The following is a 139,712-nucleotide window of genomic DNA, read 5'->3' as shown; positions in this document are numbered from 1 at the left end:
AAGCATATTTATATACAACTGTATTTCCATACAATTGAATGCATTATGTATACGCTACACAAATGCATATGCATGATATCGTTAGATATATTTTACACTAAATTTATATAGATGCAGACATGGTGAGACAACAATAGTAAGGCAGTATTTTGACATATATGCATATATTCCTATTCTGCTGGTGACTAACACATTACAGAAGGCAGTGTTTGGGGAGGATGCTCAATAGGTAAGGTCTGTAGTGTATAAACGGCGTAAACGTCCACAGCAGGACGACAATCCCAGACAGCCACACTCTTTCTTATGTGAAACACGGTAACTCTGTTTTTCTTTTTTTTACCTCTCTGTAAAATGAGCATAAAAATGTCTACCCATTGCAACCCTGTTGGTTAAGAGTTTAAATGCTTTGAGATCTGGTGCTGCAAATGCAAACCTTGCTTATGCCTGGCCTGCAAGGAGAATATACTGATGAAACTGAAACCAGCAACGTCTCAGCAGCAGGTTGCACCTAAAGGCAGAGGCGCATGACGTACCGCCCTGAAAACAGATAAGAGCAACCAGCAGTTTCAATTTTACATTTGCATCTGCCAAGCCCGGAATAGTGAATGTCGACCAGGATGAGACAAGCTCGTGACATGTGACCAGTAATAGGAAGGCACATGGCAGGCAGCAGCTTGGTGGCTTCTGTTTTTATCCAAGAAGGAGATGGGGATCTCCGATGAGATTTAGGAGGGGGCTCACGGTGGAGAAAAGCATCGGGTGCAAAGGGATAAGTGGCAGGGCTGTTCAGATCCGTCCACCCACACCTTACAGAAATGCTGTGCAGATGCAAAGAAATCAGCAGTGGCTCCCTGAAAGCTTCCCACTTTCTCTCTTTGCTCCGCTTGTGGCTACCGACCTTGCTGGCTGGTGAAGCAGCTTGCAACAAAAAACCCCAAAACCCCTAAAAACCCCAAGCAAACAAAAGCAGAGTCTCAGACGGCAACTGGACTCTCTTGTATCCCCTCTCTGCTGGGGTGGGGATTGGCTCATTGAGGTACAGACTCACTCAGGGGATGCCTTGTCCATTCTGATGGGTGTCAGTGCTGCTGGAGAATGGGAAATGCAATGAGGAGGTCAGAAGGGAAGGGCTGAGTGGAGAGAAAAAAGAGAAAGAAAGGGTGGGGGGAAATAAGGAAATCAGAAAAAGGAGTCACAATAAGAGAAAAAACAGTGAGATAGGAGAAGAAAAATAGAAGGAAAATGAGCACAAAACAATGAAATAAATAAGACTTGAGCAATGTATGAAGAAAGAGAATGTGTATCAAAGCACTCACAAGAATACTTACAAGGCACTGAAGGACCTTCATCCTAGAGCTGTGCCTCTAAGCGACAATGGGCAACCTCCACAAGTATCCCCGGGCAAGTCTGCATGTGTGTCTCACAGAGGGCTCATCCTGGCCACATTCACATCCTCACCTTGCAGAGATTTAATAGGAGAATGGATCAAGAGCTTCTGCTCCTGGTGCAGCCAGAAGTAATGTTGCATTTCCAGAGTTTACACTGCAGTGAAGTTCAGCTGGTTGAGTGCTGCAAAGTTGATCCTGCACCTCACTTTCTGCCATGCATCATCTAGTCAGCATTTCCTTTCCCTTTAATCCTGGGGCATGGCTGACGTTGCCCTGCAGCACCCACAAGTCTTGAGTAAGCACCCCCAGGCTGCACTTCCCTGTGGTGTTCCCAGCAGTGCTGCAAAAAGGCACGAGATTTGGAGTTGGCAAAGGAGCCCTCACCCAGCAGTGCTCCGTCCAGAACAGCCGGGCACAACACACTGACTGACAGGCTCAGGGATGCCAGGGACTGACAACTCTTGATGAAGTGGTGTATCAGGCAGCCAGCTGCCCTCTCCTTGACCCACCTGAATAAATGCCAGGGCACCCTCAGCAATTCTTGCCAGCGTTCTGCCCAGGAGGACCCAGCAGTGATGGCCTCTGGGTGCTTGGATAAACAACTAAGAAGGACTCGGGAGTCAAAATACAATGGACAAGGGGAAAAAATGAATTCTGAAGAATCCTTAATATATATGGGTTTGTTAAAAACTTGAGGCTTGTATAGTTTTGTTGCAAATCTGTATTTTTACATTACAGAAAATTTGGTGCAGAAAAGCAGGAGTGCTTGTCTCTTTTCCAGACCAGCCAGATGTGTTTTCCTTTCAGTTGATATCTTCCTATAATTTTTCTTTAGTGGAACCTTTCCTTACAGCTTTTTTCTCTCTTCTACTTGTACACCTCATCTTACTCTTTGTAAAATCTCCGTGGTGTGGTTGAAAAGTCATTTTGCAAACAAGCAAGGAGTGCACTTTTCTCACAAGAGTCAAAAAGCATTACCCTCTCTGTACATCAAACTTCCTGCAAAATAAGAATTCTGTAAGGAAAAACAAGAAACACAATGCTAGATGCTGAAAGTGTTGTTTTAAGGCTTTAACACAGCCAGGCAGAGCTGCCTTCTCTGTTGTTCCTGAACAAGCCTTTCCAGCCACTCGTGATGTCAGAAGGTGCCATTCAGACAAATAACAGCAACCCACACCTCTGTGGATTCTCCTCAGCTTCCATAAACAGGCACTTTCTTTGCTGCTCCATCATATGAATCTAATGAGTTGGAGGTTTCTTCTAATGCTGGAACTAAATCAGGAGTGCAAACACAGGCACCAGTCTGACCCTGGCTAGATCCTTCCAACTCCCCATCAACAGAGGGGCACTCGTGGTGTGAAGCAGATGCACAGCTTCCTCTAGAGCAACACCCACAATCCAGCATGTGTAACCCGTCCAAAGCCAGCTCCCCAAAACAGGCAGGCTCCATGCCTCAGCCTGCTGAAAAGCAAAGAGATGAGGAAAGTACTTACCCTCTCCAGAGCCCCAAGGCCATGGAGAAGGAAGCTACAGAGCATGAGCCCAAAGCTGGGAGATGAATTGGTTTGTCACCAGCAGCCTCCGTGTCACCCTGGAGACTGACTGATGGACAATAACTGCATCTGACACTTTTTGTCTTACTGTGTTGGCGCCTGCATCAGTCAGACCCCTCCAGGGCACCAACACAAACCAGTGCTGAACATCTGGCAGCTTGAAGAGAGGGAGAAAGTGTGCAGAAGGTGGTGCTCAGTCATCTTGTGGAGGTCTCTTTGAAAGATGGGAAAGATAAGGAGAAGACAACAAAGAGCGAGGACAATGACAAAGAAGCCCCAAAGGATCTCAGCATGTTCCTAAAAAGCTATCAAAATGTGGTAGCTGAGAGGGAAAATTGTAAAACTCACCATTGAGCACACTGAATTTCTCAGCAGCTGACTGGTTATCAAGAGTTGTAATTTGCAGACAGTGATGGCCAAATATTTCTGGCTCACCAGAACAGTTCTTGGGTTTATTTTCTTTTCTGACAGGTTTTCAGGAATATATCTTTGTCCTCCTGCAGTTTTGCAGCATTGCAGTTGTGCAGCATTACAGTTTTTCATTGTAATATTTCCCCTCATTTCTTGTTTCTCCAGGGACAGGGCAATATTTTGTGACCCAACACAGGCCAGAAGAAAGTCCCTGCAGAAGCAGTCACCTAGATCACTTCCATTCCCTCTTTGGTTTTCAGCTTGATCCAGCTGCAGGTGAGAAAGGACACTCGGTGGTTGCTGGTGCTGTGAAATCAGCAGCCAGAGTAGGTCAGTGGCCTGATGGGTGGCTTGCAAAACATCAGCTGTGGATCACTGGCACATGGATTACATAACTCTTCATCCCAAACGCTGCTGTTACAGCATGGGTAGTGACTCTGCCTCCATGATCAAACCCAAGATTTTCTTATGGTGGTCAGAAAAAACATCTATTTGAGCAACGTCTGTGAAGTCGTGGAAATGGGTCTACAAAAACACCTACGTCAATGGATTCTTTCTTTGATATTTTAATTAAATTCATGTGCCAATGTCAGATGAAATCAGCGCATCTCTTCCTCAGTGGTGCTACTGTCTAGCTGACAGATTGCTGCATGTGCAGCAATGTCTGAGCCAGCCAACAAGATCTGCAGCTGAGCCAGGAAGTGGGTAAGAGCCATGGAGGTAAACACAAGGTCAAGAAAATGGCTAGAGCAAGTGCAAAGGTAAATGCTAAGCCGAGCACTGACAGGCGCCCAGAAGGGATTTTTCACAAGCATGCTGGCATGCTGTTTTGCACAGCTTGCTCTGCTCTCATAGGTTTCAAGCAAAAGCAGCCTGTGACAAATATTTTGAGAGTGCTTCGCGGGAATCGAAGCTGCGAGATGTTGAATCTGCACTGGCAGAGCCAAGCACAAAAAGTGGCAAATGAACTTTTTCCTACACAGATTGCACCGCAGAATAAGTTTCCTGATTTGCAGAGACTTTTTACACTTCTTGTCATAGGCAACCCTGCCATGAAAAAGTTTCTGGAAGCCTCTTCTGCAAAACCTTGGTGTCATATCTTGGTTGAATCAACTAGGGGGGAAAAAAGGCCAAAAATTTCCCAAGTCATATGAACGACCGACTAAAGCTGTTGAACACTCATGTTGGGCATCATCTTGCAGCGGACAAGGAGAGCAGCCTGGCAGCTGCTGCGCTCAGCACGGTAGCAGCACCGTGTTTTTCCCTTGCGGATGATTCACAAGCGCTTGGTGAGGGAAGAAGGCAATTCGTGACGGAGATTTCTTCTAATGCATCTAGTTTACTTAGAAACCAAAAGAGCAACCCAGGCCGTTGGAAACAATTCAGAAGTATGATTTTCCTCTTGAGAAGACAACAGCTTTTGTTAGCCATATCACTGCGGGCACAGCAAGAACGTGGGAGAAAAACCCTGTTTCTCAATATAGTGCATGTGGCTCGCACAAAACCTTTGCTCAGCTTAGTTGGGGGAAAATGGAGTTAATTAACTTGTTATGGCAGTAAAACGGGCCTCTGCTGCCTTCTAACAATATCTCCAGGCAAAGGGGAAAGTACCTGCAATCTTCCCAGTCATAAGGTGGAAGAGCGGCTTTCAAGTCGTTTTTGTGCTGGCCAAAGCTTCTGGGGAGATAGGCATTTAAAAGCCTGCGTGAGGCTTCATTTAGCAGTTCAACGTGTGGGTAAGATTCACCTGCCATGACTCAGGCACCTAAAACTTAATGCTTAGGCCCTTGAAGGACCTTCAGCTCCATTTGTAGCTGAGGAAGAAAATCAGACAGAAAAAGTTCACTTATCCAAAGCCTGGCCTGAAAGCCAGGAGAGCTGAGCAGTTCTCTATTCTGATTTGATGGGAACAAGGCTGACCTGGACACAAGTTACCTTCTCATCCCTACATCTTGCTGCAAAGCTCACCCTTCCTGCACGCTTTTAGAGACATGTGCAGCTGCTTCAATAGCCCATGCTCATTCTCCAAGGGTAATCCCAACCCTCACAAAATCAGACATCAGAGCATGTCAATGAGCAAGAGTTGGTAAGCTTTGGCTCTGGCTCAGACTATGCAGTCACATCCCTGACAGGACATTGACCAAGAAAGCCCTCCCTCAGAGTGGTATTAAAAAAAATAATCTGCCTTCATAGCTGTCAATCAACTGCCTTTTTTTTAAGGCCCGTCAAATGCATGATCCAATCTACATCAAATATCAAGAGATACTTCTGAGGCAATTCCTGTGTTTGAAGACAATGTGTTGCCTAGCACCATCGCTTCAATTCTGGATGGAAAAGCTTCCCATATTGCTAAGTTTTGAGATGACTTACAGGTGCCCAACGGCAGTGAAGACTGAGAGAGTGCTTATTTTCTTTATACAAAGATGACTCTCATAATTCCAGACAAGAAATCGAAGGCAGCAACCATGCTATATACAACATCATTTTTTAAGCATAAAGATCTTCTTCTGTAACTGCAAGCTGTCTTCTTTTCTGTAAAGTAAGTTCAAAGCTAAATGTAAAATTGTATGTTTGATAATACTGTGTAATTAGTATTGATAGTATTAATGAAAGACTGTTATTTAAAAGCATCTTTGTACTCTGTTTTGATACAGGCTACATAAATTAGTAATCTATGTAGTAACCTCTGCTAAGTAATCTTAGTAACCTCTGCTACTGAATTTGCCTCAAAATGCCATGCCAGTGTTGTAGACTTAATAGCAATTTAAAAATGAATATGTTGACCTGAAAATGGGCTGGTGTCAGTGGAAAGAGAGAAAAGATTGACAAGGACTTTAAAGTCTGACCCCTCTGCATGGATTATAATCAGAATTACAAATGGCCTTTAGGAGATGAGAATATTCGTGTTTGGACAAGCTGTAGATGGAGTCAGCTGGCACTGGTACTACAGGGTAAGGTAGATTTCCCCCTCTCAGATTGCTCCTTTCACCTGTTAACCTGTTATTATATCAAAGACTCATCTTCGTTAGCTGCTGTGCTGCAGGGCTCATCTTATCTACCAGCAGAGAATGCTGATTTCACATCAGAAGTGGAGGCAGGGCAAAGAGCAATGTGGAGGCAGGGTGACCAGTGGAGTGGAAATCTCACATCAGCAACCAGGGATTCCAGGGTATCAAAGCATCCCGGGAATGCACTGACCACTGCAAGAGGATTCTTTTTAATCTTCTTCTGAAGGTAGGAAGAACTACTTTAAAGCAATGTGTGCAGAGAGGTGATACAAACTGTGGGTCCAGAGTGACACTGTCAAGAAGCACCAAGAATGAACTCACAGAAAACAATGTGGAAGACTGTCTAAAGCATTAAAAGAAACACACACCAGCAGTATCTGGCTCTTCAAAGATCTGTTTCACTTAACAGAAGCAAAACCTTTTTGCAAGAGCCTTCAGACAAGGGCTTCTAGTACCTATTGAGAAGCTGGGTGTGCCCAACTCGCACAGCTAAAAAGGGAAAGATTGAAGAGGGGCAGGAGAGACTTTTCAGAAGACATCAACGTTCAGTGCCAGAAACATCTTGACTATGAATGGGACTCTTCACTGGTAGAAGTGAGACATTGATTCACAAAGCTATGCTGCATCAAGAGGCAGCAGGAAAGGTTTTGAAGAGCAAACCTGCTTTTGCTGAACACAGCATCTTGTGGTCAGCTCAGAATTAGAGGATCATTTCAGCAGTGAGTATTTCTGAACCAGGTAGATAAAAAAGCAGAACACAGCCTCAAACACGCAAACCATAAAACTGTTCACACGAATGAAGGAGCAATGCTAGGGTTGGATGCCAGGTTTCTCCAAGAGAAGCTATACCATGGGACAAAGGCTCATGAAGATAAGAACAAACTTGAAGGCTCTCAGGCAGTTGTCCAGGTAACCTTGGATGAATGCCAAGGATAAATATCCTCTGCAAATGCATCCCTTTAAGTCAGTAAGTAACAGCTGAGGGTAAAAATAGGGAATTCTCACAAAGACTATGAAAAAAAATTAAGCTGAAAATGCTCTGTGATATACCATGAGCTTAAACTCTAGCCCATACAGAACTGTGTGCATGTTTGTAGGGATGAACTATAGGCTCACAGAAGCATTAAATGCTTGTGGAGGCACTTCCCTTTCGGGTGAGTATTAAATCAAAGCAGACCTCCTGGGAAAAGAGCCCTTTGACTTTTACAAAAGAAGATGATCAACCTCCAAGACCAGCTAGCGTGCTCGTCCTCCTCAAACACTCTGGCTTGAAATAGCTCCAGCTCAGTTCGGCCTGTTAGCCAAGCACTAGTACCCTGACACCGTGGGAAATACAGGCTCTTTTTCTCCCCTCATTAGTTTCTTCCTTCTCAAATGCTTGCTTATCTATTGCTCTACAGAAGACACCATTATCAGTCCAGCTCATCACCTCCTTCACCAATACCAGCACCAGCAGCAAGGAGGGATTTCAGGTGACTTTTGGCCAGAGCCAGAAGAGTGAACCTGCAGCACCTGGGGCCAGTGGCCATGTGAAAGAGTGGGGTGAACCCACCCACAGTGCTGACCCACAGCAGAGCACTCCTCCCACGCCTCCCAGGTGAAGCTAAAGCCACTCTTCATTAAAACACACCTACCTTATTCCTGTTACTGAGAAGCAGTTGCATCAGGAAGCACTGTTTTGCAGCTACACCCTTTGTGGAGATATGATGCACTGGATCTGGGTCACCTCTCCCAGCCTATGAGGGACACCTGTGCTGGGATATGGGAGCATTCTAAAGGAGATTGACATCTCTTCCCAGCAGTGCCTCTTCTAGTGGCTGTGAAACCATGCTGAGCTGATGGTGCTCTCAGTGCTGCAGATGTGGTGTGGACATGGTTTATTGCAGTGCAGCAGCTGGGCACTCAGCAGCCAAGCAGCCCAGAGGGCAGGTCCTGTGGTACACAGGTTTCCTTATATTGGACATCCTCACCATTACCTCTGCCACACGGAGGAGAGCTGCACAAAGCTATCTCGCTGCAGGGGTGTTTACGGGCAGAGGTAATCTCCTCTCTGAACAGAAAAGAATCATATAAAGTGGGTGTATGTGGGGAAGGATCCCAGAATACGATAAACTGGTACTCACCACTCAGCAGTCACACTGCTGCTCTCCAAGGCATGCGCATCCATGTATGTAGGCACATCTTCTGCCTCCCGAAGGGAGCAGAAAATGGACCTTCTTGTCTGTCTCCCACAGGGCATGGACAGGTGGGTAACCTTTTTTTATTTCGGCTGGTTTAGATGGATAAAACACAGGGACATTGTAAAAGGCTTTTGCCGTGCAGGCCAAGTTCATGCCAGCACAGTAGGCTTGGAGGAACTGTCATCCCGTTCGGTCTTTGAAGGGCTCAAATTCATGCTCAAATTCTCACCAACTACTTCAGCCTTCCTGGGCTCCAAAGGACATGGATCAAGGATCACACTTTATGGGGCCTCCCTCAGATGCTGTCAGCCATGAACATAACCAGGGGCATCTGTCATCCTCCGATCCTAGCCAGCGCTGGTGACAGCGGGCTTCTGGCACCCCCAGATCTTGTTGCCCCACTCTGTAGCCCCAAGAGAGCAGGCTCCATCCTCTGTATGGCAAGCATCCTCTGGGGTGTGATTCCTCATTTTGTCCCAGCAAAGAGAGCAAGCAGCATCCGGAAATGATGCGTTTCAGTGCCACGGTTTTACGGGCCTTATAATCAGCATAACACAAACATTGAGTTGGAGAAATAAGTAAACTATCATGGACCAGAAAGAAGAATAATCCTTTGTGAGCACGTTCACAGGAGGTTATTGAAACACCAAACAAACATAATCCCAGAGACTTCATAAACTTCAAAATATTTCTGCAAAGTATGCCAAAAAAAGATAAATATGTGCTGGAGTTTTCTGTTCACATCTGGGGTGGGGAAGTGTAGCTTCTTGGCCATGTATAGCAACTATAGCACAAGCAGTTAGGCACAGGAAGTTAAGAAGAATACCACAGACATTTTACATGTGAAGAGATAAGTTAGCTAGTGTGAAAATATTTTACCTGAGTGAGGGTGTGACTAGTCTATAGAGGTTAACATCCTTTTAGGCTGTATCAGGCTACAGCGTTCCTTCTTTCTCTGAGATAAATGTTCCCAGCCCTCCCGTGGAAGTTTCACCTGGAATGGAAAAACCATTCATCAGAACATTGTCTCAAGGAAAAACCTTCCAACGTGCTGGGTGAGAAGGGAGATGAAAGGCACGACGTCTGGCTGGGACCGAGAACCGCAGTGCCATTTGCATGCAATTTCTCATTCATTAATGCAACTTCAGGAGAGATTTCAGAGCTTTAATCACACCGATTGATTGTGATTAGTAATGATTTGTTGCGGTGTATTTCCTTATAATCCAGTTTAAGTATAAATCTGCCTTGGCAGTTTTTGGATAATTCAGATAGCCTGTAAGAATTGTTCCCATGGGAGGAAAAAAAATGGATGTTGTAACACTGATTTCCATCATAAAATGCTTTTTAAATAAATCAAAACAATTGTTTTCACTCAGTTCTTCGCACTGAAGCAGGAAATGTTTCTTGCCCAGCTGCTGCAAAACTCTGAACCCATTTTTTAGAAAGCCTATTGTGACAATAAAATTGCTACATAAGCTTTAAAGGAATGAGTGTCGACCAGCTTGTCATACCACAACATTCATAACACCTTCAGGGAGCAGAACAAACGGTTAAAAGGAAAGTTAGCTGACTCATTTCATGAGAAGCTGCTGTTAGTCGCAGCAGCTTGGAAGTTAACAGATAAAAATGTTATCACAGCCAGCAGCAATATAGCCCTAACGATGACAGACAGACTTATGTATAAAATAAGCCCAATTAACTGTCTTAAACATGGGTGCAGTTTGGATTTGGTATTAATATTCCAGTGGTATACTGGAGACTGACTGACTGTTGTATTAAGCTCTAGAGGAAAAGTCTTGCATTTCTGCATCTTCTGCTGGAGAATAATTTTATTTAAAGACATACAGAGACTTCAAAGTGCTGTTCCTTTCAGGTAACTAGGCCAAATTCTGTATTCAGTCACACTGGTATAACTTGAGTTTACAGTAACTCCATTGACTTCATCAGCATAATTAACCACTGCATCAATTTACCCAGCGATGCTGTGGACTCTCCATTGCTGGAAATTAAGTCCCAAATGTTTGGCTTGTTTGCTTGTTTTTAACAGAAGAAAAAAAACCAAAAAAAAACCAAAAAAAAACCCCTCTAGTTAAAATTAATAAGCCACAAAGCCTGTGCTGAACATGATATCACATTAGAGGGTTATGTTGCCTCACTTTGACTTCATGATCCATGAACGATGGGTCTTATTCATATGGAGGATTCAGGAGCTTGAGGGTAGCATGGGATGGTGTGGACAGCATGAGCTGTCCCCTGGCAAGAGTATCTTGGACTATTTTAATGGGGAGTGAAGCACATTCCTCTCAGAGACAAACCCTTGTCAGGGACCTTTGAACTGACTTAGACCTAGATGTCCTGGACTCAAATCTTTATCTCCATTTAAGCAAAAAGCCAAAGCATGCAACCTGATACTCAAGATTTCATCAAAAAAACCCAGCATTCGAGTGTCTTCCTGTAAGTTTCTAGGCAATTATTCACCTATGTCATCTGGATTATCAGATACCACGAGTTATTTGTTGATTTGTTACGTTTGGCTCCTGTGCAGTAAAATCATGTGTCACCATTTGTGGGGGTGAGCAAGTCTAGCAAATGGTTCAGAAAAAGGTAATGTCTTTCCATAGCCCAGCCAAAACCAGGCACTGCTGCTGCTAAGGCTGAGGGGAGCCACAGAACCTATTCAAATTAGTAGATGCTCTATCTGGCCTAATCATGACAATCAAGAGTGACGAGAAGTGTGTTAACAGTGACATTTAATTTTTATTGTAGTTACTTGACAGCAGCTGCAGTCATTTACCCCTGGGCAGGGTCACACTGCCAGGGCAGAGGAGGCACTGCTCGTCCCACACAACAGGGTTACACCAGACCACAGCAAAGTAGGGAGCCAACAGCCCAAGGTAAGTGCCTGTGGAAGGCCCAAAGCCCCTCAGTTGCTCTTTTTTAAGTATAGGGAGAGGGAAAAAGAAGTAGGGAAAATTTGCCATGGGATTTTAATTTCTTCCTGCATTTCAAATTTTATGCCTGATTCTGCCTCCTCTTGCAGCAGTAACAACTTTTCCCACCTCGGGTCCACAATGCCTGCAACCTCAGGCCACGCACAAGCTGGATCACTACCCTAGAGCTGCTTCCAGATCTGCTGCCACAAGTGACCTTCTCTAGGACCAGCATGTCCCATCTGGTGCCCAGCCCCTTCCTATCTGGGTGGAAGGGTTGTTTTTCCTTCTCCAAGAGGCTCTCACCCTGCTCCACACATCACATAGAAACAGGCAGGGGCTGCGCTCCCTCTGCCAGCTTCCTCCTCTCCTGGCTGCCAGCCTTCTCCCACAGCCCCAGTGCCCACCACCCTGGCATGTACCCCTGGTGCTTGTCACCAGAAGTTATTTGAATTCATATTCATTTCATTTGAGAAGCATTGACCCAGACTCACCTCTGTATCTCTGCACCGCTCCGCCCTTCCTCATCTTTCTAACCACCACACCCAGCTCTGTTCAGATGAGGTGTGTAGGAAATCCCAGCACCCACCAAAGTGAGAATGGCAAAATTATGAGAAGGAAAAACAAAACCCCAAACCACAGGAGTTTTGTTCTTTTTTACCAGCTTAGCACCATTTCTTTCCTGAGCAGTGGCTTCAGGGACCTTCTCTGGCCTGGGAAGAACTGGGACAAGTAAAAATAGTAATAATTAAATGTTATAAATAATATCCAGCAACACCCTTGACACAGTCACAGATGGGACAGATATTTCTCTGGGTCGCCTTTCCCAGTTGCCCTGTACTGTTACTGTACCACTCACTAAACCTTTTCTCCACAGCCTCAAGGCAGTGGAAAATAAATACAGCCTCTCTTTCCCATCCTGGCCAGGAAGGGACCAGGATTTTCCTTCCCCACCTCCACATGGTGGGAGGAAGGAGAAGATCTGAATAACAGGTCTCAGCACTTTTCCCAGGGCTGGGCAAGAGGGAAAGCTGCAGTGCTCAGCCCTCAGCTCTGGCTGATGGCCGGAGGTGGTGCTGCTGGGTCTCAAGGCACTGGAGACTGGGGAGAAGAGCAGGGACACTCTCCATAGCCTCCTGGGCAACCACTAGCTCCAGCTTTGGCCTCTCTGGCCGTGCCCGAGCCTGCTTCTGTTACAGACAGTGCTTTGGCAACCAAAGGAGACCAGAGGAATGGCTCAGGGAAGGATGCAGGATCCCCCTTGCACTGAAGTACAGTTGAAATACTTCAGCAGTGGTGGTACAACGGGTGAAAGCTGTCCTACATTGGCATTTGATTAAACACCCATCTGGGGGATGTGCTGCAGAAGAAAATACAAAGAACAAGTTATTGCCAACAGCCATGGAGAATTGGGAACAAGCCTCGTGCAGCCACTTCTCCAAATAACACCATGGCTGAGACAGATACCCAGGTTTCTTATAAAATTAGGTGAAATGTGGAGCTCAAGGAACAGCAGGAGCTACAGCCCTGAGCTGGTGGGCATGCAGCCAGGCACGCTGTGGCTCAGGGACCAGGGGGCTGCAGGCTGGGCATCAGCCGACCCAAGGCCACCTTGCTTGCTGCCCAGTGCTGAACTGAAATGTGCCCCTTCACAAGCACAAGGCCTGCTCCCCTCCCCTCTTTACCATCTTTTCCGTGCAGAAATGAACCACAGTACAACCCAGCGCAGGGTGAGGCTGCGGAAAGGTGGCGATTCCCAGCCCCTTGGTTCACAGCAGCAAAAAGTCAGGGTTGGGTGTTTAAACTACAGTTTTGGTCAGTCATATTATCATCACACTGCAGAAAAACTGCCTCGGGTGGCGGTTAGGCTCAAACCAAACCTACATTTTATATGGTACACATGTACCCAGGGAGTCAATGCAGCCTGGAAGAAGGCTCATCCCCTCCAACATAGCTCCTTGGCAGATGCACAGCCACAAAGTGTTCTCCAGCAGGAACCCAAAGGCAGGTGACCCCAGCCTCACATGCAAACCAAGGGTTTCACACTTGCAAATGCCCCTTGGTTGGGATCTTTCTCTATGGAGGGGGAGGACAGAAGCTGTGCGGCTTGACAGTCACTTTTAAAACATCTGCAGGAGCTCAGAAAGGAGCAGGAGATGTTTCAGGTCTGGAAAGGGGGAAGTGGACAACTAACAGCAGGTGGGACACTTGGCTTCTGCACAGCCCCTCCTGCTGCGTCCCAGCAGGACCCACAGCAGCCGTGGGGTGCCGTGAGTGGCTCCAGGCAGCCTCTGTCCCTCTCCACTCACAGGGCTTGGAATGACAGAGGAACCAATTTGACTGCAGCCCTGAGTTCAGGCAACCAACCTTTCACATGCCTGGCAGCTGCTTCTGACTTTGGAGCAACGGGAAACTCAAATTTACACCCTTGTGATACTGGCACAATCCGGGTCTGGATATTACCACTCAGCATCACTGCCAATCTGATATAGCACTGCCATTCTGAGGCCTCTATACCTTGTGACTGACCTAAAATAACCCTTCTCAAAAACCTGCAATATCAAGTTGCTTTCGGGGGGTGGGGAATGGGGAGGGGAAGGTAACTTCCAATAAATTCATTAGGGCAGTGTTTCTCAGGGTTTTAAACTCAGTGATCCCAGGGCCTTTTTAAGCAAAACACAGCCACCGATCACACTGAGAGCAACACTGCTGAAACATTCATTTTCAGCTTAAAATTGGGCTAAATTTGAAGTACTCCTTGTATTTTATTTTATGTTATCTTTCCCTTTTTCCTTTTATTCTCCTCCTTTTTGTCTTATAGCTTGTGGGCTTTTAAATCCAGCTTTATAAAATCCCATTTTATAAAACAATTTTGCATTTGCTGCTATGTTATGGCCATCATATGTAATACATGTATATAAAATGGAATAAATCCTGATCTAAGGAACTAGGAGGTTTTTAGGAGCAACTGTTGGTATGTGCCTCCAGTTCCATTTTTCCCCTCAGCGCTAAGCAAACATCCTCTCACCAGGGAGGCTTGGGGTGAGTTCACAGTAAAGTCTTCTTATAGCCAGAATGGTAATTTGCTTGAGCAATCCCATTGATTTCAGGGGGTAATTGCTAACCTGAGGAACTAGCTCACAGCTTTGCCCTTAAATCCAGGTGGCTGTTTTGTTTGCACCTTTTCCCTTATCCAGCGCAGCTGCAGTGTGCTGAGCATCAGGATCCATTCTATTTAAAAATCAGCTCTAAAGATAAGAGTATCTCTTACCTTTGAAAACCACCTGGCTTTGCAGGGCATCCCCTGCCCTGGGCAGCCCGGGAGCACATCCCAAGCCTGTGCCAGTGGCAAGTATGCTGGCAGAGTCCAGCCTTGAACAGGCAAAATCCCTTCATCAGCAGAGAAATATATCTTTAATGTGGCCATTAGTCAAGTGGAACCCAGCGGCTGCCATGGTGCAGAGGGCAGGAAAACACAAGTGCCTCCTCGGGAACTCCTTGATCCCAGAAAGTTATCTTGTCTGTCTCGGGCACGGGTGAGCTGGTACATAACGCACCAAGGGGAGAGGCAGTTTGTATCCCCATCTCCAGCTGGTCTGCGCAACGCAAACACTGGGATTCTCCCACACAAATTTAGGTGGGCAAATGCTTGCCCATAGGGAAAACGGGGCACTGTTTTTCTGTCGTGGCTGCAAGGCAGGCCTGTGAACAGGGCTGAGCACCACATGGGTCTTGGTCTCCTTCCCTGCCTCCCCACTTCCCCAGTGAAATCTGAAACGTGGCTATTTCTGCCACCGCTGACAAATACCGTCACCTTTCACCCCCCCGCTCCCTCGTGGGTGACAGGGTGCAGTGGTGGCGACCATAAATGTATCATCCCCTGCCTTTGCACATAAATCATCACACAGCACAGTGGTGGGAGCAGGGCCACCCACACCAGGCCAGCACCCAGCGCCATGGGGTGAGGCAAGGAGAGGCAGGGGCTGCACTGCACCTGACTTTTATTGGGAAGATGGGGATAAGTACCAGGGGCCGCAAGGGAGCAGAAAGGGAAGCTGGCTTGGAAACACCCCTATGGCAGCTGGCCAGGCTGCCTCTTTTCCTTGCCGTGGCCAGAGTAGCCAGAAGCTGGCAGCCCAGGGGAACTTCAGCTGGCCCGGCAAAGCCCTGGGCAGGGTAGTCCCAGGAGAGGCTGGGCAGCACAGAGGCATGGAGAAGCCCAGCCTGTTTTGGGGAATAAAATGGCAAGATGGCCATCATCAGATCAACAAGATAATAGCAATATCACACCAAGACTTCCTGATTCCCATCCATAAGCTGATCTGTTGACTGGAGAGCCAAGGAGTGATCATCAGGACTCGCTCACCCTTTAATAGCCCCATATGGCCAGTGCAGAAGTCTAATAGAGAGTGGAGACTAACAGAAGACTATCGTGGCCTGAAAGAAGCCCCACCACATAATAAACTGACAGAAAGTGAGAAGCAATATGGCTGGGGAAACTCCCTCCCAAACAGGGCCAGGCCTGGGCTTGGGTCAGTGTCTCCACCACCAGCACTTCAGAGAATCTTCTTCCATGGAAAAACACCTTTGCTGCTGACATCCACCTGAATGCATCTCAAAAGGCATTAAGAAGTTTCTCTGACAGGCAGCAACTGCTATGCAAAAGAGCTAAAAGGTGAAGGGGAACTCCCTTGGGTTGGACGCTATGTCCTGGTTTCTTTGCAGGGTCACAGCTCGTTGCTCAACACTTCAAGACCACTTTTTGTACATAAAGAAACAAAGCAAGCTTTGGATGTGCCAGCAGTTAAGCTTCTCCAATACATGAATTGACTCCATCACCCTCAGCTCCTTCCTGCCACCCAGGTTGTCCCTTTAGTTTTACTTCAGGCTTTCAGCTTTCCTTTGAGTAAAATATAGAGCACTTGATTGCACAAGTGCAGTATTGCATATTACACATATGCAATTTGTCCCCAAGGGATTAAGGGCACCTTGATATGGGCAAAGGCTTGCCCTTTTTTGCCAGCAGCTCTGCTCCCATTTTGGGGTGTCACTCGCGCCTGTCCCTGAATGCCAGCACTCGCCATATTGCTCCTCCATGGACGACGCATTACAGAGCACAATCAGATCTATTGTGCAGCTCTAAAACAGTTTCTGCTTTAATCTGCCGGGGTGGGGGGAACAGCACAAGGATTTTTATATCTAATCCAATAAATCTACACTGACATCTTGTGGAGATCATGAGACCAGAGTGCCACAGCCACTCAGCAGGGTGGGATTTACACCCTCCTTGTGTCCTCCTGGGCAACACCTCAGTGGCAGATGAACTTCCAAAACAGCTGCAGGTGTGAACACAGTAAAAACCAGGCCCAGCAATCTCAGAAGTCATCACTCTCTGCCCATGAATATCGTTTTGCTCTCTGCCTATGAATATCGTTTTGCTAAGCGACAGTCACAAATGCAACTAAAGTGAGACTATTTACTTTTAAATCCTCACTAAAAGCAAACCCATGGCCTCTCTTACACAAATGCCGTGATGCTTCAGGCTTCTCAAAGCACAAGCTTCCAATGAGGAGTTATTTTCATGCTGGAATTTTACTACCCCTGTAGGCGCTGAATGAAAATGGACCTGAGTAGCACTCCAGGACCCCTTTAATGCTCCTCTTCATTTAAAAATACATGGTTTAAGCAAAAACCACCTGCAGTTGGGAACATGTGCAGGAGTTTCCTCCCTATTCATTCCATTCCTTTTAGCTCCTCTGCCAGGTCAGAAGGATTAAATTAAGCCATGGCCATCCTTCTTCCACTGCTCAGGTAAGTGTTCAAGGAGTACAACCCCCTGTGAGGCACAGGCCACATCAATGCCATGGCATAATTGCTTGGTAGGGCTGCAATCCCAGCACAGATAATCTTGCAACCAATCCATACAATCATTCCTCCAGCTTCTTCCTAATACCACGCTGGGGAGCAAACATTCACAGTTGCTTCATAAACTGATTTGGGTTGGAAGGGACCTTAAAGATCATCCAGTTCCAACACTCCTGCCATAGGTAGGGACATCTTCCACTAGACCAGGTTGCTCAAAGCCCTGTCCAACACTGCCAGGGATGGGGCAGCCACAGCTTCTCTGGGCAAGGGAGAAGCTCTTCCTTCCCAGAGCTGTGCCAGTGTTTCACCATCTTCACAGTAAAGAACTTCTTCCTAATATCTAATCTAAATCTACCCTCTTTCAGTTTAAAGCCATTCCCTCTTGTCCCATCACTCCATGCCATTGTAAAAAGTCCCTCTCCAGATTTCTTGTAGGCCCCCTTTAGTCACTGGAAGCTGCTCTAAGGTCTCCCTGGAGCCTTCTCTTCTCCAGGCTGAACAAGCCCAACTCTCCCCACCCGTGTCCATAGGAGAGGTGCTCCAGCCCTCTCATCATCTTCATGGCCCTCCTTTGGACTCACTCAAGCAGGTCCATGTCCCTCTTGTGTTGGGGGCCCCAGAGCTGGACACAGTACTGCAGGTGCAGTCGAACAAGAGCAGAGTAGAGAGGCAAAATCACCTCGCTCAACCTGCTGGTCACGCTCCTTTTGATGCAGCCCAGGTACGGTTGGCTTTCTGGGCTGCAAGCGCACACTGCTGGGTCACGCTGAGCTTCTCATCAACCAACACCCTCATTACACCTTTACAAATTACATGGGCCCCTTTCAGTCCCGTCTTTCTTCCCTCTCTCTGCCAACACGGAGTCACTGCCCTCTGCGAGGTCTTCCACCCGTGCCAGTGCCTCCATCTCCTCTGAGATGGCCAGAGACCCTCTGGAACTGCTGCAGCAGCATGAGATGGGTGGAAAGCTGAGGCTACAAGGGTGTGATGAAAACGTGAGGAAAAGGAGCTTGGACTTTTTCAGAGGGTAGCAGCTAAGCTGGGGAAGCCATGCCTATCATTCACAGTGCTACCAGCAGCTACCACATGGCCAGCAGCATGTCTCTGTGCCTTTGCATGCAACTTTGCAATAGTAGCTCAGCCATCTCCGCTCAGTAAGATGTTCTTCTGCTACATATGCATTGTAGCCACCCCAGAGGAGAAAACTGTTACCTAGAAATCACACATAGACAAGGTTCACTGCAATTAGGGCTCCAGGTCAATTTGCTTCATTTTCTCACTCTTCTCAGGGCAGTGTCAACTGCCCCAGCCCCCCCAAGCCAGCCAACTTTCCAACGTGGCTGTCACAGAGGTATAGCATTAGGTATAGCACATAGAGGTATAGCACATTAACAAGACCTCAGCTTCACGCATAAAGAAGAAAACATAAGACCACAGAACACAACAAATGCTATTTTGCCTTGAACAGATCTTAATGCTGAGCCCGTTACGTTACACATAGTATCACCTAACCAGTTACACAAGGGGAAAACCAACCATCATAAGAAAAGCATGAATGACTCCAGTGTGGGAATCACTGGCTGCAGCACTGGCTGCACTCTGAACAGTGGCAGACAGCTTTTATCCTCTGGGCTGCGAAAGAAAAGGGGTGATTTTTATGCTTCCAAGTGACTCATCTGTAAGCAACACTTTAAATGCCTGCAAGCCTACTACCAAGAAGCATACACACCAAAACCCCCCACACATAAAAGCCCTGCCACTTGGGCTCTCTGAATGTGCCTTGAGCAGTCCCAGTAAGCACGCGTACATACGTGCAGCTAGGTCTGATTATTCAAATCCTGTTGCCAAGTATTAACTCTCAAATCTATATTTAAGCACCTAAGTAGGAATTACTACAGCTTTCCGAAGATCCTAAGTACCAAGAGCTCTTGTTAAGAGCTTGTCGAAGTACTGACCTCCTAATGAATCTGTTTAAACGATAACATTGACCTCACTCCCAGTGCTGTGAAGTTCAGTGCTTCCATACACAGCTAACACTTTCGAACCTCTTCCAGTAAGGGCTGAACTTCTGAGTGTCCCGGCTTTCATATCAGAACACATTAGATGCAAATACGCAGAGAAGCCATTTCTAAAAGCCCATGGTGAATTCAAAGTCACTGTATCTTGTTTTAATATAAACAAGGTGCTTGAAATAAAGCAGAATGCCAGCTGTGCAACATAGTTTGGTAGAAATTTGGGAAGAACAGTATTTTTGAAGCAAAATATATCTGGGTCTTGAACCAAAAATTAAAACTATCCTAGTCATAAATGGGGATATTTTGATATAACTTTCACTCTGTCCATCCAAAGCCAGCAAGTTTCTGAGCATTTCTGCAGGATTTGAACCTTGCTGTTCTTACAGCTAGAAAGTCAAAAAGCTGCTTTTCCTTCCCACTGCCCAAGCCTTGCCCTTTGCCAGACAAGCAAACTCAGGTCCTGCAGATGAGCAGAACACAGCAGTAATATTCCAACTCACAGAAAAAGGCCAACTCTTTTTCATTTGCTTTCTTGCAATTCTGCTTTAAAAATCAGTTTGCCTATGAAGCCAGTGTTTTACCTTCATTCCATAACTTCCTCCTTCCTGCTCGAGTTGTGAGGAAATGTGAGAAAAAGAGAGGAGCTTATTTATAGGGCCAAGAGCTGCTTAAGTGTTTGGAGTGAATGCAAGAGAACAAGAACACACTATGCAAGTCTGGAAATGCTCTGGAAAGTTAAGCAGTGAGAAGTAATTCAGGATTCTCAATGACTGAGTGGGCAATTCTGAATGAAAATTTAACTAAAGGCTAACTGAGGTAAAATATACTGCAATTACTTAATAGATACAAAGGGCCATATACATTTAATTAGAATAAAGCATCAGCTAGAAAATGTGAACTTACTTCACCAGCATCAGAGGACTAGACAGAAAACAGCAGTGGTATCATGTGACAGCAATCTGAAGGCGACAACTCTCCTTGCCAGCAACATCAAGTCCTGTTTCCAGCCCTGCAGATGCAGCAGATAAGACCTCAGCTCCAAACATTGTAGTAATCATGAAACTGCTTGCTCTAATGAAACAGAACTTTATAGATTACCTGACAACCAGACTCATTTTTAAACAAATACTGATGGGAAGCTGTCCATGGGTCATGGACGTATGGATGGTAGGAGAGACTTCCCATATTGTTTTATGCAACTCAGAATTATTACGCTGTGCACACATCTTGGGAATGTAATAGCCTTTCATTAAGCAGATGACCTAACAAGCATTCAATTCAAATGACTTAGTCATTACCAAAAATTTTTAAATGAACCAATAAAGATAATTAGTGAAAGGAGGATAGAAACTATTAATACCATCCAAATGAGTGTATTTAATGAACAAGCAAAACAAACTGTTACTATCTCAGTAACAGCTTTCCAAAATTAGAGCTGCATCACGTGTTAAAAAGGAAAGCATTGCAAGTTTTCCAGAACGGGAAAAGTGATCAAACCTGACAAGATACACATCACGTGTGAAGGGTGTAGGAAGTGGAATTAGACCCAGTATTTTGTATGGTCAGAACACGAGTTTCATATTTAAATGACAACAATTTTGATAAACTGAATTTTAAACGCACATTCTACAAAAGCCACAATTTTCAGTTCCTTCATTTGTTGTCAAAAAATACGGACACATACACAGACATGAAAGCATGACCTTTCACTTTATTATTTAAAATACAGCTTTCAGGTCACATGATTACTCTGCACTGACAGTATTTCCATTATAAGAAATCATCAGTTTTGATGTAACGATTCTTTACTTCAAGGTTAAAGGCTTTCCCAAGTCTCAAATGTCTTTAAGAAATTCCTTCTTTTCCTCAAAATACTTGTGAAACCACTCAATATGTTCAATCTTCTGTTTAACACTGAGGTGTGGGTTTTTCGAAAGCCCACAGATGACTAGTTCCATGAAGTGGCGAATAGGTCCTTGCTTGGGAAAGTCTTTGAGGTGTTTCTCCAGAAAGATATGTTCATGAAATTCAGCATCATCCTCCATCCCTAAGAGAAAAGACAAAAAAAAGACAAAGTTATTAGCATGACAGAACAGCAAATTTAACAAAATTAAAAAGTATTACAGTTTTCAAATAATCGTAAATCACACAAAACATATTAGCATTATCACAGTTCTGTCTGGCATATTACTCCCAATTTGTGCTCTCATTTATAAGAATATCTACATCAACTTTCTGGCTGGTAGTCTTGCTGAAAGCTGACGCCAGGGCAGAAGCAGGGGGAATAATTAAAAAAATAAATCAATCTTCTTGCTAAAATGCAGTTTGTTCGATATGTGAAGAGTTTGATTCATCATGGGTACCACCTTTTAGATCGGGGACACTTTCTTCATAAATGCTTTACGGAAATACTGATTGCCTAAATTCTGCAGAAGGTTAAAGAATACAAGCTAGTCTTGAACAAATGAGGCAACCTCATGAAGTATCTAATACTGAACAGCTAACACACTTCCATGTTCATTCCAAGTCACGGTTTTAACATCCTATTGTTACCAAAAGGGGCACAGAAAGTTGTTTTTCTAACATTTTCTGAACCTGTGAGTGTACGCTGATGTAAAAATGTCTTGTAGCTCACTAGCTGCTACTTTTAAGTTGTAGCCAGCGCAAAAGATGATGCATTCAAACGCATCCACAGGAACAAGGGATTATTGTAGATCTCTAAACAAGCACAGCTCAGATCCTACGGTAAATTTTTTTTTTTCTCTGTCCTGTGGATTTCCTTTGCTGTTGTTCACACTATGATGCCAGTGTAGACATGGCAAAGACGCAGAACACAAATGCCTACAAAAGAAAATAGGCTGCTTTCGCAGTTCCCAATTCTGAGACAAAAAAAACCCCAAAGTAAACTGGGATTTGCAATTAGTTTTTCTTCAGTAAGGGATATGTGGAAATTTTTATTTGACCCTAAATTTGTAAATGACATTTGCATCTTTAAGTAAAAATCTGTTATTAGACATATAAACATTTTCAGATTACAAGATTGGCAAATCAACACCACAGACTTGTTTTTCTATACATGTTTTTCTATAACTAGCTAGGATATGATATATCATTTGACAACATTAAATCAGGACTACTAAAATTGAGGTAATTAAGCCATGCCCGTCCTAGGCTTCCTCCTGTGTTAGAGCTTCTACAGTTTCAGAAGAAATGATGCACATCTCTGGGATGGAGAAGTCTCTCAGCTTGTATTCATTAAATTTACACTATTTCTTTCCTGTTTTAAACTTTAGCTACTGCAATATCTAAAGGAGCTGGGAAATACCCCACAGATTTGTCCTAGAAATACTCAAGTGTATCAGTACCAGCAACATGCCACGTTTATTTCCCTTGTCCTTGAGAACAAAGGATGTTTCCTTCTTCAGAAGCTTTTTCCTTTATGTTAAAAGTTTTTTGAAAGGGTCATGTCAGCTTTCTAAGGTCCATTTCTGCTGTGCTTGGAAACCTATGTCCACTTACAGCAATACAGAACACTTCTGAACACCTCCAGGCATGGTGACTCCACCACTTCCCTGGGCAGCCTGTTCCAGCACTTGACAACCCTTTCAGTGAAGAAATTTTTCCTAATATCCAATCTAAACCTCCCCTGGAGCAGCCTTAGGCCATTTCCTCTTGTCCTATCATTGGTTACTTGGTAGAACAGACCAGCCACCTCCTCTCTCCCTTCTCCTTTCAGGTAGTTGTAGAGAGCAACAAGGTCTCCCCTGAGCCTTCTCTTCTCCAGACTAAACAACTCCAGCTTCCTCAGCCGTTCCTCATCAGACTTGTGCTCCAGACCCTCCACCAGCTTCGTTGCCTTTCTCTGGACCTGCTCCAGCATCTCAGTATCACTCCTGCAGAGGGATCCAGAACTGAACACAGGATTCAAGGTGCAGCCTCACTAGTGCTGAGTACAGGGGGAATGATCTTTTTACCATGCCACCCATACCAACTTTTCCCAGTGGACTCTCACCGTACCTGGATGCTGCCGGTTGCTTTCACAAGCTAACATCTTTTCCAGATCTCCATACTTTTGCTGGTCACAAAAATCCAAGAGTACTAAACCAACGAACCCACTACTGCAAGAATCTACATAATGCTGACAGTAAAATTTGACCTTCTAGATGGTCTTCCTTTGGGGATACAGAGTATCAGGAGAAATTATGTCATTAATAATTTCATCAATTTTTATCTCTAACCCAAAAGAAATTAAACCATTTATATGTAGGTTAGAAGGAAACACTACATCGTGTATTTTGATCTCTCATTTGTCAAACACATGATATATTCAAACACATGGTATATGGTTTGGGGATGAAGTGTAAGGCCAAACATTTCAGTTAGACCACATATTTCACATACTTCAGTCCTCAAAAAAAAAGTAAAGTGTGCATCACAAAAAAGAGACCACAATTGCCCGATGCATCAGAGGCTGAAACCTCTGGTGGGAACTGATTAGATGAGATATGCTCGCAGGGCTCCCCCCACCCCCAGCAAGCCCTAACTCCTGCTTCATGGGAAGAACTGGCCTGTCCCTCAGCTTCTCTTGCACTGTCCTCAGAAACCTGATTTGAAAGAACATTCATGGTGGGAGTCTAAAGTAGAAGGTTTTCTTCTTCAACCTCAAAGCAAGAAGTCACCCATTCTCAATATCCTATTTCCAGTCCCCCACATACTACAAAGCAGAAAGTCTGGGGAATTTCTCTAGCTAAAACACTAACCCTTCCAAGACATGATCAACCTTGCCTTAAAGATGATATCTCAAATGCAGATGTTCATCCTTGTAGGGAGTGTTGTTGACATGCTATAAAGATATAACGCTCCATCCCTGGCAGTGTTCAAGGCCAGGTTGGACAATCTTGGGCAACATGGTCTAGTGTGAGTTGTCCCTGGCCATGGCAGGGGGGTTGGAACTAGATGATCTTAAGGTACTTTTCAACCCTAATCATTCTGTGATTCATTCTATGATTCTATGGCAAGTCATGGAGCAGAACTAAAGCTACTAGAAGCAGAAGCAGCAAGCAGAATGGAGGAGGAGTGAGAACAATTTTATGCAAGCTATACCAATGGTTTGCTGATCTGGTGAAGATTAATCAGAGGTCAGGGAGATGCAGAGAAAAAAGGTAGTTTTCTGCCTTTAACTGCATCAGATAAGGAAAAGGACATGCAGGCAGGAGCAGACAACAGGGCAGTGGGGTGGTGGGGGAAGACTGCTACTGGCCACTGCAGTAATGTCTAGCCACATCTTCAGATGCTCACACCAAGGCCAGAGAGGTTCTAAAAATCATGACCTTGCCCTGGTATCTCAAAGCATAGCACAGTGCCTTGGTAAAGCATTCCAACAGGAACACCAGAGATGCTCTGGAGCCAAGTAAAACAGTTTTAAGCAGTCTTCTTTCTTTTTTATACCTCATTTAAAACTTTAAAGGCTTTCATAATGCCAGAAGTTGAGTATACATGCTTCCTCGACAGAAAACTTGCACATGCTTGTGGCATAAAAGAAAATCCACACATTTCTTGATAGAGAACAAGCTGAGGTCATGTCCTCCTACTGAGGGAGATGACTGGTACAAACTCCAAAACTAACAGCAGGAAGGGGCTTCTTTCTTTTGCAGAGCCACTGAAATTACGGTACATTGCTATGATTGGAGTGAGGTTCTCAAGCTTTTGACACACCTGATTCAACTAACAGCCTGTGGCTGGCATTCTGATAGGCTGGAATTTACTCTTGGTATTTCAACCTGAGAGGTGATAGATTTTAGAACATTCCACTGGAATTTTCCACATGACTAGTCTTTGTAGACAAATCAATAAAGACTCTTGTTTAAGTATATGTAAAGACTCTTTGTCCATTCGGCACCCCATCCCAGACAGCACGGTTCCGGCCACATTGCTGCAAGAGAAAAACCACTGGCCGCCAAAGACACTTTGTCAACTTACGGCCCCAGACAGCAGGGTTCCAGCCACATTACAACAACAGAAAAATCATTGGCCACAATGGTTTTCAGCTTGCAAAAACATGACTAGAGCATACTCAAGATTGCTACATGATGGAATAGATCAATTCTGGGAGCAGTGATTAAATTCTGTGAAGAAACTGCCAAAATAGGATGAGAAGAAATATTAAGAAACAATGAACCACATTATGCAATTTGCAGCTCAATATAGGACAGATTTTCAAAGACTCCCAACTTCAGCTACTAACCTGTTTTGCTTTCAGTGACTGAATCATTCTAAAGCAGTTCTGTATGATGTCTTTAAAGACTTTAAAAGAAAAAAAATAATAGCGCAGCCAAGCTCTCCCTGAAGTTATGAAGTCCCTTTTCCTTAGTGTACACTTACTTTGTGTAGTTGTTCTTCCTTTCCTTAACACGCACTCTCTCTCTGCTGGCCTAACTTCACACAGAGCTTTTTTTTTTTTTTTTACTGGTACTAAAAATAAATACTGTGCACAAAGATGTCTAGTTAAGATAGATGCCCAGAGTGAGTGAATATTGTGGCTGTTTATTCTTATGAAACAGATAGAACAAAGGGAGCAAGCAACTGTTTAACACTCAGCCAGCACAGATATGGAGCTGGCAGATAGCTGATTAGGATCCGGCTAGCCACTTGGTCTGAGAGCCACACCAAAGAACAGAGTCAGCATTATAAAATACAGACAGCAGTTTTAAGATTCCCCATCCTCTGCTAGAAGGTTCTTCAAAGAAGTTGCATACTAAAAGGTATTATGTAATAGACTTGAATGGCCTTTTGGTGTTGAAAGCACCAGGACTGATGGAGGGAAGGAACTTCTCCCCTTTTTGGCAGCAGCCAGTCCTCAGATCAGCCAAACCACCTGGAGGACTTCACCTGCGGGGTGCCAGAATGAGTTCATCTGAAGCACCTCTGCTTTGGGACAGTTGGAAAGTTGTATTTGTTTACTGTCAAATGCATGACTCATAGCTGAAACGCTGTGTTTGAACAGCCAGAGGTCATAACATGTTCTAATTCTTAAAAAAAAAAAAGACAGACAGACAATAAAAGTTAACAGTGCACATACCAGCTTCATTGTCAACTGGGTACTCCCACAGTAGTCCATCTTTTGTCCACTGAATCATCTCCTCAAAACCGTTTCGGGGAGGCTGCGCAGTTACTGCTGCAACCTCCTTCGCAAACTCCACATCCCAGATAGTTGGTGAAGACACTAAAAAAGAAATTTTGTAAACATCTGTCAGCATGCTAAAGACTTCTCACTAGCTAAAACTAAGTCCTTTAACAGTAACCTTCACGAAGATTAGTTCTTTCGGCTGTGAAAATTTTCCTACCTTAGATGCCAGCATCACCCTTCTCGAATGAGAATTCTCTGTTGACATGGAAGCCCATTAAAGTCTCAGTTACCTGGTGAAAATGTACTCTGAACTCCTAGGTGATAATTTCTTTTTAGGCCATTCACACAGAGCAGGAATTTAGGTTTTCCACAATCTTTTTTTCCTTTTTGTCTTTCACAACTTATATGTATATGAGAAACTCTGAATGTGACTGCTGCACTCTGCTAAAGTAATCTTGCTTCCTACAGGAGTTTTCAGGTACTTCACAACGATACTCTCCTTCAGGGAAACAACTCAACCTACTGATGACAATTCTTTCCCCAACACTTGCGAGTGTCCCAGTTTTTGTCTCCTGGGCTTGAGAAATCCTGAATTCCTATTCTTCTCCTCTTCTCCCAGAATCAGACAGTCCCTTTAGGGATGCATCTTTCGTGATACTTTTTTTTTTTTTTAAACCAAAGTGTAGTCATATGGCAGCAGAATTACTCTTCAGGAGCTCCTGCCCCTCCACCCAGGAGAACTGGTCATGAGCCCAGATGGAACCGCATCACTGAAGTGAAGGGAACAAGCTGTTACCAGAGGACAGGGAGGAACCACTGGCAGTGCTTTGGGCTGCTGTCTCATGAGCTGGCCTAAGTCATGCTCCCCTTTGTTTTCTTGTCTCCCCCTGTTATCAGATCACACTAAGCTCCTTAGAACAGAGTTCTTGATGTGAATTCAAATATTACAGTCCATTTGACGTGGATCAAAGCCAATCGGCTATTATTTTACTACTCATAAGTGCAAGTATTTGAAACTAAGATACAATTTCATCTTTGGCTTAGTGGCTTACAACTCGAATGAGTTAAAAAACAAACTTCTCCCCTCCTTTAAGAAAAAAACAAAATGAAAGGGCAAACAGTATTTTTACATACTGAAAAGTAGTCTCATTTTTTGTGTTAAATCAGAAGATACTTCCGCAAATTATTTCTTACTTAGCAGAGAAATTGCCAGAGCTATATTCCCTAGCTGCTTGTTTTGATTTGAGGGCTGGAGGCAGGAAAATACAGATAAAAGACAACATGAGAAACCATACCAGAATGAAATTATTGTCCACATCTTAAAGAATACCTTCTAGCACTGCCGTACTAATAAATCTGTTATTAGAAGAGAACAGAAAATATTTTTTCAAGCTTGCAGTAAAGGTGATAAACACTGTATTTTCACCTCTGTGAAACCGAAAATACTGGCATTTTATGTTAACGGTTAATGATACATTATGTTAACAGTTATGAATTTTTTTTTCAGGATGACAATTCACTTTCCAGTGAACACTCAGGTTTTCAAAATAAATATTCAACAATAACACAAAACTTGCTTTTCTGTCATGTATAAACAATACTTTAACTCATTATCTCCACTACTATGAGCCAAAACAGAATCAAATGCATAAAGGTATCAAGTATCACACTGGTATTTCCTGAGATCAATGCCAAAAAAAATGTTGTCATTAGGCTCTCTTACACAATTTGTGCACATTCCAGTTTTATGTAAAAATAAAATGTATCTCAACTTTTTATCTTGGGTGACTACTATATGCCACTGGGTCTGCATTGTGCTCATGCAAAAAAGAAAGGTTCAATTCTCATGGTAAATTTGATTCAATTAAAATGCCAGTTACTTGAACATCATATTTATCAAGATAGGTAAAAACAAACACTTATTACATAAAATGAACCAATTTTAAGGAAATGGATAGTCTTAAAAACCAGCAAATTGAATTCCATTCTAATACGCAGGTTTCACAGTCCACCACAGAGGTCACTGCATTCGGAAAGCTCACAGCTGCCTGAAAATATGCAAATAGCACTATGTGACATTTTACTAAAGAAATTAAGTAAACAAATTAACTTCTCCCTGCAGTTTCAAGTGTGGAAACAAAAAAGGAGGAAACTACTCAGCTAAAATCTGGCAAAAGCCAGCAGTCCTACTCTTAAAACAGAAATAAATATGTATCATTTTCTAAGATAGCAGAGAGGAGTACTACTACTTCTGCAGCTGCTGGCTTTATATATAGTTCTAAGTCACTACACTGGAATACAGGTTTGGGTTCTTCTTTTTTTCCCTAAAGGGCCTCAGAATAGCTTAGGGAAAGAAGTATATTAAAGACGAGTGCTAATAATGCACATTTTCATTGTTCAGAAAGAAAAGTGAGAGCACGAATTCTTTAGATGACTTGATACATCCACACCCTCTTAGCCAAAACCCCAACTGTAGTAAAGCCAAGTCTTCATGTGTGAAAGCTATCCCCCTCATGTGGCATTATGGATGTTCCTGCAGAGCTGTGCCATTCAGTGAAGATGAAGGTGGGTCATACCTGTTTTGCTGTTAGTTTTTTAATCTTACATGAGTTTTGGCATGTGTATTTGGTGGACAAGGAATTAGACAGATGGTTACATCCGGAGAGTAGTGGTCCATGGCCTTATGTCTGGATGGAGATCAGCAACAAGTGGTGTCCCTTAGGGGTCTGTACTGGGACCAGTACTGTTTAAAATCTTCATCACTGACACAGACAGTGAGATCAAGTGCATCATCAGCGAATTTGCAGATGACACCAAGCTGAGTGGTGCATTTGACATGCCTGAGGGAAGGGATGCCATCCAGAGGGACCTGGACAAGCTCAAGAAGTGGACCCATGTGAACCTCATGAGGTTCAACAAGGCCAAGTGCAAGGTCCCACACCTGGGTCAGGGCAACCACTGGTATCAATACAGACTGGGGGATGACAGGATTGCGAGTAGCCCTGCAGAGAAGGACCTGGGGGTACTGGTGGTGAAAAACTGGACAGGATCTGGCAATGTGCATTCACAGCCCAGAAAGCCAACTGGCTCAACAAAAAGTGCGGGAAGCAGGTTGAGGGAGGTGATTCTGCCCCTCTGCTCTGGTCAGACCCCACCTGGAGTGCTGCATTTAAATCTGGAGTCCTCAGCACAGGAAAGACATGGACCTGTTGAAGCAGATCCAGAGGAGGGCCACAAAAATGGCCAGAGGGCTGGAGCACCTCTCCTACAAGGAAAGACTGAGAGTTGGGGTTGTTCAGCCTGGAGAAAAGGCGGCTCTAGAGATACCTTATTAAGGCCTTTCAATACTTAAAGGAGGCCTGTGAGATAGATGAGGACAGACTTCTTAGTAGGGCCTGTTTTGACAGGTCAAGGGGTAATGGTTTTAAACTAAAAGAGGGCAGATTCAGACTAGATATAAGGATGGAATTTTTTACAATGAGGGTGGCAAAACACCGGAACAGGTTGCCCAGAGAGGCAGCAGATGCCTCATCCCTGGAAACATTTAAGGTTGGATGGGGCTCTGAACAACCTGATCTAGTTGAAGATTCAGTAACAGAATGTCCCGATTAGTACAGAAAACATTTATCTATTACACTGCATGGAACTTTTGCTTAGCAAAAATCAGAGTTACATTATTCATTTTTCTTTTATAGGTCTGAAAGCAGGAAGTTCACAGGTCATAAGTCTTTTTCATAACAGTGAATCTCTTGATATTCTAAAAATTCAGAACTTGGCTCCACTGGGTTTTTTATTACTGAATTTCCACTAACCTGTTTGCAGTGCATTTTGTGTTTCTGTAGAAGCCTTAGTGAATATATTAAGCCTCTTTCCTATTTTGAGACTTCTATAAACAAAAAAGAAAAACGATATTTAGTATTTCGCAACACTTCACAACATTGCCAGATAACAAATTTAAAAGCACAAAATATTCTCATGAACTAGCAGATCTCTGGAGAGAATAAAAAAAAAAAGAGAGATAGTGACTCTCACTACATCCTCAGGCTTTTAACCAGAGCAAGTGTTTATGACTTTGTTATTCGTCTGTAACAGAGCTTCCCAAAACATTTCCATGTAAAAGAATGAGCAGAAATCAAACACTGTATCTGCAGTCATTTTTTACTGCAATATTGAGGAATCTGAACAAATCTAAACAGTACCAAACACAGTACTCAAGCAATTTTACAAAGTTGCAACTAAAAAGTGAATCTGGTGATTTGGGTTTTCTTCCTGTAAAAAATATTGCACAATTCAGGAAGAGAAAAGGCAACAGCTAAATCAAACAGTTCCTGCATTATGGCATAAATAGCCTTTTTGGAAGATTACACAGCCACCTTCTCTGCCACATGGCAAACTCTCAAAGTATATCTGTACGGTTCATTTTAAACAGCATCACCCTGATGCTCTCTCTTCTGAATATAAACATATTTTATTCTGACCACCTATTTTTAATTGTATTTATTTTTAGCATAAGCCTATGCTAGAAATGTTTTTACAAATCCAAGAGTTCAACAAGTAATCAAAATATTTTTTTATGCATAGAAGCAAAGAAAACCCAATGCCTTTACTGTAGAACACACTGAACTTTAGAACAAATGATTCCTTCAATCACAGAATCTTCCAGGTTTCTACTGAATACTTCCTACTTCATGTTATCACACATTCACAGTTACTCTGGCAATACTTGCCCTTCCTGACCTTAAAATTTCACCTCTCTGGTGATTTCTACCGTAGATTTCTGCAAACCTGCGCTTGTTATATCATATTTTACCGAGGTAACTACCCCAAACCTATTTCAGCACAGAACAATCTCATTACAGGGCCACAAAAGAATGCTGACTTAGGATTATATTTTCCTATCTGTGTGTAACTCCCAAAATCATTGGCCAAAGATACAAGCAGGACTTGGAAGAACATTTATTTTAAAGTGACTAGTTCAAATTATTATATATTTTTCCAGTATCTGAAGGGGGCCTACAAGGGTGCTAGGGAGGGACTCTTCATTGGGGACTGCAGTGATAGGACAAGGGGTAACAGGTTCAAACTTACACAGGGGTAGTTTAGGTTAGATATAAGGAAGTTCTTGTTTACTGTGAGAGTTTAAATGATGAGGCACTGGAACAGGTTGCCCAAAGAAGTTGTGAATGCTCCATCCCTGGCAGTGTTCAAGGCCAGGCTGGATGGAGTCTTGTGTGACATGATCCAGGGTGAGGTGTCCCTGCCCATGGCAGGGGGGTTGGAACTAGATGGTCTTAAGGTCCTTTCCAACCCCAACTATTCTACGATTATAAAGCAACATCACTCATTTCATTGAAATCTACTGACTCAATTTAAACTTAGATGTTCTTCCTAACCCATTCTTTTCATATTATCAACAGGTAAGTATACTCATTAGATTTTCAGGGATGCAGGAGGAAACTCAGGACTGGAGACAATTTGCTCTTTACAGGGATTTAAAAAACTATTTTAAGGTACTGTTCCTGAAGTTATATACCAAGCACAGTTTCATCCTACAAAGAGGGCAAGACAGCTTCTCAAATATCATAAATTTAATAAATATTCCCAAACATAAGTGAAATTCACTTTACTTTGTAGTACGTCAATAAATGAAAAGTGTGGCAAAGATATAAAATAATATACACTGTACAAGCATGTAACAGCTCAGGTTTTCAGTTTATACTTCTAGATCATTTTATTGCTATCTTTTCGAACTTTCAAAAACTTTCAATCCAACACTTTAAATAAAGTATTTCTCATAGTCAGTCAAGAATCACAGCGTAGTAACAAAATTACTTTCATGTGACTACCAACTCTGTCTGATAATTATCCCAGATTAAAAACATCTATAGAGCTATTCAGCAGCTGATAATGAAATCAGTTCCCTTGCTCCTGAAACCAACAGCTTATAACTGAACGAAAACCTCAGGACCAAAGTATCTAAAGTCAAGAGGGCTTGGACAAAAACCTTGTTCCACTTCTTCCCTTCAACTTCCATTACAAGAAGCCCCTCCTGCACTTTCTACAAGCTTTGTATCAGAAAACACTGCTTGCTGGCCTTATAGCATTGAAGAGGCCCAAGAGATGCTTCCCTAACATACACCTTACCAGTTAGGTAGTTCCAGAACATGGAACTTACCCAGAAACATTTCAGCAAGCAGGTTTTCTTCTAACAACTGGCTGTAAGCCACTTCTTTGAGGTTTTTGCATGATCTACATGGCTCAATGCATATGTTCCAATTTGTTCCTTACAGGAAGTCACAATTCACTATTTACAATACACTGAAATAGATGTCTCCCAAAATACCTTCTTGAGTCAGAAGACTGAGATGAAAATCTTCCAGGCTTCATTCTTTGACCATCCTCATCAAAGTCCAAGGAAATGCGACTAGGTATCCTCACACCTCTCTGAGCTGGGGACTGCCTTTTAACTGCCATTTCTGAAATAACGTTGCTGAAATTAAAAACGTGAAAGTAAAAACTCAACAAATCAACAAAGCAAAGAAGTTTGTCACATGCATAACCAGAAATGCTACTCTCAATTGGCTTCACAAGCCTCTGAGAGACAGTATTATACATTCTTCACATAATACACCCATTTTTAAGTCATCGAACATTCAAGTCTTACTTTTTCAACATCCTCAGTTGTTACATTCTATATACATTAAATGAAAAGAGCTATTTTAGCCTACTAGAGCTACAGTAAAAGCTTTTTTTGAAATTATTTTGTTTCCAACTAAAAGAAAAATTTCATATATCTGCCAGTATTCACAGAGTGTACTATGCATGTTTTGCTTAAATAACTGAGGAATTTCGCTGGATACAAGGAATACGCTGAAATAGGGAGGTAAAAATCCACCAGGGTTTTTTTGACAGGAACCAACACTGCCCAGGGACAGAGCTGTGCTGCTGCAGACCGAAAGGAAGCTTGCCTTCACGCATCAGCTGACATGGGTCAATCATGCCACCCTACTAAGTAGGTCACCTTTCCTGATCCACTGCAATCTGTTGCATTGCGTAATCATATTACAGCATTAAGAGACCACATCTTCCTGTGTAATTCTGTACTCAAAATCATACGTGAAGAGCAAATGCTCTGATCTCTGCCAGGGCTCTATGCAGCTCATTCTGAAAACAAAGGGCAAAACACATCACCTTTCTGCCTCCACCAGGCTGGTAATTCTCCCTCACAGCTGTCCTCTCTGCCCAACCACTTCCAGTAACATGTAGTCATGCAAAATTGCAGTGCTCGAGATATAAGACAGAAATATGGTCTCAAAAAAAGCAAAAATAAACCAAGTCAAAAATACTGAATATCCATTTTATGAAAATCTGAATGAAATCCAAACTATGTTTTTGGCAGTTTAAGTCAAAAGAGATTTCACTGACAAGAAATACTTCTGGAAAACTGTAAAAGCTAATTGCCACAGCAACACAGTAGGATTTCTCCTCACTCTTAGATGTGGTTTCCAATGGCAGAACAAGAACAGCATAGCTCTTCAAGTACCTACTCTGAAAGAAAGGCATCTGAAAACAAGTTTAAAATATTTTCATTTTAATTTTGAAGAAAAAACAATTGCAGATCAGTTGCATATCTCACACTAGAAATTATTCCATGAAGTGCCTACTGGCATTAGTGAGCTAGTGTTGGGCAAGAGGCTTCTGAGGGTCAAGGGGACATAATTCCTAAGGTCAGCTACATGCAGCCCAGCCCAACTGCTTGACTCAGCTGTGACTTGAAAGGCTGGAGTGTTCCCATGCTTCAGGGGGACCAGGCTTGCTCAGAGCTCTCCTCACAGCTGATCTTGATTTATTTGTGGTTTTGCAGAGTAGGTCTGGACAGGCTATGCTACCAAGCTATCAGAACACGCAGTCAATGGTATCATATTTCTCACTGGAAAGTTCTAATGTCACCCCATCATGGGTATATGAACATTTCTGGCAGCAACAATCATTACTCCATCATTTAAACTGCCCCTGTACTAACTAAAAATTACAAAGATGTTTTTAATGCCTTTTGTAATGAAAAACATCAGATTACAAAGTCACGCTCCAACCTCAATGTACCTACAGTGGTTAGATATTACGTGATACTACCTCCTGTCTCACCATGAGGCTAAAAACCTAAGTTCCTAGATACTTCTGCCTTCCAGAGACGGGAAGGGGTAGACCTTTTGTAAAAACCACACATTCTCTCTCCTTCCCGATTACCAACCAATAATTACAACACTAAAAATGGAGACCCAACGAGCTTTGGATATACTTTAGCCAAAGCTCTGAATTACTTTTCTTCTTCACCCAAAACAGGGGCTGGAATTTCAAGTTGTAGTGCTGCAGGTTTTATTTTGGTATGGTGCTGCTGTAATTTCCACTGAGTGAAACTCCATCCCACACTCAGAAAAATAAATTCCTGTATTGTTAATATTTTCCCCTCCTAGCGAACACGCTGTCCTCATGCTGTCTACAAAACAAGGCGATGAGACAACTGCATACAACAGTGACCTCTGGAGGCCATGCCACAATCCTGGGGAAAAAAAAACCCAGTACAAACTAAAAGATCTGGACAATGTATGATTTATCATGTATCATAAATCTCAATAGCAGTATCCCAATCTTTTTAGTTGAGTATTATACAGCTCTACTGCTTGTGAAGGTGTCCCATTTTTAAATAACTTTAAATAATGGAGGAATACACATTGGGTTTTGAAGTGTGCCAGTATATTGAATGCAAAACCTTTAAGGAAAAAAATAATATGTTAATTACCCGTGCTCTCTTGTCAAATAAAATTCAACACAAAATAATCATGTATGAATAAAAGTAATTGCTTTCTAATGCATTAAAAGCATTTTAGTGCCTTGTGAGATTGAGGTATTCTGGAGCATAAAGTCATGCCCAAGGAAGTCTGAGGGCTGCTGGGCTTTTTAAAATCAACATTTTTAAACACTAACCAGGAAGCTGAAAGTACCACATTTATCTCAGAAAGGTTACTATTAACCAAGTTTTCAGTCATGACAGTCTGCAGGAGTTGCTGGTGTTTCTTGAAAATTCATTCACTGGTAAGAATTTCAAACTGTTACATAACTGTTAAGGAAGAAAATGAAACTTTTCAGCGTATAGTGGGGGAAAAAGAGAGAGAGAGAGAAAAAAACAAAAGAAAAAAGAATCTATATTCCCAAGGGGAAACAAGCTCAGGCTCAAAGCTATCCCAGGGAGTAGAACTTGCCAACTAAAAACATAGCAAGCCAACCATGACATTCCTAGCCAACCAAAAAGGCTGGTTTTGGTTGAGGAAAATGCATTTTTCTAACCATTTTTCTAACCATAGTGACTCATCCACAAGCATGTTACAAAATGTTGTAACAGCACATCTTAATCCATCAATCAACTATGCAGAGGCACTATACAGCTTCAGGGACTTGTTTTTAAATTTCTGTAGAATTTAAACACTCTTTCAAGACAAAAAAAGTCTTTTTGCTTAGACTATAGCTTCCTTAGGTACCTTCCTTCTTCCACAGCAACCACAGCTGGGTAAGTGCTTCGAGGCGACAAGGACAGCGAGTCCTTGATGCCAGCAGGCAGACCAACCACTTTTAGAGAAGAATATACCTTAACAAATAGATGCAGATGCATATGAGGTTAGCCACTGCACACAGCAGCTCAGCCAGTATCAGTACAGTCCTCCAACATCTTATCAGGTAATGAAGTAGGTTCTAATAATATTTAAGTTGGTCAGCAACAGCTAATGCCATTATTAAGACACTTGTGTACTCTGTCCTTTTGAAAACCTCAGTGACAGAGATGGAACAACCCCACTAGTAACTAATATTTTAATGAAAATATGCTTTGTATAAAATAGTCCCTTCTTTATACTTTCTATGTTATGCAGGGTCTCTTAAGTTTTCTGTAATATTGCACACACAAAAAAAAATGTAGAAACATGTCAATTTTACATAAAACAGTCAGACCTCTAACTTCTAAAGCTACTCATTTTGGCTTCAAAAGCCTATGGAGAGATAAGGTTCTCCTATATTCAGGCTGAAAAGACATTATGAAAACAGTGCACACACAGTGTGTGTCCTCCGGAGATGCTTGCACGTACTACCTAAACCCATACTTGCTCCTCAAATAGCACAGACTTCTATGTTTGGAGACACTTTCATTCTGCTCTCCACTACAGCCATTAGCACTTGGTAAGGAATCATGAATGCAGGCTAAAAGGGAAACTTACATAGTTTCTCCCTTTTCCCTTCACAGGCTCTGAAGAACACGCATTTTGTTCAACAAAGTTATTCACTGAGCGTCATATATTCCAGTCTCTCTGCAACCGTCTAACACAACCTGTCTGCAAACATTTGTCACACTCTTCCTTAGTTTTCACTCACTTAAAAGACAGGCATCAGTCACAAACATCAATAGCTGTTCTGTGAGCAGTACCTTGATAAACATACAAAGCAGATCTTTTACTGATCCCTAGAGCAACCTACAAATAATAATACATGGTCAAACTTAAATCCTGCTTTAGGACAAATTCATTTTCACAGAATAAATTAAAACTAAGGTAAGCAGCTTGCAGTTCACACTGCAAACCACCATAAATAAAGGTTCCACATTCCTATGTTGCTGAAGATCCAGAATTCTGTTTAGTTCAGCATTTCACCGGAATTTAATGATTTATTTTCTGAGTAGTTATCTGAATCCTAGCTGGGAAAAAAGAAGATATAATGAAAAATCTATCCTTAGCCATCGTCCAGAAGAGCAGTATGCTCAACTGTTTCTGTTTCCAAACAAGTGTTTCTCATCTGTTTGAAAGCCACGCTGGAAATGAGTTAAGCCAAGAGATGAGTTTCTTGGGTTGACTGGAAAGTTTTGAAAGGAAGGGTGGGGCTATAAATAGAGCTGCTCTAGTTCAGTTCTGCAGAGCTGTCATGAAAATTCACCAGTCCAGACAGAATGTCTGAAACGTCTACAAATCCATCCATTGTGTGAGAATTTCAGAAGCTTGGAGTAAAAAAAATAAATAATCTGCTATTTTGCTAGCCTCTCCAAGAAAGTAATAATCCTGGACAGGAAAACAATTCCATTTCTGCAAAACCGTTTTAGAATAATGATGACAAAATTTAGGGAGTCTGGTATAACCAGACCAATGATCACTAATTCCAAGGATAATCTCTGCAAATATATCTTTTAGGGCCATCTTTCCAAGACAGAACCCAGTCACCTTCAAGATGATATTGCAAAATCAGAATTTTGAACATTCTTGAGAATAAAATTCAATATACAGACCGTATGTCAACAATTCCCCCCTTTTTCTGTTTATCTGTGGTTTCTTCGTGTCGTCTTAGTTGTGCAAGTAGTTCTGATTCTGTCTGCTTCTTGTTGAGTGGTAGGGAAGAAGCAACTGCAGAAGCAGCCTCCACCAGTTCTGGATTTAAAGGCTTGCCTCTGTAAGGGACACAACAGATAGGGAAATAGAGAAAAAAAATTCAAAAGCCTTAATAGATTTAATTTGACATTTCTGTACTTTCACGTCTTAAAAATTCGTAAGTTACACTTACACATTATCCCAAATGGGAGTGGCTAGGGGGACAGCCAGGTTTGCCCTATATTGTCCTAATCATCAATGGCCAAAGGACACTAACAAGCTCTTGTTCTTAGAGCTAGGAAAGCGGCAGCCCTACACCACTGCATAGCCCCTTGGATGTGAAGCTTGGAGACCACAGGCAGTGTACACCCACAGGGTTCTAAACATGATTTAACACGTTGTGGGAGGGAGCCACTCACAAGACTTGACAGCCATGATGCCATTCTTAAATAGTTTTTTTTTTCCTTTTTCCTCTAAACAGTATTTCCCTCTCCCATTAAAATAACTTTCCACAGGCAGATGCTATTGCTACCTTTCAAGAGCCTCAGCCCAGAAAAAGGTTGCTTCTGGTAGAAAGCGTACACGATCTTTCGTCCAGATTCTCCCCTGTGATTTAATGCAATCTACATCTGTACACCACTTTCTCTTACAAGATTCTTGTTCATGCTTGGAAATGGCTTTTGGTTTAGATAATGAAAAAAAACCAATCTGGAAAGAAAAAAAAAAGAGAACATGAAACAGGCTGAGAAAAGTTTATTATACTTTACCGTTGCATCCCTTCTCTAGTCCTCTGAAGTACAGCATCTTCGCTGTCTGGGCTTCCCAGCTTGTTTATGGCTTGCTTTCTCATCTCGCGCGCTTTTAACTGCTGGAGTTTCCTCCTGTAGCTCACTTCTACCTTCATGTTACCAATAATGTCTAACAGCTTCTTCTTTGGTGTTATTGCTGCACCCCCCTCACTCTTTGATGCCTCTTCAGTGGTGCTGTCTTTGGAAGAGGTAGGTTTATCTTTCTCAGCAGAAAGCACGCTGCTTGTGCTGAAGAGTTTCTGTGTTTTGCTAGATGATATACAAAGTTTAAATAAACAAATAAATCAAAATCAGAGGTTACAAATAAGGTCTGAGGCTGAATTTTCTAAGCCTACAAAACCACTTACAAAACCCCATCCGTTACAACTGCTTAGGCCCGAGAGCAAACTGAGTATGTTAAGTACATGCCAAACATGCACCTTTTGACTTCTGAGAAGGGCTAGGGTACTACTGAAAATTCTTACCGTTTATGGTTTCTTCATCACAAAAATCAAGTAAACAACTTTATTTCCTCCACAAATAAGCTGTGTTTAATCTATAAACTTATAACTTTTACAGTATTTCTGCATTAGGTAGCAGTCTAAGAGTTTGAATCTGCTGGTACCTGATACTTAGATTCATGAGCACTATAGAACACTGACTGAAACTCTTAAAATGAGGCAACAAAGAGATCACTCCCAGCCACCTGGAAAAACATTGTACACAGATTTAGCTTCACACAGCTTCATACTTGTGCACAACTATGGATCATAATCCCCCTACCCAATGCTCTGCAATATAACAGCCAGGCATTTGTGCAGCCATATGGGGAAATGGATCCTGCTGCAAGATAATCCAGTAACTAACAAAAAAGTTATCTCAGTTACTTTTCCCTCCAGAACAGCTCTTCTACGTAGTTTACCAAATCACTCTAAAGAAGCTAAAACTGACATGGTGCAGGAGAGGATGTGAAGCCAGGGAAGCAGGGAGCTGCTTGGGATGCTGCTGCAACACAGACACAACTGCATTCTTTGGAAAAAAACTATCACGAAATTCAAAGAACTGTTCTCTTTAACATTCTAAAATTAAATATTTAAATCTTTAAATTTATAACTATTTTGTTGTTTAAAAATCATCAAGCTACTAAAGAAAAAAATACATTTATTATTCAAAATAAAGCACTTGAACAGATCTTAAAACACTTCAATAAATCTGAAGGAATTTTTACACACCTGCCCCCCTCACGCACATCTCTCTGGCTAAAAAAAAAAATAGCCTGCTAGTCTCAGTAGGCACCATGTTATTACTTCAGCCACTCTGCATTTAACAAACTGTCAGCATTAAATCCTAAATTTCGATGTTGAGAAGTGACAGGAAAATTTAAGGAGAGCTTCAGAACCACATTACTGATGGTAGGAGTCCTGCTGTTTTACAGTGAGCTGCTCTTCACAGATCTTTTCCATTAATTCAGGCTGCATCCTCCTTAAAACTGTTTATCCACTCAGAGATCTTTGCTTACAGCAAGACTGCAAGCCTTAAACATTTAAAGCCAGTAGTACACTGCAGCTTCCATTACTGTATTTCACCTACCATCAGGTTTGTCTTATGCTCAAAAGCCTAGCCTTAGAAAGCAAACACAACTACAAAAGAAACCAAGCTCCTTCATACATGAGGCTATCACAGTATTGGAGCTTGTTCAAAATATTGAGGAGCTTTGAAAGCAAAAAAAATGTACAACTGACTTTTCATCAAAAGCAGTTAAAATCTTTTCAAAAAATAAAACCAAACTTCCAAATATTACTTTTAGCCAGTGCTTTGGGCAAGTACCTCTGCAAACTGGCAGTACCACTCTGCTGATACACACGGTGTAAAATTATGCTTAGGTCACACTGAATCACAGACTGGTTTGGGTTGGAAAGGACCTTAAAGGTCACCTCGTTCCAACCCCCTGCCACGGGCAGGGACACCTTCCACTAGACCAGGTTGCTCAAAGCTCCATCCAACCCATCCTTGAACACTTGCAGGGATGAGGCAGCCGCAGCTTCTGCAAACCACCTTAACAGTAGATCTTCCTAATATCTAACCTAAATCTACCCTCTTTCAGGGTAGAAACTCAACCCAAACCATTCCCCTCTCCCTACCTTCACTTTACCGTGAGTTCCGCCCACCGGTGTCGTTAGCTCCCTGCCCCAGCAGGACACCCGGACCGGGGCCTGCCCTGCTTCCTGCCCGAGCGGGCTTAACCCCCGCGGCACCCGGGAACAGCACAGCTGAAGGCGGCACCGAGCGCACCGGGCGGGCCCCCGCACCCCACCGGCCCGCCCCAGGCACACTGCCACGGCAGAGAGCCGCTAAAACACGAGGCCCGCCTTTAACGCGAAGGCCAAGGCGGACAACCTGCCCTCGGGCACAGGCCGCGGCGGGCCCGGCCCCACCTGCGGCGAACCGGACCGGCTTTCCCCGGGGAGCCGAGCGCACCCAGCCCTCCAGCGGCCGCGGCCTCCCCACCCCGGGAAAGTCCCGCCGCCGCCGGGTTATGCGGAGGCAACGGTACCTGCAAGGGCTCCGCTGCTGCCGCGCTACCGCCGCCGCCTCCCGGCCGCTGGCTGGCCCGGCCAGGAGCCGCACCGCGAGCCCGCGGGAGCCCCCGGCCGCGCCGCCCCACACACGGACACCGACACGGCTCCACATCGTGCCCGCGGCGCGGCCACCGCAGCGGTCCGGTCCCGGCGCTGCCGGCTGGGAACGGGAGCTGCGCCGAGCGTTCCGCGCACCATCGTTCCGCCCGGCCCGGTACTGCCAGTCCTCTGCCAAAACCATTCCGGTCACTCGGTGCCAGGAGCCGCAGGCACGTAAAGCAAGTCTTGGGATGTCCCTTGTGAAGCATGTAATGGTTGGAAACACCCAAGAGCTTCGGGGAAGCTGCAAGAACAAGAGCAGATACATGCAAGGGTTTCTGTTGGGGCCGCAAAGCACCTACCTTTAACGATTATTTTGAGGGGGAAAAAAAAAGGAGAAAGATTCGTGTCTATTAAGTTCATGTGTCTCATCGGATGGTTCCTGTTATTTCCACCATTGAATACTCATTAACTTGGCTCTGCATTACCTGTCCTGCTCCTGCAGGAGGGTGGCTCGCACATGCCAGTTTCCTAAGAGTTAAGTATATATTTCTTGATATTTAAGAAATAGATTTAATAGATTCAACAGATCTAAGTTCCCAAAAGAGTCCTTTTTTAGACTCTTGTCAGCAGTACAGATGAGGACAAATGAAACAGCAGCATCCAGAACTGTGCTGTCATGGTATCTGAAGACCAAAGTTACCTCTCCAAAGGACAGATGATCTTGTATGTCAGAGCATAAGCTGCTTTAAGAAATTCAAAAGGTGATTCCTTTACAGCCAGCTAATTCAAGTGTCTCTCACCTATCTCTAAAGCTTGTGGTACTGAGAACATTAAATATAAAACACCAGCGTTCTGATGCGTGGCTGGTTCCACGGTGGTGGCTTGGCATCCACCTCCTGTTCACTGCCTCGCTTCTTGACATTTTCAGAAGGAGGTCAGGTGCCCGCAGAGCCCCTTAGCACCTCACCTCCCTCTGAAGGTCAGGAGACCCTCTCTGCATGCATGGCTGCCATGCTTTTCCCCTTGTGCTTTCTTTCCAGCTGGGTGGCAGACGTCAACCATGGCTCAGAAGTATCATGTAGGAAGCACAAGCCAGCAAAGGACAGGAAAAAGAAGACAACCTTCTTTTTTTCTGGACAAAGTCTGTCCACATCTAAAAAATAACTGGGCTTATAAATACCAAAGAGATGAAATGTGGTGTTTTTCCAGCCTCAAGCTGGCTCAAGCCAGTCTAAAACCAAATTGCAAACAAAACCCCAGTGAACTGGGAACTGCTGCTGTAGGCCAATTTCCTCAAACTCTGCCTGACTTTTGGCAGTACTCACTTGTCTCTGTGCTTTTTGTCCTTCAAGGTTGGGGGGTCTTGTTGATTTGTTTTATTTTGTTGGGGTTTGTTTGGGTTTTTTTTTGGGGGGGAGGTTGTTGTTGGTGGGTTTTTTCCTATTGCATCCAATAGCAATTTCAAAGTGACTTTTTTACCTTTGATATACAAATGTCCCCTACTTCCCACACACAGATCTTTTAATCTAGGTAACTTCACTAACAAATTACTCTTACTCCTGAAAATCCACTCTTTTGCATCACACCCTCCTTTCCTGCAAACTGCTACCTGGTAGTATCATGTTGCCCTGGCTGGGGCAATGTACGAAGACAATTCCCAGAGTTTGGCTGATATTCAGTAACTAACTCTCTATAACTCCATTGCATGCCTGAACAATTAGTCATTAAAAAAAGGATAGAAGTCTTACAAAAATGTCCAAGAAACACCATTTTCAGCTCTGTGTGTTGGTCTTTTGGGTTGCTGGTTTTGCACAAGATTTTCAGGGTAAGTATTTGCAGTTGGCTAATAAACAGGCAGAAAATGCTCCTTGTGCACCATAATTCCATGGCAACTGGTAGTTATCAAGAATATTAAGCAAACGAAGGAAAATTATTTATTGTGCAATCAAAGTATAGAAAACAGAACTTGGAAGAACAATTCTCATACTGCAAAGAAGCATCTTTCCTCCAAAGACCTCTTTCGTGCTTTACTGTGCTGTAAATCAGACCGATATCGTAAGCCAGGCCCCTTCAGTACCAGAAAGCACTTCCATATTCCTGTAGAGCACTTACAAGCCAAGCTCTCTGCACGTGTGTCCCAATTATGTCCTGCCTAAATCTTTTGAGGTGAATCTTGAAATTAAGCTACAAATTGTCCACTAGGACCTCTACGCAAAAAGTACGGTTTGGCTTAGTCGGCTAGGGTGCAGGTAGCAGAAACAGCCATGTGGTGGCAATGTGCTCATTGTAGTGCTGCACTTCACAGCTATAAAATCTCTCGGGCAACATTTCAAGTACTCTCACCATCTCGGTGTTTTGTGCAGGATGCAAACAAGATCGGGTCTGGTGGTCTGCCCGAGGAAGGGCATTATGAAGAAACATCCTGAAATACTCCAGGCCTGATTTTTCAGCTGGCAAATGGCAAGAGCGGGCTGCACGCAGTTTAATGGCATATTAGTTGCAAGTTTCAGTGCATTAGAAGTTGTATGTTTTTCACCAACTGGGTCTTCCAACAGCGCTGCAGTCCTGCTAAGAAAGAAGTCAGTACACAGGTCAGTTCTTTGTGACTAAACAGTGATCTCTCAGTACTTCAGGTCAGTTGAGATGCACAACTAACTCAAAACACTAACTGGTTACCACATCTCAGCAATCATTTCTACATTAAAGTCATAAAGTCATTTACGATATGATGTATTGTTTCTAAACCCATTTATAACCTAGCTTGCTTTTCCTTAACAATTGCCATATTTTGCATAATAGCTCCAAACCATTAAAAAGAACATTTCAAGAAAATAGCCATGTAGAAAAATCATATCTGAACCCTACAATTAATTAAAACTGATGGGGGGAAATGTACATTTAACTTTCTGGTATTTATAACACTTTTTTCTTGGCTTGGGATTTGAAAGTAGGAGCTGTCAGTTTTATTTGGCGGAAAACACCATGGATGTAAGCTCAAATACGTAGGTTTGATGTTTCAATCCACGCAAACACATGTGCAGCTCAGCAGCAATTGCAGGCGTACAGCACTGCCCAGAAACACTGCCTGGTCTGGCAGAGTATCTCGAGTATTGCTGATCACCGAGACACATTAGAGCTACTGTTCATTTACCTTTCTGCGGGCTGTACAGTGTCCTGCTGCTCTCAGCTGGGCACTGCTTCGATGAGCCTTACTGCAAGCACTTCAGTTAATTGCTAATCAAAAGGAAAAAAAGGCGGGGGGGGGGGGGGAGGGAAAGAAAGAGTTCTGTGCAGTTTCAGCTGAGGAAAGTGGTATTAGCCCTCATAACAGTGGTTTAAGCCACTACGTGCCCACTTCATATTGCCAAGAACCTAGGAGCACAAAACTGGTACCTCAGCTTAGGAAAAGTCATTTGGTGATCTTCAGCAAATTGCTTATGAATGTCTGTCCATGTCCAATTTAACGTGCTACGGGTCACTGTCATTTATGCACGTATATAGCTAGAGGTTTTAGCAGACTGCAAAACAGGGACACCTTTTTTATTTGCATCTCCACAATTATTTGAATATACAATCCAACTAAAGAGGCAGAAAAAAAATCCCTTTACTTTAGTCAGTATCCAAGATGTCAGGTGTATAACTTTAGACAGAAGATTGCAGATGCTGTTTCTTTATTATTCAAGTATAAGATAGTTCCAAACTTGTACCGTTTAGTCCTCTAATACGTGTGTTAAACTTAATGGGAATTTTGTATTTTGGGAAATGGGGAATCATAGAATCACAGAATGGTTTGGGCTGGCAGGGACCTTAAAGATCATCTAGTTCCAACCCCCTGCCATGGGCAGGGACACCTTCCACTAGAGCAGGTTGCTCCAAGCCCCGTCCAGCCTGGCCTTGAACACTGCCAGGATGTGTCCACCAGCCGCAGGGTTTCTGGGGGGAAGTGCTATTGGACCCGAGCAGCAGCAGCCCGAGCCTTGCCCCCGCAGCCACGTCTACAGCCACCAGCGGGCGCGGGTAGGGGCCTCAGAGCCGCCCCGTCCAGGCCGCAGGGTTCCGGCGGGGACGCGGTGCTGCGGCCTGTGCTTGCGGAGACCTCGAACCCCCGTCACCGGCCGCTGGGCGCCTCCCCGCCCGCCCGGAGCCGCCTCCCGCCGCCGGGGGCAGCGCAGGCCGGCACCCGCCCGGCGCCTCCCCGGCCCGCGCCTTCCCCGGGGCCACGGGGGGGCCGCGCCGCCTCCCTCGGCCGCCTATATAGAGGCGGCGGCGGCGGCGGCAGGGCCGCCCGGGCGGGTGGTGTGCTGTGGTGAGTGGTGGCGCTAGGAGCGGGGAAAGCGGGAGGCTGCGGCCGTGTTCTCCCCATTGGCGGGAGGAGCGGGCCGGGAGCCGCGGAGCGGAGGGGTCTGTGGCCGGGAGCCGGGCAGCCCCGCGGCCCGTGGGCTAGCGGGCAGGCCTGGGTTGTGCCGCGGCCCCGGGGCTCAGCGGTGCGGGCTTCCCCGGGAAACTGCGGGCAGCCGCCCAGGGGAGACATGGGGCCGGGGGTGCGGGGCTCGGCCGCCTCCTGCCGCGGCGGGCCTCTGCCATCGCCCCGCCAAGCGCAGGCCGGGGCTTCCCTGCTGTGAACGGGCGGTGCTCTGGGAGCAGGGATTGCCGCCCTGCAGCCGAGCCTCCCGCTCCGCAGGAAGCCTGCCCCTCGCTTTGCCCGCGGTCTGGCCGGGGAAGAGCTCCCCGCGCCGGCCCGGCGCACGTGTGGCAGTGCTGCTGCTGGGGCATGGCCTGCTGTGACCCTCGGGAGTGGAGTTACGGCCTGGCGCTGCGGGCGCCTGCGGGGAGCTGGGCTGCCTTCTGGGGTTGTCAGCCGGGTGTTTGGTGAATGTGTCAGCCGAGAGTAACGTTTGGGGCTGCGGGTGGAGGACTCGGTGGTACCTGTTCCATTTACTGATGCTGCGTTTCCAAGTTTGAGGCTTGGATTCGCTTTGGAAGTAACAGAGCAGCTGTTGCTTTGCTGTTATCTACAAGCAGTTTTTTATCTGCTAGTGTGGCTACAAATAGGACCAAAAAAAAAAAAAAGGATAGGTATGTACCTATATAATACTGGTGTAATTTTGCCTAAGTCGTAAACCACCTGAAAGCAGCAATGTGCTTTTATGGATCAGGAAACTAAACTTCCTTGGCTTTTAAGCCTTACATGTTTTTATAGGCATCTCTGGTTTTCCTTCTGCTGCCAAGCTTTCAGTGGCTGGCTGTGGGTCGCTTGGCATGTGCTCCCTTTGGGGACTGGCACAAGTCGATAAGCACTCAGCATGATGCAAGCAGTGTACATTTTCCTGAATGCAGCCAATTGTTGCTTTCTAGCAATTCCCTTCATTCAGAGGCTGCTGCACCTATCTGTTCTTTTCTTCCTCTAAATGAGAAGCAAAACTGTGGAGTGCTGTGTGAGCACTAATGAGGTGTATAGGATAATGAAGTGTAACTTGGTCTCGGAGCCTCTGTTTTGAAGTAACACCTAGCATACTTTACTGTCGGGAGTGAAACGGTTCACATCTGTAACCATAATTTGGAAATAGTATGTATCAGTGCCATTTATTACAAGAATAGTGATCTGATTTTTTTAAACGCATTATATTCAGATTCATGCAGCATATCTTAGACTGGACATGTGAAGTTACATGCAAGCATCTGTGCTTGTCATGTAAAAGTTGTACAAAGGATGTAGTTCATACAGTCTGATTTTTATTGGGTTTTTTTAATCTTTTAATTTAGCCCATGGGAAGTTATGTTTCCTGTTCATATTACCCCAAAATACATTTTGGCAGGCAACAGGCTTCAAAAGAAGCATTACAATAGGTAGGAGGGTGAAAAACATCCTCTTAACTGATGTACTGTGCTTGAAGCCAGGCTTAAAAGTCAGTGGGGGGCTGATTCATGTGTGTACTTGTGTGTTTGTTAAGACTCATGCAACATTTTTGACAGCACCACCTGCCAAGTGTCTTGCTCACCAACGTGGTTCTGGATCAGTGGGAGCTCATTGACTCAGTGATTTTACTCCAGATAAGCAAGCTTGTTTTAGTGGCTCAGTGAAAGCACCTTGCTGCAAACTTGAGAACTGAATTAATTTGAATGCTTTATTTGAAAGTGTTGCCTTTGTATTTCAGCTTTCCAGCTGCCTTCCTGAAAGTTGAGATGTAATTCTTATTTATAATATGCTATTGTGTGGGAGACTTGCACTGGGAACATGACAGCCAGAAACAATTCTAGGTGTTCGTATTCATTCCCTTTCTACTCATATCTTCTGAGAGCCACGTAGAAATACCTAATGTGCCTCTCTATATAGTTTTCTTAGCTACTGTTCACCATGACGAGAGCAATTCTCTGTTTTGCTTTATAGGTGGGGAGCTGAGATGGGGTGGGGAAATATTCTTGCTGGCTAGCCTTATACACGTGATGGAGACTATGCTTCTGTAAGAAATTGTAGAACCAACTAGGTTGGAAAAGACCTTCAAGATCATCAGGTCCAGCCTGTACCCCTGACTGCCAAGTCCACCACTAAACCATATCACTGAGGGCCTCATCTACACAGTTTTGAACACTTCCAGGGACGGTGATTGCACCACTTCCCTGGGCAGCCTGTTCCAATACCTGATGACCCTCTCTGTGAAGAATTTTTTCCTGACATCCAGTCTAAACATCCCTTGGTGCAACTTGAGACCATTGCCTCTTGTCCTATCACTTTTTACTTGGGAAAAGAGATCAGCAACCTCCTCTCTCCATCCTCCTTTCAGGTGTTGTAGAGATAGAAAGGCAGTGCTCAACACTCTTCCTTGAAGGTACTCTTTGCTTTGATTTGAGAGATCCAGGGAGACTAGAAGCTGGAAAGCCCAAATAATTCGAAGCTAGGCGATTGATACTCCAGAGGACTTGCATAATGTGGCAAGACTAGTCAGTCAAAATACAAATACACGAAGTCTCAGTCCTGGGGACAATCATTTTCTGCCTCTAAATGGTACAGAACAAGGTAAATTGGAGAGTGGAAGTGAAAGCATTTGTGTGATGCTTCTGCCTGTCAGTTATTGTGATGAATCGTGTATGCTTCATCTTTCTTTTCCCTCAGGAGACAAGTACCTCCACATCTGCCAGGAAACGGGAGACTTCACTCTGAAGTAACTGATAAACAAGTGTGAAGCATGAGGATCAACTCTGCTATTCAGGCTGCTATTGACCTCACAGCAGGAGCTGCAGGTGATGCTGCAGGGAACTTAATTGCACAGAATTTCTGAGGGATAGTTTTAGTGCCTTTGACAACTGTAAAAGCAGTTTCCCCATGCTATAAAAAGCCTCGCTTTCCGTATTTTAAGGACATGGAGGTGAAGCAGTTGATCTCAGCTGGTGGTGTAACTGCATCACTGTTGCTGCTCTCTAGTGAAACCACTGCCACACAGTAAAGGTAAAACCCTTATTTCAGACTAAAAATTTTCCAGAGGAAGGTTTAAGTTTCAGTGTTGGTTCTTATGCTTACATGAGTTTAAGCATCAGTCACAAGTAGAGTTTTGGAATGAACTCAAACTGCGTGAGTGGTTGAGGTGCTGCTTTTTGTCACAGAAACCCTCTGTAACTGAAAGGGGCAAGAGGCTATCTGAAGAGTTATTGGCTCAGACAACACCCTGGTGTGACTCTTTGAAAGCTGGGAAGCTCAGTAGTAGGACTGATGATGATGAATTCACTTAACAAACTTCCACTTCAGTCTAGTCTGTGCTATAAAGTTTTGCTGGACCAGTTGTGACAGTCACAAATGTGGAAGCAGTTGCATTGTCTCATTAACGTTACCGTGTTGGTAATGCCTGTGGCTGACAGATGAATTGTTTAGCTGTACCAGAGAAGAGGGGTCTCTTTGACATTTCAAAGCTGGCAGTGTTTATACAGAAAAGGGGGAAGGGAAGATTTGTCTAATGATATTGTTCTGTGCCCACATTCAAGCTAACAGTGCATGCACTTGAGGTTTGTCTGGGGTTTGGCAGTAGAGGATCTTAGAACTAAATATGCTGATTTCTTCTGTGGTGTAGTTCTCCTTTCTTCAGACAGGATGAAGGAATTCAGACCTTTTTCAGCATGACTTCAGTAATCCTAAACCATTGTTCTTTTTCTTTTTCTTTGCTACTTCTTTACTCTGCAGTAAAGATACAGCTTTACTGTTCCTCTAGTATTTATTTTCCATATTATTTCCACATACCTGCTTTGTATTGCTTATGTTCATTGCTAGTGCTTGTTTCTGTGTTACGTGTGTCTCTGCACCCTTTCGAGAGTGTATTTAACTAGGCAAACAGGTAGTTCCTCCAGCAGACGCGTGACCTGGTTTTACCTTTCTCTCCGAGTACAGTCTCTACTAGCTGATAAGTAATGACATATAGGGGAAAGTAAATTCTGAACAAGAATAAATAAATCACGTAGCTGCCTGTGGGTCATAGTCCTCTGCCTAGGATCTGAGCACCTCTGATCACTTCTTTGATTAAGAAGGACTCTTTCTCCACTGCTCCCATGCTACTATTAGGGCCACATTTGTCTAAATGTTCAAGCAGGGTTGACTTTTTTTTCCCCTGGTTTATTTGGTTTTGTTGTTTGGGTTTTTTTAGATTCCTTACTGCTGGCTGGAAGAATTATTTTTTCCTTTAATATTTTAGACATTAACTGGTATTCTTGGTCTTTACCTTGAAGCTTGCAAAGTTCACGGCTGTAGTTTACTTGTGCCATCTCCAGTGACAGTATAAGGAGAGCCCTTTCTCTTTTTGGAACAGCTCTTCACAATCAACTCCCAATTTTTAAGCTTTGCATTCCCAAGACCATGCCTGGATTTGTTGGGCTTCTTCCAACAGCTATTATTTTACTACATGTGGAAGTTTTAGGTCTACCTTTACATAGGAACCTATTATTTGTCCTGTAGATTAATATCTACCTGAATTCCGTGCACATAACATTGGCTAAGCCTTTCCAGCTCTGCTTTTCATCTGAGGCTTCCATGACTGTTACTGATCTGAGCCAGCTGCTACTCTTCTTGGTTTTCCATCCCAGAGCAAAAAGCTCTTTGTGCTTCTTTGCATGATTTGCTCTCAAGCTTTTAATGATCCATCTGATTGAGAATGAGGTTTAATGGCAGTTAGATCTTGAGCAACAACAATGTGACATAAATGTAAAGAGTAAAAGTGATTGAAAATAACTCTGATGAAACAAATGTTTACTCTTCTTCTCCCCACTTAGAAGAAAAATAACTGATTTTAATTGGATTCACACATTTGTTCCTATTTCAATTTCTTTACAGTATCTGCATTTGCAGATAATTATTTCCATTTCATAGCTGAAAAAGAATGTTGTTAACTCGCCCTCTTTAAGGTATAAGCATGTCAACTGTGCTTTCATTAAAGATCAGCTTCTAGTTTAGGATGGTTCTTTTTTGGTTTTTTTTGGTAATTCTGGTCTAGGATGGTTCTTTTCTCTTGCTAGAAAAGCAGAACTATGAAGTCTGTATAAGGTACACCTATTATATGCTTTCTGCTGGGTGTTGGCTTCTAATAGATTGCTGTCAGCATACACTAGTATTTCTTACTGAAAAAGTGTAATGTTAGCTCTTTCTGCAGACTGCTGAATTGAGTTGGGTCTGTGGAAGAACAGATTTGCACTGTTGGCAAAGTGGTGGTTGATGAAGTTGATGGGAATATCTCAAGTTTTCAGGGTATTGACCTTGCTCTTGAGTTTGGAAAAGATAACGTGATAAGAAACTTTGCCCTTTTGCCCTTTTCCAGCCTATATTGGACAATTTATTCCAGTATGGGCAAATAAATGTACATAAAAATAATCTGGAGTTTTGAAGTAAAGGGCTTGAGCCTTTGGTTATCAGTTCATAGTGTTTCATCAGTTTTGGCACTCTCAGCAGTATTCTCTTGTCCTGGAGGAATCTTTGCCTCACTTGATTACAAATCTTTCAGTTTTTTGTTACTAGAACATAAAATCAGATGGCTTCTGAGCCACTGCAGTAATGAGCAAAGGAAAATGCTGCTTTAACTCGTTAACACAAGTGACTTGATTGCAGAACAATGCCTCTAATTCAGACCCATTTATGTAAGTGATCAGATTCATTTAGTTGCCTGCTTTGAGTAAGGTAAAGAAATGTTTAATGAGAATCAAGCTGTTACTGCTCTTATGCCTGATTTTTCTTCTTCAGATAACTAAACTCACCAATGACAATTGCTGCCATTGTGCTAAAATCAGTGTACTTGTCTTTTCCTGTGGAGAATTAACTCATCTTTGCTTTTTGCATGATTTTCCTAATAGTGGTGTTCATGTATAGTGTAAGTGTTTCAGTTGTGGCAACCTTCAGCCACCCTCTTAACTTCCACTGCTTACTTAGGTGGGACAGCATGCGTGGTGACTGGCCAGCCCTTTGACACCGCAAAGGTGAAGATGCAGACGTTCCCGGACATGTACAAAGGACTTGTGGACTGTTTTGTGAAAACCTATAAGCAAGTGGGATTTCGAGGCTTCTACCAGGGAACCACACCAGCTCTTGTAGCCAACATCGCGGAGAACTCTGTTCTGTTCATGTGCTATGGATTTTGCCAACAGATCGTGAGAAGAATTGTTGGAGTAGACAGGAAAACAAAGCTCAGGTTAGTAATAGAAATCTGCTTCATATTTTAAAATAAATAAATAAAATCATGCAACTACTGCTTGCAAATACTGTATTGTCAGGGTGCAACTGATGTCACAGGCCCTTCTCTGCCAGTATGCACTGTAGTAAGCTTCGTGCTAAGATATGGTGTCTAACTACAACAGAGCCATCTACTTGTCACTGCAGCTGCCTGGTTTAGATAATCACAACTTAACTGGAATACTCAAGACCTAGGATGTGCTTACCAAAGGGACTGAGCATTGCAACACCTGAAAGTTAGTATTCTCTCGATCTCTAGGCTGTTCTGATTTTGCAGGGGAAGTAGTGACTCTTGTCACAGGGAGGCATACTAAGGGGAAAGAGTGCTTTTCTAATATTGTCTTTATTTAGGTTTGAAAAGCCTGATTGTAATGGTGATAAGACCAAATGTCTAATTTTGCAGTGTCACTGGCAATAAGTGGTTGTCTAAAGAATGAGAAAGAAGAGAAGGGAGTGTTTAATACTGAGTCCTCTGCCAGGCTGTGCTCTTAGTTCAGAGGATTTATTGATCCTCGTATGATCCCATCAGTAACTGGACAAGAGCACTTGTCCAGTCTCCTTTAGAATTCTTGTAAGTTCCTTGCATCTGCAGTATGCTTTGGCAGGGAGTTCTGCAGGTGATAGTCATGAATTCTGTAACTGTTGATCCACAGCCACTGTCTGCATGCTACCTGGGATCTTGCAGACCTCTATCCATTGCTCCGTGCCCCTCTTCCCCACCTGAGTATTTTCCTGGATGGAAGGATCCCAGCCCTCCTAGCCAGTGAGCACTCTGAAGCTGTTCACAGAATCCTTAGGGTTGGAAGGGGCCACTGGAGATCACTGGGTCCAAGCCCTCTGCCAAGGCAGGGCCACTTAGAGCAGGTTACACAGGAACATGTCCAGGCGGGTTTTGAATGTCTCCAGAGAGGGAGACTCCACAACCCCCCGGGCAGCTCTGCCACCCTCAGTGTAAAGAAGTTCTTCCTCACGTTGAGGTGGAACTTCTTGTGTTCTAGTTCATGGCCATTGCTCCTCGTCCTGTCACTGGGCACCCCTGGAAAGAGTCTGGTGCCATCCTCCTGGCACCCACCTTTGAGACATTTATATGCATTAATGAGATCCCCCCCATCAGTCTCCTCTTCTCCAGACTAAACAGGCCCAGCTCCTGCAATCTCTCCTCATAAGAGAGATGTTCCTTTAGCTGCCTTTGCTGTCTTTGTCTGAAACTCTTGTAATTGTACTGTGTCTGGGCTTCTAGCTTATAAGACCAGAGCTGTGCAGGGTATTCAGGGTGTGATCACGTCATGGATGTATGCACTGGCATAACAATCCTAATCTCTTTCTAGCTAGGATGGCTTTTCTCCAGGTGCACCATTCTAGAGCTGTCAGTGGTCCAGCAGTCTGTTTCTCAAGGTATGTCTTCTGTGCAGCACTGAAAGTATCTGCACCTTCTCCATCCTTGTGCTGTTCCACAATGTATAAAAGACTTCTCATACTGTCCTAACTCCATTCAGAGAGCGATGCAAGGTTAACCACACTTAGCTTTTTATTAATAGCTGTGTTCTGCCTCTGTCACGTCTCCAAATAGAGGTAGCTGAGGAGGCCATAATTCTGCATTTGAGATCTCTTGCCATGACATGGGTAGCTTTCTAAGTGCAAGACAAGTATCTAAAAGTGGCATTAAGTGAGGTGTTCTTCTCTCACATGTTGAGATATGCTGTATCTTAAGACTGAGGCCAACTATGAGGGAATATGAAGTGATGAAGAAACAAATTATACTTATTGCTTTCTACTTGTGTTCTCTTTCACTGTTTTCCGGTAATTGAGATCTCTCAGCTGAGACAGAACTGTTTCCACTTTCTTAGATCAGGTTACAGACCCCTTATATTTTCTTATCCCCTAAAATGAGGAGGCCTACCAACAGCATGCTTTGCTTCTTAACCATGTTTTGTGATCCTTCTGGGAGGTAGATTGCAGGCTAGCAGAGGTCCTAGGATCATCTCTTGATGTGACTGAGACAGCATGTTTATGATGTATGTAGGGGAGGTAGCGCAGGAAGCTTTCAAACAGTATACATGGGTGTACTACTCCATGTCTTTGGAGTAGGATGCAGAATGGGAAGGTAATTTGAGTATGTAGCAATAGCAAGTGCTTCTGACATCTGACCCTTCTTTCCTTGGTCAGGTAGTGGTACTTTTCAGATCCAGGATGGCTGTTTAATGCATCAATTGAAGAGCAAATAGTGTGACAGCATGGCTGTGCTAGGACAAAACACTTAAAGGGTTTAAGCTTACTTGAAAGATTTCTCCCTTTGTCCTGTTCCCTTGATCTCTTCAGCTGGATCATTGTAGGGACATCTTATAGGTGCATGTGTGAGAGAATTGTGTTGACATGGTCTGCAGTGGTGCCCTGAGCACATGTGGTCTGTCCAGGACATTCCCACTCATTGTGGGGGAGTCAGAAAGCCTTTGTAGTGTGCTGTAAGGGTGGGAAGAAACCCTGATGAGGTGGCTCACCTCCAGACATGACAAGTAAAGAACTATAATTACCTTCATTGCCTGTGCTGTTTAAAAACTGTCATACTGTCTTAGCCTGAATAAGAAAATGCATCAGGTCATAAACAGAGGTGAACCTGACCATTTTTTACTCATATATAAGCAATTCCTTGCAACTTTTCTTTTTTTTTTTTTTTTTTTTTTTTTTTTAATGTTTGAGATGTCTCAAACCCAGCTATAATAGTTTGGTTTTGCTTAAAGTTACTTTTCAGTCATACCTTTAAACAGCTTGGAAATAAGCTTGCCTGGCCTGCCTGTGTTGAGGGTTACCCCAGTCAGTGTGTGAAGCCTTGCAGACAGTTACAAGGACAGTTACAAAAGAACACTTTTTCCAGTTAGGGGAATAAATGCCACTGATGAGTCAGAGAAAACAAATGGAGAGAAAAATGCTAAATTCCTTTTGTGTTTAACATCCACTTAGTCCAACCAAACATTTCATTCATGCTAAAGTCTAAACTGAGATAACCAAATGGAAAGAGAAGTGCTAAAATCCATTTGTCTTTAAGTGCCCATTTAGTCTGACCAGACTGATCTTGTTCTGTGCCAAAGTCTGAACTGGGAGAACTAGTATCCTTGTTCACCTCAGTTTGACTGTCTCAGTACGTGACTGGTCATCTTCAGCATGTAATTTTCTTTGGAGGAAAAAGAAGTCCACCAAGATGAATGCCTTTTATAGAAGCAGCAGCAGTGTAAGACCAGAGGATTCACACTCCTGTGATGTGTGATCAAAACTCTCCCATCCGGAAAAAATACTCAATTAGGCATTTTGAGTTGAGAGGGAACTTGAACAGGGTTCAGGGGTTATCATTTCTGCGGTGAGGTTCACTGTACTAAAGACCAAAGCCTAAACAGTGGATCTCGTTGAATTTTTGTATATAGAACTAAACATCAACAGGCAAAAGTAGAGATCTGAATCATGGCTAAATGTAGTCCTTTATGTACGCGTGCCAGAATTCCTTTCATCTGATAGCATCTGATTTTTTTTCTCTCCTGAAGGACGAAGGATCCTGTGCACCCTTTAGTGCATAGTTAAAGGCACCTATTCCATACTTTCTTATCCTTATTTTTCAGTGTGTAACCTTACTACCTTGCTCTAGCTCATAACTTAATGACTGCAGGGCTCAGCCACATACTGTATTTTTAACTCTGCCTTGCTCTGTCTTGAGCTTTAGTGGGCTGCATTTCAGATCCCTGTTCTGCCAAGCTTTGTGTGCTGCAAGAACATTGTGCAATCAATGTTGCCAGTTATTTACTGCACGTTATTCAGTTGCTGCTCTGCAGGCAGTTACTGATTCCTCCCACTTTGGTGGTTCTTGTCACTGCCATCTCTGAATATGTCACAAGCTTTGCTTCATGTCACAACTTTAATTCTGTGATGCTTCTGTAAGGTGAAAAGCTGTAGCTTTAATCTCTGATACTATAGATGTATGAAACTGCTGGACACAGGGAAAACATCTCCTTTGTATGGAAAGAATTTCTGTGTCCCAGTGAGGTCAGGCTCAGCTGACTCCCCAGGAAAGAAGAGAAGCTCCACTTGTTCTGTGCTATTGTGCGGCTCTTGTCTAACACACCAGTGTCTGTAGGAGCCTGTTTAGAGTGTATCATAAAGCAGTGTGATCTTGGAGTACCAGCCTTTGAGTCCTGGCAGTTTAGCAGCCCAGACTTGAAGACTTGGGTAAAATCACCACGAAGTAAGCCCCAGTTTTGGAATACTGTGAGTCAGTGTAGATTACAGTGCTGGCTTGTTCAGTGGTGTGGTTTGTCTATGCTGCCTCGGATTGACGTTTTGTTCTTGACAGCACATCCATAGGAATATTATAGTGGTCCCTTATGCCTTGCTTACAGATTTCTAGCATCTTCCACTGAAAACTTGTATTTATACTGGCAAGGTGACTTTAAAAACATTAACTTCTATATGAGGTGATTATTGTTCTTGATCTTTTTGAGTGCCAAGAAGTTGTCCAGTAAAACAAGTCTATGGAAATCTTTACAAAAGCCAAGAAGGGGAAGATTTGACAGTGTTTATTGTGCAGCAGTCACTGAAGTGTAGCAAAAAGGGTAAAGGTTGCAGAATATCCTCAAGTGTATCTATCTGAGCTGTGTATGAAGATGGAATGAGCTAGGTTTTTATCTGTCTAGTTCAAGTAACTGATCTTTTCCCTGGAGATTCTTTCCCCCAAGACTGTGGGTCAGTTTGTCTTGATATTTCGAGTACAGGTTCAGGGAGCTGGTTGCTGGTGTAGTGGCTCCACTGCACTCAAGGTCAGTGCCCAAATAACTTCAGCAGTTTCTCTCTTGCAGTGATCTGCAGAATGCTGCTGCAGGCTCCTTCGCCTCTGCCTTTGCCACCCTTGTCCTCTGTCCCACAGAGCTGGTGAAGTGCCGGCTGCAGGCCATGCATGAAATGCAGCTGTCGGGAAAGATAATCCAGGGACACAAGTAAGTATACTGTTTACAAGTGTAAGTAAGTACACAGTATGTCTGCAACCCTTTTATGTGTATTTCTTATTTTTAATTGTGTGTTGGCTCAGGGTCACATTTGTAAGTGCACTGTTAACCAGACAAGAGCTGTGGCTGGGCGGGTCGCAGCCTGGGGATTTTTCATGTACTAGTAAAGCTGGATGCCAGTGAAGGGCTCCCAGCAGGACCTTGTTCTAAGTCTTACTTGAATTCTGTTGTCTACGCAATGGGTCTAACCCTTAACTGTCACTGCAGTTGCCAGTTGTTCTGTAACCTTCTCATTAGCTGCCTATTAAACATCACTAACTGGATCAACCTCTCTATCAGTACAGTTTGGTCAGTAGTGAAGGGTGTTATTCAAAAGGATGGTCCCCTTGGATTTTACCGTGGCCTCTCAAGCACTTTGCTGCGGGAAGTCCCAGGCTATTTCTTCTTCTTTGGAGGGTATGAACTGAGCCGGACATTCTTTGCCTCTGGGAGATCAAAAGACGAATTAGGTATGGTGCCTCTCTTTCCATGTGGATTTTAGCATGCTGTCATGGGGGACATAAGGAGAGGGGGGCATATCTTCCCTGGAAATATACTAATGAGGCACAGCAGCTATAAAATACATGTAAAATGAAGGAAACTGGACATCCAAAATATGGAGGTCTGCATTCTGTGTGTATATATAGTAATGAATTCTTGAAGTGGCCACTTTGCAGTGGAGCAGGATGTATTATAAATGGAGAATAAATATAGTGAGCTAACAGTAATACTAAACAACTACCTAAATATCTGACCCTGGTGTAACACAACTCTGAATTATTTCATTTCAGCAGCTGTTAAGAGAGATTTTTGAAGTCTTTAGCTGTATCCTCTTGAACAGTCTGTTCAAGTGTATGCTGAAATGTATGCTGACCATTAGATGTAATGACGACACTAGTGAGAGAACACTGACAATCAGACATGAACAAATGAGAGGCCAGAATAAAGATGGCTTGTCTCCTGCCGGAAGACTGAACAGTCGGCTTTGGCTTGATGGGAGTTAAGATTTCAGCTGCAAACATTCTCTTGTTGTAAAATGTGTATAAATATCTGCTCTGAAACACAAAATGAGGGTTGCATCATGAAAGATGAGTGATCACAAAGTAATTTCACTGTACCAATAAATCTCTGCATAGGTGATTAGTGACACTGTGTGAAATAGTTTAGAGTAACATCAATTAGTCTTCGAAAGTGACTACAAGTGTGAAAGGAGGGGAGTTAATTTAGTTAATAGTCAGAAGAGAATTCCAAGTTATGCTTATTTAGCATGGGCAATAATCTAAGAAGCACTCCTTATAACCTTTGAGCTTCTGGTTAGACTTGCAACTTACCAGTGGCTTAAAATTAACTTCAAGGCTTGTAGGGGAGCAGCAACTTTTGTCATAAGCAGGTTCCTTTGATAAGCAGATTTTATTTGATTTCTGTAGATGAAATAATGTGATATTTATGTTGGTGAATATTTCTGTGGTGTGTATAAAGCTTATTTCTTAACTGTAGGTCCCATTCCTTTGCTACTAAGTGGAGGTTTTGGAGGCAGCTGTCTGTGGATTGCTGTGTATCCTGTGGACTGTGTCAAATCTAGAATTCAGGTTCTTTCAATGGCTGGAAAACAGACAGGCTTTATGGGAACGTTTGTAACTGTTGTGAGAACTGAAGGTGAGTATGCAGCTTATCAACTGCATCTCTAGGGCTGCACATTGAAATCTATACCCTCCAATACAAAAAAATTGCTTAAGAAATGTAGTCCACTGATAATGCGTTACAGATATTTCTAACAGAAATATTGATGTCTTACGTAGTCTGGACAGCTTGGAATCTAAAAATTGAGACTTACTGCGTCTGCCATGCCTATTGGTACAGAGATAATTCACTTAAAGCTAACAAAAGCTCAGTGGGCATTAAAAACAGATAAAGGAATGAGCTTCGTTCCCCATGACCAAACCTATCCATGAAGATTGAAGGAACTGGTTCAAATTCGGTATAAAATTTTTCTTCACCTGTAGAAGTTAATATATGGCTGATGAGGGCTGTTTGATAAATCCGGTCTATCTAGCCTGGCAACTCGGGGCGTCTACCTCAGTGCCTCATCTCTGGAAAAGGCCTGTGCCATGCGCATCAGAAGGTGGTGTAAGAATGTACATGGCAGCAGATACAAATCCTGGCCCTGTTGCTAGGGAAGATCCTCACCAGAGCAGGAGCCTGACCTGGGGCACAGCTCCAACATAGTCCTGCTGTTCTTTCTGACCCCTTGCCCGCTATGCTACAGCTGCTGTGAACCATATCCTCAGGTGACCAGGGTGGCCTTCTGAACACGCTGTCAGATCTGAGATGAGCTTCAAACATAAGCACTTAAATGGCTAAATTCGTGTTACAACTCTAGATACTCCGGGTATATCAATATCCAGTAACGCTGCAGTTAGCAGCTACACAAGTGAGTTCAGCACTCTCTGCCCCTCTAGGCAGAGGCATTACTTCAGTATCCTTTGAAGGTACAAGCAGCAGTTAATGCACATAGGCAATTAAATAAATAGCTAACTTGCTCTGATTTCATTTCCAGGTGTACTTGCCTTGTATTCTGGACTAAAGCCAACTATGATCCGTGCATTCCTGGCCAATGGGGCACTGTTCCTTGCCTATGAGTACAGCCGGAAACTTATGATGAAACAAGTAGATTCTTACTGATAGCTTCTAGCAGGTGGAGAATGAAAAGCCGTTGAAGGATCATTTACGTAAAGGATTAAAAACCTGTAGATCACATCATGGTCTGAGCAGGGTAAATCAGTGACCTAGTTTTAGGAACTCAACTGCAGTTTAAGATTTGTAATCTTTTAAATTCAGGTGATTTTATAGAGATGTGTCGAATGCTGGTTGAACTGGACCAGCAGAACTATCTCTGTCTTGCAGATTCTGCACTAGGTACATTACATGTCATAAATGTATTTTCCTGACCTGTAGTGGTGCTAAAAAAAGACTTATGTTGACCTCCTGTTGGGTTTAGTGTAACATGCAGCAGTGGGCTGTGACTTGTTCAAGGCAAAAGCACTGTTTCCAAATCTGTGCCGTGGTGGTGAACTCTCTCATTGTTGCTAGCAAGTGTCTGACTCAAACAGCAGTCATATCTAATCTTGGTGAGGACAGCTGACTTATGCAGATCCCTCAGCTTGACTCCTGCCCTTCTTCCCTGTGCCTTTCCAAGGTCACAGCAGTTGGTGTCTGCCTGTGTACTCTGCCCCAGTGAGTGTGCTTACAGAAGTAGGAAGTGTTACCTCCCTTCCTTGTACTTGTCTGACTTACTTAGAGCCTGAGATATGCCTGCATTTGAGATAAAAACATGTAGTTATTGGGTTTAAGGAGTCCATGCAGCACTTCATTATTTTCTAAATCCTTTCAAGAAGTGCTGCAGTATGCTAAGCACCTCTGAATTGAGCACTTAATGTAAGGGACACTGCTGGAAATAGCTGCTGGCTCTGAGCACGGAATTGTAACTGTGCAGGCTCCTGTTTGGGTCACCTTGACATGAGTGATTCCATGTGCTTGAAAGACAGGATGCCGAAGAGGAACAGGAAGCCAGAACTGAGTTCTTAAAAACAGCTGATGCTATGTTCTCTATGGTGTAACATGCACTTACTTGGGCTGGAGTCCTGCCCCTTGCTGTGTCTGTTCACCAGAGTGGAAGAAGCTAATATGACTGGATAGCTTGTATCACCTTCACGCCTGGGGGCATGCCTGCTTGGTCATGCTACTTGGTGAAGTACATAGTTAGCGTTAACCAAAATGGTGTAGTAACACCTATTTCTAGATGCCACTTTAATTCTTTAAGAGGATGTTCTTTATACAAGCATACTCAGCCTTGTAAGAAGCAGCTACTGCAAAGGCAGAGCAGATCTCAGCAGTACAATTCAGGATTGAGGGCTGGAGTTGTACTGAGGGATGTTTGTAGGCTTTAAGTGTCAGTCCCCCCCTGTGGAGGGCAGAGAGCCATTTGACCCACCACAGTCATCAGTGCTATGTAGAGATTACCAGCTTGTCACAGCAACCACAGTTTGTCAGTGACTGGCTGCATGTTATGGTTTTCCTTTCAGATCCTAGAAACAGGAGGAAGCTTTAGGTACAGATGAAAGCATCTCAGTACCTGCTGCCTCTTGCAGTGGAGGCAGGGTGCACTTACACTGGCTACTCTGCTGCAGTGTTACAGCCTTCTTGATGAAAGGTGTGTGCTGCAGTTCCACAAACTCTTCTTGCCTCTCCGGCCTTCATATGCAGCAGGAACTGCTCATCTCCCTTTCATACACCCATGACAAGAGGCAGTTTTGAAGCAGGGCATGGCTGAAGAATCTTCAGTATTTACTGCACCAATTTACCTTGCTTGACTGGTGCACAGGGGGCAGTGATACTGTGCATCATCAGTACTTTAAAAGGAATTTATACCAAATGTTCAAATAATTCAGGTATGAGGGTGAGGCTTTAAGAGTTGCTAGACTGTCCCTTTTCAAAGTTGTCTAGCCAAGAGAATAGTGTATTTGTATGTGCTTCTGATAGTTATGAAAAGGCAAGGACTGACTCCACATCAGTGGAATACTTCAATCTATTTCTTAGATTTGTCTTTGCTTTCATTTTTTAAAGCTCATGGTTGCAGTTTTTAATACAAAAGTTGAAGCTTCAAATGAAGCAGGATATTTAGAACTGAATCTACAGCAAGAAGCCAGTGGCTGAAATAAACATGCAGTTTGAGAGTTTCTCTATTGAAGGTGATGTAGGCAGTAATTTTTCTGGTCACAGCTACTTCAGCTGTACATGTGTATCAGTTGTTCAGCTAAGAACTTCATGATGTTGGTACAGGAGTTCATGGGAATAAAGTCTGATTTGATTAACTGAGTGCCTGACAGTTGTTTATGCAATGATGCTTAACAAGCTTGTCTTGCTGAGGTGCAAAGAGAGGTTAAAGTCCATATCACTGCTCTCCCAGAATTGAAGTTTTTTTGTAATCAATGAATGGAAAAAGCCCTTAAAACCACAGATCCAACAAGGTGCTATGAAATAACTGCAGATTTTTCATGATCTACTATGGAAAATAAAGCCCCTAGTTTAGCTTTTGGCCTGGTGCTTTGGTATTAACAAAGTCAGTTGTAATATTAAGGTTCAACTCAACTTCCAAGTCTCTAGATTGTTGATTGCCCTGATACTGTAAGGTTAAGTCCCCTGCCAGAAGAATGCCAGGACGCCAGTGCTGCCATGTTCTGAGCATTGGTTCTTGGCTCTCAAGAGGAATGTACTATTTCCCTTACACAATTTGTTAATAATTCCTGTTTAAACAGGAATCAACAGCAATCTGACTTGCTGTTTCAGCCTTTGCTGCCGCTACATGAAGAGATTAGTTTACTCCATAAGCAGGAAGACAGCTGTCCTTAACTGCCCTGTAAGTGCTCAGAAAGGGCATCCTGGGACAGTGATATCAAATTGCCTGAGCCAAGCCAAAAACTCAGTCATCAGTCAGTTCTGGCTGCAGTATAATGACATCCTCTTTCAGCTCTTAGGACATTCAGTGCCGGCAGTCCTTAGCTGCTTTCTTGCACCATCACCCTCTAGTAATGCAGCTGTGGTCACTCCTTTTCTCATGCCAGAGATGGGGGGGGGGTGGTACATTAACTTTGCCAGCACACCCCTTAGCTTTGAGGGCAGTTTGCTAAGTTACATGCCTCTGAAGCAACACTAGTTTGGGGAACAGCACTGCAGGAGTTGAACCCTTGCAGCAAAGGCTAAGCTGCAGTAGCAGACTTCAGAGCCAGCAAATCAGTTCTGAGCCTCTGCTCATACCCCTCACAGCTGCTCTGACAGCCCACATGTTCCAATTTCATGTTCCCAACACAAGAACAGCAGTGACATAGTGAAGCAAGTCAAGCAGAGGGCAACAAGGATGAAGTGAAGACTGAGTTTGTCCACCCATAACAAAGCTGAGGGGAGCTCTTGCTGCCACCTACAGTTACCTCCTTCATAGGAGGGGATAGAGCCAGGCTCCTCCGAGGTAACACAAGGGCAGGACAAGATGCAACAGCTACAGCCTGGAACATGGGAAATCCCAGTCAGGAAGGAAGAGCAGTTACAAGATTAAGTCTTTTGTGTGAAAACCCTATCCATGAAGACACACAGATCTGGTTTGCAAGCCAGCTCTAGCTGGACCTGGTTTGCACAGGAGCTTGGGCTACATGCATCTAAGTGACTCAGGCTCACTCTATCCTGCACCTAGAACTGCAGACAATTGGTGGAATGCTGTTGGTCATTCAAGACTCCACACTTGAAGTACAATGCTGATAGAAGCAGCTTCTGGCACCATGGGAGCTTCCAACAGCCCAGTTCCCTAAATAACTATGTATTTACACAGTGATAGAGTTGAGTCCACACATGTACTTCAGCACATACCACTACCCTCAAGTGAGCACAGGGAAGGTGTGTGATTTTACTTCATTAACTAGGTATTAGCTGTGGAAAGCTATGTCCCTTCCCCTGCACTCTTGGATCCTAACAATAAAATGACTAAGGAAGCAACAGCTCAACCTATGCTTCCCATCAAGGAAGACATGAACAGCCTCTATGGAAGAACGCATTGGCATGCTCATGAACTGATGAGATCCAGGGTTTGGGCATGTGGCCATCTCAGCCCTCTGTGGGGAAGGGAAGCAGCAGAGGAGCAACAACCCCCAGAGTCAGCTCGCAGGCCAAGTGTTGCTCAAAACCCTGCAGCACTGGATTTCTGGTGAGAAGTGGTTCAATACAGACTTCTACTGACACAGGTAGACAATGTCTCCCTCCAGATTCCCATATTCTGCTGACCTGTGGAAAACTGATGTTGAAGGAAGGTGTATCAGACTTTTCCAGCAGCCCCCTGCAGACTGCTGGTCTCCACCCACCATCAGGTTAATGTTCTTGAAGACAACTGTCTTAGGTTAATAAAGTAGGGATTACCTGTATGTAGAGACATCTAATCGCCAAGGATCCAAAAGCTCATTGACATGACAGTCAGCTGACACTAAGTAATTCTTCAGAGTATTATTGCTCTGCACAACAGAACTTCATGTAAATTTATTTGACAAGTTGTATCTACACAGAAATACATTAAAGTACATCAAAATGTGACTGCTTCACTGTATAGTGAAACAGCAAGACATTCTCCAGGAAGAGATTAATTTTACATGTTTCCCTTCTTTCAGCTTTCCCTTAGGGCTCAATAAAGTTCACCTCCACAGCAAACGTCTCACTATAGACTTTCCATGTTTTAGACTTGTGAGGGTTATCCAGCTCATTCCTGGGAAGATAGAGTCTGAAAGACAAAATTCAGCAGCACATCTTACAGCCTAAACCACAAGTTTTCCTCTCAGTCAGCCAAGAGAACTCCAAGCTCAGCCCTGGAATATTAACTATAGCCCTAAATCTTGAATTCAGACAGAAAAGTATCAGCCATGCCCTTCTGCACAGGGCTTTGGATCTGAAGTAGTCTGAGAAACAGTCAGCCTCAGGTTTGTGGGTCAGGTTCCCCTCACCTCTCAAAGCAAGACTGAGTAACATCTGTGTCACATTCAGCTAGAGGCCTCCCAATGGGATGCAGGTGGCAGGAATTTAGTAACTGACCTTTCTAATAGCAAGGATTCAACTCAGTACTCAGTCAAGCTTATCAGGCATGTTCTCCACTTTTAATGTTTACCAAATTCATGTTTAGTTACCACTTCACAACACCTGCACTTCAGCTCTGGCTAAGTTCGAGATACCAAGATGGGGCACTGCTTTAACAGCCATTTGATTTCTGATCAGGCCTAGCCCACCTCAGGTCTGCCAGAATTCTCTGGGCAGAAAGGGAAGTGTTGGCTCAGCAAATTAGGTTTGGAGTTATGAACATACTCATGTCTAGCTCTTCTTGTGCTCTGATGGGATCAGTTCAATAAAAAAAAAAAAAAATGTTTCCTTCCTATTCCAGTCATGGAGAACACAGTAATTATCCTTATGTCAAGTTCGCTGTTCCTTTGCCTAAATCTGGCTAGTTTGGTAGACAGAAGAGAAGGACCCCCTGTCTCTGCCTCTTGTTTCTACATCACTTCCCTAGAGAGGCAGTCAAGCCCAACTTGCACTGGCTAGAGCACCCCCAGGAGTTCCAATCTCAACAAAAGCCACCACAGTAATTTCTAAGTAATTGTTGTGACTGCACAACAAGCAGCCAAAGAGCCTTTCTTTGGAATCCCAAGCATCAGTACCTCTAATCCTGGTCTTAATGCTTGCCTGCTAAGCTGCTGAATGAGTTCCAGCCTCTCAGGCAGCCATGCTACAGAGGATGGCAGAGTTGCCTTTGGTTTGAAAGTTAGCATTACCTTTTTGAACTCAAGTTCATTAATAATGGAGTGCTGAGGAAAGTCTGATGGATTAAGTCGATTAAGATACCACATGTTTAAAATACTTGGCACAGTGCAAGCAATCATGCACCAATTGCCTGCTCTTAAGTTCCAGCTGAGAGTCAGAGACCAGTACCTGCACAGAAGCTAAGACAGGCTGGACAAGCCAGCTATCTCAGCTATTAGTACTGTGCTTATAACCTTTTAGCTCCATTCAGACACTAAAAGTTAGGATCTCAAGGCAGTCACTATGATTGCTTACCTGTTATTCTCAATAAAGGAAGTGTTGAACCAGAAGAAGAATGGGCAGTCATCATAGCCTTTTGGGAGATCCTAAGGACAAAGACTCTGTTAGAAAATAGGACTCTTTCTGGCAGAGCAAGAGTACCCACCCATCCTCAGTAGTTTAGTTTACAAAGCTAAAGTGCCGGAGCCAGTACACTTGAAGAGCCCAACATCACACCCAGATCACTATTTTCTCTGAAGAAGGCCTACAAGAAATCTGGAGAGGAACTCTTTACAAGAGCATGTAGGGGTAGGACAAGGGAAACTGCTTTAAACTGAAAGAGATTTAGATTAGATATCAGGAAAGAATTCTTCACTGTGAGGGTGGTGAGGCACTGGCACAGGTTGCCCAGAGAAGTCACGGCTGCCCTATTTCTGGCAGTGTTCAAGGCCAGGCTGGTTACGGGGCTTTGAGCAACCTGTTCTAGTGGAAGGTGCTCAATTAACAATGTTCATTGTACTATATGAACAGCCAGATGTCTCCCCTGCCTGCATAGGCTGATGCAGCAACATTTGCTGCACCACTCACTGCAGTGGGGCCACCCCACACAGCAGGAGTCACTGGGGAGGAGCACAGATTCTGCCCCACACAGCACAGCCAGCCAGAATCCAGCTGCAGTGCAAACCATAGCCCTTCCTCATACTCAAGCAAAGATCTTTACACTATTATACTTACAGAACGTGATTCAAATCTGACTTTCACATCACCACTTATAACAGGGCTGTCCTCCAAGCCAATGACTACAGAGTCACTTTCAGCATCAAAGAAGAGCTGGATAACAGAATTGTTAGTTTTATGAAAAATGGCTGCAGAGAGACAAGGGACCAATTCATGACAATACCTCGCTACTCATTCATGGCATACAAATACAATAGCAGTACTATAATAAAAGCCAACAACTTAAGCTACTCAGATCAGAGTGAGCTATTTGCATTTAAGTGACTTCTAGGAAATCTTTTGTATGAGAGTGGTGGTAAGATATTGATTTAGCAAAGCTTAGCTTTTTCATCCTCTCAGAATTTACAACATCCATTTAGTTTGACAGTTTTATGTCCAATATTCAACTTCTACAGGAAGACACTTTTGACCTCTAAGTCAGCTTTCATCTTCTGTGACTCAAATGACACGATCTCATAGTGCTCACCTTGCAGTTTCCTTGACTGGCACATACACATTCTAGTACAACTTGCTTCCTCACTATTACCTGCACCTTCATATCAGTTCCATTGCCTTTCCCAACTCCTAGGAAAGAAAGTTACATTATACTAGAGCACATACATTAGCTGGAAACATAAGTGGTCATGAAAACCAAGTGAAATCCCATTCAAAACTGCCTTCTTTCCAGAATACCTTGTGATAGACTTGAGAGAACTCAAATCCTAGAGGTAGCTCAAGATTCAGTGGCTGAAAGTTATATTTCAAAGCAGATGTGAAACAAAGGAGGAACAGGCTAATGTAGAGTCTGGTTCCAGCAACTGAACAAGAACAGCAGTTTGAAGTCCCCTATAACAAGTAGGGCTGAACTTCCAGCCTTTTATCAAGATTACCAGCACATGTGTGCAGAAACAGTAGTGGATCAAGTTCCACATGTGGAGTTAATCTCCCTTGGAAAGTGATTTCCCTTCCAAAACAGAGCAGGCTGTATGTCAGCCACCATTTGACCAGACACCCAGCAAGTGACAGAACACATGGGGCAATTTCACTCCAAAATGCTTTTCACTTTATTTTAACTGTGTAATTGGAATTCTCAAATCCCAGTAAATCTACATTCCTATCATGGTCTTAGCAAGAGAGACAGTAGAGATCAGCTGCCTGTAATAGGAATAGGATAGAGGAATGCCCAAATTCAAGAGTTCTTACCATGTATAGAGTGGATTTTGAGGGTTTTTATTTTGAGTTGTCTCTCTGGTGGGAGTTTCAAGTTATACTTGTTTTTCAGGATCTCATAATACCCAACATACCTACTCTGCAATGCAAAAACCCAGACACATTATGCAGTTTCTGTACCCCACAAAAGAGAAGGCAGAAGTAGGATTAAGTAGATCTTCTCCTCTAAGTTCTTAGCTCTAAGGGCAAAGCTGAGAGGAAAGTAGCCATTTGTTCTCCTTCCCCTCCCCAGTTCAAACAATCTTCTAGACAAATCCAATATCTACATTTTAAGCAATATTTAAACTTCATGTTCTAAGAGGAATTCTGTACCTCAGTTCAGCAAGAAGTGAGGAGCTTTTATATTGTAGCTTTTTAAGGGGCAGGAAATTTAAATGTACAAGATACTTTCATTTTACAGATGCACATTGTGTAGGACAGCTGTACCTCCATTCTATTCTATACCAACAACTGAAGTATCTGTCACCAGCTTCATCTCACTTCTGAATCACACAGTACAGTGAATCAAAATCAGCAAAGCCCTAAACTGTGGTCTGAGGCAATATCTTCAGTATTTCCTTGTAAATGCAGTCTCTAGAGCATGCAGTCCTCCACCCATTCACATCAGTGCCATAGCCCCTCCCCAGACCAGGCTGCAGGTTTCAGTGCACCCTTGATAACAGCACAACTGTCTTACAGGGTCATGCTCCCATCAGGGTGCCCAGAGAGGTTGTGGAGTCTCCATCTGGGAAGGTAGTCTAGACCTGACTGAACACACAGCCCTAAGCAACCTGCTGTAGCTCACCCTGCTTGAGCAGTGGGGTTGGACTGAAAGCTCACCCTATCTCATCAATTCTGTTATCTTAAATACCATAGTTCAGATTTGATATTATGCAGAGAAAGGCATAAGGAATGTGCTTGGACAAAGGGGAGGGAGGGAGGGGAAGATGCAGCACAACCCTACCACTAGATGGTCTTCCAACCCTTAAAGAACAAATACAGAAAGTTCCTAAGTTCGGCATGTAGGAACCTACATCTGAAACAAGGCAGGGGAGGTGGGGTACCATAAGCAGTCACATGAGTAGTGTTGGCTTGGCTACTGTTACTGGACCTGCTCAAGCTTACCTGGGATGGAGTTTCAACTCCTTGAAACTTGGTACTTGTGCTTCTATCAGTTCTTCTCTCCCCAAAGTACTCCAAACTTTCCTACATAGGAAGATAACTTCAGGGTTAAGATATTTATCCCACCACCACTCCCCTTTCCTGAAGGCAGGACAGCAAACTAGAATTACACTAGTCAATTCCAATAAGAGAGTGCAAGTAAAAATATGCAATAGTGGTTTTGGTGCCTTCTAAAGGAGGCTTTTAACTAGAATAAAAAAGTACCAATTAGGAAGTCAGATACATTAAGTCTGCCATCCACAAAAGAGTGAAGGAGAAAATATGCTTTCTAAGCAATTGCTTTAGAACCATCTATATTCAAGTGGTCTGTAGCAGACCAAGCTGAACATTAGTTCAGATCTTCACAAAGCAAACTAAAAGACAAGGGGTTAAATGGATCCACAGTCAGCCCAGACTACTTTGAGTAACCTGGGCCTTCTGCAGACCATGTCTCCAGATGGGTATACCAGACCGCGCATGCTAAAGCAGCACATGCATCTGCCCTGGCTGGGACTTGATCTTTCTCCCTTTTCTCAGTAGGGCTTCTTGCTGTAACTGGCAGTCAAGACAATTCTTGATGCCTCACACTACTTGGACACCACTTACAAACAGTGATGCTGTCTCTAGTAGAGCGTGCTCAGAAGCCACCTACAGTTTAAGAAAGGCATTGCTCGAAATCCTATGTCTCTTATGCCTCCAAAAAGAATGCTTCAGAGTCGGTATCTGTTAAATTCCACTTTCCCTATTCTTCCTGATCAATGACAGTCTTCATCAGAAAGGAACTTACCTAGTAGTAAGATTTGTGAGAACTTTTTTTAAAAAAGAACAAAGAACTTTGTTGTCAAGAACAAAGTATCAGTTTACGGAACCCTTTTTCCAGGACAGACTTCTTGCAAAGTATTCATGCATTTCACCAATTAAGTAGATTCTAAAGCAGCACTTTGAATACTAAAAGAATCAAAAAATAAACACCATTTTTTACCTTTGCACTCTCAAACTGGTCACTGTCTATGAGCCAGGTACAAACCATTGTTCCAGTCCTCCCTGTATTAGAAATAAGAGACAAGTTGAGCTATAGGAGTTCAAAGGTATTTGGGATTTTGTGAAGATAAAGTTCTTCCATTCTCTCCGTGTCAGAAGTTTTAAGTGACAGTAGTCAAGTGCCTGTATTTCTAGGAAGAATGAGTTAAGATACTGCAGTTTGTTAATTTGTTCCTTGAAAGCAATGCCCACATTTCTTTGTAATATTACTGGAGACACTTAGGAAGCTGGCCGCTATCTCATACTGCATGCAACAGGGGAGCGCTAAGCACACCCTACTAGATGAGACTATAGGCTGGCACTTGCCAATGCTGTAAGTCAAGAGTTGCTTCTCTGCCCCAACCTTTTCCACCCCCAACCCTACTAAGGCAGCATTGAGACTGCTAGCACAATGCTGTAATATAGGCTCAGTTTTGAATTTAAAAAAATAAATCTCAGAGTTCAAGTGACCCCTCCCTACACTTGTTCTTCAAGCTGGTTTTAGCCTGTAGGTAGTTTCAGCGTTCAGTTTTGCAAAATCTGCAAGCTACAGTTCAGACTGGAGGGAGACTTCTTTAAGTAACCACTGGTTTAAGCCAAGTAATTGCAGTAGTAAGAGCAGGTGGCTAAAGATGTGGCAGATGTTTGCAGGGAAGTTTGGTTTATTTGCACAGCTATCTACGCACTTCAACAGCTCCTGCTCTCCTACAAGTTGCAGATAGCACCCACAGGTCAGCTCATATGCAGCAACTTTGACTATCTTGTTCCAGTAAGACCACATTGCCCTATCACATAACACTGTGCACCTTGATTTAAGGTCCAGCAGTACCTAGAACATCCAGGGAGGAGTTAAAGGAGCATATCATCTTGAGTGCCATCAACACAGCTTGTACAGGACAACCTGTCCTGTATATGGCATGTACAGGACATAAGTCTCAGTCAGTGTGGGTTTGTGGAAGTCAGGTCCTACTTGACTAACCTGATCTCCTTCTATGACAAGGTGACCCACTTAGCAGACGAGAGAAAGGCTGTGGATGTTGTCTGCCTAGTCTTTAGCAAAGCCTCTGACACCATTTCCCACAGGAACTGGCTGCTCATGGCTTGGACAGGTGCACTGTTCACTGGGTAAAAAACAGGCTGGATGGCCAGGCTGAAAGAGTGTTGGTGAATGGAGTTAAATTCAGTTAGTGGCTGGTCACAAGGGATGTTCCCCAGGGCTCAGTATAGAGGCCAGTTCTGTTTGATATCTTCATCAGTGATCTGGACAAGGGGATCAAGTGCACCCTCAGTTAAGTCTGCAGACAACACCCAACTGGGCAGTAGTGTCAATCAGCAAGTTGTGCCTAGAGGGGTTTAGACTGGATATTAGGAAAAATTTCTTCACCAAAAGGGTTGTGAAACATTGGAAGAGGCTGCCTAGGGAAGCGTTGGAGTCACCATCCCTGGAGGTATTTAGAAGATGTGTAGATGTGGCATCTGGGGACATGGTTTAGTGATGGACTTAGTAGTTGGATGATATTAAAGGTCTCTTCCAACCTCAACAATCCTATGATTCCCTCCCTCTTCCCCACAGCAATTAAAAAGCTTGAGGCATATTACAATGCAGGATATTCAGTGTGGGTGGCTGGCTGTCAGGGAGCCACAGCAGCAGCTTAACACTTTTGATAGTATCAGTTCCAGTAGCTCCCTATCCCCAGCCTGTCCTGGGGAACTACTGTCGCAGCAGCCAGGACAGCAGGAAATTACTGAAGAACATTTTAAGAGATCAGATGCCAGCTTAGATGAAGAACCAATTTGGGCTATCTAGAAATGGAGTTGTGCAATACTAAACACATGGTACTGTTGCTAGTCAGTGTCTGCAGAATTTGTTGAGTTACGCTCTAAACCCATCTCATGCTATGGTTTAAGGCCATAAGAATAAAGTGTAATTTGTAGCATACACTAATTATAGATGAGCAGTCCTACCTTTGCCTCCTTTACAGTGAATTGCTATGACGTTCTTTTCATCTTGACTCATCCATTCACGGACACTAGCAGTGAATTTCAGCATGTCCCTAGATAAGAAAGTCACCAAGTCAAAGCAAATGCCTACACAGAGCTATCATGATGTATGTATTTCTTGACAAGACTCACTGTAGCGCTGGGACGTTGTGGTCATCAATAAAGATCCTTTCTACCCTGTAGTGGAAGTACTTGGGATCATAGCCTTTTTCACCTACAAGGAAAGATCTGAAGTTATGCCAGGAAGGGGGTAGGATTACAACAAATATACTAGTATTTAAAGTACAGTAGTAGAGATACACAGATCAAAGTGAAAAGAAATGAGGTAGTTTGGCTAAAGCCATGCTTGCTTAGCTTCTAGTTTCACACCTCTCACTGAAGTTAAAATTCATCTCCAGGCCCAGATAGCCATTTCTTTCCATGGGGATTATTATGGGATCTGAAAGTTAGTGTTCTGATGTACTGTCAGGGTCAACCACAGCAACCACCAGCTAGAGTGGCAAAGAGCTGCTAACAGCTCATCTGTGATGCCTCATCTATCCCTCTGCTGGCCAGAGGACAATTTTACTTTTTCAGGACTTCAAGTGTCAGTGCTCCTTTATCATACCTCGCTTCCAGCTCTGCTATGAAGCACTAACAGGATAGTTGTTTCTGAAGTACTTTTCTGGGGTATTTTTAGCCACCTCTAAATAGAAAAGCATTTAACTATTCCTCCACTTTGTTCTTCTAAGCCTTCAATAGAAAATTCCCTAACACCACCTCAAGTTTTAGCCAAGATTTAGCCAAGATTTAGTTTAACACTTTCATTTTTTAGTAGGAGTTTTGGAACACCGAGACAATTCTTCAGCATGAGCAAAGAAGTCTAAACTGCAAGACCTCCAGTACCTCTTTTGCAAGCTCAAGGACAGTGTTAGATACTCAAAGTCAATAGCCACAATCAGGACAGATGGTAGTCAGAGACAGCTATGTACTTTTGACAGATTATACATTCTTGGAGATCTGTTACTGTCAGCAGCATACCCTGAAGAGGTGTTTTTCTGTTTAGCTGTATTACAATGTAGTCAGCAGCTAAGTATACTTACTGCAGAGATTGTAGACTTTATAGTGGTCTGCATGTTTGGTGTCCAAAAATCTTGCAACTTCCTAAAGCGACAAGAGTTCAGAGTAGTTAAGTCTCTATTTGCACTGCCACCTCAACCCCCCACTCCCAAGTGGGGTCAACAACTGCATTCATAAATAGCCCTCGGACAGCAGGCCTTTCCAGCCCCACAGCTCAGCTTCTTGTCGGGAATAAAAAGTACTACTGCATCTTCCCTGCCCTATATATCTAGGTTTCTACAATATCAGCTGGCATAGCTCTGAAAAGGGCATTATGCAGACCTTTTAAGCATCTTCATTTAGATTAATAGATAGTTCTCATCAATTACACCACTATTAGCCTAGGACAGAACTGATTTGGTTCTCTGAAGCATTCCCAGAGAATGGGATCATCAGAGCACCAGTGTGTCCACACTGTGAGATAGATCCCACTAGGCTCAGCTGAGAGACTACAACACAAGCAGTACAGCACAGTGGAGACCATCACTTAGTCATTCCAACCAGCCAAACCAGCAGGACTAGGAACGACTTACCTAGTCCACATGTAAATTAGTGGGAACCTAGAAGTGAAAAAAGCATTCAGAAATAGTGAACTTGGTAAATGAGAGGTTTTTACCTCTATAGGGTTCCTGTAGAAAGACTGCTTCCCAGAAGATGGAAATGACATTGCAATAATGCGATCTGTGGAGAAGACAACAATCAGAAGCAACAGGGGGAAGCCTCCTCACATGCAAGAACTACATGTTTGAGAGCAACATTGTTATGAAAATCATCCTAATAATAAGGACAACCTACTCATTTCCAAGAGCCTTTGCTCTGCATTTAGCATAGCTAGAGAGCAAAACAATAATGCTCCCTAAAGCACAAGCTACCATTAAGGGTCAGTCTCCACCGCAGGAGGAAAGGAGAATTTCTATCATTACATACAGCACATACGACCTCTCTCCCAGAAGACTCATCTTCAAGAACAGTGTCACAGTCAGGAATCCATATTTCAAAGTCCCACAGAAAAGGAGTAAGCCTGGTTTGACTTCATACTCAAATTTCATTAGTCTAAAACACTGCCTGTATTTCACTTAACAGAGTAACTAGTCTTAGCAGGATGTAACATGCTGCAAAGTGTCATGTGTTTCTACAAACCAGTAACATAAGTGAGATCCAGATCAAAGCCATCTTTCATATAACGCCTTTTGTTTTCAGAGACCTGCCAAAAAAAGAAAAGTTAATCTTCCAGAGGAATGCCAGAGATCAACAAGTGTTCCCTGTTACCAGGAAAAAACCCAACCATCTAGACTCTGAAGTCAAGTCATAAGAGGCAGAGTCTCATCTTGCTACAGCAAAGTTCACAGCATTAACCAAGAATATGTTTCTTGTGTTATCTTTAGGTAGAAGCTCTGTACAGAATTTTTACTCTAAAGTATGAAAGTTCATTCTAGTGGAAAGAACACTGCAGTATGAATCCACCATTGCTATTTGAGTGTTTGGGGACTGAGGGAAGGAAGAAGAAAGTTAAGGGCAGCATAACCAAGATTGCTTATTCCTGAGGAAGAGGATATACTTGAAGCTTCAAAGTACCACTTTAGTGCCCCAATGAAAATAAGAGGCATTTACAATGGATAGGGCTTCAACAGCTAGGCTGTTTTGTTTCCACCTGGAATAAGCAGTGAAGCATTAAAATTCCTATCCTCCTCTATATGAGGGAAAACAATCTACATACCACGCAAACTAGAAATTACCAATTGAGACACTTGATGGTGCAATCACTTTAATATGCTGGCCTTTTGGGTCAAATTGCTGCTTACTTGAGCAAAGTTAAGAATGATTAGCTATGCTGAAGTTGGAGGCAAAGCTCCAGTACCCTGTCATGCACACTAAAGAGATGTGCTGCTTAGGCAATATTATTCAGTTGCAGACCAACAGGCTGTGGGCAGTCTTACTACTATCGATGGCTGTCTGGAGAAAGAGTTGGAAACAGTAATAGTAGCTTAGATATAGTAAGAGGCCAACTTACCATTCTCCTGGTCACCACTTCAAGTTGCTTCTTTTGTGAAGCCAGGCGAAATATTCTTACCAAGATGACAATCCTCAGAACTCGGAAGAGAGTGACCATTCTGATGAGAGTCAGATTCACCAGGAAAGAAAATTAACACAACTTAGATGCAAAGCTTACAGCTATTTAAAAGCTGCTTCAGTGAGTTTAAAGCTTTCTTCATATACTTAACTAGGACTTCTCAGGCTGATTTTGGAGAAAGAATACTGTGCTTGAAGAATACCGTGGTTTTATTGTTGAGTTTTTGGGATGAGTACATGTTCTGAACAGCTAACTAGGAGCTAAGAAACAGAACTAGGAAATCCTCTACTTGCTCACACACTTTCACAGGCACCTCTACAGAGCAACAAATTCCTGTAACACTACCTGTGTTAACCCCAAATTCTTGTTCCTTGAAGCTTGTTCAAGTACATATTTAAGCATAAGTAACCACCTGAAAATAGCTGAAAAGATAGATGAGCTATATACATCATGCCTTAAGAAACCTGAGGACAGATCAGTATAAAACCTGTGTTTAATCATTCAGCAACTTGAGCAGATGATTTGGTTTGAGGAACTTTGAACTGCCATTGAACTTTGAAGCAGGCAAGATGCTTATGTGAGTGGTTCTACCAAAGCCACTGAACAGGGGCAGTTGCTTTCACATACCCTTAGGGACTAGGGCAAACTAACGCTCACTCCTTAAGGAGTTGTGAGCATATACTTTTAAGGAGCACATGCACATATTTCAGGTCCTGATACACTTAGGCAAGAATTCTGGTGAATACCTACAGTAAGAGGGACAAACCTCCAGTTAGTCTGCTCTCCACTGATGGAGACCTTGAAGTCAGCAAAATAAGGTTGTCCTGGACACATGGAGGAGAGTTTCATTTTTTCCTCCCAGCTTCTTCCTAGCCCAGGATAACCCTGCTGCTTTCAAAGCTCTCTTGGAGCTAGCAGCCAAGGAGATGAAACACCACTGGAATGAAGACTCCAAAGCCCCTCTCCCCAGGCTGAACCACAACTGAGAAGCATCTCAAAGGTTAAAGCAGTTTGCATTCTGCCCTTTAGGAAACTAGCCAGTTAAGCATTAGCTCCTAGACCCAGCTCTCATTCCCCAGTGTTTTTTTGTAAGTCAGACTTCAAGGAAATGGGTAACTTACCCCAGTGCACACCCAGCTAGACAAGATTAAAAACACAGACCATATCCCTTCATCAGGGCATGTTACCTCTACGGCCTGCCACTGAATTTTCACTTCTCACATATACTCTTATCCACATAAAAGCTGCTCACATTCTAATTATTCTGAGATGTATCAGGTGCTTTAAGACTGCCATTTGCTTCTTGATGAAGGGCTATGAAGAAAGAAAAGTGATAAATCCCAGGTAGGCTACTGGGAATTAGTTGGATTATGTGGACACTACTGGAGTGTTAGGTGGGAAGATACCTCATCCACAAATGGATTCCTCTCTCAGATTATCATCTGATCAAGCTACAGAAACTAGATGAAAATATTACTTGAATTAATTTATGTACATAGCCAGCATATTTCCCCTCTCCAGGACACGGCTGAAAAATCCAACATGTACTACCATGGGGCTTTTGGGAAAGCAAGGTGGAGGAAACAAGAAATAGAAAGAGTTGCCATGCTGTCACAATCCATTAGATTGAGATCCTCCTTCAGCTGTCTGTTGCATTTGCTATTATAATCCAACTCATGTTTCTGATCTTCAGACTCTCTCTCAGGACTGCTGCACACCTTCCCCCAAGAAAAGCTTAAACCAAGAGCATTTGATGGCTTCACTATTCACTTTTAGCACCCCAACTGATATGCTTAGGTCATCTCTGCCTTTGAGATAGGGACAGTCTACAGTACAACTATAGACCAAAATTAAATGTCTCTATCCCTCATTAGTCTGTACCACAAAATACTATCACTATTCATGATCTAGAATGCACATCTAGCTTAGAGGTGCCCAAGAAAATTCTTAGAAGACTATAAAAAGCTCACATTTAACAGCTGCCATACCATTCTTACCTTGGTATCTGATCTGCTGCAGCAAGACCCGAGAAGGAGTATGTCATGTTGATTAACAGAGTGCCCACCACTATGAATGCATCCAAAATATTCAGTTTGGACCGGAAATACTTCCTGAAGCTGAAACAAAGGAGTTTGAGATGCCAATATGGATAGCAAACATTGAAATACATCTTCAGGAAGGGAATCACCTACACACAGCTACTGCTAGAGACATGCTCTCCTGAAGTAGTTCTTGACATAGAGCACTGAAGACTCACTAAGAAAATAATCTTGTGCCTGGTCTACACACATTAGTCACAGCAAAACTGATACAATTTAAGTGCTCACTTATACCCAAAACACTTTACAGATTATTCTACAGAAGGGTAACAGCCAACATACACAGCTGAGAAGAGATGGGGCCATTGTCTATGACCAGAAAATGAGCCTACAGAACATCCATGTCTGTAGACCAAGCTTGAAGCATTGCTTCCTTACTAGCTTGAGCACTTGCCACACTAATTTAATTTTTGCCCATGTCTTACCCTTCAACAAACACCCTCAGGAGAACATCGATGAGGAAGAAGAGTGCTATTGCCAGAGAAACACCTTCAAGAATGTCTCTAACGCCCTTCTTCTCACCAATAGCCAGATCCAGAATCACAACTACGATGTCCACAATGATAAGCACAACTCCAAACACTCTGGAGGAAAAAGAAGGGAAAAAAAAAAAAAAAAAAAAAGAAAAATACTAGTGAGTTTGAGGTAGGGATGAATTGCTGACATTTGATTGAAAAGAACAAACCCAGATTTTTGTTTTAATCTGTTCCACCAAGGCATGTTCTTTTATATACAGATTGAGGCCTGCTTGTATAAGCGGGATTCCAACTGCAGTTATCTTCATAGATTATATAATCCATGTGGAACCGTACATTTACCTCAGACTCAGCTGAGTCAGAGGTAAATGTACTAGATTTATTCACCTATAATTCCACAGCTACCTAGAAGTGGTGCAGATCTGAATGCTTCAAGGCACACAAGTGTCGGTGCTGTCTTCCAGCTTACTCACTTTCCCTCCCACTCATGACTTACTATAGTCATGATACAGTCAGTATAGTCCCTTAAAAGTAACTGTCTTTAACAGCTTACCTTATTCCAGCACCTAGACTGTATACAACTGACCAACTGGTTGTTCAAAGGCTGCACAGCAAGCCATTAAAAAGCTGTTATCCCAGTCAATGGCATTTACAGTTCTGACTTCCAGCTCTAGTTGGAGAACATAGTCCTGGCTGTTTAAGTCTTCTTTCCCAGTCAAAGTACTTTTCTCAAGTCATCCTTTCTGGGGATGATAGGATTCAGTACTTTCCATACAGAGCAGGCTAGAGCCACTGTTGTTCAAGGAACTTTCCAAGTTCTTACACCAGAAATAAGGACTGTTTCTATCTTGCCCATATCATCACAGGCATGAGCTTTTACCTGAATCCAAATGACATCACAAATGGGGAAATTTTTCTCCTAATTGCACTGCAAGAGAAGAGAAGTTGCATCAAGTCAAGTGACATTTTGCTATTGATGTTAGCCACAAAAGCACTGTTACATTCTTTTGTTCATATTCTTTTCAGTTTAGAATTATGTATAGTAGTGATTTCTTTAACAGATTATTCAGTTGCATTCATGAAGATTATAGGTTAAGACAGTACTTGAAAGCAATGCTTTGACCACTTCATAGAAAAAGTACTCATCAGTACTCATCAGACCCTAGAAGCATAATAGTATGCACTTATGCATAACACTACTCAGTGTCATAACTCCAGTGACACTAAAAGTCTGGCTTAAAGCTTATAACTGGGCATTAAGAAGTGGGCTTATATAACAGCTATTGGTCAAGAGGAAGATTAAAGGATAAACATCTCTTAAGGTATCATCTGGTTCAAGATATTAGCTTATTATATCAGACATTCCCTTTTTTTTTCCCCTCTAGGCCTGGAAAAACACAGCCCTAGTGTTAACAGCTCCAGTACTGCTTCCATGCTCTTGGAATAGAGGAAGAAAAATACCTCTTCTACCATTAGAAGGAAATACCAATTTGGCTTTCAGAGTGAGGTCTCCAGTACCTTTTAAGAAAATGAGCTGCTGAAGCTCAATTCTTGCAATACTGAGAGTTATCTCTAGCCCTAACAGGGTTCCAGCTCTGTTTTCAGTTACAGATCATTATGTGTTGCTTTTTTGGTGTGCTTTAAGCCTTCTGGTTTAAAGCTAGGCCTTTGTGTAATTATCTCACTAGCTGAAAGTCTCCTTAGGCTACACCAAGAACTAAGGCAGAAGCAACTACCTGCAAACCCCAAGTTCTGACAGTTTGAAAAACAGATTGCCAGTTTGTTAAGTAATCTCAAGATTACTTAACCACTCTAAACACAGAGTCTTTTGTTAGACACTTAAACACCTTGTCCAAGTATAGCACTAACAATAGAACCTACCAGAAGTTCTGACATACTGACAAAAAGTACCAGTAGATACTTTTGTTTGCATATCTGTCTTATCTTCCCTGTTATATACAGCTACTATGTTTCCTCTCCCCACAATTAGAGATACCACTGTTACAGGAAGCCTTTGTCAGCTCAATAATGGATATTGCACCCCAGTGACACCGTCCAAGCTACTCATTTCCTCTAGGGTAACTTGAGCATTGCATTTCACTTTGCGCACATCCTTAACACCTCAGTAACTCAGTTTAAGCCAAGGCTAGATATCTTTGAACTGATGAGGAAGCATCTTGCTGGGCTTACTGAATTAACCCATGCCTCTCATTATTAGGTTCATACTTTAAGGAACAAGGCCTAACCAGCAAACACCTGCATCCTTAAGCAGGAGGGTACATAGGTTGTAGTACCCACTTTTCCCATGGAAGTCAAGGATGTAATAATAGGTCTTGTCTTGAAGGCAACCTAGCATACAGGGAGTTCTCCTTGCATTTATAAATGTCTAATATCTAAGGAAGAGCAATTATTGCAGTGCTAACAGTTTGTTGGTCTATTTCTTTTCCCAGTCAATCCTGTAATGTAAACATAGCAGGTACACCTAGACTCCAACTTCCAGAGTCTAAGGACAGGTACCTTTATTAGGTGCACTAAAAACTGAAATACACATACACCACTCCAATTTGGCCTGCCAACATCTTACATCAGTTGAGGAGAATGTAGCACATTTGCTCACATATTTAGCTAAAGGCCTTTGTGAAATGCATTCGTAAATGTCAACTTCCAAATTCTACAAAGACATGTTGTCACATTGAAGACCTGAGATAACAGGTTTAGTCTTATTGTTTTTGAGCTGCACAGAGAAACAAGTCAATATATATGTCATTGACTCAGTCAATGACATAAGTATGACATACTCCTTAGTATGCTATAGGAGTTAGTAATCTGGTGACAAGAGCTAAACACTGCTGGAAAATAACTACTTCAAGAATAATCACTAGCAAGTTCAGTTTAGTCTTGATGACAGCATGATGCTTATTCACCTCAGATACTCATTCACCTTATTTTCCTGCCAGCATTTGTTCTTCTGTGCTCTCCCAAAGTCATTCTTTTGGGAAAGTTTAAAGTAGTTTGGACTCCCCATTCTCCATAATAAGATGGACTTGTAGCTAGTTCTTGGGTTGGGCTTTCATCTCTAGAGGCATAAAGAAGCTTCCTGAACTTACTTGTCTTTATTATACAAGAGCAAATGTCAATATCAAGCAATTCACTGGGCTTGTCTCTACTTTAGCAAGCCACCTGCCTGCTTATTTTGGCTCAACAGTTTCCACTCTTGGGGGTAAGCTAGGCATTTAATATATCATTAGCTTACTTGGAACAGCTGTCTGGTTCATTATCCTCATCATGGCCATCATCAATCTTTACTGTGGGTTCTTCTGCTGTTGGAGAGCTGGCAAAGGAATAACACAAATCACATACTGATACAGAAGTCAACTTCATATATTGCTACCCTTCATTGTTTCAGAGAAAATAATATTAACTGTCAGCTAAGCAGTAAGCAGCAAACTGGGCCAGAGCACCGGCACAGTACCAGGGGAAGAAATACTTCTCATATGTTGGCATAGCAGAACCCTTTGGCTTGTACTGACCTAATTCCATTAGCAATCCATCTCGCAAAGTTTCTTTTGGGGGAGGAAGGGAACATATGTGTTCAGCAATGGGATTAAGGACTTTGAAGTTGGGCATCCAAGAGCCTGCCAAGGATTTAACAGCCCAGGCTCTGGAAGGCAACATGTATATATGCGAATCTGCTTCAGAGAGTCCAAATTACATTAATGCTATTACAGTAAACCACCTGTTCAGAGAACGAGTGTTTTCACCACGAAAAGCCATAGCACAGAGACGTTTTTGTGCAGAGCAGGATACCAGACCGGAAACTGGAACATCAGAGCAGCAGCTGAGCTAGTGCTAGAACAGCACTTTTTGGTGGTAGTGGCTGCTTGCCATAACTTCCTTAAAAGGGTCTCTTTAGATTAAGCTTTTGTTCAGCCATCTGAGAAGCTTTGAAGGCCACATGTCTTCAGAGAAAGTAACATCCAAATCCAGGAGTTTCTAATTAAGCCTCCTCCACAGAAATACTGTGCTGTAAAATAGCACAGCCACAGCATTTGCTGTGCCTCTGTCTCTGGCATCATTGCTTCTTGGGCAGCAGCAACTACATACACATACTTAATATTGATGCTTCCATGCTGTTCTAGGGCAATCTAGCATTAGTTTGAAGCATTAGTGTAACAACTCAGAAGATCCAAGTAATCTTCATCCTCCACAATGGACCCACGCACCAGCACTGCTTCTGCATGCTTTTAAGCAAAAAGTTCAATGGTGCATTTCCTACAGTTCTAGCAACCAGTACTGATGGTTCACCAGCTGCACTCAGTATCAGGCAGGACAGAGGAATGATTCCCCCTAAGAGTTTTGGCATTTAAGGCTCATTTTTTAGCTCCAGCAGATCCAGATGCTAATATCCTCATTTTGTTCCTAGAGCTGAAGCAAAGCTCTAGTGAGGTATGGCCATTCAGCTTTGCTTCCCAGCTATTCTTACAGGATAGTCACTTGGTAGTTTCCACTTAATGAACAGCTGCTACAGCTAGTTTGCTGCAAGTCACTTGCTTATCCTTAGAGACACATCAAGTGCACCAAAAGCCACCTTCTTATTCTCTACTGTGATTAAAATAAGAATGAGCAACATTAGTGGTTTGGGTTAGGAAGCCAATCTTTAACACAAACAGAAAACAGAAGCAAAGTCCAAGCACACCATTTCCACTGTACTCTCACAAAAGAATTCAGTTGTAGATAATGCTTTCCTCAGTGGGAGTTTGTTTTGCAAAGCACTCTGTATCTACTTGTTGTCCAAGCTGGAATGAGCTCTCTGCCACAAGCTACTACACCTAGTCTTTGACAACCAGGGAAAGAGGGAAAAAAAAAAAAAAAAACACAACCTGAAGATACTCTAGAAGGACCTATTTCCACCACACACACACTCTCCATCAAAGCATAAGCTTTCCTGACTGTTCACAGCTAAAGGGAACTTCAGACTAGAAGATTTTAGGGAGAGCAGAACAAGAGCATCTTGCTCTACAAGAGAGCTTAACAGTGTTTCTGGATGCTAGAAGTGAGCAGGCTTTAATCCCAGGAGCTTGTTATACCAGGGCTGGGTGCTGTGTACTTCTTAGTTCTTAACTACTTCAAGAAGTCACTCAGAGCAGCATATTTCTCTCAAAGATATCACTCCTCTCAAACAACAGCACTGGGGTGGGAGGATACAGACGCTATATGCTATATAAACTTCAAGCATTCCTTCATTGTTCTCTTCATTATATTTAAAGTACTAAGAAACTCTAGGTAGGGGACCACACACAGCATGCTTCAATCCCAAACCCACACACTGGTACAGTTCATTTCACTCACCTGGATGCTTCTGTCAGCTCTGCCCCTTGTTCATACCTCACAACTGTCATTTTTCCTGTTGTTGCTCTGCTGGTCTTAAAAGAAACACATCTAGTTAAAGGGAGATGGGTACAAGAAACAGTAAACACCAGCATCCTACAGCAGCCTCACACTCACATTACCAGCAGAGACTTTACTTCATTTTTAACTACCCCCTCTGTCCCAGTTGACCAAGCACAGTCTTTCTTTATAAGGCTCATGAGAGTCAGTACACTCAGCAGTGTGATGAAAGTTTTATCACACCTAACGTGCCACAACGACAAACTATAAAACAGCATCTTTACCTCACTATGAGGCATTTCTCACTGTTTCAAGCTATGAGACACGGAAGAGCCGCAGCTGGTACCTCCGGGAGGGGTACAGCCGCAGGCTGCTCCGCCAAGAGCGGGCTGGAAGCCGCGGGGAGCGAGTCCAAGAGCCGCCGCACACATCAGCTCCCCAGGCAGAAACGGACGCCCGCACTGGCCCCACCGCTTCTCCGCTCCTTCAGAGCTGCCCCGCTGGGCGGCAGCCGCCGCTCGGGCACAGCCTCGCACCCCCAGGATGGGAGCCGGCTCCCGCAGGTGCTGTCCCGCCGGCAGCCTGCCCGCGCCCCCGGAGCGAGACGGACACCGGCGAGCCGCCGGCACCGCTTCCCTCCCGGCGGAGGCCCCGCAGGCCGAGCCCCGGCCCAGCGGCCGCCACACGGAACCTGCGGCTCCGCAGCGGGACGGCCCGCGGCGGCCCCGGCCCGCCGGGGCTCGCTGTGCCCTCACCTCAGCGCGGCCGCACACCTCCGGCCGCGGGGCCCAAAGTCGATCCCGGGCTCCCGCCCCCGGCGCGCTCAGCGGAAAGTTGCGCTAAACTTCCTGCGGGCTGCTCCCCCGGCCGGCCTGCCCGCCTCCGCCGGGCCGCACAGCCCCACTCACGCGCCGAGACCAGGCCGAGCCGCGGAGCGCGAACGCAACCACAGCCCCCCCGGGCTGCGGCTAAATGGCCCGGCGGCGCAGCACGGCTGCACCTGGGCCGGGGCCGGGCCCGCCCGCTGCCGTGGCGACGGCCGCCGCCGCTCCCGGCACCGCCCGGAACCTGGCAGCCCGCAGCACCGGGCGCCTCTCGGAGCCCACCGGGCCGGCAGCCGCGCCACGGCCTTCCCGCACGCCTCTGCGGGGTCCCGCGGCCCCTGGACCACACGGGCCCGCGGGAGCGAGGAGGCCGCCAGCCCGCCCGCCCCGGCAGCGCCGGCCGCCCCTCCCGCCGATCGGGTGCTGTCAGCTTCGCTGCCGGGCTTTGATGCCTCTTAATGCATTTCCCGTGGCGCGGCGGCGACCGGGGCAGGGCGGTGCAGGTGGGCTGTGGGACAGTCAGGCCCCCACGGCCTGTGACAGCGACTGCTCCGTTCAGGGCACCCAACCCTGAGCATTGATGTCTTTGCAGAATGGGAGCCTGCGGGGCAGAATACGGCGTGATAGCTACCCTGTGCTCTGCAGAGGCTTCACGCCTTCCTCATCACCTACCAACAGCCAAGTGACAAGCTGTCCCTGAGCAGGACCATCATAAAGAAGTGCCGCTGCTGGGGCCAGCACCGAGCTGGAAAGGTTTTCTGCTGGACGGTCGGCAGCAGAGGGAGCTCAAAGCGAGCTTTTGGGGGCTGCTGCCGGGGCTGCTGGAGCTTGGACAGCGGTCGATGCGGTTAACCGATGGCAGGAGCCTTTCCGGCAGCCCCTTGCCCAAAAGAAACAAAATCTTTAAGATGAATGATAAGAATAGGGAGCATTTCTGGGCAACAGACTAAACAGAAGGTTTCCCTTTCAAGTCTGTCATATATATAAATATATGGGCAAGTAGCTAGCACAGACAGTGGTAGCAAGTAATAAGCTAAATATGTTTGGTATATGCAGATAATTATGTATTCGAGAAGCAGCTAAACATGGATGGAAACTAGGCTGGATGATGAGAAGAAACATTCCATTAATTTGCTCCTAGTTTAGAAAAAAGGTTTACATGTGCAGGTTATTTAGTACATGCTTGATGCTGTGGACCATGTGAGTATATCCTCTGAGTTTCAGCAGGAGTTTATGCCTATTGAGTGCTTTCATGGGGAGGACCATGTTGGACAAGACTCTAGAAACACAGGAGTCTGGTTTCCCCAGTCCTGGGCTCTGAAACCACCAAGGTGTGAAGGCAGTTTGGATATTGAAGCAGACTTTTCACAGAACAACCTATAACAACCAGTCAAGGAGGGGTTGGAAGCTTCAAGTTTGGCACCCAGACTGAATGCCGGGGCTGTAAATGAACCAGCTTGCTAGAGGCTGCACTTAGAAAGGAAAACAAGTTCTTCCCATTATTCATCAAACAGGTACATGCCACATTGCCAGTGATAACACTGTAACTGTGCCTTTCAGTGTTGCTAATCTTACAGCATTGGTGATGCTGTAGAAGATTTGCCAGCTCTCATGCGTCAACATGAGTTTCCTGGTGATTGCTCTATTTTCTTAAACTTCTAACTTCTGGACTCAGATGACTAAAATAAAAACACCACCTCTTTTTTAATTAATAAAACCAAATTTCTAGCTCTCCGGTGATGGAGAAAAGCATAGGACAAAGTCCAAGGTTCATAAAGCTAAAAATAAAAGGAAAGCATTGAAAATATTCTGGTTTTTAAATTCAAGACTTATAAATCATTTTCATTATATTTTGCTAGTTAACTCATGATACTGACATTTAAAGAACACTCAGAATCCAGTTCTGATCCCTTGATGATTATTCATCAGTGTAACATAGCAGAATTGTCAACAAAATGCAGAAGAGATTGAAATGTTCAGTAAATAATCCAGTTACATACTGGGTAGAGAGCAGGATGAAGTATGCATATCTCAGAGGGGTGATGACATACTTTACATTCCAAAAATAACAGAGAAGGTGGCAAACAGAATCTCTTCACTTGACAGGTTTTAAAATCAATAGGTACGGCTCATTTATATCTGAAACTCTTAAGAGAAATGGCCAAGAAAAATAGTTTTATTTTTATTAACTCTTGGGATAGCATAAATATGCAGATAACAGGGGGGGGAGGGGGAGGAGGGGGAGGGAAATCAATTCTCTGCCAATATTAAAAGCAGATAGATCAGATGACCTGATGCTGGCAGATCTGTCATCTTGGCTTTGCTCCCAGAGAGCAGACAGAGGTTTCAACTAATAAAATATTAAAGAATCTTAGTGATAACAATAATTAATGCCAATCATCATGGGATTAGGAAAAATAATTCCTGTCAAACTGATTTATATTTCTAAAACAAGACTACAAGTTTTACTGATAAAAGTATTTTCTTGCTTCTGTATCAACTGTCTGGCTAGAAAATCACTTTGGTTAAAGAGGTGGAAGAATATAAACTCAATTTGGTTCATACTGATGAAAACCCAGCATACTAGTCTTAAAATAGCTAAAAGGGGAACCATCCTTAAGCAATACTTTTCCAGAGAGGTTCTGCAGGGATTGGGTGTTGTCTTACGCTGCTTAATGTTGTGTTAATTCGTGTTGTTCTGTTTAAAACCATGCCCTGGCTAAAATCCTGAGTGATGAAGTTTGCAGCTGACACAGCGGTTCGAAAAGTGGTCGGTCAGAAGAACGGCTGCATAGCACTGAGTAAATTGTAACATCTGGTGAGTTCAGATGAGCGAGCAACATGCTTTTCCGTGAGACACCCACTGTCAGTCTCAGAACAAAGCACCTCAGGATGGTGCTTTTCAGCCCTTGGTGCCTAAAGGACCATGCAACACCTTTAAAAAAAGCCTTGGTCTACTTGCAGTACTACTAACTGTCACTGCAAGGCACCTGCCACCTGCATGGTGTATGTGTGTCCATGTCAAACAGCTCGCAAGTGCTTCTGGACTAACTCCTCGTGTTGTGAATCACAATCAACCTGACTCAGGCAGGTCAGACCTGGGGCATCAGCGACTGTGTTGTGAAGACAGGTAACTGAAAAATCCTAGGGCAGCGGTAGGGAGTAGCCAGCCACAAATAATTGTGGGATGTGGCTCTGTGGCAAAAGGAATAACAAGATCCTTGGATCCACAGACAGGAAAGATGTTGGGTTGGAAATATTGTGCAAGCTCTTTACTTGGCTCCTGTCTGCTCTCAGGTCTCCAGTTCTGGTAACCACAATTCCAGAAGAAAGAGCCATCATGTGAGTAGAAGGCTGTGAAGTGCACTCAAAGCTGTCCGTCTTCTGAAAGAAAAGACGAGTGACTTAGTCACAGTTGGTCAGGGCTGGATCTGAAGAAAGGTCTAGGTGCCCCAAAAGAAGCAAAAGTGTAAGAAGTCTTAAAGCTTCAAAATTTAGATCTAGAAAGGTACTTTCTCAGCAGATGCCTAACTTTAGAGACAATTAAATTGATCGAACATCACTCTCTTGGGCTCCAGAGATCCTCCAGGACCTGCAGTTCTGCTCCTATGCATGCTCTGGACTGTCCTGGCCACAAATCTTGCCTGCTAGTCTCCTCCTTAGGCTGGGTTGGGATCCTGAATCTAGGCAGAGGAGTACTGCAGTCCCTGGAGGCTCTCAACAAGCCTAGTGAGACCACCTCCACTACACCCTGCCAAACACCACCCACAGCTCATCGCACCTCTATGTATGTGTTCTGCATTTAACAACCCTGAATAGAATCACCCCAGGAGCAGAGCTTGTTCTTGCCCTCCCTATCCATGCCAGACAAGTGACCTACCCACTAGGGTAGTCGCTCTTCTCTTGGGATATGCTTGTGCCACAGTGCCCAGCCTTGCCCAGCACAAGCTCCGTGCAACCCCTCGCTCCGTGACCCTGCTGGCTTTTCCCCCACAGCCGAAGTAGGTAACCAGGGTTTGGGTTCCCAGGGGGGGCAGGCACAGAGCTTATATGTTCTTGGTCCTGGCCTTAAGCAGGGAAAGAGACATTTGGCAGCAGAGGGCTCTTCCCCTTTGCAGAGTAAAGCATCATGAGATTAAAAAGCTGCAGGATGAGACTTTGCAGATTCAGATTTAAGGCAAAAAACAATAATAATTAACAATGTGGGTGATTAAGCAGTGGAAGAGCATGATAAGATGCATGGCTGGTTTTTAAGCGCTGAATATTTTACACCAGAATATCTTTTTCTCAAAGACATGCTCCCATTCAAATGGGACTGAATTAGGTCAGGGAGTTCTCTGACCTGAGGTAGGTAGAAGATCATGCAGATAATCCACATACTCCCTCTGGCCTTGTGAGTAATTCCCTTTGGTACAGCTATTCCTGATGTAAGTGAGATCCAGGGGGCCTGCGCTTGCCCTCAGGAACTTACAAACTAATTACATTTGTTGTGTCAACCCATTAGATACTCACAGGCTGCATGCAGACTCATTAGACTGAATTATGTCTTTGCTCTTTGAACATTATCAAAACATTCAGATCTAGCATGTTTCATGGTCTGCCATTACTCCTTCTTTGTACACAGATTTCTGTGGTTACTCCTTGCTAACAAACCACAGACTTTTAATGCACATATGCTGGTTTCGGTTGTTTCGCAGATTGAAACTGTGGTGGCTGATGTCATCCCAATCTTTTACATTTATCTTACTTTTGATGAAACCCTTTATTGTTAGATTAAAAAAATTAATAAATATTTATTTCAGATCTCATACATTAACTTTGTCTTAAAAAATCTACCAGGCCAGATTCCTACAGAGGATGTTTAGTAGCTCACATATCAAGAGCCTGTGGTCCCCTGGTACCTCCAGACCTGCAGTGCCTGGGAAGGAGCCCAGTGAGCAGGCTGTTCATGGAAGGTGGGAGATGATAGGGAAGTATAAAAACAATGGCAAATGCATAAAGCACCTAGATTCAGTGCAAATGAGCTGTTTTGCTTGGAGCTCGCTCCAGGCTACTCTGAATTTTCTAGAGCACAGGTAAGCAGTCAGACTCTTGCTGTGGAAACCTCAGGTCTCTAACTGCTTTGGAGTCTGAAGCAGTTCACCTCATTTAGTCCCTTCTCCTTTTAAGAACAAACAAGAAGGAACTGGTTCACAGAACCACAGAATCATTAGGGTTGGAAGGGACCTCTGGAGATCATCTTGTCCAGCGCCCTCTGCCAAGGCAGGGCCACTTAGATCAAGTTACACAGGAACATGTCCAGGTGGGTTTTGAATGTCTCCAGAGAGGGAGACTCCACAACCCCCCGGGCAGCTCTGCCACCCTCAGTGTAAAAAAGTTCTTCCTCACGTTGAGGTGGAACTTCTTGTGTTCTAGTTTATGGCCATTGCTCCTCGTCCTGTCACTGGGCACCACTGGAAAGAGTCTGGTGCCATCCTCCTGGCACCCACCTTTGAGACATTTATATGCATTAATGAGATCCCCTCTCAGTCTGCTCTTCTCTAAGTTAAACAGGCCCAGCTCCTGCAATCTCTACTCATAAGAGAGATGCTCCAGACCCTTGAACATCCTTATGGCCCTCCACTGAACCCTCTCCAGTAGCTCCTTGCCTTTCCTGTACTGAGGAGCCCAGAACTGACCACAGTACTCCAGATGTGTCTTTGAAGAGTTTTGAGATGCCACCACTGTCATCCAGCTGCAGTTCCATTGGGCTCTCAGGGAGTGAATGTCCATCATGTGTCATGGTCATGGCTTTATCCCAACCCATTTTTTCTGGGGGAGCCCAGTGCCCCATGACTGAAGGAATATCAAGAGCTGCCACAGAGGCACTCTCCTCATTCATGTTTATCCACCTGTTAGCATTCTTCCTGTGCTGGCTGCGTATTTAATGTATAAATAATAGTTTTTCATGACTGTTATTCAGTACCTACGTACTTTTGCTGGAAGGATGGTGGAGGAGGGTGGGGAGGTTTTTGGTTAATGAAACTGTTATTACTTGCTGACAAGATCACCGAATATCTTAAGAAGAGGGAATCTGATCTCCTTCCAAGTAACTAAACAGGAATTTGCACTGCAGAATATGTGTGAAGCGTGTGTATTCCAGGAAAGAAAAAGGAGCATTTACAGTCGCATTGCCTAGGGATTTCAACATCTGTGAGGAAACAACACCAGTGATCACACAGTGTCCACATTCTTTATGATGAATTGATTATTTTAGCTCTAGGCCAGTGGAGCAGTACATGAACACACCCTCCTGCTAGACCCACCTCACGTGAACTCAGCCTCATGGCAACCGCTCTCTTGTGCTTCAGATATTCCTAAAGCTTCATCTAGCCTGGGAAAATAAGTTCATTGTGAAGCAGATGTGCAAGAAACACATTCCAGCTGACTGGCTTTTTCACTTGCAGATGCTGGTGAGGCTAACACTGGTGGAGTCATAGAGAGCGTATGAGAGTGCTCGAGACATCTATGAGAGGCCTTTGAGGAGTCCCTGAAGAGGGGTTGGAATTTGAGTCCTGTTCCTGCAAAGCTGCAGTCACATAACATACACACGTGAGTCCCAGCAGGACTGCAGCTCACTGCCCCTCCTACCCAGGGACCTGCAGGACACCGAGGTGTGGGGCCTGGTGCTCCACAGCCGTACAGCCCTGCAGGCAGCCGCAGGGCTGATCCTGCTTCCCACACCGTGACTCCAATGCTGCCACCACAGAACCAGGCCTGTTGCCAATCTCATCTAGGACCAGGAGGTGCTCACAGGCTGAGGAGAATGTTGGCCATGCAGGCAAGAGCATGAATTGGTGCACAGCATCGCAAGTGCTGGCTGAGAAAGAGATGCTACTGTGGAGGAAAGCCCCAGGGGACACTGTGCAGCGCCCCTGTGCTCAGGTGCACAGTACCCCAGCACCCTGCTGTTGGCTGCAGCCCCTGGCTGAAGGGGCAGAACAAAGGGCTGAGTACCCACTGAGCAGAGGTTTCATGCATATAATATAATGCTGCCAAACCCAGCCTAAAACTGGGAGTAGAGAACAAGTGAGGAGGAAAGCACTGTTTACATAATCCTTTGGCAGTGAAATAGGTCAGGGTTCTTGCGGGAGAAGAGGAATGCAGTGTTTAAGAAATAAACATTATCGCTGTACTTGGTAATAGCTGGACAGTCCTGCTTTCCTGGAGAGTAACACAGAACTTTACTATGGGCTTATATGCCTTGTCTTTTGCCCCCACAGTCTCTCCTCTGAACACAGCTCTGTAAAGAGGAGCATTTCTGCTGTCTTCTTTAAAATAATCTGTAATTCCTTGGCCATAATGCAAAAGGAGGCACCCATCTGTTTGGGGGTTTTTTTCTTCTCTCTTCCACAAATGTCCTTGTTTGTGTTAACTAGCAAATCTTATCATCCAGCTCAGAGGAGAGTTACACAACTGCAATCCTCCTGAGACTTCAGTCAAATAGCAAATCTTGCTTAATACCCCCACATTCACTTCTTGCTTCAGATTAGCAGCTCCTTTGGCATTACAGCTGTGCTGTGCTTTTACATATAAACCAGAATAAACCGCAAAAGGAATGTTAAACACAAAAGCTGTGTTCTTTCCACCTTGCAGGACTTAGTGAAATGAGCCTGGCTGTATTAAACATGAGATAAAACTCCCACAGGGAGCATTAGTCTGAGTGATTCATATAAACACTTAAAGAAGCCAGTCTTGGTTGAGCTTCCTAGTCAAATAAGGTGGGTAATGGTACGCAACCAGCAGAGCCCCTCTCCTTTGGAGAGCACCGCTGATAGAAACCTAACTGGCAGTTATCCTCACTGGGAAGCAGCAGGGTGAGTATTGGGTAACAACAGATAACCTGGGGATTGGGTAACTCTTTCACAAAAGGAATTGCAAGTGTCTTGTCTGTGGAACTGCCTAGTGCTGTGAAACGTTCTTCATCCGCACCCCTGGCGTGGGCCATCTGAGGAGGAAAATCTCATCAACCTCTAGAAATGCAGCCAGGTTTATGGTCACTTTCTTTTGCAGTTGATTTTTAAGGGAGATAATCATATCAGGAGGAGTTCTGAAGGGAAGGCGAGTTACAGGTATGTGCATTTCATATGTGTTGATAAAGGTGTAGATGAAGCTGCTTGCTTTCCCTCCAGTCTGCGCTGTCTGGTTTTCAGGAGCCATCGCTCAAACCCATCCTTCCTGTTGGCTTTTTGCCTCTCCGCACATGCCCAATGTGGGGCCCGATTTTGCGCTGCAGCCACCAGCACGGTTGCATGGCAGTGAGGATGAACAGCACCAGTATCACAGGCTGGGGGGTCCCTGCTGTCACCCCAAACTCCTCTATGAGCTGAAAACATGCTGTGTGCAGGGGCGCACACCTGCACGACATCTCTTATGGGTGCCCTCCACGGGGCACTTGTCTCAGCTTGCTTTGGGCCCTGCCTGCCCAGCCTGGCAGATGGCTCCCCTGTGACAGCAGCTTTGCCGGCTCTGGAAGCAGCCCTAGCCTCTGCCGCTCCGGGGATGCTGATAGGGCTGTAGCTGAAACAGAGCACGTCGCTGCTCAAAGCAAAGAGCTGGGTAGCCAAGTTTTTGCAGCACTTCCAGATGTGAAGCGGGGGAGTCAGTTTTAGCCTATTTTTCAGAATTTTTTTAACTCTTTCCGATTTTTATTTTTTTTTTAAGCACCGTACAAGCACACTGCGAACAATCCGTACTGATCACTTGTGCTCAGCTGAACGTTCCCAGTGGCAGTCAGTGTTTTTTCTAGCTGAGACTCTCTAACTGAAGCCCCATCTGTGTGCTGGTTGGCAGCACAGATCTCGTCCACCAAAGTCCAAGCAAAAACTACCCCATGCCCACTCTGTGCCACCTGTGACTTCTGCCCTTGGCCTCCAAGGCAATCCCATTCTGACAGACTGCTCCATGGACTGAGGAGGGGCAACACCTACGTCCACTCAACCAGGAGGCAGAATTCCTCTTGTCTTTGGGAAGTTTGGATTGAATAAGGACTGTGTGATTTTGGCCAGCCAGTTTGGCGAGGAGGGCTCCAAGGATGTGTTACTGCTGAGTAACTTCCCTTCTGCACATGGGAGAAGGGGCAGGGGCTGCTGGAGAGTCATACCAGGTATTTATTTTTCCGGGGAACAGGAGCTTGGACCAAAGCCTCAGTCCCTCTGTCAGCACACTGCACTGGTGCTTCAGCTTCTCCCAAACATGCATCTTTTACCCCAATTTTGTACTGCCTGTAGTTTCAAGCAACCTCTTTAACAAATCCTGCAGCATTTTCTGGAGAATTAAACATGATTGTGAGGGGCGATTAAGTTGTGAGAGGAACCAAAGAAACCTCCCGTGCAGCCTGTCAATGCTTTTTTTCAGGTGATAAGAAATGAGTGCGATGATGCCCTGGTTGCTGGTGCTCCTTCTGCTGGTCAGCTTTGGCTCACCTGCACCCAGGTTATCGGTGCGTATCCTTTAGTTAGTGTCTGTACAACCTCTCAATGGTTTATCATTCACAGTCTGCAAACACTCCCTGTGAGTTCATTAAATGGGGGTTGAGACGTACTATGTTTGTCCAAAGTAATTTTCTGTGTATCTGGTCATATTCTTGGATGCTTTGAGAAGTGACAAGGTCATTGTAGAAAACCCTTTTCCACTAGGTTCAATTCTTGCTGTACAAGATTTGTGTATCTTAGGAGAAGATCTCCATCGAGTCATCTTGATCCACAGAGGCAGTGTGACATGTAAAGGCCAAGAGGAGACAGATACATTCTCTCTTGCCTCCCTGTTCCTACCACTGACTGAAGTATGGGGGGGGTTCTTTTATTTCCTCCATAGGAAAAAGATATCTGCCTGCTGGACAACAATAAATTAAGACAAAGGTTAAAACAGCTTCAAGACTTGCTTTTCTTATATGAACTACAACTGAAGGACATCCTGGAGAACACTTACCACAGAACAAACAGTGGGCTGTTCTCAGGCAACAGGAGCGTGCAGCATAAGACGCTTTTACCCACAACCAGTGGAAATTTGATAGTCTATGACCAAGGTACAGTCTGCAGTAGCGTGTGTGGAAATTTCAGCTCGCCACAGTGCTTATTTCTCCCTGCAGTGCCCCATGTGTCATATTTTATTTCTGCTAAAAGTTTTAGAATTTTTAAAGTGGATTGTGTTTTAAAACTCACATACATGGGAAGAGAAGGGCAGAGTGGCCACCAGTGGTGGCCTTGGTACCAACGGCCACCCCCTGGGGCCAGAGCTGGGCAGCTTTAGGCAGCTATCACCCAAGTACAGCCAGACACCTGCAGCTGGGTTTCTCACGTGGGACTCTGGTGCAGAGATGAACAGGCACCTCTCGGATGTTTTCTGTCAGACCTACTTTAGACGTCTGCTTTAGGGAGAGATGGGTCCTGCTCTTGAAGAGCCTATTTACCTTGAGTGACTTACAGGAGCCCAGAGTATCAGGCTCAGCTGCAGGTGCTGAAACCTGTTTTAGGAGCCCAGTCTCCCGTTCCTCAGTTCCTGCATCAATTCTATGGTGCAGTAGCAGGTATGCAAACTCTCTTCCTTGATGTCACTTTGAGAACTGGAATCATGGCCTTTGACCAAGATTTTATCCTTCATGGGCATTACATTGAAAGTGTGAAGCACCGAGGTTCTGAAAGGCACTCTCCTGATATAGCCCTGGTAGAGCTGGTCACAGGAGCTTAGCCTCTTGGACCTCGATCAATCTGAAGTACAGCTGAAGTTACCTTCCCACTGGAAATCAGCTTCCCTGCATACAGTCTTGCTGACAGAGCCAATCCTGGTCCTGCAACACTCCCATTCTAAAGGCCAGCCTGCGCTGCAGTCATCCCATATCTCACCAAAGATTTGGGAATGACTCCCTCAGAGAGCATGGCTGTAAAGGCTCTCAACCTTGCTGCTCTTCATCAGGCCCGGCAGTTTGCAACCAGCATTGCTACTCCCTTCCTGAACCATTTGCTTTGGCTTTGCAGGGCTTACAGAGCCATACACAGGCTGGCCAAGTGTCCTTGTCCCAGGCAGCCTTTCAGCAATGCCTTCTCTTGGCTGCACATACCGCTTTGCTTTCCCGTGCCCTGTTTAACAAGCTGGTACCATTCTGCCCAGATTGCTCTGCCGTGTATGATCGGAAGAACACCAAAAACGGCTACTACCGGATCAGGCCCAGGGCAGACCGAGAGCCTTTCCTGGTGTACTGTGACATGTCTGACGGCGGGGGCTGGACCGTCATTCAGCGGCGCAGTAATGGCAAGGAGAACTTCAACAGGTGGGTGCATCAACAGGGCTTACAGTCACGCCTACAGCTTCCACCCTGTCCTGCTGCCTGGCAAACCCTGCGTTTGAGAAGCAGAGTGTGCAAGACTATACTCAGTTGATGATAGCTCTTTGCATTAGGACAATCTAGTGGTACATATTGGTAGCAGGAGGCCATAATCAAAATGGACCTATAACGCCTTTTCCATGGCTTCTCTGCATTTGTGTAAGTGTATTCATGTGTGCATATTGTTTTTATCATTAATGGAGACTGTTGAAGGCTCCAAATGGGCAGGTATCTGCTGCAGGCACACAGACTGATACCTGTTGAACATATTATCTGCTCTCGTATCAGGAATTTTTGTTCAGCAAGGTGTGACATTAGTTTTCTTATTCAGAACACTCAAAAAGATGTCAAACCACTGGTCCAGATTGTGCCTTCTCTAGGCAAAATCCCAGGGAGGTGACTTTCACCTGGAAACCTCCTGAAGGAGAGATGCTCTGGTAGCATATTAAAGAAGAAATATCATCATGCAGATTAATTCATTATCACAGTCCACACAACTTCAGAGCAGGTCTAGTGTCTCTTACAGTGAGTGCAGTCCATTGCAAAGCAACTTCAATTGACTTTAAGCTGGCTTGCCCAGAGCATGGTAGCTATCTAGCCATGGTAGTTCAGCTCTCAACACAGATGAATGAAAAACAACCTGAAGAGGAGCATTGACTAGCATGAAGGTCAGGCAGAAATAATATCCCCAATAACATGAGAGATGGAATAAACATGAGGTTAGTAAAACTGGAAATGATGATACAGAGAAGTATATGAGTATCTAAGATAATACATAAATAACAGAGGAGATTTTAAGAGAACAAAATGATGAGGAGAAAGTAACAGCTGGAGATTTCTCTTAGAAAGATGAAGCCAGAGAATGCTGATGAAAAGTAAGTATGTATCTTTGAAGGACAAGTTACCACATCCAAACAATTATTCTCCAAAAAAGCGGAGGTGGGAGCAGCCAGTGAATCAAAAATAGATTTAAATAGAACAGGACACAAAACAAACCCAGATATTTTCCTTTTAACTCCATCTGGAAGCTTTCGTTTGCAGCTTCTAGTAAGTTTCTGATTCTTCACCATACCACATCATACATCCAGAAATGCAGCATATTTTAGATTGCAACATTCACTTCCAGCCAGGAGTGCATTTCAATTATGACTTGCTGAAGAACAATTTCACATGCTTTGCTGAAGACCAGTATGACAGCTGCTGCTTTCCCTTTCCCTCTAACTGACAACCTCATTCTGCAAGCACTGCATCTGGCAGTATGAAGGTTTGATCCCAATATATGTGTGCACAGGTTTAGCAGAAATAAGCTGTGAGTTGTATTTAATTCTAAGGCAGAGTGGCATATCTCAGCTCAGCTTGCGATGAATCAGATACTTGTAGAAAACAGTGTCTAGAGGTACAGATGAAATTTTACTTGTTTCCATAGCCAAGTGTCACAAACTGTCTAGTTCCCCCACATGCTGAAACTGGTATTTGTATCTCACTGCAGGAAATGGGATGATTATAAACTGGGATTTGGGAAATTCCAGGGCAAGAATGGTGAATACTGGCTGGGCAATGACCACATCTATGACCTGCTCACTAGAGGTGCAAGTATTTTTCCTCCAAAGATTTCTTTCCAATTTGCATGAGATAGTTCTAACAGGACACCACTGTGTGTTTAGGAGAGAGCTCACTAAAGATTGACCTGATGGACTGGCATGGGGAAAGGCGTTACGCAGTCTATGAAAATGTCCAGCTTGCAAACGAGCAGGTGAGAAATGAAGAGTGGTGATTTGCTTGTTTTGTCTGTGACGATGGGGCACCTGCACATGCAGCATCAGACTTCAGTATCAGGGCTGTAATTGCAGCTCTGCAAAACTTACCTGCTCTGGTTCCCTGGAATTCCTGGTTGGGCTGACTGACAAACAGCCCTGGGAGCGGGGACATAAACCTGGGACTTCTTCCTCTCATCACTGAGCGTCCAAGCCACCAGTGACAGCATCATGCGTGCATGCTCTCCTACCAACTCTCTACTGCAGGGCACAGGGATTCCCACATGCATTTCCCTCCAGCCTCATGGTTAGGAGAGTCCTCTGTGGGGGAGGAGATACAGGTTTGAAACTCTGCAAGGAAACTGAACCTGGTTTTCCTGGTTCCTAGGAGTTATTCTAGCTGAACAGCTGATCAGTTTATGAAGGCAACCGCTTGGCATGGTTTTTTGCCAAGTTGTTCTTGATGAGCTAGGAAGAGCCTTCCAGCTCGTTGTTCAGTTTTCAAATGGTTGTTGAAAGACAATAAATCCTGAAGCCCATTGTAGCAGCAGCAGTAATGAGTAATCCCTTCTAGAAGTTTAAATCCTGCATTGAGCTACCCTAGGATCATCAAAGCATGGGGCGAGAAGTCATCCTTGGCTTCAACAGTTATGCCTTTGACAGTGGATACAATGGCCAGAGCAAATTTAATCTCAGATATGGGGAGATATCAGAAAGAGCTGATATCAAAGACATATTTCACATATTCTTGCAGGACAAGTACAGGTTATGGTTTGGCACCTATTTTGGTAACGCTGGCGACGCTCTGTCTGGTGGGAGCAATTTTGAAGATCAGTGGTCAGCCTCACACAGAGGGATGCAGTTCACCACATTTGACAAGGATCACGATCGATTCCTGGCAGGCAACTGTGCATCTGAGAACAAGGGCGGTTGGTGGTTTAACAGGTATGGAAAGCAGTTGATTCCTCTTGGATGCATAGGGTGTGGGTGGCTGTGCAGCCGAGAGGACTTGCCTGCCTTACGCAGCTGGAGGTTGCTGTGTGATCTTGCCACCTCACACAACCAAATCTAAGATGTTCACACCTACAGATCCTCAAAGGAAAGCAATCTGCTTCTTCCCTTATGAAGCAAAGCAGGTAAGTTGCATTCATCGTAAGAAACTGGGCCACAGGTTAAGTTGCATTGATTTTCAGAAGGGTCGGAGTAAATGCACATGGAGGAATAATCTGGAAGGGGAAGAGCCCAATTAAAATTCCTTCAAGTGCTTTGGGTCATATCCCAAGAAAGAAACCATAAAGTGTGCACACAGGACATTATTGTGGAGCATGTCTAGGGCATGAGCTACCCCTTAATAGTCCTGGTGGTATGTTTGCTAGTTGGGCACACCCCACACATCAACAGATAGGGACTTGGCTTCACCAGTCCCGGGAGCATGTACACACCATACTCAGTTTTTCTCTGCTTTAGGGCAGGATGTGCCTCTTCTTTGACTAGCCCCTCATCACATACATACAAATTGAAATCAGTGGAGCTACAAAAATGTGTATCAATAGTGGGATTTACCTTGATCAAAAGACATCTGCATTTTTAGGTGTCAATACATAGCTGCCTACACTTAAGCTGGTGCCTACCAAATGGCCCTCCACCCCTCTGTTTAGGCAGCTGAATCCTGTCCCTAGTTAATACACTTGAAGGAGTCAACATGTTGAATTATCTGAGCAGTGTAGGTCTCTACTTTGGGATGACCCACATGCTTCTCTGGGTTCCACTAAATGCATTAACTAGATCTCCATAGGCTACTGTAGGAGTTTAGATAACCAGTTCAGTACAGACAGATATATCTAGGTGTCTGAATCTGTCAACAAATCCCACCCTGGTATTTCTAAATCTATGTTGTGTGAAAATTGTACTTCACTGTAATGGTGCAGTATCTTCCCACACTAAACCTCATGTCCTTTTTTCCCTCTCCTACATCGTTACAAGGTGCCATGCCGTGAACCTCAATGGCCGGTACTACAGAACGGGAAGGTACAATGGATCCCACGACGATGGCTTGGTTTGGTCTACGTGGCATGGAATGTGGTACTCACTAAAATACTCAGCCATGAAAATCAGGGCTCCATTCTTTGTTGACAGCGAGAGTGGAGATGGTGAGAACAGTCAGGGCAGCTGAAACCTGCTGCTTTGGAAAGGAAAGAAGTACAGGCTGAAGGGAATTGTGTAAGTTAACAGCCAGCCCTCTGCTCCTGCCAACAGCCAAACCTGCACTGCAATAACTGAAGTTGCTGAAGCTAATGTTGTTTGAGCACAGCCAGCCAATAATTTAACAGAAAACATATGGATCTCATCATGGAATAAACACAGCAATTTTCAGCACTTCATAGGAGAGTGTTTATGAAAAGCTCTCTGGACCTTGAATGATCAAGAATGTTCTTTTAGCTATCTGTACTCTTCAAGGGCCCAGTCCTTCTCATCCTGATTTTAATCATCACTGCTTCAGTTACGAGAACATAAGAACCAACAAGGTGATGGGGAACTGGACTTCATCTGGTCTACCTTCGTTAGTGGATCAGGAGAATGTTTCAACAGCTGCCTCTGTGGCCCCCAACTGCCACACTTCAGTTGCAGAATGCTCCTGGAGAGTGTGAAGCCAAGGCAGTGGATGGACATGCTCCAACTGCTAACACGCATTCAGACTAAGGCTACTTCAAAGTAAACCCCCATAACATGGACAGTGTGGGCACCGGGTTTTGTTGCCAACAGCTTCGTGCTGCGGATCCACTTCTGCAGCACACTGCGACCCATTAATGCAAAGACAATGCTGCCAACCAGACTTAAGCCCCAGATTAAAATGAGGCAGATTTTACCGAATTTAAGATAAGCACAGATACACTTAGGGAGTTCATAAAACACAGTCATGATTCATTTGTATGTTCTCCCATAATTTACCAGATGACTTCGAGTTAGTGAAGGGGAATATTAAAGCGGAAAGTGGTTGAACCGTAAGGCCCACTGCTTTCCTTATCTCACTCGAGTGAAATGAAACAGCAACACAAATGACTGAAAGAAATGGGATACTGAAAATCTATTTTCCACAAGTTTTTAATAACAACAGTTAAAATGAACAGTAATATCAGCTTGATGCAAATCATTTAACTACCATGTGGTAAAATGAGCCTATTTTTTTTCTGAATTACAATAATTTTTTTTAAACTGGTAGTTCTTTTCCATTTACTTGCTTTTAGATCCATGCATATTGCAATTTGTATTATATATCCATAGAGGATGAAATAAAACCATCTGAGTAGGTCTTAACACTTCCTATTTCATTTTCAACGGTAGGAACTTGAACAGAAATTTGGATTAAAATCTTGAGAAAGCTCGTAATATGAGAAACGCTTTCTTTTGGTGTTGGCTCTGGTGCTTTTACACCTGCTGTCCTGGGTGGTTGAGAGTCTCTCTGCAAGGTAAGTTTAAATTCCAGGGCTCAAGCTGTCCTGGAGACAATGCAGAGACATGTAAAAGTTCAGTATCAAACTTGGTTTGGTTCCTCTGCTTTATGAAGACGCAAACTCTGTTCTCAGTTCTTCTCAGAGATCCCAGTGATTGCAAACGTGACACTGGAGAGCACAGGCCAGCACTCCAGGGAGCAGTGTTCCTAAAGCCCTCTTCCCACACCCCCACGTTGGAACAAAACTTGCACCTACCTCTCTGAAATGAGGTTGCCCTTGTGAAGAAAGGGCTATGAACTATTTACTTTCTGATAACTACTTCTGTATTTTATACTGTGGTAAAATCTTAGTGCAAGGTTGTAACTGCATGTTGGGAACATAAGGAATCCCTTTGCACACATTATAACCATGTGGCCACTGATGCAGTGCTGAGGGATGAAAGGACAATTTTTGTCTAGGCAAAAGACAGAGAAAATTGAGTGAAATAAATTAATGCCTTCTGGCAGATGATGCTCAATCCCGTTCTTCGGTAGAGGGGCTATGGAAGCAGGGTACAGATTGCAGACTGGTGATGCACAACTCTGCATGTTAGAAATCAACTACAGCACCAAAGGGACAGCATTAGTGGTTTGACAGTTCATTGAGCAGCCAATAACCCACCTGATAATGGAGCTATCAATAACAGAGATATCAAGCTGGAGATAAAGTCAACAGGGCTTAGACAGGTAACTACCTGGGCTGCTACCCAGCCCAGTTCCCCAATGGGGGAGCAGTGAGCAGTCCAGAGTACAGAGCTTCCTTCCCTCTGTGTCAAGACGGAGAAGCAGGCATTATAGTTGGACTGCCTTCAGCCAGCATCAATATGTCATGGTGCTTTTTTGTCTCTCTGAGAGAAAGAAAGGCAGAGAAAAAGAGATAAAAGCGGCCCACACCTGACAAGCTGGGAGGGAAGGGGTCTGCCTTGGTGTCTTAGACGTAAGATGCACCTAAGTACATGCAATGCATTACAGTAGCTGTTCTGAATGCAGGTCAGCACTGAGACAAGGTTGCAGGAAGCAGCATCTGGCTTGAAGCAATGCTTCTGCTCCTCTGCCCTCCTGCGGTGCAGGGAACCCCCTCTGAGACACAGGTCACAGGGCTTTGTGCAGGACCCCACAACTCCCACAGCAAACCCCGGAAGTGTTTCAAAACTCTCTTTATCTCAATAAGCAGGGTAAAATACCACCAGCTGAGTACTTATTTGATCTGAGGGCTACCGCCAGGCTCACATCACTCCCACTGAAGGTTAGGGGAATGCTTGCTCAGTGCTGCTGTGCTGTACATTTGATCTCCCGTTTCCCCAAGGTCTCCCGTGCTGAGGGGGCTCACCAAAGCTGTAAACAGATATTGTAGCCCTGCTGACACATCACTGCTGCAGGGCGAATGTGCTTTACATGGCAGGCTTTACCTTAGAATAGGGGTGGTTAGTAACCTGAGCAGCAATTGCTTCAGAGGTCTGATTTCCAGCTCATTTAAGTCACTTTGAAGACTTGTTACATTTGATCAGCTTTGGCTCACTCTTCAAGCGTGGACATGATCTCAAATGCTTTAAGGAGCATTTCAAGCTGACAGCTTATGGGAATGCATAGCAGGTACTAATGCCATGCTGGGCCAAAGGGCTGAATGTCGACAGTGCAGCCTGCTGGCCCAGCTCCTGGGAAAGAGGGAGCTCACATCACCCTGTGAGTCAGACCCAGTGCTGCAGCAGCAGCTGCGAAACATTACCCATCAAAAAGGCCATTCAGACAGCCCGGTTTGGCCCTGGCAGCCGAACGCTGCGAGTCTTTCTCCTCTGCGGCTGTCACAGCAAGACCATCACTGTGTGCCTGCCAGGTTACCCGTGCATGCTTTGGACACTTCAGTGGGGTGCCATCAGTAACGGGCTAACACACAGTGATGCTGCTCTTCCTTTAAAACTATTGTTGGTGTGGATAAAAACAGAAGTGTGGGTTTGGGAAACCTATCCATCTGCTCAGAAAGGCAGTTTTGAGAAAGATAGCAGCCTCCTGCCAGAGAACTGAGCACATGCTAAGTGTTCCTTCACACCCACAGGGGGGTTAAAGGGCACGTAGGGTTGGGGTTCTTATGGAAGAGTTAAGACAGACAGTCCTCTGCCTGAGCCTACCTTCTCTCACTCCATCCTCCATGGGCACCATCTCCTCCTTTCTTGTTTTTGCACAATAGCATTTCCCTGGTCTTTGTAAACTCCCTGAAGAGATGGTTATCCCAACAAATGGCAAGCAAAGGCTCTGAGTCATTCTCGCTGGCCTGAGCTCTGTCTCTGTTGTTAACTGGGGTTTCAACCCAGCTCTGAATACTTGCAGCAGTGTGTAATTGTCAATTTGTGATCTCTGGTTCTAAAGCCTGACAAAAAAAAAAACCCACCCAAAGTAACTATTGTACTTCACCATAGGATTCTATGGGAATCACCAGATGTTGTCAAGCCAGGTTTTCTTTTTGTTTGCAAAACAGGTATTCATGAAATGAATTTGTTGTTTACTGGATTTGTTCATAATTTATTCTGAGCTTGCGGTAGCAGTATTATTGTCAATATATTTACATTTTGAAAAGTTTAATAAAGGCAAAGATGATCATGGAAAGGATGGGTGATTCAACAGTTGTCTCACTGTCTTTTACAGGTGCTTAGACGCTGCAAGTAACATTTCTGTGAGGACTCAAATTTGTTCGTCTGTTTTCCTTGCCCTCCCAGTAGCATGCCTCTTCTACTCATTTCCTGCAAATACCTGTACATCACTGGTTTTGTGGTATAAATATTGACAGAAGGAAAATACCAAACCTTGAAGGGTGAAAAATGCCCCCTCAGTTTTAAATTCACTCCAAGTATTCAGCATCAATTGTTTGCACTTTCATGCAAGCAGCTAAAACAAACACCACCATATGACTTATTTGAGCAATTGCAACAAATCGACACACTTCAATAATGACTACCATAAAAATGATGAAAACTGCTCACAAATTGAGGTCTGTGTTTTCTAAATAGGCAAGGATTCACTAATTAGGACAGATGGTTGAGGATACTGGACAATGGATGCTTTAGGGCATTATTATCTACTAGTACACAGTCCACAAGGTGAGAAAGGCCAGATCAGTGGTCTCCATCACGTATGATGCACAAAACACAACTGCTTTATGCAATAAAATGTATTGGCCATTTCTGTGTCACACCTCCACTAACATGTGCTTTCCCAGGGTATTTTGTGTGTATTGTACACACATACATACAAAAAATAATGATATAGAAGCACTTTCCAGTAATTAGAAAGGAATGCGTTCCCACAAGCCAGACTTGGGGCATTAATCCCTCCTGCTCTGTGTGGAGGTAACACAATTCCCGCTGCTCCTTCCACCAGAAGCCGACAGATCCTGCAGATCCACTCCTGCTCATGCCCCTCCTGCAGGGCTGCAATGAGTCCCTCAGATCACCAGCTTCTCAATGCTTAAAGTACTTGTTTCATCCTCTTCATTGGAGCCGAAATACCCAGGGAGGTCGATCATCTGCTGCTCTGCCTCCGTTAAGCCAAAAGTAGTATTATCATAAAAGGCAAACTCAGGGTCCAAGGGGAAGCTCTGGCACTTGTCCCTTCGGTACTGGGCAGGGCTTACACTTGGGCCTCTCTGGGAATTATCTTTGCCAGCTGAGCCCGTTTCCTTCCGCCACGTGCCTCTGGGGTTAGGTGAAGGGCCCCGCTTGCTCCGGCTGGGCTCAGGCTTATCAGCTGCCTTCTCCTGACCTCCAGGCTGGCGGTCAGTGACCAGGTCCAGCTTCTTCACCGGGGGCCCTGCCCTGTGGTGGCACTTTGTGCCATGGCCCTGTGGTTCACACCCTGGCACAGCATTGTGGGGCTGATCCAGCTTTTCACCAGTTGGATTAGTGTTCCTTGATTTTGGCCGCATCCTGTCCTCCAAACCCTGGTCCCATGTTCTGGTCCTGGAGTTGTAGAGAGGAGTCTGCCGGGGGGTGAGGGTGGACATGCTCCTCTCTCTGAAAGGCCTGGCCTTTTTAGCTTCATGGAAACTGGCTGTTCTTCTGAACTGCGGGTTTCTGTGGCAGCCCCTCTCAGGCAAGTCCCCTCTGCTATCCTGGTGCTTGAAATGAGCTCTTCTTACCAACGTTTGGGTAGGGCTCATTGCAGGATTGGCCTGTGAGAACGGAAAATCCAGCCTAGGGTGAGAGCCTTCCCCCAGGAATTTGGGCTGACTGGCTGGCTGGTCCAGAAATGGAGATTTGATCCTAAATTTGTTTGCTGCTGCTTCCTCTTGGTTTTCTCCACTCAGGGGAAGCATCGTGGTGGCACCAACAACTGTGTCCGTCAGGGGATTCTGAGAGACATGGTACACCTTGGTGGTCTCAGTCAGGCCTTTCTTCTTCATCTCTTTCAGCTGCTGCTGTGCCAGGCGGTAGCTGAAGATCGGAGGGATTATTTTTTGGGCGTTTGGCTGGAAGTTCTCACTTCCAGAGACATCATCTTCTTGGGCAAATTGGAGGCTTCGCCTGTAGGTCAGAGGAATGTTAACAGGGGCATCCCCTCCTTCAGTGAAGCTGTCCCGCTGCTTGTTGCCTTGGCAGATGTTCTCCTCATCAGAGTTCTTCCGGAAGCCAGGGGAATGGACAGAGTTTCGGCGCACGGCGGTGCTGCACTTCTGAGCTCTGCAGAGCTTCCTCCAGAGGGTGATGAGAACTGTGGCAAAGATGATGAACAAGCAAAGGGAGATACCTGTGACGGTGACTATGTTATTCGCTTTCTGGTCCTCTCCTGGTTGGACAGAAGGTGGGGTGGGAGGCTTCATAGCTGTAACAAAGAGCACACATGTCTATCAGAGCTGCACTGTCATCAGCATTTTGGTATTTTAGGATGGATACCTTACTACAAATTAAAAATAACCAGTTAACACAGTACAGGAAGTTGTCTGCCATTAAAATTTGACCATCGGAGATGACTTATTACTGATGACTTCAAGCTGGCAGGAACACATCTACTTATTTAAAACCAAGGCTCCCACAGATCTTTTAAATGTAATCATTACTTCTGCCTGTTCTGCCATTTCCATAAGGCACTCCTAAATAGGTGTAAAATGGGATAACACTATTTGCCCTCCTTTGTGAAGCACATTAAGATCCCCTGGTGAAAAGTGCCATAAAATGGGTAGAAGTAACCCAACCCAGGCTAGTACTTTGGGTATCACATTAAAATTATTTTTATGAGAGCTTAATGGGTATGAGAATTGCAGTGAGTTTGAAGAGCACAGAGGCAGCACTAGCAGGGGCAGCATAACTTTTCTAAGGTGTTTCTTCCACCACTTCCTCGTGCCACAGCCTCAGAGGTTGGAACCTTCCCCTGCCACAGTAAGCTCCAGCGGAGGCGGCGGTTGCTCTGGTGCCCCTGGCATTCTAGTACTGACACTCTTCTGTCGTAGACTGCAGATGGGCCTTCAAACAGGGAAGAACACTCTGCAGACCTTTCTTTATAGAGAGGGTGGTCAGTCTCTGGAACAGTCTCCCCAGGGAAGCAGTCACAGCACTAAACCTTTTAAAAGTTTAAGGAGCATCTAGACGATGCTCTTAGTCATATGGTTTAGTTTCAGGTAGTCCAGAATGCAGCAGGGAGTTGGACTCGATGATGCCTATGGGTTCCTTCCAACTTGAGATATTCTATGATTCTAACCCGTAATATGAACATCACAGATCTTTCAACAGCCCTATTTAAACCTTTCACCTGCCCATTGCCCCACATTACAGACAGCTGAACCAAGGAGAGATTAATAATTCTTTTTTTGGATGAAGTCTCTAGCATTTTAGGGGTAGCCCTGAGCACGGTTTAAAGCGGATGAATTCGTCCAGCAGCTACTTTCAGTATGTGTTAGCACTCCTCAACTTCTTATGGCCAAACCTCAGCACTGTAAGGCCACGAAAATGCTGTTGGAGGATAAGGCTGCTCAGCTGTAGTTGACAAGAGCTGGCTATGAAGCTGTGAGCTCCAACTGAACCAGTTAACAATCCTGCCCCAGTCTCTAGTTTTATCCAGAACCCAAACCCTTACACCAGAGTGATAGAAAGTCTGTTGTAAAACTTGGCAGGTGCCTGCACCACTGTGACTGTCCAGGCATAGGAAATGCATCTGCAGAATAACAGGGAGCTGATACCATGTTCTTCCCATAATTCAGAAGGACACTCATTCAACAGAAAGCTGGTATTAGGAGGGTGTTCATGATGCACAAATACACTGATGAACACAGGCCAGAACATCTCAGGCTGCTATGATAACAGATGTGCAGGGTGCTTGGTTGGGCAGGAGATTCATTTCTTTGCCTCAGGTCTACCTGACAGCCCCAAGCCCTTGGAAAAATCCTGCTATTGGATCCACTTTGATCTTCATGTCACTCTTGAGAGCTCAGCATCATCTCAAAGAGACCAATCTCAAAGACCAATGCCTGCTGGATCTTTATTGGAGGATCTCTAAAACTTTCATCCAGCCCAATGTCACTGTGCCAGAGCACAGAGCGCTGCTGTTCTGGGGGCCTGAGCAGGGAGTGAGCACACTGACTTCAGTGAAGAAGGCAGGACCAGCATTTGCTCTGTTCAGTACCACTGCAGCAGAGCAATTCACTCATTGCTCATCCTCTTCCCAGTCCTGTTTGCTTACACTTATTTTTTAAAGACTCTGTTTTAAAGAGTTTCAAGACACTGTGCTGTATTGTTTGGAATACAAAGCTAACAGCCAGCAAACAGTGAGGTTCAAAACAGGACTTAGACCCTTAGGTTTGCTCTCTCTCCACCTCATGCGCCTCTGCCGCTGGACTGTGTGCTAGTTTCATTTATTCAGCTATTTGCTCCATCTGCTGGACTAATGACTGCAAACAGAAGTTATGCTGAAAAAGAGGCTTGCCTGCTCCAAAAGGTGCAGACAGCTGGGGGGTGGGAGGGGTGACACTCCCAGCTGGAGATCAGGCGGCAGATGAACGCTATAAGATCACAGTGTTAAGTCACTTCTTGAGCAACCTAAGATTCAACGAGATGAAATCTTGCAGGTGATTCTGTAAAGAAAGCTGCCTGATGTGGGAACAGGAGGATTAAAAACCACGTGCAAGAGAGAAGCGAGGCAATTCCTCCAGATGATCCCACGGCAACGGGTGCAGATGCAGGCCTCCTGTGCATCCGTGTTTCCTATATATAAAATATATATATAACCTTCTTTATTAAGGAATTTGAGGCTTTTCCAGACCTTCTGAGTGATGTCAGATAGTACAACTCCCACCAGAGGAGTGCCACAGGCATGTGCACTGGGTATGCATAGGATGGCTGACCTCTCTGAAAACCATCATATGCTTTATGCAGTTGTAGATCTGCATGGAAAGAGTGACACTTCTGAGGAGCACCAGAGAGGCCAAGGTGCGTACACAAACCATGTGTTCAGGACATGCTCCACATGGATGGACCCCCCTCAGGGAACTCTGTGCACCAGAACTGCTCTCTGAGCTCCAGAGGAGTGGGGTGAAGCGAGCCAGAGAGGAGCCAAGCCAAGCACTGTACTTACAGACACAACCCTCACACAGGTAACACAAGCATGGAACAGCACAGCTCAGCATCAGCTTTACAAAAACACCAACTACCCCACTGTGTTTCACTGGTGGCATTACTGCTGACGACAGCCAGACAGAATTTGGCATAGAGAAGACAACCAGGCCTAGAGCAGGGCATTAGTTTTAAGCTGGGGTCCTAAACATCTGAGTGGTTCCTCTCTGCTTACACTCGTGGATTTACAAAATAAGCAAACCCACATGGCCAGCATTTTCCAGTCATTAAAAACATCAGACACTTTAACAAGAAGCTGTTACAATACCCTACGTGCTGCACAAACACTGACAGAACGCAATACCTGGCTTGATGGAATATAATTTTTAATATTTTCCCTTCACCCAACCTTTTGTTCAATACAAACCATTTCTTACAGCGCTTCACAACACATTCCAGGCCTGCCTGTACACTTCTGAGGCCTTCATTCAACACCTTGAAGCTGGTTCAAGCCAACACCTCCATTAAAAAAGTAGTCCTGCCCCCTTCCTGCTCCAGCTACACATTCTCCCCCTCTGCTGTCCTTCCCTTTTCAGTGGCACAAGCATGGCAACAGCTTACCCACATCCCCAGACTGCCCAATTTTTGGCTGGCTCCATTCCAGTTCTCCACACTACACTTTTGCCAGCACAAGGAAGTGCATGGAAGCAGCCAAAGCAAGGGGTAAGGCATTACTCACTTTGTAATAGTATAAAATATCTGTTAAATTACAGCCTGAGAGACTGGGAGCCTGCACAGTCCCTGGGCACCTTCTATTCCCCATCCCTGGTTCCCTGGGGGTTGGAACTAGATGATCTTTAAGGTCCCTTCCAACCCAAACCATTCTATGATTCTACAGTCTGCTAGCCCCAAGATCTCTCCTTCAGTCTTTCTTCACTCCCTGGCCATGCTGGAGATTTTAAACCCCTTCCCATGGCACCCACAGAATACCAAAATCTTCTTATGCCTTGGAACCCTATCTCCAGCTGCCCCACAAACGCATGTAGACTCCTGCCCTACTCCATCAACCACGGGAATGTGACACCCCTCCAGAATCATTCCATTTTACAAAGCCCTTCTAATAACAGGCCCTTTCCTTTTGCTAGGGCAGACATGCAACCACAGGGAAGAGGACAGCAGAGATACTTACACAAACACTCCTCCAGGGAACACAAGGAAGTCTCCCTGGGTGATCCAGCACAGCCTGGTTTGGCTGATGAGGAGGTGAGGCACTCTCGGAAGCGCTCCCGGATGCCGTCCCCACAGGTGACACTGCAGGGGCTCCAGGGCTGCCATGGGCTCCACGTTTCTGCAAATACACAAGCTCACAGCAATGAGGAATGCATCTGCCCCCTTACCTTTAAAGACACAGCCATTTGTCTTCTCTCATTTAAGAGAAACAGCAGTAAACAACCAAACAATGCAAACAGCAACACTAAAAGAGCAAGCAGCATCCAGGGACCTGTTCCTGTTCCCATCACAGTCTGGGCAAACTCCCACTTTTTGTTTTCCTTTGTCCACTCCAGTGCCAGCCAGCAACACAGAGGTCAGTTAACTGGCAGGCAGGTGCTGCCTGGAACCACAGCAAATGGAAATTAATCCACAAATCTTTGGAATGGGTTAGTAATTTATATATTCATCCTATTCCCGCCTGACAAATAGTGCTTTTACAGCAGGGTAACTTCATTGACTTAAGTGTAGTTACTCCTGATTTATGTGATTGTGAAAGGAGGATAAGCCCACAAGGCCTAATGAAATGGCAATATTGGTTTTTCTCTATTATCTTCTCAGCACACAGACGTGTTACTGAATCATTCACTTGACAGCTTCCAGGTCTCTGCTGCTTTATTGCTTATGGTTTGGCAATTAACTTGAGATGAAATTTTGCCGGTTCATTTATTTATTTTAAGTGGAGGCAAGTTCTAATACTACCTCAAACATTATCATCTTTTAATGTGTAATGAAATCCCTCTTTTCCTTAGACAACATCCTTATCCAGTGTTCAACACTCAAACTTTACAGCAGCAAGAACCCAGAGAGAGAAAGGGACTGCTCCTGCTCGTATCTGACAGTTGTGACACTGAAGCAGGACCACAGCTTTAAACTCCAAACTAACGCGCAAGTCCAGGTACAATCTCAAAGGACAAAAACCCTGGGGATCCTCCTATGTTGTAACAGAAAGAAAAACAATAGACCTTTTAATTCCATTTCATCACTCACAGACAAAGTGGAGAATCAGCTAAATAGATAATAATTTAAAAACCTAGATTAGGTTTGCTAAAGTTTGCTCTTTCAAATAATTTATAGTGTTGCTTCTGCCAACGCTGGTCATGATCTTTAATTTTATGACACAGTTGCTTTGCTGTTAGGATGCCCCTGAGCTCCTGATCAGTGACCAAGTTATGATATCAAAGGACTAGACAGTGTTGGAAATGGCTTTATGATTTCAAAGAACCAGAACAGAATCATAGAATGGTTTGGGTTGGAAAGGACCTTAAGATCATCTAGTTCCAACCCCCCTGCCATGGGCAGGGACACCTCACACTAAACCATATCACCCAAGGCTCTGTCCAACCTGGCCTTGAACACTGCCAGGGATGGAGCCTTCACAACTTCCTTGGGCAACCTGTTCCAGTGCCTCACCACCCTCCCAGTAAAGAGCTTCTTCCTTATATCTAACTTAAACTTCCCCTGTTTAAGTTTGAGCCCATTAGCCCTATCACTACAGTCCCTAACGAAGAGGGCCTCCCCGGCACCCTTTTAGACCCTTGTTATATTGGTTGCTGAATTGTTCATAGTGTGTTATTAAAAGTTCCTAACAAAAATAAATACAGCTGTTTTAACAAACATGAAATGTTACCTGCTTTGGGCCCTGTCCTACAGATTTTTGTGAACACGCCAGTCCGAGTAACGTCAACACCAGCAGCGTAACAGAACCAGCGGGGCTGCTCCCCGCGTGCAGGTACTCACCTGCACTGCAGGATGGGGCCCCGAGGTTTTGAGCTTACCCTCGTGCTGTCAGCCAAGGCTGCAAAGCGTGTGTGGGCACATACTCACGCACATCTGTGTGCATACATGTTCCAGTGCATCCGCCTTGCCTAATGCACAGTAGAGATGGGCATGGTGAGACACCCTGGTGGTGCTGCAGTTTTAAGCCCATACAACACCCAGCGGCCGTCCCAGCTATTTGCCACTGACTCTGCCGCAATATTGCGATATCTGTGACCTCAGGCTGTCTTTCACTTTATGTTATTTGAACATCTCTCTACCTTCACCCTTCTGTCTCTGGAGCTGGAGAGCTGTTACAAGCAGGGGAGAGGAGCCCAAAGGCAGGGTGAGTTCTCACTCCTCTCCTCCAGTTTGCAACCACCCCAGTTCCCAGGAAAGTGTAAAATGGAGCACGACTCTGTTTAACTTTCCCAAACTTGAGAGTCTGTTTAAGACTCTCAAACTTAAACAGGGGAGAATTAGGTTAGATATAAGGAAGAAATTTTTCACTGTGAGGGTGGTGAGGCACTGGAACAGGCTGCTACGGGGAAGTTGTGGCTGCCCCATCCCTGGCAGTGTTCAAGGCCAGGCTGGACGGGGCTTTGAGCAACCTGGTCTAGTGTGAGGCATCCCTGCCCATGGCAGGGGGGTTGGAACTAGATGATCTTAAGGTCCTTTCTAACCATAACCATTCTATGATTCTATGAAGACTGGATGGTGTGTGATGTCAGGAGGAAAGGGACTTAGAGGGTGCCAAGGAGGGGGGAACTGAGGAAGTTTTTTGGCGTAACGAGTCCCTCAAAGATACAAACCCTGGACAGTTGCAAAATCACATCAGCTAGTAAGCACAGATATTAGTAGAGCAACAAGAAAAAAATACCACAACCATTAGTAAGTCAAGGGCTCACTGATCCTTCCTGCAAAAGACTTCATGGTAACACAGTATTGGGGGATCTCACGACACTTTTCTTCATACCAGTATCATGAAAGACTCCAGCAGTGTCCCTTATCACTGGGAGAGGGAGGGAGGAAGGCTAGCTGGAGAAGCACCTACCTTCTCATAGACTACTTTATGTGAGCAGCTTGGTGAGTCCCTGTCATAATTTCTCTCTCTCCATATTCCCTGCTCGTTTAAACTTCTGTTAATTACAGTCAGATATAAAGCCAGACCCAGAAAGGTTCTAGTTGCCTCCAGTGCTAATACTGGTGATAGTGGAGGGTGCTCAGCAGCCTCTGCATTGATGCCTGTGGGCTTCAATGTACAAGAACATTCAGGATGAGTAATTTTATAACCTTGACGTCAAACCTATGATGTGCCCATTGCTCCGGGGCACTTTTCACTGACTTTGCCTTCAGCTGAGAGCACAGGAGATCCTTAGTATAAACACTTGGCATCCATAGCTTTGGGGCTGAGAGTACGGGCCTTAACCAGCAGAGAGCAGGAAATGCTCCAGCTCCCATGAAAGACTGGAGATTTAAACTCCTGTGACTTGCCCTGCAACCTCCTGCAATTACCAGAATGTAAAAGAAAATGAAGCATAGTTTATTCTCCCCCAAGGAAATGAAATTATTAACCTCCATTTAAGACAAACAGATCCAAAGCGCCGGGGGGAAACCAGAAGGTGTGCACTGCAAACCAGCTCTAAGAAGTGTGAATTTTTCCACATAGAATTGAGGAATCAATTATCGACATGAAGACCTCGAACTGATGAGTTAGTTTGACATAGCTGATAGCTGGCAGATGTGCCAACTTGAAAGATAAATGCAATTAACTGTGTTAATTGCTGCTCTGCATAACTATCTCCCTGCAAATTTGTGTGTTCATAAGACTTTGAGCATGCAGTGCTATCCAACGGTGCAGTCAGCGAGGGATGCTCAGCATCATCCTTCCAGCCTGACACACATGATAGTTCTAAGCCCTTCAACAAGACCAGTAATATGGGCCAAACCCACTGATGATTTACAGGCTCATGTGCACAGCTACACTAGTCTGGGGGATTGCAGAGTATTTGTGGAAGCTGAGATGAGCTTTAGGTCCTGAGAATGGGCATACACACATTGTACTGGTGTTTGGATAAGACCTGGGAAAACACCCTTCTCACCCATTCCGTGTTTCTCTATTTCCATGGAAATGAAGCCTGGGTGCGCTGAAATGGTGGCATGCTCCTACAGGTTACTAATTTGGACAACTAAACGACGAGTATCCCTTTAAAGGAAGAAAACCTAGACTCTGCCTGGGCAAACTGCAGTCTTTTCCCGACAAACAGGTGTCTTTAAGAAGTGGAGGCACAGCCTAAAAATTTCTTTTCAGAAGCCAAGAGCTATCCCAGGTCCATAAGACCCAATTTATTCTTAAAATGTTGGGGGTGTGGAGAAGCAGCATTCTGTGACACAGGAGGTGGGGTACAAACCACCTGCCATGCCCAGGTCCCCTGCATCTGCCTGTTCCTAAATAAACGCTAGCCAGGTGCAGATTCAGGCAACAGAGCTGTTTCCCAGATTTTCCTATGGATAGGCAGGTCTGATTCATACAGTCTTATTCAGGGAGCAAGTATTTGATCGAAGTTGTGTGTCCCTGCCTGACCTCTAGATACTCCACTTACTCCTCTTCTCCCTTATTGACCACTCTTCCCTTCAGCAGGTCTTCCCCTACCTTCCTCTTTTCCTCTGCAGACAACAACTGCACTTCTTATGCCCTGCTGAGCTTCCACTAGGGGTTTTTTTTGACAGTCATCAAAAGTCAGATGAACAAAATTCATCTCTGCTATTGGCAAGTGCAAAAGACTTCACACCAAAGTTGAAAACAGTCTCTGGAGTATAACAAAGAACTGTAAAATGAAGTTAATTAACACCAGAAATACGAAGAAAATATGCCTGTTTCTATGCTGTGGCATTACTGATTAATTTTATCAGTCTCATCTGGTATGCTTCAAGTGGGATACAGACTAGGACATGGAACATCCTTCTAATGAGTGCAGAAGTTTCACTGCTGGGGACACTTAAAATCCACATGAGCAAAGCACAAGATGAAGCGTTGAAAGGAATGAGCCTGCAATGCATCTGTTGCTGGGTAAGATGAGTTTCCTACCTCAGACATTCAAATAAGCCAGTCAAACACCGGGAAAAAATTAACTGCATGACCCTCCCTAAGTCACCTGTGTGAAACAGTTACACCCCACTGAGATGAAGTGACTCACATCTCACTGTCATTTTTTCACAGGTTCTCCCATTGGGAGCCTACAGAAAGCTGCACAAGTGCTGGCTCACAGCCCACCTTTAATAGATCTATTCATAGTCTTACATAGCACAAACATTTTTGCAACACTCATTCTGAAGCTGCTGCCCTGGTCCACTCAGGGCCACTGGGAGCATTCTTCCTACTCCAGACGCAAGTCAGATTCCTGTTCCACAGGATGCACTAAACCTGACCGGGATGAGGAGTAAAGAGCAGGCTTGACAAAGGGCCAGGAATATAAATGATGCCTGATCTATGGATAATGGGTGTGGCAAAATAATCTTTTTTCTCATCCTCTGTGGTTTGGGTGAAGATAATGTTTTAGGCACTTTGATCTTTCACAAGACAATGTCTCTGCTTCATAATAATAAAACATACGCTAATGAAGTAAGAACTGGCTGAATGACAGATGTGATATGCAATTCTCAACAGAAAACCATCACTGAGTGGAAATGCATCCGGATAGGTTCCAAAGGGATTAATATAAGGCTCAGTGCTGTACAATGCTTGCCGAGTTGACACAAAAACAAAGATAAAACCATTACTGAGAATATATGCCACTCCTGTGACGACGTAAGTAGATAGTGCAGTTATATGGAGTAATGTAGGGTACTTGTACGTTAGGGTAACCCAAGCAAAGTAGATCATATATAAGCAAATTACAAAATGGAGGAAGAAGGAATACAAATTGTACCTGCAGGATGGCAGACTACATACTAAAAGGTCATACGCAAAAACAGCTCAACAGGAGTTTACAGGGTCAAAGTTAGAGCAAAATCAGCTAATGCAATTGGTGGAATGAAAGCAGAGGTACGGGTAAGGAGAGTGGTACTGCTCAAGCAGAATCAGTGAGGAGGAGTTCTGAACACAGCACCCAAAGCTGGTATCCCTGCTGTCAAATAAAAAGAAGTGTTTAAAATAATGGAAATGGAGCCACAGAGCCAGAAAAATCATCAAGTCCTGCAGAAAATGTCTTCCAATTAAAGATTCAATCTTTATTAAAAAGAACACTGAGATAATCTGGAAGGACTGAGATGATCTGGATGTGCAAACGCCTTCACAGGGTGAAGACAGTGGATGGGAAACAGCTGTCTCGTCTAGCAGCGAGCAGCAGAGTAAGAGCTAATCACTAGAGACTGAAGCTAAATGAGCTTTAGTTACGAAACACAGAGTTTCTCTTTTTCAAAAAATAAAATAAAATCAGAGCACAGTATTGAGAGAAATTAGCAGAGGCCTCTGTTTTGTGGTGCCTTCAACAAAAGACTGGATAACTCTGGAGGATAAGTGGCAGTCAAATGCAAAGCCTAACTGTGGGGCTCAAAACCAAGGCAACTGAATGAAAAGTGATGGCCCATGTGGCATAGGAGCCTAGACTAGAGGATTTATCACCTCTCCTTGCCTTAAACTGGGTGAGTTCAAGAAGTCCAAAGCAGAAAATAAGTGACTTGAGGAGCAGCGCCTGTCGTGCAGCACCCACATGTTTTATGCAGCAAGCAGGGGCCTGGGTCTGTGCACACCATCTCGCAGTGCCCTGCAGCAGGGTGAGGGCTCAGGAGAGGGCTGCCCAAAGCAGCCAGGAGGGAGATGGCCACCACAGGCAGCACAGGTTCGCTCTGCCAGTTGTGGCTTCAGGCTGATGCACCCCCCCCAGAACACCACGTTCCTTTCAAACGCTGCCTGTGGGCTTTGAAGTCTCACAGATACAGGCACAAAGTCAGATGTGCTGCAGTCTAATTAATTTCAGGTTGACATTTTATTTACGGCTATACAGCGTGGTTTTGCTTTCATCGGCTTTGTAGATGTGACACTTCTGACTTGGCAGCTATTGACTTAACTCTGTTCTTCACAGACATAGCCTGATTCTTTCGACTGTAGTTGTAAAGATGGTGCTATTGAGGAACCCAAGGAAACAAAGCAGATTGCAGGGAGTCATCGCTTAAGGTGGATCTCACCAATTAAAACAGTTAAATATTGGACACAGAAACATACCTATGTCATATCCTAGGTATTCATCTGCTGGGGTAATTATCTAGATCACATCAGTGTAACATACCACCCAAGCACACAGAAAGAATTAGAACTCTCTCTTCCTTTCTCCTTGAGAATTATCTCCATTAATAAAACAATATGCTTTCAGTTCTAGATAGACTTTCTTATGCCAAAGGAAGAGAGAGAGCACCAACAGAGAATGCAGATGGGAAGTTAAGATGAAGAACTACGTACAAGGTTTGGCATGCGGTGAAAAGAGGTCATTTTTAGTACAGAGCGTTAATTAAACAGCTAACAGTTTTAGAATTTATGTAAGACCATATGATACTAGGAACCTAATTAAGACAGGCTGTGTCTGGACTGTGAGCTATGGAGCATGTCTTACACTCCCAGCCTCCTGCTGATCTCACTCAGATACCTGCCCATGAAATGCAATGACCAGGGGTTTTTTGCACTTCCTTTTCAGGGAGACCAGGGTAAGGAGGTGTAGAAAATGTATAAATGGTTCCTTAAACAGGGCTGAGGAATGGGCTCAAGCTCTGTCTTGTGATTATATGATCGCATTCACACTCCTGGACACGGTTCTAGCTTCTGCTAACCAGCCCTCTCCCAGACTACGCCCGGTCATGGTCCTACGTGAACCACAAATTGCCTAGCTGGCAGTTTGTATGATTCTAATCTTTCCTGGGAGGAAAAGTTTAGCTATATGAATGTGACCCATGATCTGCCTGGTGGCCTGATAGGACAGAAAATGCACGCTGGTCTGCAGAGACATGTCCTGAAAGGCTGCTTGAACCTGTCCAAGTGACACGACAGTGTCTTTCACTGTGGCCAAATCCTGATTCATCTCACCAAAAGTTGTGTATCTAACAGGCAGGACTCTAAACTTCTACAGCAAATGGGCTAGAGAAAAAGACACACAGGTAAGGGTTCAGCCCATGTATCTTCTACACCCATGAATAACCCTGTCCCTCTTGACTAAAAAGCTAGACAACTACTCAATGTTGCACCCTTGGCTTTCAGACACTTTGATGTAGGTAACACTAATCCTTCCTCTAGTGTCTCTAGTGGGCCTGATCCACTGCAGTAGCTTCTTACCCCACTGAGAGGGCCAAGTTTCAGTTTTACCTGGATGAGATACACTATTCAGAATGCCCCAAATGGTTTGGGTTGGTAGTTAGTGTTAACTTAGTGCAGTTTTAAGCTACCTCCATGGCATTTGGTACCAAACGTCCCTGCGTATGCATCTACATAACAGTCTACTCCATCTTGTTCCCATCTGCATATGACATTTACAACTATTTTGTCTGGTTTAGGAGACCCAAAAAGTAGCTATTCAATAGGTGACACCACAATCAAACCTATTTATCATTACCCATGTTGGCTGGGAAGAGTGCTGATTTTGACTAAAAGAGGACAAACATCAGTACAAACCCATATTCCTCTGGATCATCATGCACTCCTTAACTCTTGTTGGGAAAACGCTTCGGTTTGAGAAATTAAAGAGGTCAAAGCAGTATTTGTTCTTCCCCACATCAAACAAAGTGCAGTTAAATTCTGTCCTGTTGTCTCCTGGGTGAAGGGTGTTTTCATACAGCCAGGTTGTTCTTTGAGTAGAGTGCTTGAGAGCCTCTTTATAGACAACAATTTTTCCACTGATAGAAGCGCATGGTGGAGAGACTACGAAGACCTGAACCAAAGTTTTGCACGTTGCTTCTGGTGCCACAACCAGTCTGTATCCAAATTTGTGGAGAAGATCTATAGGTCCTATGGAGGCAATGATGGAATGTGTTTCTAATGATTTCAGTAACACAGTGATGTATATTTCTTGACTAACAGCTGGGCAATCAAACTCTACCCATTGGGACCTAGAGAGTGGGATTTCTTTGCTAGTTCTAATGCCCAGAGTCTCATCAGAGCTTACTCTTCCGAATTCATAAAGGGTGCTGGTGAATATCACATCCAGTGAGACCACTGTCTCATTCACGGCACACAGCTGCTCGTTTGTAAAAAGTCCAACCTGAAGGGAGCTCCCAAGCACCTCTGAACTCTTGTTCAAATCAATGTGAAATACAGGCCATTCCACATGGAGGGTGGACATGCTGCTTCTGCTCCACTGGGCAGCACTGCTGTTATCGCTGGGAGAAACCATTCTGAACAAGAAGTCCCCAGCACTCCTGAAATGGAAACACTCAAACTCCACCTTCCCCTGGGGCTGATTTGCTGGAAGCTGTTTTCTTGCAATTATCTTGTTGGTGCTGGCATCCAGCAATAGGATGGACAGATGCCCTGCTGTCACATTACCACCACTAGAGTACTGATATTCCACAGACACTGCGTCATTGCTGAAGGCTACATGACCCGGACGCTCCAACAGGAGATACTCCACTTCACCGAGAACTGAAAGGAGAACAGTTTCACAGCAGTATTAAGAATCAAAGAGACAACTGATTGTTTTATCTATTTTATGGAAGAAAACAAAGATTTATAAAGTGGATATTTTAGAAGTGGTTCTCAAGCACTTTAAACTGAATCAGTTTACACACACAAAAAAAGGCCCTAGCTATAGCAATTAAAGCTCACCACCTCTCCTTTGTCCAGGGATGTGGTTTGTTGCAGCTCAGAGTCCACTGCAGTGACATGCTCAAGGTTGAGAAGGTTAAAAATAAGGTTAAAAAAACCCTACCTCCAAACCCACAACTCAGAAGATTCACAGAAAACTTCACTTATCGGGATAGGCTCTCGGACTTCTTGACTTCTTTCACTTACTGATTCATAAAGTCCACTTTCACAGTGGCCTGCTGTTGTTCCACTTACTTTGAGTATAACTTAGCAAAACAAGGATGGTAGTGTCTTAAGACAGAAACATGACAAATGTCCCCCAAATTAAATAAAGAAGTCTGCATGATGCTTTTTGAAGCCTCCTCTCTTGCTCTGTCTTATGAATCTTTCATTTTGCTCATTTGCATCGCAGAGTTACTTGAGCGAGAGAGCTGAAAATAACAGGGATCGTGACTGCAGCACTTTTCTTGTCTCAGATGTGGTGCAACATGTCCAAATGACATCATTTCATTATAAATGGCGCAGTTTTTTCTACATGCACTTCTTGCATGACCGTGTTTGTGCAAGTTGCCAAATTATACTGAGATGTGCTATAACTAGTGGGGAGAGATGATATCTAAAGCAACGGATTGGGAAGATCACACTTCCCTTCTCAGCTCAGCTAGCTTTCCTGTGTTGCTTAAAACTTAGGGATTTCAGACACAGAAAGCTTATCTGAAAAATGGGAACTGCACGCATACATTCCCTATACAGAATGCACTATGTGACTTCTTTATTTAATTAATTGTCTGGGAAAAGGCTTCTGAATCTTGGATGGAACATCCTACGGAAGTGTAAAACTTCAGTTAAAGCAATCCTTTCATAAGTAGTATCAACTAACAATACTTTGACTTGTTAAATCTGTTACACGTCTTAAGATTACCTCAAAGACAGCTTTGCTGGAAAAACACTGCAACTGCCAAGGCAAGCAGTCAGCAGTCAGGAGTAGCAGGACTCATCTCACATAATATTAGACGCCTACCACTCTAAGCTTCAATTTGAGTTAGTCACCTCGCATTCACTTTCTTGACAGCAGGGAAAATTTCTCAGGAAGAAATTCATCTGACCAGTTACAGACATTTACATCAGGGTGAGGAACAGTGTGCACTAAAAGAGCCCATTACTCTCCACCAGCTGTAACACATCCTTAAAATAACCAGCTCCAACCACATCCATGAAGTCCAAATGAAGGTGGCATGCACAGCCTTACATATAAATCATGCATATACTCTTACATATATGCACTATAACTCAGTCTTTCCACAAGATGCTGCTGCATTTGGCACATGGATGGTGCTCGTTACCAGAGGGCTCTTTTGTTCTCATTCTTCCATGGGTGGTTCCATGTATTATTGACTGCTCACCATCCAAAACCCATCCTGATAACACAGAATTATTCATTTCCCCCATGGACTCTTCTATGGTGCACTTATCATAGCATATTAGTGCATTATAAACATTAATGAATTTATCTTTCCAATATTCCTGAAAGATGAGAGGATGTCACTATTCTTGTTTCGTATGTTAGGAACCAAGGCACAGGCACAAAGGTGAAAACCGTCAAGTATCAACTAACTGCGAATGCCCTGCGAAACCCAGGATCTGATTTCAAATACAACAGCCCTTCAAACATCCAAGCATCCAAACATCCCACTTGGTCCCAGTTGTGGCGAGCACATGGCACCCCAGCAAACCTGATCTCAACTCGGACACTCAGAGAGAAGGAAACAGACCCTAAGTACCTATGGAAAATGGCACTCTATGAATTGCCCAGCAACACATCTGCCTTGCTCTTCATGTTTTGGTTCTGTCAGCTGTGCCTGCTCATATTTTCCAGTCCTGCTCCTACCATCACCTAGTGTCAATATCTTTTGGGTACTACCCTAACTCCACTACCGTTATCACAGTTCTCCAAACTCCTGCCTCTGTCTCCTTGTCTCATAGCTCTTCTACCTTCTGCTGTTCCTTAATTCCAGCAAGTTTTCTTGCTCACTGCTGGCATGACAGCAGATAGCACAGGATAAGCAACTCTAGAGCCCAATATTACAAATATGGGGGAAACTGCTGCCCTAGGCTGCAGCACACACAGTACTGCATGGGACTGGCAAGAGGAGGCAGCAGGAGTTGGGGCATGCTCAGTCCTTCAGAGACCTTCATAACTAACTCATCTGCAAGGACTTACATCTGGACCAAGTCTGGGCAAATCTTCATAAGGACAGAAGAAAGCATGTCCCAGGCCACTGTGAGCACTGTAACAAGCATGAAGTTCCCACAGCTGCGTTTCCCAGTGAAATGGTTGCAAGTTGTTGGGGTTTTGTTTCTTTGAACATGGGCAAAATGATCTATTTTTCTACAAAGGAATCATTTGGATTCAACTTAGCCAAAACATTACAGGGAGAAAAAGAAAACAGACCATGGCAAAAACCCATCATGAAAAATTTCAACTTCAAGCTTTAAGTTTACAGCAAAAACATTCAAGGGATAGTAATGAAAAGTATCAGTGTTTGTGCCTATTTCTCCACTGTCCTTACTCTCTCTTTTACAACTGTCTTGACTCTCTTGCACTGTTTTTTTTATTTGGAATTGCTCAGATTAGAAGTAACACCGCTGTGTATGTGTGCAGGAGGACTGAAGTGAGGCCAGCTCCCATCAACCCTCGTGCAGATCACTTGGGAAGTGAGGAAAGTGAGCCTTACAGGAGGATGCTGTTGCAGCACTGCAGAGCTCTGGCTGGTGCACCCCAGTTCACAGCATCTTTTTCCCCATCTTTGGTTAATAACACAAGAACTTGGCACTCCTGGACAGCCCATGTAGCAAGCTCCTTCAGCTGCCCTCCAGCCTACTCTGAGTGCATGACTGTGCCATATGCCAAAACTCGGTCCCGGTTGTTTGGACAGCCAGTCAGGAGTAGCTTTCAATGCATTTGTATATTTTCGGTTGTCGTTACAATGGTCTGCCATTGAATGGAGCCTGGCTGTAGTGCCAACAAACTGCCAGAGGAGTCTTCACAAGAACTCACGCTTAGAAAGATCAAAAGGAAAATCTTTGTTCTCACTGAAGAGCAAGAAGAATTACTGGAGCATGCTATTATGATATTTATTTATTTTTAATAGTGTTTAAGCCAACTTGGGTTGTGCTGTTGGCTTGTCAGCCACTAGCAGCACAGAGCTAAGAACAAACACATCAGAAAAACTGATAAGAAACGAGAATACTGCTTTGTTGCATGTTAAGGGCTTTTTGAGCATTACAGTAATTTTCCAGAGCATACTGGATCATTTGCAAAACAGTCTTGGTCTGAAACAGAAAAGTGTACGAGTGAAATAGTTATCTAAAAACTGTACACATGTGTATATGCAGAACTGTTTGGAAGTAGTTTTCTGAACTACGGACTACTCTTTAACTGGAAATAAGGCAAAAGATGATGCACCTAAAGTTTGCAGCAGAGATTTAGCTCTTTAACTGCATCTTGTAATTACCTACTGCGCCACGCTCTATAAAGTTCAGGAATAATAGCCTTTTTCTCTGAGTCAAATAGTTGTGAATGCCTACAGGACTGGCTCACCAGTGGATATTGCAGTCATTCACCTCACTTTTCGGGTCATGTGAATTTAATACCTACCTTCACTGTGTTCCCCACTCAGTGCAGCGTTCCTAACCTTGCTAGTTAACTGTCGTATTAAAAGAAGAAATGGTACTAAAAGCCACAGGCAAATGCCTCCACTTTTACTGGAATTTAGTTCACCTAAAATATGGCAATTCTAGCTTCTTTACACCTTCTAGTGATTCCTTGTTCCAGAGAGTAAAGGGAGCAAGCACAGAGGCATAAGCAGCATACTTAGTATTGAGTCATTACCTATAATCAGATTTTTCTCACTTATTACAAGGAGAACAAACTGCACATACTTTTGGCTCACTTCTCTCCTTTGTAAGACATCTTCAGCCTTTTGGTGTGTGAACTACCTGCTACCACAGCTCATTCCATAAGTGGGGACTAAACAATCCTTTTCCCTTTTTTTTAATGCTATAGACATTTCAGCAGTGCATGGCTTAATCCTTTAGCATGGTTTGACAAGGTACTACAGTTGTCAGAACAATGCCTTCTTTTAAATTAGCAATGTAATTTTCAAAAACTTATCTATTATTTAGGAATTGAGTCCCATTTTCAAAATTTCTCATTCACTGTGCACTAAGGAATTAATTCCCTTTGCAAATCTATTTCCTGCTTGGAGCATTCTTGAAAAAGACAAGACACGATGCATAGAACGTCCCTCAGCTTGTAGATAACTTCCAGTTACCTCACTTGAACTTAAGATGTCTAATCTCCCTCCTTGGCAGTTGATGGTGAGAAGGAGGTGCTTTTTCATTCCACACATCTCAGACTGCAGATGGGTTAGAGCTGCATTCAAGATGTGCTGACTTGTGTGTGGACTACTCAAATGAAACTGCCTCTGACTAGCTGCCTAATTTTACATGAGTAAAATTGAATGAGTACAAATACCATCCCTTTACTTCTTGTATGATCAGAGGAAAGAAACCTCTGTTGTTCTCCAAAGTTCTCTAAATGGCAGCTTAGTTCCATCAGATGGGGGTTCACTCAGTCATAGGAGGTTGCCTGTACTGTAGATGCTTACATCTCAGCAGACCATCACAGGTTCATTTTATAGTTAATGGAGAGAAACAGGTAGCTGCGTGGCACACTTCCACCCATCCTGGTATGGACACCTAAGACGTCTGTCTTCCATGATGTTCATTAAAGATTACGAAATATGAGTCTTACAAGAGAGCAGAGTTCCAGTTCCTGCTTCCAACACAGCCAGTTCCGCAACGGCGCCCACGGAAATCTGTTCATTTATCTTGTTTATTTCTCTGAGCAAACTCAAGAGCAGGAAAGGTTCCTGCCACTCTGATCTAAAGGGGCAGTTTACAGAAGTTCATAACATCTAGACTCTATTCTGTGCATATCAGCAGTGGCTTCTGTGGCACCTGATTTCAGCCAATACCTGGAAAGAGTACCATCCAAACCCACCTTCTGAATACTCATCTCAGGTTTCCCTCGGTAGCTGTAATACTCACCATAGTCACAGAGCACTACTAACAATAGATTTGAAAAATCTTTCAACATCTGTTTCATTCTGACCAGTGAGATCCCAGGTCCTTTTACTCCTCATGTCCTTCTTCAGCTCCGAAGTGCAGGCACTTTTTTCCAACAACACCTGAAAGTTTAAAAATTACAGCTGTAGTGACTTTGCTTCATAAAATACAAGGAAGACATCCCACCAATAAGCAAAAAACCCAGACTATTAATCAACACATCTTCCATTTACTTAGCAATTTCTAATACTGTATCAATGGATCTGAATAAGCACAACTACAATTCACTGTACAATAAATTTTCCCTCCTGAAATGTCAGCTCCTGGGCCAGAAGAACAAAGACACGTCACAACAATTTACCTTTGCACTGCAGTAACTGTTGATGTGCATGTTTTATTTTAAGATCAAGACTCCCAATAGCAAAATAACAAGTATTTTATACAAAATATAATTCTAACTTCAACACAGATAGATATTGGAGATTTACTGCTGCTACAGAATTCATATCACTGTCAACTGCTTTCAAGCATGAGAGAGACTTAGAAAACTACCATTTTGGTCCTCAAACTGCCCTATTATTCAGCAATATATTTAGTTATCTATAAGTGCCTTCTATGTCATTCAGACTGATCGGATGGAGAAGGTGCTAACTACCACTTTTTCCTCCATCATTTTTTAAGTTTATATTCTCTGTAGCCTTAGTGAAGCCAAAAAAATAGAGTTCTTTCTTTTTGGCAAATTTCATGATTTTATGTCCATATGTTTTAAACTAGTTTTTACGGGTCTCGTAACAATCACATAAAACAGGTTGAAAGCACAATGCTAGCAGCAAAACCGATAGTTTGCTTCAGAAACAGAAGTAGGGGAGAATCTAAAAAGAGAAGATCTACCTCAGGGGAACCATTCTCAAAATACAAGAATTGCTCTTTTGTATTGCACAGGAGCACCAGCAAGTCAGTCCTACTTCGCTCATCGTCACGCAAACATGCAAGAAAGTTCTTGTTCCATTAAGTTTACAACCTAATTTTATGAGAGGAATCTGGCACTGGAGCAGGCAGGAATTAGGAGCGAACAAAACTGCAGAGCATAAAGGCAAAACGTAGGAACCAGGTATGGCAAAGACATCTTTAGGAATCACAAATGAGATATTTCAACAATTACATTGCTAGACTTGTAGAACTCAGAGACAGCAGACGTGTTATTTGAAAGCTTTTTAAACTGTTCTCTGTTCCAAGTGGCTGGAGAGAATAATTTCTAAGAAAAGACTAACAGCATGGCTTTGCTCAGTAGAAGCCCATTACAATAATAGCTGTACGTATCCGAAGGGAATAATCACCATCCGGTCCAGGAACTTGACAAGGCTCCAGAAAGCATTAGATAGGGGCAGTGATACCGCCACCACCCACAGTTTCACTTGATATGCCACAAATTACAGGAAGACAAATCTTATGCCTCAAGACAGGGCGGGCTGCTAGCAGAGGGTGGTGGCAAACCAGCCGGCCTCCCAGGGTACCGGCAGCGGGCACAGCGCTCCTGTCCTGTGTCGTTACTGATCATTCACCAGTCAGTCAAAACAAAGAATCAAAGTGGTCCAAGGAAGAAAAAGCAGGTTTCATTTAAAAAAGACAATAATTGTGATAAATGCCTTGCCCTCTAGCATAACTGCTCAAGGAAAACAGTGTAAATTGTGCAGTGTTGCTGTACACTGCCCTGAAATAAAGAGGGGAAAAATGCTTTGTGGGCCACAACCATGACGGTGCTGGCTGATTTAATGGGTCCTTTCCATTTCAACCTTCCCAGCTGTGTATTTTTCAAATGGCTTTTACAAACACTTCTTTCAGAGTGTCACACACTGATAGGTGAAATTCAAATAATCCTAATCTCAGTCTAATGAGTGACACACTGCAGAGAAGCTATCGATGGGAGAATAAATCCTCGGGAAGAAAGAAAAAAAGCCTGTGTGGGAGAGTACTCTTGAGATAGTTGCCCTACATCTTAATTTGCACATCAGCCCAACCAAGGGAAAAGCAGCATGGTTCACGAGACAGGGCGCCGGTGGGAGGCACAGGAGACCCGACTCCTGTTCCAATTCCTGCCCTCGCAGACGTACCATGTCAGCAGACTGCAGCATTAATCTGCTCCCCTCTTTCCCACCCCATCTCTCCCGCTCCGTATTTATAGTACAGGCTTTTCAGGACAGAGACTCTTTCTAACCAAGCCTGCAGACAGAGCCCAGCGCCAGGGCCCTTGGGTGTTTTGGTAATGCCGATCATTTGTCAGACCAAAACCTCCTTCCCTCTGTGTTATCTTGGCTTGCTTGGGAAAAAGACTCCGGTGAGCACTGCAGGCAACACCCAGGCTAGAACTGGAGTATTTGAAACAGTACCAAAACTAACTTCCAATTAGTGAGATCAGGTACCTCTGGAAGCCTAGCCCGGGGCTACTTCACCCTCTGCAAGCCTCTGCCGTCGCTGCATTGCTGCGGGAGCCTCCCACCTCGCACACAGCTACTTCAGTAGCTGCAACACAGCCCTGCCTTTGAACAAAGCTCCGATTAAAGTGCCTCCACGAAGCCTCCCTGAGCTTTTGCACCTTTGCTAGATCAATTCTAATAGCAGTTTTGAATGCAAGAACTGCTGCCCCGTTTCTGGCATAGTGTTTTCAAACACACCCCTTCACCTCTCCTTCCCTGCAAGTTTGTTCCTCTTCCCTCCTTCAGTTTTCCCTCCTTTCACCTTGCCTCAGTTTTGGACTGGCCTTACATTGACTTCTAAGCTCGGTTCAGACTTCTCCCCTTTCCTCTCAGTCTGCCCTAAGCCAACTTCTTTCTAGATTTCTTCTTATTCTTAGATCTTCTTCAAAACTCTCCACATCTTTGCCTCCTCCCTCTGCTCTATTATTCTTCTACTTTCCATACATAAAATTTTGCTTTTCAAGGCAGACAGTACATCTTAAATGGCTTCTACTCTATTCAGATCTCCTACCTCAAGTTCATTAACTCAGCAAGATGAAAAATGATTGAACAGAGAAGGCTATCAGACTTTGAATAATTGGCTTTTTTAATTTATTGCTCTCGTGGACAAGCACGAACTGAGGCTTTATTGTGTGAGACGCAGCAGAAGCACAGCAACATAAAAAGATGCTTTCTTCTTCCAAGAGACGGTGTAATGGGCTGATTGGAAGTGGAAAGCTTCCTCTCCAAAAGGAATTAGAAATGACAGATGAGGAGGGGATAAGCCATAAAGCTCCTTGGAAATGAAGACCAAGAGGCTTGTGTGTAAAGCAAATGACACAGGAAAACTTCCAAGTCCCTGCTCTGCAACAGATTTTCCTGTGCAATCTTGGTCACATCACTTAGTTTTCCTGTGTTGCAGCTCTCCACTGGAAATAGCACCTCACTACCTGGTACGAGTAAATCCACCATGAACTGCGAGGCTTTACAGTGCTTTACAGGCACCACAGTGTCAGGAACCGTGCAAGAACCAAACATGACTATTTCATTTACAGTATTTTTTGCAAATAAAGAAGTAACAGAATAGGTTATAGATACTACCAGAGTCACATATATTAATCTATTTAAATAAGGCCACTATTTCCCTATGTCATCAAAATCAAAGTATTTTGGTTTTACAAACAAAACAAACCAGCCGCCAAACCAACAATAAAGCACAAGCCAACTGGATTTATGACTCCCGGTACTTTCTGCAGCGGTATCCAAGGCCACAGAGCAGACATGACATTGCACAAACCAGCCACCCTTCCCAGTGTTTCACCTGTGCTAACCAGTTACCAGCTTCATCAGCTGCAACTGTACAGCACTGAGCAGCTACTCCCCCCTGGTAAGGGGGATGAGAGGCAAATGAGCCCTGCAGTTAAGAAAGGGCCATCAGGAATAAATCAGATACTCCATGACCACGCAGTGAGTTTAATGAGAACACAAACACACAGCACTCAAATTCTCTGTGCTCTGGAGCCTCATTCCCAAGGGAATGCCACTGACGGATCCCATATTTCGCCCAAGCCACGGGTACCCTCAGTCCTCCTCCTCTTTACAAATCCCTGGCAAGAGCCAAGCCCTCCCCTGCCCTAGCTCCATTCTCCTTCAGGAATCAGGAAAAGGCCTGTCCTTGCTCAACTCTCCTTCAAGCACAGCCTTGCTCCCTCCTTGTCCCCCAGACCTCACAGCTCCAGGGGGACAGCACAGGACACCCCCACCACCCCCCCCCCATGACTCGTGGTACACCTGAGAGCAAGGCAGGAGAAGGGCTCAGGGAAGGAGTAAGTGCAGGGATCAGGTTGAGGACTGACCTGCTGGGAGCCAGCCTGCCTCCCCCCTGAGCAGCTGCACCTACCCCAGCAACCAGCCGTGGTCTGGAGTGATGCTGTCAAAAAAATAAAGTTATTTATTGGAATTTAAAGCAAGCAAAATGTTGCCAGAATGTAAAGGGAAAAAAATCCCAGCTGAAAACCAGTTTCCTTAACAGCTGTCCATTAGTAAACATTTTACAGTCACATTTGCAACCCAAAATTTGCAGAATTCTGATTATGCATGAGGCTGACAGTAAAACAGTCTAGAGATGGAAAAGCCTGAAAGTCCCTAAACCCTCCCTACATTTCACTTGAGGGATGCCAAGCAGCACAAACAGCAAGAAGAAATGTACATCTGCAACACTTCCGCAAATTTAAGATAATTTATCTGTGTGGCAGGAAAGAGATTAATTATTTTCAACCAGCATTCGCTTATTGCAATGGGATTAGGCAGCTATTGAAGTGTTACCACCTGCTGGGAATTTCAGAGCTTCCCATAATCCTCCCCCTTCCCCATTAAAGAGGGAGCACCTCAGGTGTGCATCACATTTTATCAAAATCTAATCACTGCTGACCACTCAGAGTGGTCAGGGCCAAAAATATGCCACTTCCAGGAAGATACCGAGTTTAGCAAGAAAAGTCTATATACGATGCCTGCCACAGCAGGGGGCTTAGAGCTGACATCCTCAAAGGCATCTTTCATTCTTATTTACACATCAGACAATTTTACACTGTTATCAGATAATGGCTTTATTAAAATTACACATCTAAATTCACTAGGCTGAAACTGACAGCACCAGATCCTCTCTGTGCAAGAGAAAACCCAATAATCGCCCAGTAAAACCCATTTTCATCAACATTTGGGGTCACGCCTCACAAAATCCTGGGATTTCTCAGCTCCTTTTGATATCAAATCAGCAATTCCAGAGCTAGCTGGCCAGCAACATCTGTCCTTGAAACCTAAGGACTACAGTAGACTGAATATATGGGCGAGATTTACTTTGGAAAATGTACAGTGAAAATAAGTTTATTAAGCACAGGAGATTTGGGAAGGTGTCCAAGCAATAATAAATAATGAATGCAAAGAATTAAATATATTAGATCATTCCCTTATGGCATAAGGTTTGGAATGTAGTCATCCATTCTTTCCTTTCCCCTGTAGGTATTTTTTTAAATACGTATGTTATTCACTGTTTCTGGAATTCCCCTGTTAGTGGGGTTATCTTAAGGACCACAGGATGGGAAATATACATTGCACAGCTGAAATAATTAGAAATACGTTTGAGAAGCAGGTCTGAAATATCACAAAGTATCAGGACTAAAAAGAGAACCGGGAAGCTGTCTTCTATGCTTTACACTGATTTTGTCGTATACCCACATGGTTTCATCTCGTCTAGCGACTGGTATAAAGTAGAAATCACTAAACATACTGGAAAAACTCTAAAATTAATGCTACTTACCACAGACTTGGAGCGACAAACCCACTACAACTACTCTGGCTGCCAGCGCTACCTGCACTTCGGAGCGCCACAGCACCCGGGCTGCCGGGCGGGACGGGCGGTCCCTGCCTCACGGGGACAGCCTCGGCGGAGGACAGACACACGGCCAGGACCTGAACTCACACGCTATCTGTAAGCACCCCGGTACCGAGCCTCGCGGCCAGCCCGCCGCGCTCGTGCCGGCACCCCTCACAGCAACCCGCGGGCTGCCCCTGCCCGCGCCGCCTGCGCTCCGCGCCGCCACCCGCCCCCGAGCCCGCGGTTGCCCCGCGGCTCCAGCCCCTCGCCACCCGCGGCCGGACGGCGCCTCAGCCAGGCCCGGGATCCCCGCCCCGCCGCCCGGGGAAGCTGCGGCCGGGCCGCGGGCACTCGGTTCCCCTCCGCCCGCCCCGCGCTCACCTCCACGCCGCTGCCCTGCGCGGGCGGAGCGGCCGCCGCACCGGCGCCGCCGGCGGGACGGGGCTGAACGGGATCCTCCCCGTGGAGAAAACGCCTCCGGGGCTGCCCCTGGGCGGGCGGGTGCTCACTGCCGCACTCACCTCCGGCGGCACGGGCAGGGTTAAATGGCGGCGCGGCGCGGCGCGGCTGTCAGGGCGGCTGTCAGCGGGGCGCGGGGCGGCGGCGGGCGCCGTGCGAGGGGAGCCCGCGCCCCTGGCGGCGAGGCCCGGCGAGGCGCTGCCCAGCCCTGCCCTGCCCTGCCCAGCCTTGCCCCGCCGGGGCCGCCCTCGCCCGGCCGCCGCCGGGGTGTGGTGGCCCCGGTGGGACGCGGCAGCCCGGCGAAGGAGGGGGGCGCCGGGGTCGCCCGCGGTGCGCGGCTCAGCCGGCCCGGTGGAGGCTCTGCCGTACCCCGGCCTTCAGCGGCGCTTTTCGCAGCGCGGTGCTGTTTGTGTGGCGCCGGGGTGCGCGGTCATGGGCTTCCCTTGGGTCAGGAAGGTGTGAGGCCCCCGGCACTAGAGGGACGTGGAACTGCTCGAGCGAGTCCAGAGAAAGGCCACAAAGATGACCAGGGGGCTGGAGCACCTCTCCTATGAAGACAGGCTGAGAGAATTGGGCTTGTTCAGCCTGGAGAAGAGAAGGCTCCAGGGAGACCTTAGAGCAGCTCCCAGTACCTAAAGAGAGCCTACAAGAAATCGGGACAGGAACTTTTTACAAGGGTATGAAGTGATGGGACAAGGGGGAATGGCTTTAAACTGACAGAGGGGAGACTGAGATTAGATATTAGGAAGAAGTTGCTAACTGTGAGGGTGGTGAGGTGCTGGCACAGGGTGCCCAGAGGAGCTGTGGCTGCCCCATCCCTCGCAGTGTTCAAGGGCAGGTTGGACGCAGCTTTGAACAACCCGGTATAGTGGAAGGTGTCCCTGCCCATGGCAGGGTGTTGGAACTGGATGAGCCTTAAGATCCCTTCCAGCCCAAACCATACTTTGATTCTATGATAATGTGATTCTATGAAGAAGCTGGAGAGCCATGGTGTGAGTTGAGGAGACACTGGGGAGGCAGACCAGCCCTTCAGACCTGCCCAAGCTGCTGTTTCTGGAGGTGTGTGGTGGTCTTCACCCTTTTAACCTCTCCACAAGCTTCCTTTATGGTCAGTAGAGAGTCCTCACCACAAAATCCTTCTGGCTGTTGATAAAGGCATCCGTTGATGCACGAGCTTGCATATCGATGTCGAGCCGGGTGTTGGTGTTGGTTGTCTCATGAAGAGAGCAGCAGGCAGATGGGAGGCCACTTTCCTGAGTCAACTTGCTGTGGTGAAGATGGGGCATCGATCAATCTCATCAATAGCAAAGGGCAGCGCTGGCTCCTTAAGGTGTCCATCTGCAGCCCCAGAGGTCACGTATGCATGGGTATTTGCCAAGTCCAGTGTTTGTGGATAACATTCAGGGACTGTTGTGACAGGATAAAACTATCCTCTTCCAGAGAGACTTCTTGGAAAAAAAACCCTTTCCATCTGTTTTTATGCAACAGACTCATCCATTTGTCTCAAACTGTGGTTAAATTTATTTCCCTGACATGGAGTCTGTGATTTAAATACAGACCGATGGATACCCACACGCCCACAAAGCTACAAAAGGATTTCAAGGGGCATTGAAGTCAGACAGTATTATGTGTAATGAATCTTCCTGCTTTCCCTAATCCATCTAGAGCAAGCGTGGGCATGATGTGAAGGCCTAAGGGGAAGTAATTGTTGACTTTTAGTGTCCAAATTAAAACCAAACCAAAATGTTGCTCCTGGTTAACTTGTATCATACAAATGACCAAGAAAATACAACTTCCACACAAGTATCCGTGCCCCACATGGGTGCTGAGCCTGAGCAGTCAATTAGGGTTGCTGCCTGCCCTAGCTCCCCGTTGTCCGCGGCCTTCCCGCTGTCATTCGGCTCTGATCAACCTGTGCTAAAACCCTTTTCCATATGCTAGCCTGGGTCTGCTGTGGCTAACGCCTCGCAGGCACGCTGCCATCTGGAGCACCATCAAAAACCTTCCGGAAAGAAAGATAAACACTTGCTGAGGAACTCAGACTCTATTCTGGACAGTGAAAAGTGAAGTATTAATGTGTCATACAGATATTCCAGGCTGTTCTTAAACATTTTCATTTAAACAACCAGATTCCTAATATTATCATAGAATCACAGAATGGGCTGGGTTGGAAGGGACCTTCAAGATTATCTAGTTCCAACCCCCCTGCCATGGACAGGGATACCTTTCTACTAGACCAGGTTGCTCAAAGCCCATCCAACCTGGCCTTGAACACTGCCAGGGATGGGGGTTGGAACTAGAGGATCTTAAGTTCCTTCCCAACCCTAACTATTCTATGATCCTGTGATTCTCTGGGCAACCTGTGCCAGTGCCTTACCACCCTCACAGTAAAGAAGTTCTTCCTAATGTCTAATCTAATCTAATCTAATCTACCCTTTTTCGGCTTAAAGCCATTCCCCCTTGTCCTATCACTACCTTGTAAAAAGCCCCTCTCCATATTTCTTGTAGGCCCCCTATAGGTACTTGAAGTTTGTTTTATTTTAATGGAGGTGTGCTCAGTTTTTTTAACTCATCTGTCTTCATGGTGTCTGTAAAGATGTTTGCTTGGCGTTTTGGAGGTGAAGGGATACACACACGTGTGTGTGTCCAGTCTAATAAGTGAAGGTCACTGCATTTTGCCATCAGCTACTCGCAGCTACACAATCTCATGGAGACGTAGCTCAACCCTTCCTGTGAATGCCAAGGAGCTTCCCGTGCCTGGTCCTGGTCTGCGTGACTCGTCTTGCAGCAAGGATTCAGCTCCAGGCAGTGCCGCCATGGAGGTACACAGGCACATGGGTGCACAGTCTTGTCAAGAGCTCGTTTCACAAGAATCACATAAGGTGCCTGCTGACACAGTGGATGTGCTATGGTGCTGTGTTTGTTTTGAGTGAAACAGGTAATAAATCACATGTGGTAATAAAATAATACTATAAGGAGATTACAGATGATGGAGAGATTCAGAGCAGAGGAAGTGTGTGGTGAATGGTTCCCTGCTACGAAACGTCTGCTGAAGTCCCAGGGCTGGAAGTCCAGTCTCACTTGCTGCCTACATTTGACATCTGAAAAATCTTATTTTGGTGAGTGCACTGCCAGGCTTTTTTTCCTCTATGAACACATCTTCTTAAAGATTTAATCACTAAGGAAAAAAAAAGTCGTTCCTCCATAGTAATGCAGAGGAGAAAGTAAAGAAATCCACACTGCAGGAGAGAGCCTGGAACATGCAGCAAGGTGTTTTACTCGTATCACAGTATTTTGCACTTACTATACTGCCTTTGATCCGATGGCCTCAGAGTATTTCATGAGTTATGAGGGATCTTTGGTCTTTTTTTCCCTGCTCCTGATGAAAAAGGCTTTGTCCTCATTTTTCCACCACTGTAAACTGATTTGCTGAGATTATGCTCAAATTGTAAAGCCAGAAACAAAACGGAGACTGCAGCTCAGGTCACTGCACTCGCCCCTGTGCTGCCTTTTAGACCCATCTCACCTTTGTGTCGACATTTCCAGCAGAGGACAGAGTCCAAAAAATAGTGATTAGAAAACACAAGTCACCCCTATGATTACATGACAGAAATTGAAAAGACCCCAGATAACAGGAGGATGAGCACAGGATAAAAACACACGCTACGTTATTAAACCCTTTGAAGCACGCTGGATTGTGTTTGCACATAACACACCTGCTGTGATGCTAAGGACTAAGATCTGTCTTTGTTAGCGTGCCGTCCAAATTTCATCAGGAACATATTTTTCATTAAAATACCTCAGTGGATCTGGTCTCTGAGGCATCTGGCTAGTGGCGGATGAAACGCTGGGTTCCTTGCCATTGAAGTTGGTCTCCCTGGAGAGTGAGAAGCTAATAACAGAAGGGACAGGAGAAAGAGGGAGCAGACGAATACTCATTTAGCCCACAACCACAACACTGAGAATAAAATGAGCTTAGACACCGAAGGATACAAAGGGTGACCTTTAATTGCTGATCTGTAGTGCCAGCCACCAGGGTGATGAACAAGCGGGAGCGTGCAGACGGATGCCACCTGAGCGCAGACCCCGTTAACCACTGTGCAGAGGTGGCCCACATGGCTGAAACGATAATGACAGCTGTGACAGGAAGGTCAGGCAGGGAAAAGCATCTTGGCCCCTAAAAATGGGATTACCTGTTCCCCAGCCACTGGCAGCTGCGCAGAGAGCACTTGTACGTGTAGTGATGGGCAGTGTCAGAGGCTGCGGGCAGCTGCGCCCTGCTTAGCCAGGCCAGAGCAGCCACGTTAAATCACAGAATCACAGACCAGTTTGGGTTGGAAGGGACCTTAATGATCAACCAGTTCCAACCCCTGCCACAGGCAGGGACGCCTCCCACCAGACCAGGTTGCTCAAAGTCCCATCCAGCCTGGCCTTGAACACTGCCAGGGATGGGGCAGCCACAGCTTCCCTGTGCCAGGGCCTCAGCACCCTCACAGGGAAGAATTTCTTCCTAATATCTAAATCTCCCCTCTGTCAGTTTAAAGCCATTCCTCCTTGTCCTGTCACTACATGGCCTTATAAAAAGTCCCTCTCCAGATTTCTTGTAGGCCCCTTTTAGGTACTGGAAGCTGCCCTAAGGTCTCCCCAAAGGTCTCTCCTGGCTCCAGCCACGAGTTGAAACTGATCTGCCTGATTTTACCTAGAGCAAATTAAGGGTATTTATCTGAAGAGCACTACCAATCTGAAGACTGGCTGTGTTGGTGGTTTTCAGTGGGCATAAGGTGATGTGCTGATTTGTGGCTCTCTGCTCCCCGCTAGCGCAGTTGGATTGAGAAGAAAATGTCTTTTTTTTCCCATTGGCGTAAACCCAAGATCGTGTAGCAGCACATATTGTCTGCGGACCACCAGGTGTGAGAGCAGAATGGCTGGCTACCGAATTCCCTCTCTGCTCTGCGTAGGGGGGAGAGATGTGACATTGTGTGTGATTTCTGTCTGTGCAAAATATGTTAAAAGTCTCCTCTTGCTGATATTAAAATGACCTCAAGCTTCCTAACAGGAGCAGTAATAATATCCTGACTCAGAAAGAGAACTGTGCAATCAGGAGAAATCTCTATTAGCCCTCATCCGCTCTGCAGAGAAGAATTAATTGTGAAACCCCCAAAGCAGTGCTGGCTGGGATACAAGCTAGCCATCTGCGATAAAAAAGGTGAGGGTGAAAATAGTCATGTAAATATTTGGTGGTTTAGGGGGAAGCTTCTGAAAGCTGGAAACAGGGAGAAACTAAAATGCATCCTTTTAGAAATGGTACCTCTGCATTGTTAAGAACATTTCTTTAGCTATCAAAAAGAAAAAAAGGTTGCACTGGCTGAAAAACCTACAGTCTTAACTGGAGAACTGACAAGAATACTGATAATTTAACTACAGAAGACATTTAAATGAATAAACATAAGTAGAAAAAAAGTAAAATTGTCAGGAATTGGTAGAAATCAGAAGCATAAAACTGGTAAAGAACTTAAGATCTGCAGCCAGTGATGTTGAGTGATAAAGATTTTTCTGATTATAATATATATTTGAAACAAGAGTGGAAGCTATTCTACCAGTCTACTGCTATGTGACAAATTTGACTTGTCAATTGGAATGCAAAAGAAACACAGATGTTCAATAATATTTCTGTTCTGTTTTGGGGTGCAAAGCAGATGATAGAGCCATATTCCGGGTGGGTAACAGAATACTTTCTGTTCCAATGCAAGCCTGAGAATGGAAAATAAGAGCAGCTCCACCTAAACAACTTAGAATCAGCAGCTCTGGATAAAATCACATCCATCAATTTGTAATACTGTTTTTCCAGTCAGTCAGTGTGGAGATGCTGTGGAGGTTTCAGACCAGTGGATGGATGCTTGTCAGTGGGACGGGTTATTGGTTTGTAAAGTGAGAGCAGCCTGGGCTGATGAGACCTGTCAGCCTTACCCCGATTCCAGACACAGGGATGGACAAGCTGCTAATAAAAAGGGAGAGCACCATCACCAGTGACAAGGATTGGTCTCCCTGGTGGGTGGAAGGTTGGTGGGAAATGTGTTTTAGATAAAGTCACGAGTTTGGTGAGTTAAGGTAGCAATGCTATAATGTAATAATACTTTACATTTCCATAGAACATTTGGTTTAGTAACCCCTGACATTTCCACCAGGGACACTTCTGCAAATTTAGCCCAGCATGCATTAAAAGGATTAAATGTTGACTAATTGGTCTCAAAATGTCCTTTTAATGCATCATCTTCATGCAGGACACATTTACCTAAAGATTTAATAATGGATTAGGCTTTAGTAATTTAAAACTTTTATCAGAGACCTAAAAGAAGATGTAACATCCTCACTGCTCAAGATTTCAGATAGCACAAATTGGGAGAACGGTTAAGTCCTGAAGGCAGATCACAGAGCACTCTCTGAGTAAGCTGGGCTTTAGCAAACAATTCATTTTTAATATAGCTCCCATAAAATTACATATCTAGGAACAAAGACTGCAGGACATGCTTTACAGGGTGTGCAGCTCCCTCCTGGGTACTCATTACTTTACAAAGATTTGGAGATCATACTGAGCTGTTAGCTAATTTGAGCTCCCACTGTCACATCAGTTAGTTCGTGCTGCTATCCACAGGTTTTAAGATGAGAAAGATGTCACCTTACTTTTACAAGTCTTTTGCCACTATCCCATCTGAAAGTATTATGACCAAGCACAAGAAGTATGATCAAGTTGCTATGAGGAAACACAAAACTTGCAGGAAACTTGGGGAGAGAGTAGCTACCATTGGTATCTTATCAAAATAGATTATCAAGTAAAATTCATGTGTCACTGTGAGAAATAATCACACAACCATAGCACGAAGAACACCACCTGAGGAAGCAAATCTGCAGGAAAGCATCCGCAGGAAAGCTGCCAGGGAAGCTGCAGAGCAGCTTAATCAGGAGAAGCCCTGAGCCCCTCCATCAACACTGTTGGTTAATAACCCCACTGTGGTTCAGGCTTGTAGTATTTATACTGTGCTTAGGACAAGCCTAGCTTTGGACACCCACCGGGAAGCCAGGCTGCAGTGCACTTAGCCTAGTGCAGGTTTATAGGAGGCCACCCTCAAACCCCACTTTCCCTCTTTGTTAAGACACCCACAGGAATGAGAGTTCAGCAGAAATAGGACAAGAGGAAATGGCCTCAAATTGCACCAGGGAGGTTCAGATTGGGTATTAGGAAAAATTTCTTCACCGAAAGGGTTGTCAAGCACTGGAACAGGCTGCCCAGGGAAGCGGTGGAGTCACCATCCCTGGAGGTATTTAAAAGACATGTAGATGTGGCACTCAGGGACATGGTTTAGTGGTGGGCTTGGCAGTGCTGGGTTAATGGTTTGACTGGATCTTAAGGGTCTTTTCCAACCTAAACAATTCTATGATCTAAGGTGCATTTGCATCTGAGCTGTGTGGATGGGGAGTGAACTGAGCACAAACATAGGTTCAAGCACATGTTTGATGGCACGGGCATGGAGTCTGTATGTGGTGGCTGGGAGTATGTAACCAGGGGAAACAAATTACCTCTGCAACCGATATTTTTACAATAGCTTTTTTTGGTCCAGTGCTGGTGTTCAGAATTTAAGGTGGTTATGAGATAACTATGGAAAATTCTGGGAAGAGCAGAGAATAGGACAATGTGGTGGGCAGAACTCCAAATGATTTATCTGTTTAAGAAACAGCTACATTTCAGGACACCTGGCATGAAGGGAACTCACCCTTGAAAGAAGACTTTGTAAATACAAGGTCCAGTGACTAGAAGCTAAAACTCTGATTATGTACACTGAAGACATTTTTACAACAGGTAGTAGTCATTAGAATAATTTGCCAAGAGCTGCAGTGGGATTTCCCTGAAGTTGCAGTCTCTTCTTGTTCCTACAAAAGGAGTTCTACTTCAAACACAAATTAAGTAAGGGAAGTCCTACAGCTTCTGTTACCCAAGAGGTCAAGCGAGATGGTCATAATAGTCTCATCTGGCCTTGTAAGCTATAAATAGAGTCCTAGTGGGAAAAAAAAATTATCCTTATCTCAGGCTTTTCCAAAACACGGTGGGAAAAACAATAGGAATGCAGAAAGATCAAAAATAGTCCCTTTGCAACAGTTGTGCCTAGTTCGGTATTTCTACTGAAGAGGCCAAAACATTTTGTGTTCTGGTTCTAGAACGTCTTTTAAGCTCTTCCTTCGTGCTGTCAGAGCTCAGCCATACCCAATACAGCCTTTTTCAGAGCTGTTAACTAGTCAGCATTTGATGATTATAACAAAGATTGGGTTTGAGGTTGGTGGGAGTTTTCCCATTCTCATTTAATGGGTGGATCAAACCACAGTATCTTTGCAATTTGAGGACACACCTCAAATTCTCCATCCAATGTGAAGTGAAACTCGGGGGAATTACACCACACACACACACAACCGCTGAGTCTGGCTGGAAGAACAGACATTTCTCATACACCGTGTCAAATACTGTTATATTTAGGCAACATTTGAAAAGAATTCTGCCTACATGAAGTGAATCATTAAATAGCCACAGTACAAATGCCATACCAGCAACAGACACAAATTTATTCTGTGCCTTTGTTGTTCTTTGCAAAAAGAAAGTACTTCACACAGCATGTATCCTCCTGCAAATTGTTTGGCTAAAAGAAAATAACAACTCCTGGCTTTGAGTTTCTGGGAGTGTTCTGCATGTCTGAAGCAAAGGACCCAGGAGCACCACTTTGACTTTTGACTTTAAAAAATACAGTGAAACACCATCTAGTTTATATCAGTTCCTTCCTTTACTTAATCCCTGAGATAATTTTGATGATTTTGGGGCTTTGAGCAACCTGGTCTAGTGAAAGGTGGCTGCCTGTAGCAGGGGGGTTGGAACTAGGTGATCTTTAAGGTCCCTTCCAACCCCAACCATTCTGTGATTCTGTGATAATTCACCATCAGCAAAGTGAAACCCTCCAAGTACATAAAATACTTTGAATTGAACAAAACAATGCAGAATATCTAAATAGTCTGAGGCTTATGGTCAGAGCAGGACTGGATTCACAGAAGGGCTGTGACTATTCCAGCCTAGAACTTGCTGCTCATCATTGCTGTGAGCATGGCAGAGCAGGGTTTAATCTGCTCTTGCATCAGTGGGAATTTGAAATCACAGCATTCCAGTGGGAAAGCAGGAGACCTATGATCCTAGCTCATCTTTGGTCTGCAGCAGAGATATGAAACAGGGTGGTTTCTGTCAGATCTACTTCTCACTGTGCCGACAAGCAGGCTAGGGGGTGTTCTGAACTGAAGTGTCCTCACTCACTCATGAAGTTTTTGTGTTTTGGTGCTTGGTTGGTTTGGGGTTTTTTTAGTATTTGAATAATAATTTAATTCTAAACCAGAAAGCAAAATGACTCTCATGCCTGCTGGGCAGGTTGACACTTGAGCCTCTGCTCCAGAAAGCATTGAAGTATTTCCTTAAAATAAAGACCAATGTTGCCAACAGACATGCACAGAATATCCTCTTAGCACGAGTACTTGCAGCTCATTCTTGGGAGAACAGAATGATAGTTGAAGTCTTCCCAGCAGAAGATGACCTGGAACTAGAGTGTCTTGCATTTCATGTGGATGCCTGAAGCATGAGGATTAGGATGAAA

The 139,712-nt window shown here is 44.4% G+C and overlaps 6 protein-coding genes across 14 annotated transcripts; 3 read left to right on the top strand and 3 right to left on the bottom strand.

Annotated features, from left to right (window-relative positions):
* Positions 1 to 21,041: 21,041 nt before the first annotated feature.
* Positions 21,042 to 41,414, bottom strand: MRPS31 (mitochondrial ribosomal protein S31). Its single transcript, XM_030476283.1, has 7 exons — positions 41,218 to 41,414; positions 38,643 to 38,933; positions 37,797 to 37,955; positions 32,820 to 32,966; positions 30,289 to 30,362; positions 26,429 to 26,572; positions 21,042 to 21,397 (listed from the first exon to the last, which is right to left on the bottom strand). The coding sequence occupies exons 1-7, from the start codon at positions 41,352 to 41,354 to the stop codon at positions 21,186 to 21,188; spliced, it is 1,164 nt and encodes a 387-aa protein (XP_030332143.1). The 5' UTR covers positions 41,355 to 41,414; the 3' UTR covers positions 21,042 to 21,185.
* Positions 41,415 to 45,479: 4,065 nt separating this feature from the next.
* SLC25A15 (solute carrier family 25 member 15) lies at positions 45,480 to 61,875 on the top strand. Of its 3 annotated transcripts, none has more exons than XM_030476280.1 (7): positions 45,480 to 45,590; positions 48,396 to 48,523; positions 51,681 to 51,939; positions 56,819 to 56,956; positions 57,305 to 57,474; positions 58,502 to 58,660; positions 59,562 to 61,875. In XM_030476280.1, exons 2-7 carry the CDS (start codon positions 48,469 to 48,471, stop codon positions 59,684 to 59,686), a joined length of 906 nt encoding a protein of 301 aa, XP_030332140.1. In that variant the 5' UTR covers positions 45,480 to 45,590; positions 48,396 to 48,468; the 3' UTR covers positions 59,687 to 61,875. The 3 variants fall into 3 exon arrangements, with proteins under 3 accessions (XP_030332140.1, XP_030332141.1, XP_030332142.1); XM_030476281.1 differs by having other exon boundaries at positions 45,480 to 45,597; XM_030476282.2 differs by lacking the exon at positions 45,480 to 45,590 and adding an exon at positions 45,928 to 46,360.
* A 2,176-nt stretch (positions 61,876 to 64,051) lies between these two features.
* LOC115603857 (phosphatidylinositol 3,4,5-trisphosphate 3-phosphatase TPTE2-like) lies at positions 64,052 to 84,390 on the bottom strand. Of its 6 annotated transcripts, none has more exons than XM_030476275.1 (19): positions 84,342 to 84,390; positions 82,807 to 82,880; positions 80,711 to 80,788; positions 78,338 to 78,385; positions 77,407 to 77,565; positions 76,880 to 76,999; positions 74,823 to 74,922; positions 73,952 to 74,015; positions 73,428 to 73,492; positions 72,796 to 72,856; positions 71,846 to 71,927; positions 71,678 to 71,766; positions 69,675 to 69,736; positions 68,657 to 68,737; positions 67,526 to 67,631; positions 66,810 to 66,907; positions 66,341 to 66,436; positions 65,642 to 65,712; positions 64,052 to 64,319 (listed from the first exon to the last, which is right to left on the bottom strand). In XM_030476275.1, exons 2-19 carry the CDS (start codon positions 82,854 to 82,856, stop codon positions 64,217 to 64,219), a joined length of 1,533 nt encoding a protein of 510 aa, XP_030332135.1. In that variant the 5' UTR covers positions 82,857 to 82,880; positions 84,342 to 84,390; the 3' UTR covers positions 64,052 to 64,216. The 6 variants fall into 6 exon arrangements, with proteins under 6 accessions (XP_030332135.1, XP_030332137.1, XP_030332134.1 ...); XM_030476277.1 differs by having other exon boundaries at positions 82,807 to 82,872; positions 84,342 to 84,359; XM_030476274.1 differs by lacking the exon at positions 84,342 to 84,390 and adding an exon at positions 83,601 to 83,753.
* Positions 83,163 to 84,128, top strand: LOC115604454 (basic salivary proline-rich protein 2-like). The gene has a single exon (XM_030477579.1). It carries the CDS (start codon positions 83,163 to 83,165, stop codon positions 84,126 to 84,128), a length of 966 nt encoding a protein of 321 aa, XP_030333439.1.
* A 7,074-nt stretch (positions 84,391 to 91,464) lies between the features above and the next one.
* LOC115604104 (fibrinogen-like protein 1) lies at positions 91,465 to 98,958 on the top strand. Its single transcript, XM_030476849.1, has 8 exons — positions 91,465 to 91,525; positions 93,066 to 93,150; positions 93,525 to 93,735; positions 94,818 to 94,977; positions 96,521 to 96,618; positions 96,696 to 96,784; positions 97,540 to 97,730; positions 98,769 to 98,958. The coding sequence occupies exons 2-8, from the start codon at positions 93,076 to 93,078 to the stop codon at positions 98,956 to 98,958; spliced, it is 1,014 nt and encodes a 337-aa protein (XP_030332709.1). The 5' UTR covers positions 91,465 to 91,525; positions 93,066 to 93,075.
* A 3,655-nt stretch (positions 98,959 to 102,613) lies between these two features.
* Positions 102,614 to 130,143, bottom strand: THSD1 (thrombospondin type 1 domain containing 1). 2 transcript variants are annotated; one of them, XM_030477392.1, is made up of 5 exons: positions 129,958 to 130,143; positions 123,733 to 123,872; positions 117,493 to 118,458; positions 108,997 to 109,155; positions 102,614 to 105,087 (listed from the first exon to the last, which is right to left on the bottom strand). In XM_030477392.1, exons 2-5 carry the CDS (start codon positions 123,788 to 123,790, stop codon positions 103,712 to 103,714), a joined length of 2,559 nt encoding a protein of 852 aa, XP_030333252.1. In that variant the 5' UTR covers positions 123,791 to 123,872; positions 129,958 to 130,143; the 3' UTR covers positions 102,614 to 103,711. The 2 variants fall into 2 exon arrangements, with proteins under 2 accessions (XP_030333252.1, XP_030333253.1); XM_030477393.1 differs by lacking the exon at positions 117,493 to 118,458.
* Positions 130,144 to 139,712: the final 9,569 nt, after the last annotated feature.

Source organism: Strigops habroptila, chromosome 2, assembly GCF_004027225.2.
Source record: "Strigops habroptila isolate Jane chromosome 2, bStrHab1.2.pri, whole genome shotgun sequence".
NCBI classification, from domain to species: Eukaryota; Metazoa; Chordata; class Aves; order Psittaciformes; family Psittacidae; genus Strigops; species Strigops habroptila.
This window is presented reverse-complemented; position numbering and strand designations above follow the sequence as displayed.

What these genes read in the sequence shown, in the direction of transcription:
- THSD1 (XM_030477392.1), bottom strand. Translation starts at nt 123,790, where the DNA reads ATGAAACAGATGTTGAAAGATTTTTCAAATCTATTGTTAGTAGTGCTC. An exon ending in AGTAGTGCTCTGTGACTATG is followed by an intron (nt 118,459 to 123,732) that starts GTGAGTATTACA and finishes TTCTCCTTTCAG; the next exon opens with TTCTCGGTGAAGTGGAGTAT. An exon ending in GATGATCCAGAGGAATATGG is followed by an intron (nt 109,156 to 117,492) that starts GTTTGTACTGAT and finishes GTGTATTTGCAG; the next exon opens with AAACGTGGAGCCCATGGCAG.
- LOC115603857 (XM_030476273.1), bottom strand. An exon ending in GAGCTGACAGAAGCATCCAG is followed by an intron (nt 80,789 to 82,806) that starts GTGAGTGAAATG and finishes TTCCTTTGCCAG; the next exon opens with CTCTCCAACAGCAGAAGAAC. An exon ending in TCAGATTTGAATCACGTTCT is followed by an intron (nt 65,713 to 66,340) that starts GTAAGTATAATA and finishes CTTTGTCCTTAG; the next exon opens with GATCTCCCAAAAGGCTATGA.
- LOC115604454 (XM_030477579.1), top strand. Translation starts at nt 83,163, where the DNA reads ATGAGACACGGAAGAGCCGCAGCTGGTACCTCCGGGAGGGGTACAGCC.
- SLC25A15 (XM_030476280.1), top strand. Translation starts at nt 48,469, where the DNA reads ATGAGGATCAACTCTGCTATTCAGGCTGCTATTGACCTCACAGCAGGA. An exon ending in CCTCACAGCAGGAGCTGCAG is followed by an intron (nt 48,524 to 51,680) that starts GTGATGCTGCAG and finishes CTGCTTACTTAG; the next exon opens with GTGGGACAGCATGCGTGGTG. An exon ending in AACTGTTGTGAGAACTGAAG is followed by an intron (nt 58,661 to 59,561) that starts GTGAGTATGCAG and finishes TTTCATTTCCAG; the next exon opens with GTGTACTTGCCTTGTATTCT.
- LOC115604104 (XM_030476849.1), top strand. Translation starts at nt 93,076, where the DNA reads ATGAGTGCGATGATGCCCTGGTTGCTGGTGCTCCTTCTGCTGGTCAGC. An exon ending in GGCAAGGAGAACTTCAACAG is followed by an intron (nt 94,978 to 96,520) that starts GTGGGTGCATCA and finishes ATCTCACTGCAG; the next exon opens with GAAATGGGATGATTATAAAC. An exon ending in CTATGACCTGCTCACTAGAG is followed by an intron (nt 96,619 to 96,695) that starts GTGCAAGTATTT and finishes CTGTGTGTTTAG; the next exon opens with GAGAGAGCTCACTAAAGATT.
- MRPS31 (XM_030476283.1), bottom strand. Translation starts at nt 41,354, where the DNA reads ATGTGGAGCCGTGTCGGTGTCCGTGTGTGGGGCGGCGCGGCCGGGGGC. An exon ending in GGGGGAATTGTTGACATACG is followed by an intron (nt 32,967 to 37,796) that starts GTCTGTATATTG and finishes TTTTAATTTCAG; the next exon opens with CAACGTTATTTCAGAAATGG. An exon ending in CAGTCTTCTGACTCAAGAAG is followed by an intron (nt 30,363 to 32,819) that starts GTATTTTGGGAG and finishes TTTTGTTTATAG; the next exon opens with AAGTCTCAAAATAGGAAAGA.